The 122,382-nt window shown below is 45.9% G+C and overlaps 1 protein-coding gene across 1 annotated transcript; it reads left to right on the top strand.

Moving 5' to 3' along the window:
• Positions 1-40,829: 40,829 nt before the first annotated feature.
• LOC309561638 (uncharacterized protein) lies at positions 40,830-103,786 on the top strand (the record flags this gene model as incomplete). Its single annotated transcript, XM_082265635.1, has 7 exons — positions 40,830-40,923; positions 50,391-50,426; positions 54,838-54,970; positions 75,281-75,323; positions 76,933-77,080; positions 103,013-103,308; positions 103,646-103,786. 7 exons carry the CDS (start codon positions 40,830-40,832, stop codon positions 103,784-103,786), a joined length of 891 nt encoding a protein of 296 aa, XP_082121761.1.
• Between the last annotated feature and the right edge of the window lie 18,596 nt (positions 103,787-122,382).

The following is a 122,382-nucleotide window of genomic DNA, read 5'->3' as shown; positions in this document are numbered from 1 at the left end:
CAGGAATTATACTCCATCACCCTGGTCTATGCTGCAACCACCCTGCACCTATGAACAATGTATTTAGGAAGTTAAAACAGGTGGTGAGGAGGTGATCCAATGTCTCCTCACAGCCTGTCAAATTCTCTTTGAAGAGCGACCTGAACGCAGGTCATACTTCAAAAAGTAAAGCCGGTGTAAACAAGCCCCTATGCAACGAGGGGGGCAGGGGGTTTATGCAATATGAATGGAGCCTAGACCCAGATCAAAGACATCATCCAGGTAGCTTGAATGGTCAGCAATGGAACCTCTATTTTTTATTGTAGCACACGATACACGCATCTGAACAATACACACACAATGCATTTGTGCCTTTGGTAAAGATCCAAAATGCTGCACTGCATTCAGAGACACAAAAATAAATTGAACATTTTAGGGTCCTTTCACATGGGCTTTCCTACCGGGAAACTCTGTTTTGCTCAGCGGGGATCGATCCGCCATTCCCTGCTGAGCAGGTTGATAACAGGTCCGTTTTTTTACTTTGCAGAGACGGACCTATCAGATCCTCATTCTCCTCTATGGGAGATCGGAAGAAAATGGACCACCTGTCCGTTTTCATCCGATCCGATCCTCCAGACGGATGGAAAATAGGGTTTCCATCCATCTGGATTTCACGGACAGGATCGGATCGGATAGCAGCCGGTGTCAGCGGACATGTCACCGCTGACATCCGCCGCTCCATAGAGGTGCATGGAGCGTCCGATCAGGTCCGACTGACAAAACTGACAGGCGAACCTGATCGGAAAGCCTGTGTGAAAGGGGCCTTATGGTGGAGCGCAGTAATTAAGCGTAGACTAGAGATGGGCTCCGGCGTGTTCGAGTTCTGATTGTGCCCGATCCTGCACTCCGCTAATCACAGGCACTGAGACATTTCTTGGTTCTCAGCTGCACAGATCAGGAGAAGTCTCAGTACCTGTGATTAGCGGAATGTAGTGTCGGCTTCCTGGCGGGATCGGGGGACATGGGAACTCGCCCGAGCCCATCTCTAGCGTATATACGTGTATATGCAAGTACATCTGCGTGTATACACATACATTGAAACACTGGCAGTTAGAAGAGGATGAAGAACTTTACAAGAGGCCGCTACAGAACATAACTCAGGATCTTTCTTCCGGCCTTTGCCAGCAAGTTCCTGCAAATAAACATTAGTAATTGATAATGTTCGTGTGCAGGAGCCAATCATACGCAGTGATAACCTGTACAGTTTGAGAAAAAAAATACAAAAAACACCTTTCTTTGCAACTTCCAGAAAAAAATACCAAAACTCAGGTTTTTAACAGCAACATCAGCAACTGGCAGCACTTTCTTCCAGAGCTCTCCCCCCTCCTTTCTGTGGGAGTGATTCTCTCTTTCCCAGTGGAGTGGAGGATGCTGGGAATTATTCTAGTCAAGTTAGTTTCGTTTCTCTGAGCTCACACTGACTTTACAGGAAAGGGGCACTGACCCCATCCTCTCACAGTGTCCCCACCCCTAGATGAACAGACCATGATTCATATCTTGCGTGCGGCAAGTTAATACTTGTAGTTTTCTCTGCACCAACAAATTGTACATATTAGATCAGTTCACATAAAATACATTAAAAAAAATCAAACATGGGTGGGCTGAGTTTGTTCAGTGTAATCTCAGCCGTATTTCCTGCATACAAGGCAGCACAGGTGCAGCATACAGCCTGTCACTGCCATGAAAATGTTCTATTTTCAGCAAAAGCTTGTATACTGTTCTCGTGTTTACAATAGCACCGCCGTATACTCATATACAGCAGCGTTCGGCCATTCTTTTTAAAGACTTAATAGGACAGCAGGCGGGAATCCTCACAAACAAGATAAAATTAACATAAATATAGCTAAAGTTGTTTTTTTTTTTTTTTTTTTAATTATACACAGACACTGGGTTGGATAAATAAGGCCGCGGCCATTTAGTATTGGTTTCAAATAAAATTTCACCAAATGTTTTATTACCACTTTAAGACAGGAAGGATTTGCCCCCTTAACCACTTTACCACCGGAGGATTTTGCTGTCTTACGTCCAGGCCACTTTTTGCAATTCGGCACTGTGCGACTTTAACTGACAATTGCGCGGTCATGCAACGCCGTACCCAAACGAAATTTACGTCCTTTTTTTTCCCACAAACAGAGCTTTCTTTTGGTGGTATTTGATCACCTGTGCGATTTTTACTTTTTGCGCTATAAACAAAAAAGAGTGTAAATTTTGAAAAAATAACAATATTTTTCACATTTTTTTATATGAAATTTCCCCCCAAAAAAATGTAAAAATCAAAATGTTTTATCATTTTTGGCCAATTTGTTTTCTGCTACATATTTTTGGTAAAAAAAAAACGCAATAAGCGTATTTTGATTAGTTTGCGCAAAAGTTATTGCATTTACTAAGGGAAAGATTTCTGTCATTTTTGGTGTTTTTTTTTAACGAGTAATGGCGGCGATCTGCGATTTTTTTGCGGGACTGCGACATTGCGGCGGACAGATCGGACCCTTGACTGACATTTTTGACACTTTTGGGGGTACCAGTGACATTACTACAGTAATCAGTGCTATACATATGCACTGTTACTCTAAAAATGACACTGGCAGGGAAGGGGTTAATTTTATTGGAGAGGGAGGGGTTAATGCATGCCTGGTGCTTACTGACATGTGTGGGAGGAGGTGACTGAGTGACACAGGGACAGATCGCAGGTTCAGCTAAGCAGAACCCTGCAATCTGACCCTGCCTGTCACTTAGGAGATCCGCCTGCTTTGTTTACACAAGCGGGCGGATCTCCACACTCGATTCCCCGACGATCGGGGAAGAGCGGCGGTGATCACCGCCGCTCCTCCCCTGGCCCGACTCCCGCTGTGACTGAAAACAGCGGGAGCGAGCCTCCGGCGGCGCGCGCAGGCCGCCCACAAGGGGAGGAGTCCACCGACGTAGGTCTACGTCGCTGGACGATAACGAGCCACATTGCTGCAGTAGTAGTAATGGTTTGCGAGCCTCCGGCGGCGCGCGCAGGCCGCCCACAAGGGGAGGAGTCCACCGACGTAGGTCTACGTCGCTGGACGATAACGAGCCACATTGCTGCAGTAGTAGTAATGTGAGCAGACGTCAAGTGTTTAAAGTGGAGTTCCAGCCTCAAAATTAAATTTTGCCATCTGCTTGCTCTAAGTAACCTGAAAAAGAAATGGATAATCACGATTTTTTTTTTTTTTGCTTTACTTACCTTGTTTTTGAAGAAAATATACTTACCTTCCTTCCACTTCCTCCCTCTACGCCGCAGCCCGCACCATCTCTTCCTGCTTGCATTGACTCCTGGGAGCTGAACGTCATCGCTCCCAGGAGTCAATGCGTCTGCACAGGCCCTGTTCGTCACTTTCGGTGCAGGCGCATCATTCCCTGCTAAACAGCTTCTGGGCATGCCCAGAAGCTGTGCAGGGATGACGTGCCTGTCCCGTAAGTGACCAGCAGGGCATTCTGGGACTCTGACGTCTCCGAAGAGGACACCGAAGAGGACGCTCCGGCTTCAGCTGCCCACACCTGAGATGGCAGCGCTAGACAAGACATTTTCAAGGTAAGTATTTCTTCTAAAAGGTAAGTGAACCCGGGACAGTTAAGAGGCTATCATTGCTGAAATGCACTGGCCCTGACTGTCCCGGGGGCATTTTTATTGAAGAAATTTTTTTGAGGCCGGAACTCCGCTTTAATGACCAGGCCCTATTTTGCGATTCGGCACTGCGTTATTTTAACGAACAATTGCGCGGTCGTGCGACACGTTACCCAAACAAAATTTACGTCCTTTTTTTCCCCACAAATGGAGCTTTCTTTTGGTGGTATTTGATCACCTCTGCGATTTTGATTTTTTGCACTTCAAACAAAAAAACGACAATTTTGGAAAAAAAACAATATTTTTCATATTATGCTGTACACAGTACACTATATGACATTCTCAAAAAAAAAAATTAAATTTTTTTAACATTTTAGGCCAATTTGTTTTCTGCTACATATTTTTGGTAAAAAAAAATCACAATAAGCGTATTTTGACTGGTTTGCGCAAAAGTTATCATGTCTACTAACTACGGGAAAGATTTAGGCCAGCGATACAATGAAGACATGCTGCATATTGTTGCAGCGTACAGGAAAAGATTGCATGTCACTGTAAGCATCATGCTGCTGTGCAGTGACAGGAATGAAGGGCCACTTTGTACATTTAAAATCAAATAAAGCTGACACAAAAAAAAAGGGATCTGTGTGATACACTGAAACGCACATCACACTGCCCCTACCACCAGGTGACTGCAGTCAGAACGGAGAGTTGCCCACATACCAAACTGCTGCAGTTTAGTGTGTAGGCAGTGTGAACACACCCTTAGGCTGGGTGTACACTTATGCGAATTGCGAAACCCCTCTTAGGGCTCTTTCACACGGGCGATCCGATCAGATCCGCCTGTCAGTATTTTAGGCGGATCTGATCGGATCCTCCATGCAGCTCTATGGGGCAGCGGGTGTCAGCGGAGACACTTCCGCTGACACCCGCTGCCATCCGCATCCGATCCTGTGCTTGAAATCTGGACGGATGGAAACCCTATTTTTCCATCCGTTCAGTAATCGGATCGGATCTGATGAGAGCGGACAAGCGGTCCGCTCTCATCCGATCCCCCATAGAGGGCAGCGGGGTCTCAGACACCTCCCTCTCCGCTCTGCAAGCGGAGACGGAGCTGTCATCCGCCCGGCTCAGCTGAGATCGCGGATCGATCCCCGCTGAGCAACACGGATCCGCCTACGGAGGCGGACCGTGTGAAAGAGCCCTTAAGCAACATCAATTCTACTTCAGGCATGACGGCCAGGACACCTGCACTTGTAGCAGAGAAAGAAAGCAACAGTAGCCTCACAAGCTCTGTAAGGGCCCATTAATGCCCTGTTTACATCTGAGCAATGCAGAATTGCATGATTCTGCCAGTGATTCTGGATCGCACCTTAATTGCAACACTCTAAAGATGCTAAGGGTGCCATTCATTCTTAATGGTACGCCGCACACGGTTAGCAGAGGCACGTTTTGCTGTGTATTTTGACTTGCTACAAACGTACCAAAATATGTACTGGAAAAAATGTTCAATGCTCCACGCCCAAAAAGGTGCTGTAACTTCTTTGGCACGTTTCAAGTGAAATGGCTGCCCTATGCTCAACACGCAGAAATGCGATAACATCACATTAAAAAACGCAAGCAGGAACACACGTTCCCACTTTGCAAAGTGTGATTTTATCTTGTCTATTCATTTTGTGTAGTAAGTAGAAGTAGTAATATATTCAGCTAAATAGGAAATAAATTGAAACTAAAACTTTTTTTTTTTTTAAGTTTTAGAGTGGAGAGGGATTAGAACACCTGTCGAGATTTTTTTGGCTGTCTGTGTCCCCATTAGGGAGCGTCACCCTCTCTATTTGTCCTTTTTACCATTATAATCGAAAGTAAAAGAAAATCTCAAATGTTGGATTGACATCAAAACGGTAGAGGGGAAATCTTCCAATGGGGACACTAGCTCAGGTGACCCTGGTGATAGCCCAGGATTTCCTCATTGTGGAGGGATTTTCTCTCACTTCCTGTTTTGGGTATGGGACAGAAGTGAAGGGAAATCAACGGGACACAGATAGCAAAAAAACTGACAGGGGTTAAAACCTTTCCTAACTCTAACCAAAATGATAACATTGAATGCATACAAGAAAGAATTAGTGCAATGAATTTAGAAAATAAGGGAAGTTTCCTGGGGCAAATATTTCTTCGAATAAATGCTTAAAACTTTATGCTAGCCATACACTAGTCGAAAAATCGTTCAAAAGCACTTTCAAAGAGAGCAAACGATAATGCCTTCTTGTAATGACCGAATTTCAAATGATAAATCATTCAATGGACATAGATAAATCAGTTTATCATTTGTTTTTGGCTTCTGGGTTACATATGTGCAGTACCAACAGTTCAATTTTTAACGGGCGAGAAACACATTAACCTTTTAATTTATCGTCTGTTCGCAAGAAGTTTTCCAAACTCTTCCTTCGATTTTTTGGCTCAAAAATGGCACAACCGATTTTTGATTTGTGCCCATTAACTGGACGAAACCGAATAAACTGTCCAAATTACAGATTTTAGAATGATTTTTCGTCTAGTATAAAGGCACCATAAGTCTATTTCAGAAACAAAAATACAAGGAGTTAAGGTTCTTTGGCAAAAAGACATGCAAGATCTCTTTTGCCAAAAGAACGTTCGCTTAATGTTCCTCACAATATTTATTATTCCATGCACGCTGCACAACACATGTGTATTGGCTGGCTAAGGCCCCTTTCAAACTGATGCGGTGCCGTTTGACCACACTGTGGGTGAAGCACAGTGTACCTGTGGGATTGGTGGGGTTTGTGCTTTTCCATAGGGTGAACATTTAGGACTCGTTTGCATCAGTTTGCTGTGATAATGCTTGTGTAAAGCCCCGTACACACACGTCGATAATTGTCCGTGAATTTTCGGCCAACGTTCGATCGGCCGATTTTCGGCTTGTTAGTATGATGCTTCCGACAACCGACTTCCGACTTTTCGGCCAAAAAAAATCTGGTGTGCAGGCTATAAAATTTTTGTTGGCCGTCACCACAACGGCCGATTTTCCCTCAATTAGTACAGATTTCGGCAGACAAAAATCTGATGAGCAAGACTGGGCATGCTCAGAGAAGAAAAAACACACGGAAAGTAAACCAGCACATGACATCACTTCTGAAGTAGATTTTTGTTGGCCGAGAAAATTTGTGTGCAGTCTAGGCACATTCCAACCAACAAAACACAACTCTGGACAAAAGACGGACGATCGGTCGGCCGATAATCGTTGCGTGTGTACGAGGCATTACAGGCGTGTTGATGCACCTCAGTGGCATTCATTCTGAATGGAACCCCAACGCACATTCCTCACGACCTGCATTGCAGAGCAGTGCAATATGTGTGTTTAATGCACTGCAGGGGGCTGTGCTGGTGTGAATGGGTCCTTCAGTTACATTTTTCGTGCCTTTTCATGGAGCACAGATGCATGTTTAACATGAGGTACCACTCTCCGCTATAGTAAGTGTCCCATGCAGGTAGTCAAACCAAAATGCAAGAAGCACCAAAATGCAGAGATAACCAACCTAAAAAAAAAAATCATGCATCTTTGATAGTTTCAAGCAAAACACACATCATCCATAGATAGATCTATAAATCTTCAGAGAGATTAATATCCTATCAGGGACCTGTGCTAATGTATGTAAAACTCACCACGTAAATAGCACATAGGTGTCAATGCATCTTTAGTAAACCAGCCCCCACAATGTAAGGCTACATTCACATGGCTGAATAGCAGCGGGCAGGGGCGGCCATTAGAAATCAGGATATTTTTGCTGGTGGTTGTAAATGCTGCCTGTGCACAGTGTTTGTGACCAGCAGAAAATGTCAGTGGCGGCTGTCATATTTTTACTCTGTACAAATCAATGGCCAGCTCAGCTGCTGTTCACCCATCTAAGCGCTTATGCCCCGTACACACGCGCAGATTATCTGCAGACTTTTGTCTGCAGACTTACCTTTTCTATGTAGTGCAAGGGCCTGCCGGATTGCATACAAATTGAAAGTGTTTAGGTTTGACCTCATATTATATGGTTTTGGTAAGTCTGCAGACAAAAGTCTGCAGATAATCTGCACGTGTGTATGGGGCATTACACACGAATAGAGCCTCCGACCAACCGTGGGTGCAGACAATGTGCGTCCAGCGTCCAAGAGTTTTTCCGTGGAGTTTTGGCTGCACACAAACTGGCCATAGCTAATCAGCCAGTTTCTATGGGGCCATTGAACAGAGTGTTGCTGAATCCAGAGGTATTGTTTAGCTGCCTCTGAACACAGCAAACTATCTGCAGATTTGCGCCCGTATGAATGTTGCCTAAGGGCTCTTTCACACAGTCCGCCTCCGTAGGCGGATCCGTGCTGCTCAGCAGGGATCAACCTGCGATCCCCGCTGAGCCGGCGAATGACAGCTCCGTCTCCGCTTGCAGTGCGGAGAGGGAGGTGTCACAGCCCCCGCTGCTCTCTATGGGGAATCGGATGAGTTTGGACCGCCTGTCCGCTCTCATCCGATCCCATCCGGTCCGGTCCCCAGGACGGATGGAAAATAGGGTTTCCATCCGTCCGGTTTTCACGGACATGTCACCGCTGACATCCGCTGCTCCATAGGGCTGAATGGGGCATCCGATCAGATCCGCCTAAAAAACTGACAGGCGGATCTGATCGGACCGCCCGTGTGAAAGAGCCCTAACTATTCACAAGGGAGAAAAAGGAATTGGGAACTGCAGGGTTAAATGGTTCAAGTTTTGCAGTGTCCTTTGATTGGACAGGGCTGGTTCTGGCCCAGGATGGGCTTCTTAGTGCAATTAGCTGCTCAAGGGTAAACCCCATGCAATATATAAGTCAATGCAGACAGACAGGCCTGTGAAAGGTTATTGTAAAGGAAATGGCTCTATTTAATATGATTGGTAAGCAATTGCCAAGAACTGTAAGTGGTTTTGCGCTATGCATGCAGCTGCAAGCTTTTGATTTATGTTGGGGTATAGGAAATTTTTATCTATGGTATGGCACATATCTGTGCACATACCCACTTTGATTTTTGTGACTGCTCTGCTTTAGCAGTATCTCACTGTGCTAGTCAAGTGTGGTAGTTTGACTTGCAGCTTTGTATGTTTGTAGGTTTAACTTCTGCTTTTGTATTTGTAATAGTTTGCTGAGTCCTAATGTCTAGTCCTTTATTCACATGGGTGCTTGGGCCTGTAGCCTGAGAATGGAGCTTTATATAGATAATTGAAAATGTACCCCTTGAAATGTTCCACACTTTGTCATGTTCCAACCAAAAATGGAAATATATTGTGATTTGACCAACACAAAGTGGCACATAAGTGTGGCGTGCATTTGAACTCAGCCCCCTTTACTCTCATACCCCCTAACTAAAATTTTAGTGGAACTAATTGCCTTCAGAAGTCCCCTAACTAGTAAATGGGAGTCCATCTGTATGGAATTTTTTTTTTTTTTTTTTTTTTTTTTTTTTTTTCCAATAAGTTTGAAGAGTAATGAGGTTAACAACATGTAATTATACTTTTCACATTGTATGGGAATTTTTATCTCAATGTAAGTACAGCTGTTCTGTGAAGCCCTCAGAGGTTTAAGAGAACTTTTGTGAACAAACTGCATCATGAAGGCCAATGAACACACCAGACAGGCCAGGGATAAAGTTGTGGAGAAACTTATGCTGAGTTAAGTTTAATTTAAAAAAAAAAAAAAAAAAAAAAAAAAAAAAAAAAAAAAAAATCCCAAGCTTTGAACCTCTCACGGAGGACTGTTTAATCCATCATTGGAAAATGGAACACGTATTGCACAACTGCAAACCTACCAAGACATGGCTGTTCACCTAAACTGACAGGCCGGGCAAGTAGCGCATTAATCAGAGAAGCAGCCAAGAGGCCCATGGAAACTCTGGAGGAGCTGTGAAGGTCAGTTGCTATGTGAGGTGGAAAACTAGCACTGCACATCACCCTGAAACCCCATCCCCACCTTGAAACATGATAGCAGCAGCATGTTGTGGAGATGCTTTTATGCAACAGGGAAGCTAGTCAGTTGATGGGAAGATGGATGGAGCCAAATACAGGGCAATCTTGAAAAGTGAGAGAACCTGTTTGTCTGCAAAAGACTTGAGACTGGGGCGGAGGTTCACCTGCCAGCAGGACATTGACCCTAAACATACAGCCAGCGCTACAATGGAATGGTTTAGCTCTAAGCATATTCATGTTAGATTGGCCCAGTCAGTCCAGACCTAAATCTAATTTGAGAATCTGTGGCAAGACTTGCATTAATGCTCAGATTCTCTCTACTCTGACAGAGCTTGAGCTATTTTAACCGGTTGCCGACCGCCGCACGACTATATACTGCGGCGGTCAGCCCCGGCCAGGCAGAGTGACGTATCGGTACGTCACTCGCCTGTCACTGACTTGCGAGCCTATCGCGGGCGGGCGCGCGCCCGCCGAGGCGCGCGCCCGCCGCGGCTCGTTCACAGGCAAGTCAGTGCGTGTGACCGGCGGACTCGATGTCCGCCGGCCACACTACGATCGCTCCTGTGAAGGGAGAAAGACAGAGCAGCTTGTGTAAACAAGCTGCCTGTCAGTTCTCCCTGTGTAAAAGTGAAGATCTGACCGTTCTACTATGTAGAACGGTTGATCTTTGCTTTTACACCAATAGCCATGTCCCTACACAGTAGAAAGCACGCCCCTAGGACACACTTAACCCCTCCCTGTCCAATAAAGTTAACCCCTTCCCTGCCAGTGTCATTTTTGCAGTAACAGTGCATATGTATAGCACTGATTACTGCAGTAATGTCACTGGTAACCCCAAAAGTGTCAAAAATGTCAGTCAAGGGTCCGATCTGTCCGCCGCAATGTCGCAGTACCGAAAAAAAAATCGCAGATCGCCGCCATTATGCGTTAAAAAAAAAAACACCAAAAATGACAAAAATCTTTCTCTTTGTTAGTAAACGCGATAACTTTTGCGCAAACCAATCAAAATACGCTTTTTGCGATTTTTTTTTTTTTTTTTTTTTTTTTTTTTTTTTTTTTTTTTTTTTTTTTTACCAAACATAGGTAGCATAAAACAAATTGGCCGAAAAATGTTAAAAAATTTTGATTTTTACTTTTTTTTTTGGGGAATTTCATATAAAAAAATGTGAAAAATATTGTTATTTTTGCAAAATTTACGCTTTTTTTTGTTTATAGCGCGTGATCAAAAAATCGCACAGGTGATCAAATACCACCAAAAGAAAGCTCTGTTTGTGGGAAAAAAAGGACGTCAAATTCGTTTAGGTACAGCGTCGCACGACCGCGCAATTGTCCGTTAAAGTCGCGCAGTAAAAAATCGCAAAAAAACCCCTGGTCCTTTAGCAGCCAAATCCTCCGGGGCTTAAGTGGTTAAAAAGAATGGTCAGAAATCTCACTAGCTGTGCCAATTTGGTAGAGATGTATCCAAAAAAGACTTGCAGCGAAAGGTGGTTCTATAAAGTATTGGGGGGGGGGGGGGGGGCTTAATACAAGTGTGTGTGTGTGTGTGTGTGTTGTTTTTTTTTTTTTTTTTTTTTTTTTTAAAACCATTTATAATTTTTTTTCCTTCCACTTCACAATTATGTGCTGCTTTTTGTGTTGGTTTATCACATAAAATCCCAATAAAATGCATATACGTTTCTGGTTGTAACATGACCATATGGAAAACGTTTAAGGGGTATGAATACTTTTTCAAGGCTGTGTGTGGGGTTAGAATGCATAATGCAGGGGTCCAGGGTGGGTTGTGCAACGTGTTCAAGCATAGGGAGTATGTAACATAGGGCTGTAGTGAGTGCTGGGTTTAGGAGTATGACAAAGAGTAGGGTCCAGCAGTACTTGATGCACAGAATACAGGCAACAAGTGTGTATTACACAATGCTGGGGTCAGGTGTTTAATGCAGGGGACAGGAGTGTGTAATGTATAGTGTAAGAGTCAGGCGAACAAAACAAAGACTGCAGGAGTCAGGTGTATAATGCAGTGTAGGGGTCAGGAAAGGTTATCCTCTCCCTCACTTTACCCTTTCAGCAAAAAATCCTAAGCACTAATTTGCACGCTCAAACCTGCTAGTAACCCCCCTCTCCTACAAATCTTCAGTCCCAGCACAACAAATCCCCCCCTCACAAACTTCCTTTACCAGCAAATGTTCACTTTACCTGAATCCCCCCTTCCCAGCACAGATCTTCATTCTTCCCCCATTCCCCCCCCCCAAGCACAACTCTTCATCCTGCCACAAATCCCCCGGTTCTAACATGAAGCCACCCTACTGCTCCATCGCAGCACAACCCCCCCCATTGTACAGTACTACGATGTGACCTGGTTGCTGTGTTTTTAAAGTAGAGCATGCACTATTGGTGCGGTCTGATGCAATTTCAGTTCATTCAAATGAATGGGCTTAAATCGCACTGCACCTGGATTGCATATGAATTACACAGGAACGCAGAAATGGGGCATTGTTGCATATGAGTACACAAATACAGAGTGTGCAGCGTTAAGGAGTGCGCTATGTAACAAGTGCAGGGTTGAAGGGAGTTGTGCTGGAGAGTGGTTGTGGAGGCAGGTAAGCTTTAAGGTTTGAGTTGGGGGGGGGGGGGGGGGGCTGCGGCTGCCGCCTGAGTATGGGGTAAATATTACGTTTAAGGTAGTTTGACTTTAGAACTCTAAGTAGCTGAAGCTGTTAAGGCCTTATTCACATGGGGCTGTGACACTGTTTGCGTTCTTGTGCTGCTTAACTTCATGGCTGTCAAATTAGGACAAGTAGCTGTGTCTATGCAGCCGTTGGGTTTCCTAAAGCCCCGTACACACGTACCGATTGTCGGCCGTAAATATTCGGCCGACGACCGATCGGCCGCTTGTAGGCTTGTTAGTATGATGCTGCCGACAGCGCATTTTCGGCCGAACAGAATCTGTCGTGCAGGCATTAAAATTTTTGTTGGCCAACACCAGAACGGCCGATTGTTCGCCAGTCAGTACAGATTTCGGCCGACAGACAGCAGATTAGCAAGACTGGGCATGCTCAGAAAAGACGAGGAAAGTTAACCATCCCATGACATCACTTCTGCAGTCGGCTGTTGTTGGCCGACAAAATTCGTGTGCAGTCTTTTGCAGTTTTCAAAAGACGGCCGACGATCAGTACGGGGCTATAGACTTAAATGGGTTGTCTACACACAGCAAGTAGTGGCTACAGCCCCTAAAACACATGGCTCATTCATGGAGTAAGAAACACGGCACCTGTGTGAAGGAGGCCATGTGATGTATGGACATGGTAAATATTTGTCAAATGTTTTTTATTTTATATTTGTGTAGTTGCATTTTTATTAGAGTTGGACCCCTTTCACACATACGGTCCTATCAGTTCAGTCACGTCAAAATTTATTTATTTTTTTCCCATCCACTACCAATGCAAAAACTGATGCAAACGGACCGTTTGTCAATTTTACATCTGTTCTTCGTCCGATCTGTTTTTTTTGACTGATCAAAAATAGGGCATTCATCCGTTCCAAAAAACGGACATTGACGGAAGCGGATGAAAACGGATGTTAATGGATAATCATCCGTTGTCTGTTTTTACATAGAGATGCATTAATGTCCATTTTTCATCCAACGGATGGATGCCAAACAGACCACATGTGTGAAAGGGGCCTCAGGATTTTCCATGACTGGCTTCCTGAGATTTTTTTTTTGCTACACTTGCACAAGTGTATTTATGGTTTGAATGTCAGCAGTAGGAATCTAATTCCCACTGCTGTGTAGCCCTTACATTTCAATAACAGGTTGTCAGTGGGCCCAGCTATTTGTGGCAGTTCAGTGTCAGTGATTACCTGTTTGGATTGCAGCTGGATGCACACACGGTGCGTGCAGCCATAATTCATGCAAGTAATCACTGGCTCGGAAAACGTCTAGAAATGGCTATGGCCACTGACGACCTGTTGGAACTGTAAGGGCTCTGCAGCCACAGCTAGGTGCTCACACATGTCAAAAAGAGCAGCGGTTATCAGTAGATTGCTGCTGCTGCTACTGGCATTCATACTGTTGCGAAACGCCTATGTGAATGTTGCCTGAGGGTAATGTTATCAATACGTTTCCTTCTGCATGAAGGTAAAAAAACCTGGTTCTCTCCCTCATTGGCTCACTGTTCTCAGAATAAAGGGGGTGGGGCTGAGCCACACTGTCTTATGGACACATGTAGCTGGCTCAGGAGTGAGCACGCACAAGTGCCCCATAGCAAGCTACACTTGGCAAGAGGGAGGGGCCCTGAGCACTGTCAAGGGACTTAAGAGGAGGATTGGGGCTGCTCTGTGCAACACCATTGCATGGTGCAGATGGGACGGGTCTGACTTTTTTTATCAATTTATTTTGTTTTAAAGTATTTTTAAACTTATTTAGCAGCTGATTTCTTAAATCAGTGTGCAGCTTCTTTATCTAATAATCCTTGTCTGTGTCCCTGCTAATCTAGTGCCATGATGCTACCCCAGATTTTCTGTCCCAGAGGGCTCCCTTTTAGCAAAGGTTCAGAATAAGCATGCAAAATACAAAGCTATAAGGAAGTTGTAATGTCTTTATTGTCTTTCTGGTACACCGCAGTCTGCAGTAGAGTTTATGCACCCTTATTCCTTGTTTGCAGTGGTGGCTGGTTCCTCTTTCCATTTCAACTTGGGATGTTCTTTCCCTCATGTCCTGCTTTGAAACATCCCAGGGAAGCATGGCCAGACTGGGAATAAAATTCAGCCCTGGAAATTTCATTACAGCCCAACAGCATAACTCCATGATTTTAATGTTCATAAAGGGGAAAACCATGCATTTTTAAAGCACATTTGAAGAGTGTATTATACACTGCTCAAAAAAATTAAAAGAACACTTTAAAAATGCCTCAGATCACAACGGGGGGAAAAAAATCTCATGCTGGATATCTATACTGATATGGACTGGGTAATGTGTTGGGAATGAGAGAATGCCACATGGTTTGATGGAAATGGAAAATATCAACCTACAGAGGGCTGAATTCCAAAATGTCCTAAAAAAATCAAATTGGAAAGAATGATGCAGAAGGCTAGTCAATTTTGCTGAAATTTCATTGCAGCAACTCAAAATGGTTTGTATGCCCCCCCCCCCCCCCCCCACATGCTTGTATGCATGCCTGACAACAGCTGGGAATACTCCTAATGAGATGACAGATGGTGTCCTGGGGTATTTCCTCCCAGATCTGGGCCAGGGCATCACTGAGGTCCAACCCGATAGACCAAAACATAATGTCCCAGAGGCGTTCTATTGGATTTAGGTCAGGTTAGTGCGGGTGCTATTCAATGGTAAAAATTCCGTAGTCTTTCAGGAGTTGGTAACACTCTCACCCTTTGAGGCCAGGCATGGTTGTGAACCAGACTGATGTAGCACAATTCCTAGCTGTTTTGCTGGATATGGGTCCCTTTGGGTTACCGCTAGCAAAAAAGCACATTTAAGCATGTTCTCAAAGTGTGAGCACTGAGACAATGAGCAGTCCAGTATCTTTGTGGGTTTTTTGTATTTATTTGGTCCCTTGGATGGGAGAAGGGCTGAGTGGGATACTCCTTGAACTAAACTTGGCACATTTGGCGGAGACACTTGAATATTGCTGTTTGACGCTGTATGCCTATCAACGCTGACTTGACGATGGTTAACGCTGGCCAGATACCTGTTGACGCTGAATTGACTTGAAACTGCTTTCTGACTAAAGGAGTCCTCTTCAAGCTCCCCTAAGCACTCCTGCTGAGGTAGCTACTTGAATGCACTGCTGAACACTTCAGGGCCCGCACTGGTGCCCCCTATCTCTAATCTTCAGGGCTTAGATACTGGCACCCCCTTTCTAAGCCACCACTACTGGCTAGCTGGCTCCTGGATCCCTTTGACCTTCTGGAGTGGTCCCCTCCCTCAGGCAGACCCCTAGGCATTTTCGAGTACTCGCAACACTGTTTTTCAAGGAAACTTTTGCCCAGCAGCTCCACTTGGTCCACAGCACTCTGGATCCTTCCTGTAGCCCAGCTCAGCCTCCGGTCCTCTAGGCTGACCGCCCAGGACACCCTCACTTGCTGGGAAAGGAGGAGAGGCAGCCATAAGCCTCCTCCTGGGACTCTGCTTCTTGCCAAAAACAACCTGTCACATGCTCCCCTCAGACTTGTATCTTTTCCCAGGGTGCATTGCGGCAACCTCCGCCCACTGAGACAGCTATGAGCCTGGGTGTACTATTGGCTAGGTTTCCTCCATTGTCCAATAAGAGCCCTCATTTGGATACAGTGGGGAGACTCCCCCAGACTCAACAAACCCCACCTAGAAGCACATGACAGCCTAACTGATCAGCCCCCCCCTGATAAGCAGACAGGGCATATATATGTGTACTTTTCCTAGCACCTACCTAGGAGGGTGCTATATGAAACCCAGTAGTACCCACTGCACCAGTGTAGGGTCTGACAATGGGTCTAAGGTTTGAGGCATTTTCTACAGGCCGTGAAGCCTTCCATACCTGAAGTTGAATGCATTGGGTTTTTGAAAGGTCAATAATTGCTTTTGACTACTTTATCTCTTACCGGGGGAGCTCTTTAGATACATTTAGGTTGGTCTGAAATAATTTTAGATAAAACACTATTTCAACACCTGCCAGTGTCTATTGTTAAAAAAAATTAAAAAAAAAAAAAAAACTTAAGAATGGCTGTATTGATATTCCCATCTGTTTTTTCCACCTTGTTTTTCATCAAGTCTTCACTTCCGAAACCTGACCTTAAATATTGCTGCCTCCTACAGATCCTTGAACATGTCCTTCTTTTTTTTTTTTTTATCTTTTCATAACCTCAAGTTTGTCTAAGTCATGCAGTACAAGATCCCTAAATAACTTCAAGGAATTCATTATTTTTACCTGGAGGATTGAATACTGATGCAATGGTTCTTCATCCCTACTAGTGATCCATCCCTACTAGTGATCCTTGGATCGGATAAAAATGATTGACATTCAAAGATCAAATGTACTTCTGAATACCCACGTAGGCCTTGAACTTTACATTTTTTGTCAGAGCAAATTTCAGCCCCTTATCGGTTTTGAAGGTAATAAAATATATTTTGGCCTAAATTCATGAAGAAAAATTTGCAAAATCCAGAAACTAAAACGTGTGTGTGGTCTTTGTTCTGCCCCTTGCAGATTTTTTTTTTTTTTTGTCATGACGGGGGCTTTTGGAGGGGACTGCAGGGTAGCCTTTTGACTATGGGCCCTGGCATTTGAGGGAGCTATGAGCGTTTAGGAAGATGTCCTATTACGTACAGTATATACAGCAAGATGACTTGTTACCACATTTTAACAGTCAAGGAAGCTGTCTCTGCCAATCTGAAACTCAGTGAGAAGATAGATGTGAAAAGGGAGCTGGTTAATGAGATATGTTGCTGACTTTGTGGGGTGGGCACTCCCTGACAAATCGGGGCTTGTCTAGGGTCTTAGGTGTACTGTTACTGTTTATAGCTTGCATTTAGAATAAAGCAATCAAGATGTTATCTGGTTTTTGTGTGCGATTAGATTGAGGTTACTTCCTGTTTGCACCTAAGCTAGTGTTGTCTTATTCGGTTCCTGGTTCGAGTGGAAGAAGCTGTATCTTGGCAGTCACCCAGGAGGGTTGACAAGCGGTCCGCCATTCTCCAATCCAGCACTCTGACACTTTGAAGAATAGCAAAGTGATGCATTCATAAAGGCCGTTTACTTTTTTTTTTTTTTTTTTCCTTCTCTAAAGATTGCAAGGGGTTACTTGAGCAATAAGTGAATGTGTTCTGCCTAGCCAACTTGTGCCAATGATCTTAACTATATTTTGTAGGGGACCCTTTTTTTCAAAATTCATATTTTGAATATGCTCCACAGCACACTGTAAATACAGTAATTGGCTGTTTCCGGTACCAGCGGAAGATGCAGCATTGTGTGGCAGGTAGTAAACCAAGTCCACATCAGGCAAGTGTGTTTTTAAAAAAAAAAAAAAAAAACCCAGTGGGTAAGCACACCCATCCGGAGCCACTTACAGTGACAACGGACTGAAGACTTGAAGATGCAAACAGTCTGCAACAAGGAGTGGAATGCAGCCATACCCAATGGGGAAGCTTCCTGAAGAGAGGTAGACTTAAGCCCCGTACACATGAGTCGAAATTCGGCCGGGAATTTTCGTCCAACGACTGATCTGCCGATTTTCGGCTTGTTGTATGATGCTTCTGACAACCGACTCCGACTTTTCGGCCGAAAAATTTCTGGTGTGCAGGCTATAAAATTTTTGTCCTCTGTCAAAACACGTCCGATTTTTGTGCAGTCAGTACAGATTTCGACAGGGAAAAATCTTATGAACAAGACTGGGCATGCTCAGAGCAGAAGGAACACAAAGAAAGCAAACCAACACATGACATCACTTCTGAAGTATTCTGTCGTGCGGGAAAATTCGTGTGCAATCTAGAGCACATTCCAACCAACTAAACACCACTCAGGACAAAAGATGGGACGACCGGTCGGCGGAAATTCGTTGCGCGTGTACTAGGCTTTAGTCCCTGCACTGTCCCTGACGGGTCCTGTCCACTTTTACTAGCCACTTGCATAAAGCGCACAAAACCCTGGAACTGTCTGTAATAGATTCTGCCAGACTCCAAAATGGCCAATGGAGTCACATGGGGCGCCAGTGTCCCAGACAGCAGGCTTCCTGTGGCTGCAGGAAGTTGTAGAGGAACCACACAGATGGGCACAATAAGATTAGTACACAAAAAAATTCATGTATGAAACATCAAAAGGAGTCCAAGATGTTAAAGGGGGGCCAGGGACAATATGAAGTCCATTCGCTTGGGCTAGCTCTAGTCAGGGCCGTCTTTAATAGTGATTGGGCCCTGGGCAAAAATATTCTTGGGTCCCCCCACCTCCGTTCTTGGGACATACATAAAAATAGCAGGTAGACTCACAATCAGTTTACTGCAGCAGATCATGCAGTGATTACAGTTGGTTGCCAGAGGTTACAGTCTATCCTTACTGCTCAGACTGGTTGCTAGAGGTTACAATACATAATTTCTGCTTGCCAATTGGTTGCTAAAGGTTACTGCACATTATTGCTGCTCACTGATTGGTTGCTAGATTACAGCAGATCACTACTGTCCACTGATTGATTGCTACAACTAATTGCACAATATGACCACTGACTGAGCAGTGGAGCAATCCCAAATAATTGCGCAAGTAAAGCAGCACATTAATACACCTACTACAGGAGAAGGTCAGAGATTGCAAACGTGTACTACAGGAGAGCCTCAGACTGCAGACATACTACAGAAGATGGTCAGAGACTGCAGACATACTACAGGAGACAGTCAGGGACTGCAGATATGGTACAAGCGACGGTCAGAGGCTGCGGACATGGTACAGGAGGGGGGTCAGAGGCTGCGGACATGGTACAGGAGGGGGGGTCAGAGGCTGCGGACATGGTACAGGAGGGGGGGTCAGAGGCTGTGGACATGGTACAGGAGGGGGGGTCAGAGGCTGCGGACATGGTACAGGAGGGGGGGTCAGAGGCTGCGGACATGGTACAGGAGGGGGGGTCAGAGGCTGCGGACATGGTACAGGAGGGGGGGGTCAGAGGCTGCGGACATGGTACAGGAGGGGGGTCAGAGGCTGCGGACATGGTACAGGAGGGGGGTCAGAGGCTGCGGACATGGTACAGGAGGGGGGTCAGAGGCTGCGGACATGGTACAGGAGGGGGGTCAGAGGCTGCGGACATGGTACAGGAGGGGGGTCAGAGGCTGCGGACATGGTACAGGAGGGGGGTCAGAGGCTGCGGACATGGTAGAGGAGATTGTCAGAGATTGCAGTCATGGTTGATTCAAGAGATGGTCAGGGACTGAGTTTACAGCTGAACCCGGTATAAAAGTGTAAAGTATTGCAGGGCTGCTCCACTCTATTTAAACCAGCTGTGCAGGATCAAGTCAGTAAAAGTGACAGAAGACAGCAGCACATCCAATTTCCAAAATAAAAATTGTCTTACAAACAGTTAACTGCTCAAGATTAGTGGAGTTCAGTAAACAGGTAATGGGTTTGTGAAGCTTCTAACCTGAACCAACAGTAAATGCTGCTAAAATAAAAACCCATGCAGCACACACAGCTCAAACTAGCTGAATGGAAGCTGAAATGGTTAACAGCCATGTGTTGCTGCAGTGTCTTCCTCTTATCAGTGTATCAGGCAATGTACAGCTCAGGGAGATAAAACCATAAGTGGTGAGTGGAGAGGAGGCTGATCGATAACCTGCACAATGCCTGAATACACAGATATCTGGAACACATTGCGGCCCCCCAGCATTCCATGAGACATTGCGGCCCCCCAGCATTCCATGTGACATTGCGGCCCCCCAGCATTCCATGTGACATTGCGGCCCCCCAGCATTCCATGTGACATTGCTCTAACTGTAGCCATACCTTCTTGTTCTTGCATCTATCTCCTTGGTGCTCCAAGTCAAATGTGGCGGGCTGGAGAGGGGCGGGGGAGGAGTGTGATACTGCCTGCTGACTGGCTGTGGATGGAAGGGAGGAGGAGCTCCACATCTAGCCCGCCCATCCCCGACATCAGAGCTCCGATCTGACAGCTCTGCTCTCACTCTCACGGACACTGTGCTGGACGCTGGTCACACTGAATGTAGAGCCAGACCTTCAGTACACTGCCCCTGAATCCGGGGATATGCAGGGAGGTTCTGAAGGAGCAGTGCCCTGTCACTTGTGCTTCTGTGCTACAAGTGACAGAAAATAGCGGTGATAGTGGACCTGCTTTGGGCCCCTCAATAAAGATTGGGCGCTGGGCAGTTGCTCCGGGCCCAATGGTAAAGACGGCCCTGGCTCTAGTAGTCAAGCAAACAGGAAAAGCGTCTCTAAGTGACTTTGAAAGGGCTTTCTGGTGAGGTCATGCCAGCGCTGCATTCCAGCCCTCTTTCTGGATGTATAGTGGACAATTCCTGGCCAGTGTCCTCATCACTCATAGCTGGAATACAAATCTCCAGGGGGGCCTTTTTCGCTCCCTAGAGATGAGCGGTTCAGTTATGGTTTACATCTATATAACCCTTCTGTTTTCCATTAAAATGTGAGTGGCCATTTTTGTAGGTAATACAATTTATTTTGACGCTGCTCCTGATATCCTATTGACGAACGTGTAGAGCTTCATTATGTCGCTTCTGGTCCGTGGAACGCACATGCGTTCTGGATACTGTTCCGATTACGGCTTTCAATTTTCTGCTTTGAGTATCTTGACTTTTTTAATAAAGCAATTGTAAAACTGATTTACACTGAGATTCTGTCATCTTTATCCACCTGGGGATCTCTAAACGAACTGGCACCCACAGTCTATTTGGCCCATGGTAATACTATTGGGCATATCTACATCAGCTATACCTTGACCAGAGATTGATGCTGGTTACCCCTGCAGGGGTTCCTCCTTTTGGTGAGTGTGGTCCTGGGAGACGGGAGAGCACAAATTCACTCAGTCACAATTCACTTTCAAGATTGCCTTGATTGCAATTTTTATTGACTTTTTTTTTTGTATTGTGGATTTGATTCAGCTTGTTCATTTTTATTGATTTTTTTTTTTTATTTTTTTTTATAAACTTACTTTTGCACGAGCACTTTGAAGATTTAATAGTAAATATTATAGTTCTGAATTTTGATATACCGTATTTTCCGGCGTATAAGAGGACCCCCCCCCCCATTACATGGATCTACAGGTAATACTTATACTTGGGTTACCTTGGAGATATTATACTCGGCGTATAAGACGACCTCCCATTTTTGGGGGATTTTTTTGAGGTTCAAAAGTAGTCTTATACGCCAGAAAATACAGTAATTGTTCACTCATTAGCTCATATCACTTGTCACTTTTTTGATGGATTTGAGCTATAGTATGTTATTCGATGAAAACTTGTCGCATGTTTTTTTGACATTTTAAGGCTATAGCATCTTATTTTTATTTTATTCTTTGAGTCACTAGTGATGTGTATATTTTTATAGATTTTTTTTTTTTTTTTTTTCGAACTGTCTACATCTTTCTCCCATCACGTAATATTATACCTTGCCCCAGTCCCACTAGGTGTACATCTTGCTTGCCCCGAGGTAGCGCCACCTACTTTCTGTTTCCTGAGATCTGTATAACCCTTTGGGGTTATATTTGAGGTAGGCTGCAGCCTGTGACATACCATAGCGCAGAATCATTTTTTATAAATAAATCATTTCATTTTGAGGTCTACGCTTAAAGGCACTCTTCCTAGAGGAAGCAAGTTCCTCACAATTTTATTTTTTTATCCCCCCCCCCCCCCCTCTGCATTAGTGCTTCAGTCAAGCATAACCGCAGTGGGGAGTTCAAACTGCAACTGCCTACACATCTGCCAAGATGTCCTTCCTGCAACTAATTCCAACAGTGATCAGTCTTGTGTGCTGCCTGGATGCTGCAGATTTTAGGCTCCATTCAGCATTTTTTAGCTTGGTGTGCATGGAAAAATGCTCTGTGTGGGGTGTTTTTTTTCCCTAGTGTGCATTGATCTTTAGCAGAGTAGTGCTGGACCTCACCCCCCCCCCTCCCCAAAAAAGGGGGCCAATGTTGAGGGGGGGTGTGGCTTAAATGATCAAAACTAGCCATCTTCAAAAAAAAATGCTGAAGTGTACAAAATCCTCCCACCTGACATGTTCCTGCGTATATACCAAACAAGTAATCTCGCCCTGCCCTACATTTCCTGTACCAAGAGAAGTATAGTTGTGGCACCGCATGTTAACCACTGGGTCTTTGAGCCCCAGATGTCTTGGTCTAAATAGAAAAGCTCAAAGTAAACACTTTATTTTCGAAAGATTTCGCCTTATCTGCTACATTGCATACATGTATGGAAAATTTTTTGAATTGGCATAACATGGCAGGGATAATGTCAGGTTGGTAATGACGCACTTTGGCATGTGACCTTTTGTGTGTTTCACAACTGAATTCAAACAAGTGGTGTATAAACAGTCTTTTTACTTTGATGGTGAGGGGACCCCCAGTCACTAGAAAAACAAGCAAGTTCGGGGGCGGGGGGGGGGGGGGGGGATTTTTAATCAAAAACCTGATTCTAAAAGTGAGAGAAATGGATAACGTAGTTTTTTTTTTTTCTTTTCCTGTTACGAATGACAAGGGAGTGGCTGACTTTATGCAGCTATGATCTTGTAAAGGCTGATGCTTTACATATTGACCAATTCATGCACATCCACGTTTTCAGAATGAGGCCTTTCTCCTCGCCACATTTCTGATGCATGGGTGATCACGGATGCAAAGAAGCTTTTTGAGTGTACAAAAGCATGACCACATATAGCTGTTCATAGTATGGCATACTGTATAGAGCACATGGATCCCCAGGCACCAGAAAATTGTTTTCCAATTTTTTTCGTATATGTACTTCTATCGAAATTCCATCCAGAAGTTGTGGAACTGAAGCCAAATCGGGAAAGGGCTAGCGCTCGCATGAGGTAGCAAAACCCTCTGAATCGTGACAGATTACAATTTACTAAATGGGCAATTGGTGCTTCTAAAGGAAGTTATCTTGGTTGTCATTACTCCTGTGCAGGCAAGCTGCGAGACTTTGTCCCTAGTCTGTCTCTTCCATTTGTATTTTTGTTCTGAGTCATGGAGGCCTAGCATAATGTGGGTGTTTCTACATGAAAATGCAGTTTGCCTAGAAACCTCCTTTACTCTTTGCTTAACTCCTAAGTGGACAGTTTTTAGTACCCTCTGTATCTGTAAGGATTATGAAGAAAATACCTTTTTCAAGGCTGACAACATTGTGTCCCCCCCCCCCCCCCCCCCGCTCTAGGTGGCCCATTCACACAGGTGGCCAGGGGCTAAATGCTGTCTCTGGATGCAGCAACACTGGGCTATAGTGCAGTCAAGGCACCCTCCAAAATTATGGGCAGTCTTGAGGCACCCCATCCTTAAATGTAAAAACTACTAATGGTGAGGGGCGTGGCCTGGCGCGGCATGTAAAAGAGGACGTGTGAGTGGAGCTCCGCCGGACCAATCTCCTATACCGCTGATCCTGCAGCCCCACGGGCACGATATTCCTCCCTTTACCTTCCGCACATCCACTACACTTACCACCTCATGTCCCCGCCGAAGAAAGGCTCCGAGGCCGCTGCAAAACTGGCTGAATTCCGGCGACAGGAGAAGGAGGCCTCAATCCAAGATGGCGCCGACTCTCCTCCGGAGGTGGGGGCGGTTGAGTGCCCTGCAACATCCAGGGTTTTGGAGGCGATTTCTACATGCCAGACCATGCTGACATCCAAAATCGAGGAGGTAAAGGTTGATATTTTTTTTAATGAGGCAGGATATGCAGAAGCTGAGGGACAGGGTTACTGAAACTGAACACAGGATCAGTGAGGTGGAAGACTCCCTCCCTCCCTTGCAAAACTCCTCAGACAGGCTGCAGCACCAAGTGAACCTTGTACTCCAAAAACAAAATGACATGGAAAATAGGCTGCGCCGCTGTGACCTGCGGTTTAGTGGCCTCCCAGAGGGTTCCGAAGGCACAGACCCTTCATCCTATTTGGAGCAATTACTTAGGCATATGGCAGAGAATCCTTTTTCACCCACTTTCGTGGTGGAACGTGCACACCGCCTTTCGGGGCGCCCCCCACCTCAGGTAGCACCCCCTCGCACCTTAATCGCAAAATTCCTGAACTATCGGGACAGATGCCATACTGCGCCTGGCCAGAGTTAAGGGGAACATCCCACTTGGAAATCACAAAGTGGCCATTTTCCCAGACTTCTCTGCGGAGGTCCAAGGCGTCGCAAGAACTTTCTGGAGGTCAAGCGCAGACTGCGCATCAAAAATATCAAGTACTCCATGTTGTACCCAGCCCTTCTCAGAGTGGAGGGAGATGACGAGCTCACTTTTTTGAGGATCCTGAATCTGCCATTACCTGGTTGGAACATTTGGAAGCCAGAGCTTGACCACCTCACCCTGACGCCTCCATGTGTTCCCCCCCCCCCCCCCCCCCCCTGATTGCCTGTGCCTTATCTGCTGCTAGAGTGGAGGGGTTCTGTAGATCCTTTGGAACTTGAGACACTGAAACTCTCCCTTTCCCCTCCCCCATGATGTGCATCTTGGGCCTACTTCATGTGTCATACTGGCGGAGCGTCCCGGCTCCATGGATGGAACTGCTCCTTTTTTTTTTTTTTTTTTTCCCCCTTCCTATGGCCTTCCATCTGCCCATAGGCTTTGCTCTCTAGCGATACACCTGTTTGTTTTCACCCTCCAACACCCGCTCTGGTGAGTGTTTGCGCCCTGTCCCCTTGTTGTCCTCTGCGACCCTCGGTTGATTAGAGCCCCCAGGACACCCTGCTCATCCTATCCGTGCTCTTTTATTTTCACTAGATGGACTGGGGGTCCTCATATTTCTGGTTGCATTTCCCTCCGGTCGCACGAGGGTCTGTTTTGGTTGGGGGAGCACGTTTGAGAACATGCCCGCACAAGTTGGGGTTGATGCAGGGTGGGGGGAATGGGATCTTAATGTTTACAAGATTTCTTTTGGTACAAACATTGCACTGTTTGTCTACTATGCACCTTTGAAACTGTTTGTTCCTATGCAACCATTTATTAATACCAACATATGGCTGTGTGACTACTGGTCTTACGATATTGGTGACTGAGATCCTGGGGGCCCTTGCTCCACGCCACTCAATACCCCTGCCATGGCCGCATTAAAACTGACGTGGAATGTCAGGGGTATGCCTGATAAGATAAAGCAGACGGCTGTCTTTAACATTTTACGCGGCATCAGGGCTGATATCCTAGTGCTGGTGGAGACGCACTTGGAGGGCCTTAAGCGGCCTTGTTGGTTGGCTGGGTACATAACTTGGCATACAGTTCCCACTCAAGGGGTGTTGCGCTCCTGGTGGCCAAATCGGTACATTTTCAGCTCCTGGGATCTCAAGTCGACCCAATGGGTAGATATGTTTTTCTTAAAACGTCAGTCTATGGGGAATTACTGTTGATGGCTTTCTATGTGCCCCCCCCCCTATTCTAGTACGCTCATATTGGAGGGCCTGGCGTTTGACACAATACCCGGGGGCCCCGGTGATCTGGTTAGACTTTAACAGTGTACTGGACTAGCCTTGACAGGTCCTGTAGTGCCTCTCCGGCACCACCGAGGTCGTCACCCACCAGGTTCTCCCGTTTGTTGGAGAGCTTTGCTCTGGCTGACTCCTGGCGTAGTAAATACCCCACTCGGCGTGCTTACTCCTGCTTCTCGGCTGCACACCACTCTATGTCCCGTATAGACATGATACTGTTGACCTGGCCCTACTGGACTTCAATCTGTATTATATAGCGGCGCAGTTGTCTGTTATTCCATGTGGATAAGACTGATGGGGAGCGTTTTCTGATTTTGCTGTGTCCTGGGTGGGCTCAACCTCTTGGGGATCCCTTACTCGTCATCCTTGGGGGTGTCAGAGGCTCGGAGGAGCCCCTGTGCCCTAGATCCATCTTGCACCATTATAGCCGAATCTGGGAGGTGGTGGTGGACAAGCTCCAGTGCCCCCCGTTTCACACCCTCACACCCCTGTGGCGCAATGGTGCCTTACGGGAGTTTCTCTCCATCCCCGACCCTTCCGTGTGGTGCGGGAGAGGTATTTTTCTCCTTAGCCATATCTCCACGACTGCTGGCCTGAAACCCTTCGAGACCCTGAGGGAACAGTTTCCCTCCCTGGCCCCATGCACTACAGATATTTGCAGCTGTCCCACACCTATAGATCTCAATTCCCTGATGGACCACCAGGACTGGAGCCGATTACTACCCTCGAGATTGTTAAATGTACAGAACCCAGCCACCTCATTTTCATATTCTACTCCGAGCACCACACACCCTCTTCCACCACTATGGCGTATGTGCTCAAGACTTGCTGGGAGCGGAGTGTGGGGGCTATGGAGGATGAGGAGTGGCAGGATGCCCTGGAGACAAGTCGTCGCGTGTCGCCGAAGCTGTCGGACCGCTTGACCCAGACTTTTTATACTCCACCAGGCCTATCTCACCCCCTTTAGACTGACTAAATATAACCCAGACCTGGTCCCCTCTTGCCCTATGTGCGAAGACCCTGAAGCCTCCTTTTTCATCTACTATGGAGCTGTCCCCAACTGCAAGCTTTCTGGCGCCAGATGTCACTTTCCTCCATGACAAAATGGGATCTCCTCTACAGCTCTCCCTTAAGGCATGCCTCCTGGGGGTCTACCCGGATGCAGAGATGCCAAAGTCCACTATAATAATCCTTCAGGAAACCTTGTTGCACGTAAACTGATGGCCAGACAGTGGATGAGGACCACTCCCCCCTACTTTTGGGCTCTGGATTAAAAAAAATAAACAGTATCCTCCCTTTTCCTAAAATTCTCTACACACACGGGATGCCCTCAAAAGTTTAACAAGATCTGGGATAGATGGGTGCAATGTCCGGATACGGGCCAGTAACATTGTATATTACCGCCCCTTGATGGTCATGTCCACTATTGTTCATATAACCGAATGTATGTTGCTCAGCTATTTTCCTGCCTTATGTGCTTGTATGGTTTTATACGTTCTCTTGGTTACTTTTTGTACTTTTGCAAAATATGAACAAGGCAAAACAATTTCAGTGTTTGGGTTTTTTTTTTTTTTTTTTTTTTTTTTTTTTTTTTTTTTTTGTATTGTACCCAACTTTCAATAAAACTCACTGTTTTGGAAAAAAAAAAACTAATGGTTTTACATAATGCAGCAACATCCACAAACGAGACCCAATGTTAGAGGTGCAAACTGGTACTGACTAGTATTCCAATACAGTAAAACCTTGGTTTGAGAGTAACTTGGTTTAAGAGCGCTTTGTAAGACAAGCAAAATTTTCAAATAAATTTTGACTTGGTTTACAAGCGATGTCTTGATATACAAGTAGCCTCAAGTCACAGCTGAGTATAAAAGAGAAGAGAGGTGCCTCTTAGTGTAGCAATATGGTTAAATTTAATGAAGGTTCAACATTTAGCAACTCGCATGGTTGATGATTGGAACAGGCACATCTAAGTATGCCGGCATCCAGGCTAAAGCTGTCCACATAGACCATCCTCCGCACCGCCATCTACGTCATCCCTTCCATGCTGCCCCTCGCTTTCAGATCGCTTTACTCCAGGGTGGTCTTCCCGGTCAGGATTACAGACTGGCAGCCGGCGGTGCAGAGGATGGTCTATGTGGACAGCTTTACCCCGGATGCCTGCATACTTAGATGTGCCTGTTTTATTCATCAACCATGTGAGTTGCTAAATGTTGTACCTTAATTAAATGTAACCATATTGCTACACTTAGAGGCACCTCTCTTCTCTTTGATACTCTGGAGCTCCTGCTGGATTTTGCTTCTAATCCCCTTGTGGAAGCGGCTATTTGTGGATGGACATTTTATGGTTATATAACCTATCGCAATGCTATAATCTTTTTATATGGACTATAAACTGAAGGATTTATGAATAAATGGTTGTGGAACGAATCATCTGAGTTTCCATTATTTCTTATGGGGAAATTCGCTTTGATATAAGAGTGCTTTGGATTACAAGCATGTTTCCAGAACGAATTATGCTCGCAATCCAAGGTTTTACTGTATTTCTATTCAGTTTTTCTCCATCACTCAGCTAATTTGACACCAAAGATGATTAGAGGGGCAAGGGAGGGTCAAACAAGGATGCTACCCAGGCGACTGACCCCCCCCCCCCCCCCATATCAACTGATGTCATTGGTTTCTAGGTCGGCAGGTAGTGCTGCACAATGAGAGCCTGTGGCCTTGTGTAAGAAAAGGCAGGCTTCATCCACCTGCCTTTGTATACAATTTCTAGGCTTTTTGCCAAGGCACTCCTGAAGAGACCTCAAGGCACCCTGGTTGAAAGGCTGCTATAGCCACATACAAGCTGCAGCCAGTTTATGTGCATCCTGAGCTCCACAGAAATGCAAAATCTAGGCACGCTGGCTGCATTCAGTGTCAGTTTCTATTAGCGTGTAACCTTTCAGAATGGTTACATGCGAGCAGCATTGGCACTAGCCATCGACTTGTACGGAGTACAAATCGAATAGCTGCAGCTGTTAATGTGTTTGGGCAGCATTTACAACTAACAAAAATCAGGATTTGGCGCTCACCAGCCTCTGGCTGCTGCTATACAGCTATTGAATTTTAGCTTATTCCCTTAGCGGAATAGAACGCAAATATGCAGCCTCTGCTTGAAGGGGTTGTACCTGGGGAGATGCCTGGAGCTAGGCATCACCCCGGTACCGTTGGAGTAGACGGTCAGCTTTCTTTTCGCTCGGCTGTCACAAGGTGCACAAGTGGACGCCCTTCCACAGCTCGCCTGGGTCTCCCATCCTACCAGAAGACCTGAGCAACCAGCAGGCACATAGACAACTGGCCAAAGACGGAACCGCTCTGATCGATGTAAAAACCCGAAAGCCATGTCTTGACATCACGTCCGGATACTGGAGTCTTAAAGGCTCCAGATTCATGGGAAAAAAAAAAAAAAAAAATATATATATATATATATATATATATATATATATATATATATATATATATATATATATATATATATATATATATATATATATATATATATATATATATATATATATAATTTACAGTAGCCAAACTTGACGTTTTTTTAGGTGCAAAGGGTAGATCTGGGGCCATCGGGAACACCTGTTATTGCCTATTACTGTCACCAGGGACATTTACATTCTTTTTTTTGCACCCTGTCCCTGCTTGCAGATGTTAAAGCGGAGTTCCGGGCACAAAATCGATTTTTTTTTTTTTTTTTTTGTGCCCGTCTGCTTCTACACCTTCACCTGAAAAGGAATTGGATAGTTAGGTTTTTTTTTTTTTTTTTATTTACTCACCTTGTAATTGAAGATCGCAGATACTCGCCTAATCTTCACTTCCTCCCTCTGTGCCGCGGCTCCGTCGTCACTTCCGGGCTTGCACTGATTCCTGGGAGCTGAACGTCATCGCTCCCAGGAATCAATGTGACGGCACCGGCCCCGCTCGTCACTTCCGGGCGACGCCGCATTCCCCTGCTAAACAGCTTCTGGGCATGCCCAGAAGCTGTGGAGGAATGCAGCGTCGCACCGGAAGTGACGAGAGGGGCCGGTGCAGGCGCATTCTGGGAGAAGACCGCGCCGGCTTCAGCTGCCCACAAGAGAGATGGAAACGCTGTGGAAGAAATTTTGTAAGTGAGTATTTCTTCTAAAAGGTAAGTGCGAACCGGGACAGATCAGAGGCTAGCCATTGTGGAATGTACTAGCCCTGACTGTCCCGGGGGTATGTTTGTTGAAAAATGATTTCTGTGCCCGGAACTCCGCTTTAACGCATATGGTGTTCAAACCGCAAACATGAGGTATTGCTGCGATTGTTTGAGCAATATTTTAGCACAAGACCTCCCCTATAACTGTAAACGGGTAACCGTTAATCTCCCTAGGAAACGCTTTAAAACATTTTTAAGTAACCTTTGCTGCCATTCCACAAGTGTGCGCAGTTTTAAGGCATAACATGTTGAGTATCTATTCAGTATAACATCTTTCACGTTAACCTTCTTTTTATACAAAAAAAAAACTTTTTTTTTTAAATGGAAGGGTTTTTCTTCTCGAATTGCATTTGAAAGACCGCTGTGCAAATACTGTGACATAACAGTAACGTTGGAGGTTTCTTTTTACAAGGCAAACCTCCCTTTCCACACTAATATGGACTGACATTCCAGCTTTATGTATGTATGTTTTTTTTTTTTCTTTACCTTCTCTTCCTCATTCAGCCAGTGCTGACAGAGGAGCAAACAAAAATGTTCTCAGACACCCAATGCCCTCATCAATGGTTGTTAAAATGCCAGCAGCAAGCTCAAGGTTGTAATGCTGCACAATTGAAGCTTGTGGCTTTTTGCAACAAAGGCCGGATTGATCCTCTTGCCAGCTTTTGACCATTTTGGGCAATTTTTAGACCTTTTGCAAAGGCACCCCCTGAAGAACCCAGAAGAATTGCTGGTAGAACTAGTGTCCCATAAGATTACTGTTCTGGTGAAAACCCAAAACTGAGGTCTTTATTTTTCACGCCAGGATGACAGTAAAGAGGGTGACTCTCCCAAACGGGTATAGCAGGGGTGCTATAGCCACATACATTGGGTCAGCAACGGGGCAATTGCTCACATTCCCCAGCATTTGACAAGCTATATAAAATTCGGCCACTTCTAAATTATTTTTCGGAAATATTCCCTCAAATATTTACCCCAGACCAACATGTATGTGTGGATGAGTCCCTGGTTAAATTTACCGGCAGGCTGGGCATCAAACAATTTATTCTCACCAAACGGGCCCGCTATGGGGTGAAGGTGTATAAATTATGTGACCGAGCCACAGGGTACACATATGCCTTCAGGGTGTACGAAGGGAAGGACACCCAGCTGCATCCCCCTGAATGTCCGGACTACTTGGGATCAAGCGGAAAAGTTGTTTGGGACCTCATTTACCCTCCCCTAGAAAAAGGCTACCACCTTTACATAACTTCTACACCAGTTTGCCCCTGTTCCGAAACCTTCACAGAAAGAAGACTCCTGCATGTGGCACGGTCCGAAAAAAACGGAAAGGCTTTCCTCAAAAGCTCGTTAACACCAAGCTGAGAAGAGGAGACGGCGAGTCTGAGAAATGAGGAAGTTCTGGCTGTGAAGTGGAGGGACAGAAGAGACGTGAACATGCTGTCTTCAATCCACAATAACTACGTGGAAGTCCGAAGAAGGAATGGCCCAATCCGAAAGCCAACGTGTGTACATGAGTACAACTTGTTCATGGGGGGAGTGGATTTCAACGACCAAATGATGGAACCCTATCTACCCACAAGACGTACATATCATTGGTACAAAAAAGTAGCAATTTATCTTTTTCATTTGGCCACATACAATTCGTACATATTATACCGCAAGTTCACCGAAAGCCCCCAACCCTTCCTTTATTACCTGGAGGAAATCTTCACTGCCCTTATATTTCCAAACGGCCCACCAGAAAACATTCGATCTGACGTAATCAGTAGACTTTCTGAACGCCATTTTCCCAGTAAAATCCCTCCCACACAAACAGACAAACGGCAGAAAAAATGTAGGGTGTGTACCAAGGCAGGAATTGGAAAAGACACCCGTTATTATTGTCCCCAGTGTCCTTCCCAACCAGGCCTCTGTGTAGAAGACTGTTTCCGCCGTTACCATACTTGTCAAAATTATTAGTCCAGTATGGTAAACGTAGTCCTCCACCTTCACCCCTTATGCCACTGTATGCTCCTGAAATGACCCTGGCCTGTTATTCAACGACGCCTTTGCCTGCTGATTTTGTACATATGTCTGCCTGCTCCGGAACTGACCCTGGCCTGTTTTTTTGACCATGCTTCTGCCTGCTGATTCTGTTCATACCTCTGCCTGATCTGGAACTGACCCTGGACTTTTTGACAACGATTTTTGCCTGCCTCTTGAAGTAGTGGGATTCATACCACAGGGGTCTCGCATATGTGAGGGGACCAGAATTGTTTTTTCTGGATGAAGAAAAAACAATTTTTTTCTTCTTCTCAGATTAGGGTCTGGATCCCTGAGGCTTCAAAGCGATTTGGGTGGGAGAAGCCTCTACCCTTGTCCCCATTCTATCCCGACAGAGGCCCTACTTCTGCCTGCAGGACTTACTACCATCATGCCTCTGCCTGCCGCATGCACTGACACTGGACTGGTATCCTTGCCTGGAGAATTGCATGCACTGTTGCTGACCAAGTCCCTGCCTGGACTCAACTCCTGTGGACAACTGCGCTTCTAGAACTACAGGTAAGCTTTTGTTTACCCTTTGCTCAGCAGAATGTATTTTGGGGTGTAATTCATGGTATGTGCATGCTATGTGTCCCTAGAACACCTGATGGTGTTCTTTGCATGTTGGGCCTCTGTATGTGACCTGACTGCGTAAAAGTCTCACACATGTGGTATCGCCATACTCCGGTGGAGTAGCAGAATGTATTTTGGGGTGTCATTTTTGCTATGTACATGCTATGTGTTGGAAATATCTTATAAATGGACAACTTTGTGTAAAAAAAAAAAATGCGTTCATTTTTTTTTCCACATGTTCAAAAGACTCATTATGCCTCATAGATTATACGTTGGGGTGTTTGCTTTCCAAAATGGGGTCATTTAGTGGGCGTTTCATTGTCCTGGTGCTCCAGGGCCTTCAAAAGTGTAATAGGTGGTCAACAAGTAAGATGTGTAGTTTATGCTCCTAGAATGCCTGATGGTGCTCCTTGCATGTTGGGCCTCTCTATATGAGTAGACTGTAAAAAAAAGTCTCACACGTGGTATCGCCATACTCAAGAGGAGTAGCAGAATGTGTTTTGGGGTGTAGTTGTAAGTATGCATATGCCATGTGAGAGAAATAACCTGTTGAATATGACAATTTTGTAAAAAAAAAAAAAAAAAAAAATAATAATTTTGCAAAGAATTGTGGAAAAAAAGTGTGAAAAAATGACAACTTCAAAAAACTCACCATGCCTCTTATTAAATACCTTGGATTGTTTACTCCAAAAAGGGGTCATTTGGGGGTCATTTGTACTTTCCTGTCTTGTTAGGGTCTCAAGAAATGAGATGTCAGTACATTAGGTGTGATCAATTTTCAATGATTAGCATAATAGCTTGTAGACTCTCTAACTTTCACGCAGACCAAATAATATGCACTTATTTGGGTTATTTTTACCAAAGATATGTAGAAGTATAAATTTTGGCCAAAATTTTACGAAGAAAAATTACTAATTTGCAAAATTTTATAACGGAAACTAAAAAAAAAAAAAACGTTTTTTTTAATTTGCGGTCTTTTTTCATTTATAGCGCACAAAATAAAAAGCCCAGCGGTGAATAAATACCATCAAAAAGCTCTATTTCTATGAAAAAAAGGATGAAAAATTTATATGGGTTCAGTGTTGCATGACCGTGCAATTGTCATTCAAAGTGAGAGCACTGAAAGCTAAAAATTTGTCTGGATGGGAAGGGGGTTTAAGTGCACAGTAGGCAAGTGGTTAAATCTCAGGAGTCTTTAGGGAGGGTTTTTTTTTCAGCTAAGCACTCTCTCGTGCCTTGAGAAAGTATTCATACTCGGCAAAAGTGAATATATCCTCCAAAAGGGGTGTATATCCCTCGCGCCTATGGATGTCCTAGTATGGAGGGGGTTACTATAATAAATAAATATATAAATACTCGTGGGGGAGGGGGAGTGGTGATAGCAGCTGCTATAGGATAAAAGGTAGAGTAAAATCCCAAAATATTTGGGACTTGATATAGCTCTTGCTAATACTAACCAGAAATGAACAATTGCTTTTCAGTATTCTAGGTTGGAAGTGGTAGGCAAATAAAATAAAGTACTCAGTGATAATTGAGCATGTGCGTAATAAAGAGATAAATGTGGATAAATAAATATCACAATATATAAATATCGCAATAAAATCATAAGTGCCAAAATTATATAGTCCAAATATAAAGTTCATAAGTGACTTCAGTGAATATGCAGGTACTTGAGTGCCAATAGGGAAAGTGCAGGTGCTTTGTGCTGGGCCTTATGGTATGCCTTATGGCCACCTAGGCCGGGGAGGTAACTGCTGGGCTTTGTAGTCCCATGCGATCCGGAATCCCTCTCCTGGATGGTCTGGATCCCTAGGGTCTGATCAGGGGAAAGAATAAAAAAGCTCCAGATGGTGCAGTACCGTTAATGTTTAATAATAAAAGTATTGCGAAGTTCACAGTACATAAAAACATGAAAAATAGGGGGGTACGTCAACCAAAATGGTGCCTGCGAGTCGAGAGCGGTAACTACCGGCTTGCATTCCACCCAGGCTCCCGTGACGTGCAGCATGCGTTCCACCTTTTACGTGTGTTTCGTCAGTGCGTATGACATCTTCAGACGACATCTTCAGCCATAAGGCTCATTGGGTCGTAATACTGTACAGTATCTAACTCACCACTACCTCTGGTGAGTGTATACCTCCCCCCCCCCCCCCCCCCATAATTCCACACGCTTGACACCACAATTACCAACATTTGGATTATTGGAGGACCCAGTACAAAGCACCCGCACTTTCCCTATTGGCGCTCAAGTTGTACCTGCATATTCACTGAAGTCACTTATGAACTTTATTTGGACTATATAATTTTGGCACTTATATGATTTTATTGCAATATTTATATATTGTGATATTTTATTTATCTCTTTATTACGCACATGCTCAATTATCCCTGAGTACTTTATTTTATTTGCCTACCACTACCACTTTACACGATTCCCTGTAGTCCCAGGGTCTCCAGTGTCTCCTCTGGCCCTCAGGACGACCCCCTGCGACCGCATGGCACCTCTATAGAGGCAGCTGCCCCCTCCCTCCGGGACTCCGCTCTCCAGCCAAAGACCCCCCAGCACATGTGTTCCTGGCTTTTATACAGTATGCCAGAATGCACCAAGGCGACCTGCCCTCTGACAATTATTGGGACAATTATTAGGACAATCAAAAGCCTATGCACCCATTCGTCAGGTTTTCTCCCACTGTCCCAACAGGTTGGATCAGCATGAAACACTCTTAGACTGAATTAATCACATACTGAGCACAAAGAGCAGCCCTCACTAACCGATCCTGCTCCCTGGTAGGCAGAGAGCAATACAGATTACCTGCAGCTCCTCAGAGCTCAAAACTATACTCTCTCTAGCACCTACCTAGGAGGGTGCTACATAATTGTGAAGTGGAAGGAAAAATTATTAACTTTTCAGATATTTGTAAAAGTGTGGTGTATTTGTATTTAGCCCCCAAGTCAATACTTTGTAGAACCACCTTTCGCTGTAATTACAGTTGCAAATCTTTGTGTCTCTACCAGCTTTGCACATCTAGAGTGAAAATGTTGCTCATTGTTTGCAAAATGGATCAAGCTCTGTCAGGTTGGATGGAGAGCATCTGTAAACAGCCGTTTTCAAGTCTTGCCACAGATTCTCGCTTTGGCTTTAGGTCTGGACTTTGACTGGGCCATTTAACACATGAATGTGCTTTGATCTAAGCCATTATATTGTAGCTCTGGCTATAGGTTTAGGGTTATTGTCCTGCTGGAAGTAGAACCTCAGCCCCAGTCAAGTCTTTTGCAAAGTCAAACAGGTTTTCTTCTAAGATTGCTTTGTATTTAGTTCCATCCATCTTCCTGTCAACTGTGACAAGCTTCCCTTTCCCTGCTGAAGAAAAGCATGTCCACAACATGCTGCTGTCACCCCAATGTTTCACAGTGGGGATGGTGTGTTCAGGGTTGTTTTCGTTTTTCCACCACACTGTTCTTTTGCTTTTAGGCCAAAATTCAATTTTAGTCTCCTTTGATCAGAGAACCTTCCACATGTTGGCTGTGTATGTGTATTTTTCTTTTGTGGTGCTCAGATGCAGTGTAGGTCCACTTTAACAGGAGGTGTGGACAGAACATTGCAATATGTAGGGGTTTGTTATCTTCATGTCTCCACTATAAACATCTAGAAGGTTACCACTTTCCCCTGAAGAAATTTGGAATTGACCCATCTTAAAACTGTGTGGGGGGGGGGGGGGAGACTCAGTGTAGGGTAACTAAATTGGGAATCCGTGGAGTGCAACAAAAAAGGGCTAACTGATGGCAAAAGCATTTAGGCCTGATCTTTGCTGATGGGTATCCTATTAAGTGGTGTGGTAAGACCCACCCCCCAAATTCATCGTTTAAAAATCTTCACCTAATTTTATGAAATCGGGCTTGATTTAAGCTTGATTGTGATCACGCAAGCTGGAAAACCTTTGTGCATTGTGTTGCCTATCGGTGACAGAGCGGTGTGTTTTTTTAAAAGCAGTGACTAGGGGTTCAAAATAACCATAGGTTGCACTTAAGACCCTTATAACCACTTTATGGCAACTTTTCTAAAGGACAAACTTTTCTAATGCCAATCTCAGTATCTGGTTCTATCTCAGGCATGCAATAAACGTATTTATTTTTATTTTTCACAAACAATCACCCAAGCGCTTATGCATCCGTACACACGTTCGGATAATCGGACGACTTATCGTTCGCATTTTGTCTAACATCCCATTCAACAATGCGTACAAACCGTGTTTTTTTTTTTTTTTTTTTTTTGCAGACTCCTAGTGTACTGATGAAACGATTGTCGTTCGCGAGGCTGTCGTATGACATCCTGTTTGTCCCTTCGGTTTTTTCGATGGATGAACTGTCGTGATCGGCTGTCGAAAGCGGTGTACCAACGATCAGACTATCGTGCGATCAGGTCGAAAGCAAGTTTTGTCGTGCGATTATCGGAACGTGTGTACAGGGCATTACTCTGATGGGAATAGTAGGCGTGCTGCTCTCCTCAGGTGGGGAACTCCAAACAGAAGTGCATATGAAAGAGAAAAGGAGGCGTGAACACCTAGTGCATTACCCTACAAGGGAGTTCTGAGGAAGGGAGTGTCTTCACTTCCACATGTGGTGGACTCATGAAGCGTAAAAAAAAACACATTGAATGTCTTGAGTGTTTTTGGCATTTTGATAAAGTTTTAAAGGTGTCCAGTGGTAATGCACTAGGAGTTTGCCTCCTTCTCTTTCATATGCAATAAACAGCTTACAGGCAGATTTCGCCAACTATGTTAAACTTTCCAAACTGTTAATGGCCTCAAATGTAGCAATCTCTGAGCTCAAAAGCGCCAGGCTCCTTCTCCAACCCCATCTTCTCTACTTGAGTTATAAGTGAACATACCTGCTCTTGAAGCGGTAGCGCCGGAAGAGCTTAAGAGGACCTGGGTCAGTGATGAACCCCCCCCGGGTACTGGATGTTCCGTGAGAATTACCTACCCCGTGAGAATTACCTACCCCTCGTCACTTCCGGCCAGAAAGAGCTGAGCAGCGCAGCACTGCGCATGCTCAGAGCCCCGGATACGTGATGGAAGAACAGAGGAGCTTACTAGTGCGCATGCGCACTAGTATGAAACGATCACGGTGTACCGTGAGAAAAACCTACCGACGCGCCGCTTACATAAAACAGCTGTGCGGCAATACGAATCATCTCCGCTCCTGTCCCGGTCACTTCCCTGCTCTCGGCAAGTAAATATAAAAGCGGCTTTCGGCTCCGTGATTTATGTTTTCATACAGCCGCTGCCGCTTTTATATTTACTATCCGAGATCAGGGAAGTGACCGGGACAGGAGCGGAGATGATTCGTATTGCAGCCCAGCTGTTTTAATGTAACCGCCGCATTGCATACAGTGCCGAGCACCGGAAGTGACGAGGGGTAGGTAATTCTCACGGGTAGGTAATTCTCACGGAACACTGGATACCCTGACTTCATGCAAAATGCTTGTTCTGCTGTGTGCAAAAGACTTGGCATAGTCAGCTTGCTTTTCCTAAATCTTGTCATGCCCCTTTTGCGTACTAAAAGACCTACTAAATCTAAAGATGTTCCTCATTCATTAACTTATTGTTGCATATTATGACGGTACTCTTAGTTAAAAAAAAAAAAAGTAGACTGGGGAGCAGACCCTACTGTCTTAGCATAAAACTTACTCTGCAAAATCCTTAAATGAAGGATCTATATAGGCAGACTGAAATACTGACTCTTAAAAGCTTTGTTCTTGCAGGCCCAGTTCTGCAACTAACTGGACTAAAGAAAAGAACAGTCAAAAAAATCATGTATTCTGTATAAATTTCTGGTAATACTTAAACTTTCTTCTGCTCTACTTTTCTGTAATGCCCTAGAACAAGCTATGATGCAAATTTCCAGAATGACTAATTTCTGTCCATATGCACAGAATCCTATGGCTAAAAGCCTGGATATCTGAAGCTGCCTGTAAAGGCACCTCTCCCACAATGAATGGCTCCAAAAGCACCCCATCTTTGTCTCGGGCTTTATTTTTAAAAACAAAACTCAGCCCTTAGCCAAGTCTCCAGTCAGATTTGTGGACTACTCTTAATCTCGTGTCCTCCAGAGGGACTGGAAGAAGTACTCCTGTGGACAAGTAGAAAAGATTCTATTCAAACCTGTTGATATTACCAAAACTCAATGGGGTGTTTATCCTGTTCTGGGGCTTAAATCCCTAAAGTACCTGCATGTGCCAAAGTTTTTGCATAGAATCAGTAAGGCTACTAATTGCCTCTCTGAGGGTAAAATCTTAAGTCCATAGACATTCAAGATGCCTACCTGCACACTCCCATTTACTCACCTTGGTACTTTCTGCAGTTAGAGTAGGAGACAGGTGTGTGGGTGCTTTTAACTAGATTGGTGTGCCTTTCTCCCCCCCCCCCCCCCCCCCAACCAGACAAACTATAACATTTTTCAATTTGTCTTGCTGCTGTTCGGCCTGTCCATGGCCCCTAAGTATTCTTACACCTCCAATTCATCCTATTATGAACACAGGGCATTCAGGTCGTAGGGATTATTTCTTACCTTCTAAAGGCTTTGTCCCCATCAGATTTATCTGTGAAAATCCAAACTATTCAGATGCTGAGGCATTTCGCTGGGAGATCCACCTTAGTCAGTCTGCACTCCAGTCTTCTCTAGGATGAGGCATAAGTATTAGAACCCCCCCCAAGCAAGGGGGTTTTCCTTTAGCAAACACAGCTTGCCTCTCTAAGATCCCATGCTTGGACCTTTTTTAAGATCAGACATTCCATCAGAAATTTTTCCTTGTGGGTGCTGGGCCTAATGGTAGCCTCATTCCATGCTGTTCTCTTGTGTGGGGTTTTTTTTTTTTTTGGTTTTTTTTTTTTTTTTTTTTATGTATTTTATTTATTTTTTGTTCATTCCAGTCAAGGCTTCTTCTGCACAACATTCTGTTGGCCTAGTACAAACACAACCTCTCAATTTTCCTATGCTTCTCACTAGTCAGCGAAGAAAAGCTTTAACTTTGGGTTTCCAACATAACCCTTAAAATGGAAGTTTCTTCCGTGATAATGGATGCCAGCCTCACATGCTTGGGAGGCATATTCATGGTACAGGGAACCTGGTCCCAAAGAAACTCTCATAAACATCCTGGACCTCCAGAGGGTGTGAACTATACCATGAGTTGAGCACTTCTGAAGGAAGAGTCTGGGTTTCTGCCCAGAGGAGAATTACATAGTTAGGTTGAAACGACACAAGACCATCTGACTTGACCAATTAAAAAAAAAAAATAAAAATAAAAAAAAAAGATATGAAAACCCAACCATACAATGCTATACCCGCAGTTGATCGAGAGGAAGGTGAAAACTCCAGCAAAGCAAGATCACATTTGCTACAGCAGGGGGAAAATTCCTTCCTGATACCCCGAGAGGCAATCTGATATTCCTTTGGATCAACTTTACCTATAAATATTAGCACCCACGGGGGGGCGTGGCCGGGTTGTGAGACTGAGTGGACGTGTGGCGCCGGAGCTCCGATCCTGAACTCATCCTTCTGTCTCTTTGAGCTACCTTAATATCCTCGGCACCCCATTTCACCACCCTGGGTCCCCCCAAGAAATCGAGCGGCACGCAGCGGGCACCTCCGCTATTGCCTGGGCGGCTCCGATCCTCGGCTGCGCCGGCTTCTTCTCCCTGTCCCCCGGGACGTCCAGCGGCCATCTTGGAAACGAGGCCCTCTCTCTCCAGCATGTCGGCCAGCACCCAGACAGAAGCAGGCCCCAGCCGGCAGCAGGATCCCTCTCCATCGGACATCCTGGAAGCGATAAAGGCATGCAAAGATACCCTAACGGTCAAAATTGATTACTTGGCCACGGACATTAACCTCATCAGACATGATCTAGACAAATTCCGCTCGCGGGTTTCTGAGGCGGAGGATCGCATCTCCCGCTTGGAGGACAACACCAGGGAGGACTCCAGGGACCTACACGCTCTACAGATGCAGATCAAGGCTCTCCAAGACAGGGCGATTGACACCGAAAACCGCCTGAGACGGAACAACATCCGCATCTTGGGGCGAAGCCTTTTTGCCGCAGCTGCTGGATCTCCCCGCAATGCCGCCAACCTCTGTGGTGGAGAGGGTCCCCCCAATTCCCGGAGCACCACCCAGGCCCTTTTTGCTGCGCCTTCTCAACTACCGTGACCGGGATCGTCTCCTGGCTGCGGCCCGTGCCAAGAAGGAACTCCGCTATGAGGATGCCCGCATTATGCTGTTCCCAGATTATTCTCCTGAGGTGCAACAGAAACGCAGACAGTTCACTGACATCCGCAAGCGTCTCCGAGATCTGGGCATCAAGTACAGTCTCCTCTACCCCAGCAGACTCCGGGTGATCGACGGGGACCGCACCAGATTTTTTGATACTCCTGACCTGGCGGCCTCCTGGCTGGACGTTCGCTGATGCGGATTCCCCCTGTAACCGGGCTGTGCAAGTATGCCTTCTTTACTGTTGCGCCCCCCCCCCTCCCCCCTTCCTTTTTTTACTTTTATGACTCTGGCTGCCCTCTCTTGACATCGTTCCCTGCCATTTTTTTTTCCTTTTTTTTTTTTTTTTTTTTTTTTTTTTTTCTCCTGGACCCCCCCTTCCCCCTATGTGCCTTATGTACTGCCGCTACTCATCTCTGACTGTTCATAGTAACTCACTGTCTTGGAGCTGGACCGATTGCTGGGATGCGCACTGTTACATAGGATCCCCTGTTTTTTTTTTTTTGGACTCTTCATCTGTGCTGCCCTCCCCTGCTCTCGCCTGGGTGCCTTGCCCTCCAGGCTGGGTGCCCTCCCCTTTGGTGGAGCGGGAGTACCCCCCCCCCTACTGCTACGGTCTATGTTCCGGGCCTAACAGCGGTTGTGGACTCTGTTTTGCTTTTTGGGTAAAAGCTGTCCCTAGCTTCCCCGGGAGGACTTGTTTGGTCCGCCCTGTTTTTTGGGGGAATGCTGGGGCTTAGCAGGATAGGCACTGAGTGCCTGGGTACTTTTGTTCTGTTTAACTGTATTAATGTGCTCATTGTTTTATGGTTGTGTTTACGGTGCTTGGGTTCGCCTGGTCTTGCTGCTCCCCAGATGCTGATGATGGTTCCCACGGGGTCCCCTCCCATCTTTTACCAATACCATTGTTATGACCTCACGTGATCTGCAGACCTTCTCCGTCATTTCCTGGAATGTTCGGGGCCTCAATTCAAAATTTAAGCGGGCTCTTATGTTTCAGTATTTGAATTCACACAAACCGTCGATAGTAGTATTACAAGAAACGCATCTGGTGGGCAGCAAACTGTTGTCCCTCAAACCGTGGGTGCACAAGTCATTCCATGCTTCCTACTCCAGCTACGCTAGGGGGGTCTCTGTCCTGATCCGCAAGTCCCTTCACTGTGAGGTGGAGGCGGTCCACACCGACCCTATGGGCCGATATGTCGTGCTTGTTCTCACTCTGTGGCAGTGTAGATATGTGATCGTGGGCCTATACGTACCCTCGCCCTTTAAATCTGATGTGCTTTATTCCATATTGGACCGGGTCTCCCCGTACTGTCCTGCCAAGATGCTTTGGATGGGGGATTTCAACGCCATTCTCTCCCCGACCCTGGACAGGCCTTCCACTCCTAAATCCTTTTCGGAGGATCTTTTACACTGGTCAGAGGCCGCAGGGTTGACGGAGACAACTCAACACCAAGTTCACTATATGGACCCCTTATGTATTTATACATGTTGATCATATGCCCCCTTAATCTTAGAGAATATTCAGTTCCTTTTAATCTTTTCTCATAGCTGAGCTCCTCCATGCCTCTTATAAGTTTGGTTGCCCTTCTCTGCACTTTCTCCAGTTCCCCACTATCCTTTAACTGGTGCCCATAACTGAACTGCATATTCCAGATGAGGTCTTGCTAATTTGTACAGGGGCAAAATGATCTCTCCCTCTGGAGTCCATGCCTCTGTTAATACAAGAAAGGACTTTGCTTGCTTTGGAAACTGCAGCTTGGAAATGCATGCTATTAAGCTTATGATCTAAAAAAAACAGATCTTTCTCAGCTATGGATTCCCCCAGTTCTAATCCGCCTAGTATGATGCATGCATATTCTTAGCCCCCAAGTGCATGACTTTACATTTATCAACATTACACCTCATTTGTCACATAGCCAATGCCCAATGTAACAGTGCAATGAGGTCAGTTTATAAGTTGGACACATCCTGTAAATAAGTTATTCCACTGCAAAGCTTGGTGTCGTCTGCAAAGACTGAAATGGTACTTTAATCCCAGACCCTATATAATTTATAAAGATATTAAAAAATAAGGGTCCCAACACTGAACCTTGGGGATACACCACTGATAACCTTAGCCCATTCAGAGTAAGAATCCTAAACCACGGGGGCGTGTCCAAGATGTCGACTGAAGCGGACGCTTAGTGAAGGAGCTCCGGTGATCAGCCTGCTTTTATCCTGCTTACCTGCTGCTTAACCTGAGGGACCTGTAGTTCTCCCTGCATTGCTATGACCAGGGGTCGACTGTCCTTAGAGCCCCATACATCTGCCTCGGATCCCGCTGCTCCTGCTGGTGCGAAGGCCGGGCCTCGTGCTTCCTCCAACATGGCCACCCAGACAGAGGATGAAGCTTCGGGAGCAGAATAACTTCTTGGCCATCTCCACTTGTCAGGCCACCTTGAAGTCTAAAATGGATTCCGTGCGAGGCTGATGGACGTGGCGCACAGGATGAGTGACACGGGAGGATACCCTGAGAGATCATGCGCCCTCCCTGCATACTCTTCGTGTCAAGGTGAAGGCTCTGGAGTATCGGGCGGAGGATTCGGAGAACCGCAACCGCCGAAACAATCTACGGATCTTGGCCTCCTGGACCTAATCCTGCTGAACCCTAACCCTGCTGATTTTATGGAGCGCCTCTTCCTTACCTTGCTCCCACAGGCCGGCCTTCTCCCCATTCTTTGCGGTGGAATGGGCCCACCGTATGCCTGCTCGCCGGGGGCCTTCTGGAGCCCCGCGCCACGCACTTTCATCCTCAATGTGTAGAACTTTCGTGACCGGGACCTGGTGCTGTGGGAGAGTAGGAAGCTGGTTGCCCTAAGGTACAAGGGGGCTAAGCTGATGATATTCCCGGACTTCTCTGTGGAGACCCAGAAGCTGTGCAAGTCGTTTAACCATTTCAAGCTATCTCTGCGCCAAAAAGGCCTGAAGTACAGCATGTTGTTCCCAGCCAGGCTCCAGGTGCAGGATGGCGAATCTCTGTTTCTTTAATTCCCCCTGAGGAGGCCTCGACCTGGCTGGTGTCCTTGCCCCGTCGCTAATTCCTGCCATCTTCTGCAACTTCCAGTTGGCTGCCTTGTTGTGCTCCGGTGTTCGTGGCAGTAGGATGTCCCTGATTCCTATCTGCCACACCTGTGACCTACACTTAACTCTCTCTCCGGTGGATTGTTTTCTATGTCTGGGACCCTCTTCTTTGATATCTGGAACTTCGCCTGGGATTGTCGAGACTGTGCCCTCTTGGGAACTCTGAATCTTCCCCCTTCTGTTTTTGGTACCTGGGTGGTCCTCCAGGTTTGCTTTTTTCCCTTGACCTCTACTGGGAGTCGGTTACCTATGCACGGGCAGTGCCATCGGTGCTCCTGGTGTGCTTGACTGTTCTCCCAGGCACCTTCTTGGTATAGTGTCCCCCTTTTGACTGTAGTCGTTTGGTTTGGGGTCTCGGGCTCACCCGTGTTTTTGGGGGGAGGGGTGTTTTGGGGAAGCTTCTGTTCAGGGTTTTATTTATTTTTTGCCACCAAAGTGTCTATTTCCACGTGCACTTTATTGCAACGGGTATTGTCCTGCTATTTTCTGAACTGTATGTGTGGGGTCGGGTTATTTTCCTTTTCTGTGGGCTGGGCCTGCTCTGGGAGGTAGCTAGGGAGCAGGGAACTCCTGCTTCTTTTTTTTTTTTTTTTTTTTTTTTTTTTTTTTTCCCCCCTGCAATATGGCCCCCCAGAGATTGGTTACGTGGAATGTGCGGGGGGCCTGAACTCTTTAAGCGCCCCTTGGTGTTTTTCCTTCTTGCAGAAGCACCACCCGCACATCCTGCATTCTCCAGGAAACCCATCTCTCACGGGCACCAGGGTGTTGGCCTTGAAGAGGTCATGGGTGTTGGCCTACTATCACTCCACCTTTTCCCGTGGGGTCAGTGTTCTTGTACAGCGGTCCCTCTCATTTGTACTGCTGGATCTCCATCTGGACCCTGATGGGCAATGTTATGCATGCTTTGTGTGATCATCTGGAAGTGGTGATTGCTGGTTTGTGCCTCCGCCTCCTGACCTGAGCCTCCTGCGTAAAATCCAGGGCCTGGTGGCTCGCTATCCTACTCCTAATCTGTTTTTTGCTGGGGATTTTATTATGCTGCCCAATCCCTCTTTAGATAAGTTTCGCCCTGACCCGGCGACTGACTCCGGTTTGGCCCGCTGGGCGGAAGCGTTTGGTCTGCAGGATGTTTGGGGGGGGGGGGGCTTGGCGTTACTGTGTTTTAAGAAATATTACTGGGCAGTGGTTCTGGTTAGTTAGATGGTGGTTTGCCCAGCCCTGGTCCAACCAAGCGGTCACCCTAGAGGTGGCTATTCTGGGCTCATATGCGGCCCTGTTGAACTTGGTCTATAGGGGACCTAGAGCTGAGGTCCAGGCAATGCCGTCTATGTGTACAGTGGTGAGGGTGTGGGCGCAAATGCTTGTGGCTACGGGGGAGGTGGGTAATGTTTCACCCCATACTCTATGGGGGAACCCGAAATTGTCTTGCCTTAGGTCTATCCCAGATCCTAGTGTTTGGGCTAGACACAGGGTGACTAGTTACAGCACCTAATGCCGGCAGGCTTTTTGCTACCCTTTCCCGAGCTGCGGGAGAAATTCCAGCTTCCGTCTTGGATGTTATTTAGGTACTTACAGCTGTGGCATGCAGTGCAGGCGCAGTTTGCGACTGCAGTAGTAGCCCTTTCAAGGTTCAGTTCTGCCCAGTGTTGCAATTTGCTCCTCCAGATCTCTAATGTGCGCTTCCAGAAGGACAACCAGCTCACATCTGTCGCAGTGGTATCCATCCTGGAGCGGTTGCTCCATTATTGTATACATGCTACCACACATTTTCCCGGCTACAACAATACCACTAATGGAAAAGTTGATGTTACCTAGGGGTTAGACTCCTGTTATAATCTCCTGTTTTTAATCTCTGGTCAAACCATGCAGAGACATTCCTAGCAGTGTAGGGAGGACGATGTTCCTGTGTGAGGTAGGGAGAGCTGTCTTTACATCCGATACCAGTCACAGTATTCATCGGTCAGTTTCTGCAACATTCTAAAATATTCATAGAACTGTAGGAATCGAGATCACTGCAGATATAAGCCACAGTAACCTTTGCTCAGTTGTGAATCTTTCTATAGGGATCACAGATCATCCATCTATAGGATTATAGATTACATCAGATATGTGAGAATATTAATAATCGGTCACTTGCGTACATCTAAAACCACCACAGCTCATCTATAGGGCTATCAATTACATCATATCAGGTCATTGAGTATCTATTGGTCAGTTGCGTATACCCTATATTGATCTGTATCAACATCATGTCCGAAAGGCCGACACTCACAGGCCACGAAAAGTGGGCAAGCAGCCTCTCTGTCGATTGTGAAAAGTGGTGGTCACAGTCAACATAGTGCATCCTCTGCAGGCGGGGCACGCCGTCCTTTATTTCCGGTGCTGTTCATCCACAAGATGTGGAAGAGTAGGTGGAGTGGATCAATAAGCCATCCTCATCCTCCTCTTCCTCAGACACCCACGCTCCCGGTAGTTTGCCTTCCACTGCAGCTGCCAAAGCGGCCCGTTCCACAGGCTCCTTCTCCACAGCTACTCCTTCAGTTGCCCCACCATCGAAGGAGTCACCTGAACTATTTCTCATAGTCGGTGACATGCTCCTGGAGGATGCGCAGCAATTTGAAAGCTGTGATGTTTCCCAGGTTGATGAAGGGAAGAACATGAGCCTAGAGAGAGGGGGTGATGACAGACAAGAGACCAGCAGTCATGTTGCCACAGCTGAAGCATATTGCCAAGTTCGCTCCAGTGACGAGGAGGGAGGGGATGATGTCACTGACTGTACTTGGGTGCCTGACAGGATAGAGGAGGGGGAGGATGAGGACTCGCAACTGCAACGAGGCAGGATGTGCTCCATGGGCCGCCATAGCAGTAGGCCCATTGCGTCACAGCACAGAGCTCCACAGGTGCAGGGTGCTGCAAAATCCCAGTGGACTACAAAGTGCATTGGTGTGGGCTTTTTTCAGCACCTGTGCAGTAGACCGCAGCGTTGCTGTTTGCAGCATCTGTCTAAAGCGGATCAAGCGCGGCCAGAACACCAGCCGCTTGGGCACCACATGCTTGACAAGGCATAGGACTACCTGCCATGCAGTCTGTTGGCAACAGCACCTCAAAGGCACCAGCTCAAAACAAGCATACATCACCTTGCTCCTCATCTGTGATCTCTAACCCTACTATACCTCATGCCTTCTCAAATGCATGCATCATCCTGTCAACATTTGAGGCCACTCGGCTGGTGAGCTGGGACGATGCATGCATCAGTGACACTATCCCGCTAGTCTACCTGTTGGAGCACACGCTGCGTGGAATCATGGACAGGGCACTTAAAGCAGAACAGCGGCAGGACTTCCTTTCCCCATATGGCCCCCTTTTATGCAGATATCATTCCTGCAGGGCCACCAAACACAGGAGGATGAGGATTTTGGCAGCATGGATGTAGAGGAAGAGGATGGCATACAGCAGTCTACAAGGGATGGTTTTGATTCCCCAGAAACCAGGAGTTCTACATGGTTTGGGAGAGGTTGATCCTGCTGACAATGTCATCCTAAGTGACCCAGAGGACTCAGAAGCTCATGCCTCCTCCAACTTCCGTTGCAGAATCGGGGAGCCCATGCAAAGCCTGCGAAAGGACCCGAGCATTCATGCTATCAAGGAGAGGGATAATTACTGCTTGGCAACCCTTCCTGATCCACATTACAAGGGTAAAGTTGCAGAGCTCATCCTGCCTTCGCAGAGAGAAAGATGAAACCTCTTGAGGAGGCCTTGAAAAAAAAAAATTGTGTACCGCCTTTCCAGACACTGGGAGGTCAACATTCTCCGAGTGTGTCTGAGGCATCGTTCAGCCAAAGGAGGAGCGGTGGAGAAGGCGGCCAGCTGACCGATGCCTTAACAGTTATTTTTTCCTCAGCAGCACCCAGGGCTGTTGGGTTTAAGCATGAATTCTTACCAGCAGGTCCCGTTCCTGCACCCAGCAAGAGTAACTGTGAGGGGTTGGTGTTCAGGCACCAGCAACGCCAAAGGCCCAATTTTTGGCACCTGTTTGACAAGTACATAATGTGACGGTGGCGTACATAATGTGACGGTGGCGGGTATCAGACCGCTGGCCTTCTCATCCAACTCGTGACCAAAGACCAAGCAATCTCACACCCTGCCGTCACTTGCGTAACAATGCCACTCTCAGCTGCACCCGGCACACAGATTGTCCAGCTTGCGGGACCACAATCTAAATGCCAGCAGACTGAGCGATTTGTCACTGGGCTAATTAAAAATTAACCCTTTCTCTGCCACCACCTCTACAGTATGAGCCCAGAGGACGCTCGTAATTTTAGAAATACGAATTATGACTTTTTAGAATAACCATCTATAACACACTGTCACCTCAGACAGGAATGTTCAGATTTATCCTAAACAGTAGCGCTCTTTCAGGAGGCAGGTTCTTTGGGTCAGTTTGCGTTTAAGAGCTTAGAGACAAAATTAACACTTTTCAAAATAAGAATAGGAATTGGAACAATGTGGGGCATAAGTCGGGACTTTTCAGGTACCGTCTAGGACCAATAGTGGTAATATAGTACTAATGCAATGATTTGTACTAAACATTTAATGTACAAAATTATCAAGAAAAGAAATGCAAAAGGACAAGGGAACAATTGATGTATACAAAAAATGGAAATGAAACCATCAAATAAGAACATAATCCTCATTAAAAATGGAACCACCGGAAAGTACCGCTGGGCCAGATTGATCCGGTGATCAATCAGGTATTTCCTTAGGTGTACCACAACCCACTACCCTACATGTTTCGCGGTACAAACTGCTTCTTCAGGGGTACAAATAGATGTTCAAGAGGATAACTGCAGAATAATTGAAACAGAAATTAGTTGCAAGACAAATTTACTCCAAATACTACATAACCTGTGGAAGAGGGATAAATACATCCCACTATGCGTATACATTTTAAACGGAATTTAATAGTCCTACATGTAAATCACGGTATATCATATAGAGGAGCAAGGAAAAAACATGGGATATCCCACCTTGGCGGCTGCTGGTCTGTGGACAGGAGAAAGGAACACGCTAGGGACAAACCCAAGTCCCCCAGGTGGACATGGACAGCCTGAAATGACCCAGAGACCTAGGTAATATATGGATAACAATCACAAAATGAATATGATAGATTAATGGACATATTGGGCCCATATTGACCATAAATAGGGGGACAAAGCTCCATAACCTTATTCAAACCTTAAACTGTAATTCCAATATATTATGTATGTTGTAAAGAAAAATCATTATCCTAAAAAGGCTTACCAGTATCACCGCCTTAAAAAACATGAAGGTCAGATGGTGGGATGGATGGATAAAGGATCGCTGATGTAAATCCAAGATATTTGGTAACAGGTTGAAGATCCCAAGGAACTAAACGGTTCCTATATATGTGCAAGGAAAAAGGAATGTCACTAGGAGATTCCCATGTGTAGTAAATAAAAAGATGTATGCTATATCACATGCAAGAAGAAACAATTATAAAAGTCCAATATATGCAGGTAGAGTACAGACAGGACCCCTGGAGAGCAACAGTCAGTGCTTCCCGGTCTACTTCACTTTTCTCTTTTGCCTTATGTTCCCCTGTTTGCTATACATAGTAGACCAGGAAGCACTGGCTGTTGCTCTCCGATGGTCCTGTCTGTACTCCATCTACCTGCATATATTGGACTTTTATAATTGTTTGTTCTTGCATGTGAGATAGCATACATCTTTTTATTTACTACACATGGGAATCTCCTAGTGACATTCCTTTTTTCTTGCACATATATAGGAACCGTTTAGTTCCTTGGGATCTTCAACCGGTTACCAAATTATCTTGGATTTACATCAGCGATCCTTTATCCATCCATCCCACCATCTGACCTTCATGTTTTTAAGGCGGTGATACTGGTAGGCCTTTTTATGATCTTTTTCTTTCCAACATACAGAATATATTGAAATTACAGTTTAATGTTTGAATAAGGTTATGGGATTCTCTGAGGAGCTTTGTCTCCCTATTTATGGTCAATATGGGCCTAATCTATCATATTCATTTTTTGATTGTTATCCATATATCACCTAGGTCTCTGACCTGCCTTGGGTCATTTCAGGCTGTCCATGTCCGCCTGGGGGACTTGGTTTGTCCCTAGCGTGTTCCTTTCTCCTGTCCACAGACCAGCAGCCGCCAAGGTGGGATATCCATGTTTTTTCCTGGCTCCTCTGTCTATATGATATACGGTGATTTATGTATGGCTATTAACATTCGGTTTAAAATTTATACGCATAGTGGGATATATTTTGGGGTAAATATTTATCCCTCTCCCACATGCGTAGTATAGTTCAATACACTGTCAAACACATGTTATGTAGTATTTGGAGTAAATTTGTCTTGTAACTAATTTATGTTTCAATTATTCTGCAGTTATCCGCTTGAAAATCTATTTGTTCCGTGAAATATGTAGGTACACCTAAGGAAATACCTGATTGGTACTGGATCAATCTGGCCCAGCGGTACTTCCCGGTGGTTCCATTTTTATTATATGAGGATTATGTTCTTATTTGATGGGTTTCATTTCCATTGTTTGATTTTTTTTTTTTTTTTTTTTTTTTTTTTTGTATAAATCAATTGTTCCCTTGTCCTTTTTTATTTTTGTACATTAAATGTTTTTAATACAAAACATGGCATTAGTACTAGATTACCACTATTGGTCCTAGACGGTACCTGAAAAGTCCCGACTTGTACCCACATTGTTCCAATTCCTATTCTGACTATAATTGGGATGTGGTATCTTCAACTTGTTTTCTCTAATGAGGTGTGTGTGTGTGTGTGTGTGTATGTATGTGTGTGTGTATGTATGTGTATATATAAAATTTCAAAATAAGGTTTAATTATAAGAAAGGTTAAGATTGGTGCAAATATATTTACAGAAAAATGGGTTACAAAGAAGTACACAATTTAGCAATATCCAAGAATGGATAAGAATTAGAAATGAAATGCTTGCATTCAAAAAGTCCTTGTATTATCAGAGTTCCAGAAGCTGAACATGTGTGATCGCGGTCTCCAATGGATAGATGTTCCTTTCCTTGATGCATGAGACTGAGAGCTCCATCAGCTCCTGTCTTTTTCTCTGACCCACAGGGGGTGTCACCAGACGTACTTGACCAATAGACACTGGGGCCATAAACTGCTAAGACACCTCCCGCTTAGACAGATTATTAACAGAACTCGTATCTCAAAATATTGAATCTACTATTCAGACACTAAACACGGGTTACCTCGGAATAACCTCCGACCTGTAAGGCATGTGATCGCTAGCTTGTCTCCCCCTAGCAACAAAGGTGATAATGTTTGATCTTACTTCGATCGGTATTTTATGTGGCATTCAAATATATACTTTCTAGAGACATATCTTGCTTGTGTATAAAGTTTGTGGGTAACTGTCCCAGATAACAGAGCTCTTGACTGCTTTGTTATGACGATTAGCCATATGGCTTTGCTCAGATTACAACTTAGCTCTGAGCAGGAAGACATAGTGGCTAGGGGGTCGGTCTTCTGCTTAGATAAGAGTTGTTTGAAGCCATGCATACTAATGTTCAGTGACCCAGGGGGTAATTAACACTGCCAAAAGGAGCTGGGATGAGGGGCGGGTAAAGGAATGACCTGAACTGTCAGCTGAGCTCTGAAACACAAAATGGTTGCTTGCGACAGCTTTAACGAAATGGCTGCCTGACAAATTGGGGTCCCAACGCACGATACCATTACACATATGATTTCATATTTTTTAGCAGCAGGGCCTGTTCTGCACCCTGCAAGAGTAACTGCGAGGAGTTACGGTGCTCAGGCACCATCAACAACCAAGCCCAATTTTTCTGCACCCGTATGACAAGTGCATGTGATTTGAAATTTGTATGTATATTACATTTTGCTTTAGAAATGTCAATATAGCTGCAGCTATATTTGAAGTTTGGCCTCAGCAGAGTCCTTGATAATGGTGCCACATTCCTAAATATGATAAAGAAAAATTCCCCTGGTGGTAGGACTTTAAAGGCACTTGTATTGATCACAAAAAAAAAATGTAATGTGATTTATTCAAAAAAATCATGACCATTATTAAAGAACATTAAAATAATGCAAACGTATTCCAGAAAAAACAAAAAATGCAATAAATGGTCAAGTTGATGGCACAATGTATACCCAATTAATTTCAAAGCCAATAAGCTTCTTCAGGGGTGACAGGTGATTCGCACTGTTTGCGGATTTTAAAAACAAGCTAGCAAAGATTGTCTGCCCGGTGGATCATCATAGTTCAATATTGGTGAACAATGTCACAACAGCACCTTTCCCACAAGTGGGGTGAACGTGCTCCAAGGTATGGACCCTATGTATAACTGAAGTCCAAAAGGTAAGGAGCCCTGAGATGTTACAAGAGATTTGTCAACCAAGACCCACAGCAGACAGCATGCAGCTTGTTTTTAAAATCTGCAAACTGTACGGATTATTTTTTGTGATCAATACAAGTGCCTTTAAAGTCCCAAAACCAGGGGAATTTTTTTTCTCTCTAGTATAGCTGCAGCAGACTACATACATCATAGAGATGCACTACTTGACAAGCTTATTGAGGGGACCCCCCCCCCCCCCGGCAAGATTTGAAGGAATTTTTTTTTTTTCATTTTTATAGTTTCACTTTAAGCCTTGTTAAAATCAGTAAATCAGTGCTCCTTTAAAAACTTTTTTTTTTTTTTTTGCTACATGTTCCCCAGGTCAGGACCCAGACCCCCATACACTTTTTTTTTTTGAGGCAGTAACTTGCATTTAAGCCTTCAAAATGAGGCCGTTTGATTTTCGAGGCTTGAGTCCCATAGACTTCAATGGGGTTCGTTTGTTCGAACAAACTTTTCCTCTGTTCGCGGTGTTCTGGTGCCAACCAAACCGGGGGGTGTTCGGCTCATCACTAGTTACCAGTCGGTCTCCCTAATCGCCACCACATGAGTTATGATACTGTATTGCACTGGTGACAGTATGTAAGCAAATTGTGATATTTTTCCAAAAATTACAGCTTCAAAAAAATTGCCTTGTCTTTTTACAAAATAACTTTTCATTAAAAAAAAAGAGAAACTGTTTTCTAAAATGTTGGGGTGGGGGTTTTTCTGCTTTAACAAAAAAAAGGTGGTGGTTGAATGCCACCAAAAAAGCTGTAGTTGTGTGAACAAAATAACTTTTTTTTTTTTTTTTTTTTTTTGGTTGGGGTACAGTGCTTAAAGCTGAAAATTGGCCTAAGCAGTAAGGGGGGGGGGGGGGGGGTTGTAAAAGTGCCCAATATTGAAGAGGTTAGGTACTATTAGAAGGATTGTGGCCTTTAACCATCTTATTCCAGAGGTGTCTGGCCGCAAGGTTGTGTCTGGGTTTTTTTGTTTTTTTTTAATTGCAAATGGGTTCTCCTTGATGAGATCACACTACAGCACCCTGTGCTTCCTAGGGATCAGCTTGGTTCTCTGCCCTGTAGAAACCACGCTTTAGGAGAGGTCATCCAAGGAATATTCCCTAGTGGGTTCAAAGTGGCTGTCTTGGTGGCTATCAAAGCATGTCAATGTTTCTAAGTTGACTACTAACCATGCAGCCTTTCCCTATTATTGACAAGTATAAAGTGGTCTTTCATCAAAGATCTTCTTTCTACCTGTAGCTCCCTCCTAGGCAGGTGCTAGAGAGTGAGTAAAGTTTTTGGCTCTGTCTGCCTATCAGAGGAACAGCAGGTGAATTCAATGTTGCACTCTGCTTAACAGAGCAGGATCTGTGAGTTGGGTCTGATCAATGTGCTCAGTGTGATTCATGTGGTCTGGGGGGGGGGGGGGGGGAGAGAGAAAGTGTCCCCATTGGTCCAACGGGGAGGCATATTGGACAGTGGAGGAAACCTGACAATGGGCACACAGGCTTTGCTACAGCCCCAGTGATTGGTACAGACTGCTGTCTCGGTGCATTGTGGAGTGTGGTATAAAAGCCAGGAGCACATGTGCTCGGGGTCTTTGGCTGGTGAGCAGAGTCCGGAAGGAGGGTGGGGGCTGCTGCCTCTTCTGCTGTGGTTGGTGTACGGTCACAGGCAGTTGGCCTGGTAAACCAGAAGTGAGGAGCTGAACCCAGGTCCAGAAGAGCTGACTAGGAGGAGTTGACACTGGAGAACCTGACAAGCGGTATTGTAAGTACAGGGGATCGTGTCTAAGGGCCTGACCAGGAAGGGGGCTACTCTGGAGTAGAGTAATCAGAGGACAGGTGTCAGCTGGTGGCTATGAGTTACTAGGCGAGTACCCTGAAGAGTTTTTAAAGAACTTTACCTCAGTGTCATCTAGTGGCAGGATGAAGCTGTTGCCTTGCCGCATTATCAGACAGATTTCCTCAGCAATGGAAACAGTTCGAGTTTTGGAGTATCCCACTCATCTCTTCTCCCATCCCCATATAAAATAAAAAACTTACCACAACAACCCCTAGATTGTTCATTGACTGAGCCGGAAAGTAAAGTGTTAAGTTCTGCATGCAGTTGCTATTTGTAACCCAGAAGGACCCGAAAAGGTGAACAATCCAGCAGTGCTACATACCTAAAATGGTCGGTCTTCCAACTTGAGTACATGGCTACCCCCCCCCCCCCCCCCACCCCATTCTGGTCCTTCTCTAATGCAATCTATACACTGTATATACCACATGGTGTGTTTTATTTTTATCGTTAGGAAAAACTGAGGTCGTTGTACCAACAAAGCAATTTCCCTGCTGAGCTCATTTGCATTGTCATTAACCATGAATAACACCTCCAGGATTGTAAGCATTTTTGTGTGTAATTCTTTTCTGAAGAAACTTTTTTTTTTTTTTCCCCTATCCAAAGGTTCCATGTTCCAGCCATCAGAGACCAGACCCAATTATGCACCAGTTCAATATTCTTCAAAGGAAAACTCTTCGGGTAGAGCTCATAAAGGCAAACTGTGTAAATCTGACATTGGCACACCTAACAACTTCAAGTGAGTATTTCCTAAGGATGTCTTGTCTAATTTTATGCACTTAGGGCTTGTGTGTTTTTTTTTTTTTTTTTTTTTTTTGTGGCCATTGCAGGGTAGTTTATGCCACAGCATGGGTACGTATATGTAGACATAGTTGCTCGCTAGTATAAACTGTGTAGTATAGTATATTTGCAGTGCTAGACTGTACTCATTTTGTGTACTGCTAAATCCTGTTGCTTCCATTAAAGTCTCTTGCATATGTCTGTTTGTCATGAGTCGATTTGTTTCTAAAGACCAATTGGCACAGTGTTCTATTACACACAGTGGAAGGGACATTACCAATTGCCTACTGAGTACTTTCACCCCTTCCTGCCTAGGCCAGTTCTGAGCTTTCAGCACTGTCACACTTTGACAATTGCGCAGTCATGCAATGCTGTACCCAAATTAAGTGTGTGTGTGTGTGTGTGTGTGTGTGTGTGTGTAATTTTTTTGTGTTTTTGTTGCCTCACAACCTGGAATTTACGTGGATTGTTTGAGGATTTGCATCATTTAATTCACAGAACATGCCCACAACTTTTGAAGGGTTAAACAACAAATAGGACAAAAAGTCAATGTGCATAACTATTTACCCCCCCCCCCCTAAAGTCAATACTTTGTAGAGCCACCTTTTGCAGCAATCGCAGCTCCAAGTCGCTTTGGATAAGTCTCTGAGCTTGCCACACCTTACCACTGGGATTTTTGCCCATTCCTCCTTGCAAAACTGCTCATGCTCCTCGTTGGATGGTTTGCGCTTGTAAACAGCAAATCTTTGTCTGACATCAGATTTTCTATTGGATTGAGGGCTGGGCCTTGGACTAGGCCATTTCAACACCTTTTCCCCTTAAACCACTCAAGTGTTGCTTTAGCAGTGTGTTTGGGGTCATTGCCCTGCTGGAAGGTGAACCTCTATCCTAGCCTCAAATCACGCACAGAGTGGTATAGGTTTTGCTCAAGAATAGCCCTGTATTTAGCACCATCCATCTTTCCCTCAACTCTGACCAGTTCTGGCTGCGGATGGTGTTCTTTGGGTGATATGTTGGGTTTGCGCCCGACATAGCATTTTCTTTGGCCGAAAAAGTTCAATTTTAGTCATCGTATCAGAGCACCTTCCTCCATACGTTTTGGGAGTCTCCCACATTCCTTTTTGCAAACTCAAAACGTGCCATTTTTTTATTTATTTTTTTGCTGAAGTAATGGCTTTCTTCTGGCCACTCTGCCATAAAGCCCAAGTCTATGAAGCTTGTCGTCCTATGTACAGATACTCCAGTCTCTGCTGTGGAACTCTGCAGCTCCTCCAGTGTTACCTTGGGGCTCTGTGCTGCCTCTGATGCCTTCCTTGCCCGTTCTGTGAGTTTTGGTGGGCAGTCGTCTCTTGGCAGGTTTGCTGTCGTGCCATGTTCGCTCCATTTGGTTATGACCAATTTGATGGTGCTTCTGGGGATCATCAAAGATTTTGTATGTGTATGTTTCTAGGCCTTGAGCCTAATGTGGGTCTGCCATTGTTACCAGAGACACTTCCAACATATTTAAGTTGTGAACCCAAGTGTGAGAACTTGAGAATGACCATTCCCGGCATCTTGGTTTTGTTTATTTTAATTTGTGGATGGGAGAAGGGAATGAGTGGGATACTCCTCTGGCTCAACTAGGTTCAGCTGGGACACTGTACAGAAAAATGCCTGTCGGCGCTGTCTTGACGCCAGCTGGATGCTGGCCAACGCTTCCTGGCGCTTGAAGATGCTGTTCTGCTGAACTGTGCTAGAACTTCGACTTTAACACACTGGCTAACTCATATCAAGGACTGTAGGACATTTGACTCCTGATACTGTTTAGCTCAAGTCTGATGAACTGTTCCTCCAGCCCTTCACTGACTGAGGTAGCTCCTTGTAACTGCTTGTGCTGCTGCAACTCTCAAGTCTGTACACTTCACTCTTCATGGCCCAACTGTTCGCGCCCTCTTTACACTGTGGGGTCCTCTGACTAGGCATCCCCTTGGACCGTCACCGGAGTGGTCCCCTCACAGCTAAGCAGACCCCCAGGGGCAATTCACAGTACTCACGACCTTGGAAGGCTTTCCTGGAACTGAACCCCTCTTTCTCTGCTGGTCCTCAGCATGCTGGATCCCTTCTGTAACTCAGCTCGGCTCTCAGGCCAGCTGCCCGAGACGCCCGATTCTTCTGACAGGAGGAGAGACAGCCGTACTCTCCCTCCTGGGACTCCTGCCAAAGATGCTGCATCATGCGTTCCCTCAAACATATACCCACTCCCAGAATCCTCTGCGGCAGAATCTGCCTTCTGGGGTAGCTACAGGCCTGAATGTGTCTGATTGGGTTTCCTCCACTGTCCAATGAGAATCCTCTCATGGAGCCAGTGGGGACTCTCCTCTCAGCAGACACACTTGGGAGACATGACAGCCTAGCTGAAAATCATGGCCCTGCTGTTAGGCAGCCTAGACCCACTATACTTTTTACCTAGCACCTACCTTGTAGGGTGTTGCATCTATCCTTTTTTTTTTTTTTTTTTTTTTTTTCTTATTACCAAACCCTGACTTTTACTTCAACCTTGTCCCTTACTTGTTTGGAGAGTTCCTTGGTCTTCATGGCAGTTTAGTGGTCTCTTGCTTAGGTGTTGCATCCTCTGGGGCCTTTCAAAAAAGGTGTGTCTATGTAATGACAGATCATGTAACACTTAAATTGCACACAGGTGGACATTTCACTAATTACGTGACTTCTGAAGGTAATTGGTTGCGCCAGAGCTTTTTATGGGCTTCATAACAAAGGGGGTGAATACATACGCACATGCCAATTTTCTGGTTTCTAGTTCTAAAAAATTTTGTGTATATATTTTTCTCCTTTCACTTCACCAACTTGGACTATTCAGTTCTGATCCATCACCTAAAATTCAGATTAACAAAACATTGAACTTGGCTATAATGTAACAAAATGGGTAAAGGGGGTAAATACGTTTGCAAGGCACTGTATATGTGTGTGATTATTTTTTTATTTTTTTTTCCCTTTACACAAATAGCTTTTGGTGGTATTTCATCACCGATTTTTTTTTTTTTTTTTTTTTTTTTTTTTTTCTCCTTCACTGATGTGCACTGATAGGCTGCAACGCTGGGGCTTTACTGTAATTAGGACACTGATGACCAGTGTCCTGATTACCTGTCCTGGTCACCCCTTCGAGGATGGGCTCCCCTCGCCACACACTCTTGACAGTGAGACGAGGAGCGCCTGTGATTGGACACAGCTTATCGCATGGGTAAAGAGCCGCATCATTGGCTCTTTACCAAGCTTGGGGACACGCTGTGTCCTAGGAAGACGGCACGGCATGATCACTGCGCACCCATTCTGGGTCGCCATTATATGATGTCCCAGAATGAGAGCCGCACCACTCCGCCGTCATTTGACGGTGGAGGTGCGGCAAGTGATAAATACCAGAAGTGCATTATGTGCAGAGTTCAGAGGTGTGTTGCATACAGGGTGCAAAGTTCAGCTTGCTATCACAGCTAAAATGCTATTAGACACTAGCTCAAACACTCAAAATGGGACTTCTGGAAGGAATTGTTCAAGCATATGAAGTGGCTGCAAAAAAGGTTGAGGGATCAGTAACAGCCAACTTTTGAAATGGCAGTAAAAAGGTTGCAGAGGATTAGCCACTGTCATGAAGTCTCTTTAAAAATGGGAAAACTCAAGTTCCAGTGTATGATCCGTAGTGTTCGATATATAAGATCTGGGGAAGATCCACAGAGAATAGCTAACAACTGTCCAAGGCGCTGTGGCCCTTCTTTCACAGGTGCTTACCTCTGCATCCCCCATCTCCCTTTTACCCCTCTTCAGCTCTGACCTTTGCATTAAAACCCTCTTCCACTGTTCCATCTTCTCACCCTCATTAACAGAGATGTATAGTAACTAAGTAGAACTACTTCACTACTGTACTTAAGTACCGAAAGGCGGTATCTGTACTTTCCTAGAGTAGAATTTTTTTCTCCTACTTCCACTTTTAATTCACTACATTTTTTCAATGATTTCAATACTTAAATGTTTTTTTTTTTTTTTTGGGCTGCATAGTTACTAGTTACAATTATAAAAATTACCACTGCCAGAACAGTAGATGGCAGGTTTCATGAAGCTCAAAACGTGTTATCAGCGCATATGAAAATAGATGTTGCTGCATTTGAAATAATAAACAATATTATGTTCAAACTTTTGACTTCTTTCTTTAATAACTACATAACATAGTACTTGTACTTTCAGTACTTGAGTAGCTATTTTTTTTTTTTTTCAAAACTACTGGTACTTTTACTTTCAGTACTTGAGTAGCAAATTTTTTAAAAAAAACTACTTGCAATACTCAAGTACAAAAAATGTTGAATACTTTAGTACCTCTACTCAAGTCACTTTTTGATCGAGCACTTGTACTTTTACTCAAGTATGGGTTTCGAGTACTTTATACAACTCTGCGCATTAAAAGCTCTACCATATTCCAAATCTTGTGTTGCTGCATTAAGCTGAAGAACCCTAGTACCTCCTTGCACACTGTAGGTGGCTCTGCCTCATCACTGGCAGGAAGATCATCCCCTGAGGGTGTTGGGATCTGCAATGCACCCCCAGGCACCTGATATCTCCCTTGTCCCCATCCTGCACTCAGTAGGAACCTCTCAGGTGATTAAATCTGTGGGAGCCGTTGGGAGACAAGCTGTTGTAAGCATAGAAGCCTGGACTTCTGTGCTTGCAAGTAATAGCGGTGTACAGGGCCTGAGCCAGAGGTGGTGGAACTGAATTTCACCAAGTTCCAGCTGAAAAAAGTCTAACATAGTAAATATGATGGATTTAGAGGAATAACACTTGAAAAATGGTAAGATAGCCTATGTGGAAGAAGGAAAAGAACCAAAACTCAGTTTCATGAATTCGCTTTTCTACCACCAAATAAAAAAAAATCTAGCAAACTGCATAATGCATACATGCACTAAGCTAATCCAAATAGCTGCTCTTCACTTCAGTTCTACTTTATGACAACTAAGTTAGAGGGAACGCTTATATAAATGTGCCTAAAGCAGTCACAGTAGTGCTCATGTTTTCTTCAGACTCTGCTGTGTGTCTGCAGTGTAAGATCTAAAGCACTGCTGCCTATGCCTGCTAGTCTTAGATCTGGAATGAAATCTGATCTCAATACTGTGCTGCTGTTTGTTTTTTCCTGTTGGAGGTTCTATCCTAAACAAAGCCCTGCCGCCACACAGTGAAGAAAGCATGGCAAGTCAAGACACACATGCATATGCATTATTTATTACCTTGCATTAGCATGGAAGAACCACTTCCATTTCCAAGGTTGGGTTGGAAACCCAAAATTTAGGATTTATTTGCAAAGAACTGCAAACAAATTGTATGTCCCATTAAAATGGTATGAAGGATCGAGTTGCTAAAGGCTCAGCTGACCTGGATCATAATTTATGAAGACAGTAGCCATGCTTCAAGACAAAATGCAGCTCTTTGAGAAAACATGGGACCCCTGGGTGAGGTACCTCGCTGGGCCTCCCTGATCAGAGGGGGAGACTCCACTTAACGGGACCACATAGTTTGCTTATAATTCTACCCCCGGGCTCTTGGATCTAGACACTGACACTATCCACCTTCTTTCCTGCTATCCTTACTTCCTTATCAGCTTTCTATTTCTTCATCTCCTATTTTAAATATTCTATAAATGACATGGACGTTCATGGACGTGGCTATTGCCTATACCTGGCATACAGGTGGCACCCCTGCTGGACTGCAGGTGGTGGACCCCTTCAAGGTTAGTTTTGGTCTTATGAGCTGGGGGTCGGGCAGCTGTTTCTCTCCCCCCCCCCCCCCCCCCCCTCGGGGCGCCGGAGGGGGAGTGGCAGGGTCTTGCCGGCCAGCGCAGATTCAGTTGGCATGGAGTGGTACCTTTTTTCTGATGGTTATGCCGCTGTTTTATTAACCTGAACACCATGTCAAATGTTCTGAAAATGGCTTATGTTCCACAGTCAGGGCCTATTGGTACCTTTTTTGACTTCTTTGCTAATAAAAAAAAAAAAAATATTGAAATCTAATGGTATGAAGACTGGCCTCTGAGCTGCTGGTAAGTGTGCACACATGGCATGAACAAGATGAAACCACATGCATGTTGGGGATGGGATCTCACTGGTGGAACATGCTAAATTCAGTACTCTAGGCACAATTCCCCCCCCCCCCCCCCCAATGATTAAAGAGTTGCAGTGTAAAGGGGAGGACACTTTTTTTTTTTTTTTTTTTTTTGTACGGTTTGCCAACGTGATGGTGTTAAAAGCATACCTGGCATTTTTCTGCATTCCTCGCATACTGAAGGAACGGCATGCTGCTCAGCAGCTTGGTGGGCTGTGAGGCCTGTAAAGGATGCATGCATGTGGAGTAAGCGGGCATGCACATGGCACAGGAATGTTGTTTTAACATGTTCCTTGCATTTGAGGCGGCTGGAAGGGACACCGGTATTTGCTGGCACTGGTAACTGGGGTAGGTGTTAACTGAGCTGTGATAGCTGCTGAGTGCTGGATCCTAGCTTTTAAGAGAGAAAATACACAGGGGTTTTTACCTCCAATGTTTTCCAGAAAACTGGGGAGGGAGGAAGCACAGCAGGAAGGGGTGCAAGTGCGCCGCCACCAGAATTGGGGGATCCTAGTCATGCTTCCACTGCAACTTCCCCTGAAAGACCACAGGCGACTAGCTCACCATTGCACTTGTCAGGCATTGTAGCTACTTCTAGTGCCTTTGCCTACATCACAAAGGACGACTTTGCTTTAGCTGGCCTAGAGGGTAAAATAGCTGCTATGGTTGCCTCCATGTCACAAGGAGGAAAAAAGTGGGATAGATCTCTTCTGAGCCTCCTGGAACAGGAATGGGCAGAGAATGTGGAAGAGGTAGCTTTGAATGACCTGGGGGGAAGGTCAAGCTGAGGATTCCACCTAGGTTGGTTTGTAAACTTGGTCGGCCTTCTGGCCAGTTCAGAGCCCAGAGTATTTGGGTCTGACTGGCTACAGTTCAGGCAAAGATGATTTTTTTTTTTTTTCTGCCAAGGTTGTTGGCATGGGGGATCTTGTCCAGCTCGTGGGGGGGGGGGGGGGAGGTAACCCTCTATATGCCTTTTGCATGAGGGTGCTGGGCAAGAGTGTCCTCATTTGAGGCAGTTCCCTTAGGCACAGTTCCATTCCAGGCCAATATTCTGTCTGCTTGGAACATGATCAAAGCTTTGGATTGATTCTTCAGATTTTTGTCCCCCAAGGATGTGACAATCTCGGTAACCTTGGCTAGGAAGGTATCAATTGGTGGCCTTTCTTGTAGAGAACCTTCTTTGATTCTACTACACCTGGACAGTGATGCTGTGAAAACCTCCCCTTCCCAAGGTGATTCCCAGCTTTCATTTACAAGATGTCAGGCTACCTTCCCCAAATCCTCATTCTGCAGTGAAGCTGTTGCATGCTCTTGATGTAGTACAGTCAGTCTATTTGAAAATGCCAGCTTGTATTTGGAAGACCAATTCTTTCTTTGTGCTGCCGCAGGGACCCAGGAAGGGGCAGGTAGCATAAATATTATTTCCTAGTAGTCCGCCAGATCATTGTTTAAGCGTAGTGTTTAGAAGGCCCCACCCGGCCTTTCGGGTAAAGGCATACTCGACCAGGAGGGTAAGTGCCTCATTGTCAGTGCGTCTTAAGTGTCTATGGTTGAGATTTGCAAGACAGCTACTTGGTGGGTGTTCAAGCTCGCGATGCGGCTGGGTTTAGTCGCAGCATGCTGCAATCGACTGTATAGATCCTTTAGTCTGACAGTCTTCGTGATCATGGTCTCACTTCCCTCTAGGGCAGTGATGGCGAACCTTGGCACCCCAGATGTTTTGGAACTACATTTCCCATGATGCTCAGCTACACTGCAGAGTGCATGAGCATCATGGGAAATGTAGTTGCAAAACATCTGGGGTGCCAAGGTTCGCCATCACTGCTCTAGGGCTTAACTCTTAGTCAGAGGCGGCTCTAGACTTTGTGAGGCCTAAGGCAAAACTTGGACATGAGGCCCCACTCACGCCCATAATGGGAAAAAGAATTCAAGCGATAAAAATTAACTGCATAAATTGCATATATTAAGAGCCTTAACCTTTGTACTATGAATTCACAGTTTCTAGAATTTTCTCTAACCAATTCTTCTTTAATCAAAGATCATTAAACATCGGGTATGTGTGTGTATGTATGTATGTATGTATGTATGTATGTATGTATGTATGTATGTATGTATGTATGTATGTATGTATGTATGTATGTATGTATGTATGTATGTATGTATGTATGTATGTATGTATGTATGTATGTATGTATGTATGTATGTATGTATGTATGTATGTATGTATGTATGTATGTATGTATGTATGTATGTATGTATGTATGTATGTATGTATGTATGTATGTATGTATGTATGTATGTATGTATGTATGTATGTATGTATGTATGTATGTATGTATGTATGTATGTATGTATGTATATATATATATATGTCTGCTCTTACATCACAGTCCCCAGCATTTCCCTATAGGTTATGATTCCCTGAGTCCCTCCTTACATCAGGGTTCAGTGTCCCCCCTTACATAAGAGTTCTTCTTTAAATCAGATTCCCCCCAGCATCTCCTCCTTACATCAGAGTCCACAGAATTCCTGTTTACATTAGAGTCCCCCTTTTAAATCAAATTTCACAGAGCCCATTTTACATCAGAGTCTCCAGAGTTTCCCCCTTACACTGTAAGAGGGAACTCTGAAGACTCTGATGTAGGAGGAGTTCTGGGAACCCTGATTTAGGGGGAATGCTGGAGACTCTGATGTAAGGAGAGTTCTGGGAACCCTGATTTGAGGGGGAAAGCTGGGGACTCTGGTGTAAAAGGGAACTCTGTGGTCACCAAAGCTCCCCCTTGCATCAGAGTTTCCAGAGACCCCCTTACACTTCCCTTCGTCAGTCCGCCACAGTCTAGGCACGACAAGTCCCCACAGAGGGCACTGTAAATTCCAGTATAGTGCACTTCCATTCCTCCCTGAGGAATGGAAGCCTGCTCTGCTTGGACTTGTACTGCTTTCTGTAGGGGACTGAGGAACTACTGCCTGCTATGCTAAGACTTGTAGTGCCCTCTGTGGGGACTAAGGCATGGCAGCCTGCTATTCTGGAACTTGTAGTGCACTCTGTGAGGGACTGAGGATTCCTCAATCCTCCACATTCTAGGGCACTATAAGTCCCAGCATAGTGGGCTGTCATTCCTCAGTCCCTCACAGCTGGGGGGAAAAACAACAGTTAAATATCTAAAGGACAACTCCAACCAAAACTGCCAATAATGTACAGAGTCCATATGCTATATAATGTCACAGCCCCGCTACCCCTCACCTTCCACCTCAGGTGCTGTCATTGTGTAGGGCAAAGGGCTCCAGCTCCACCATGTTTGGCTTTGTTGTCAGATATGCAGGACTGGCTCAGCTCCACTCTTTTCCCTGGCAACTGATTCTGGCGTCATGGGGGCCTCTCCTCCTCCCCCAGCCACCCAGGGGCCCTCTCCTTCTCCCCCAGCCACCCAGGGGCCCTCTCCTTCTCCCCCAGCCACCCAGGGGCCCCTCTCCTTTTCCTCCAGCTACCCAGGGGCCCCTCTCCTTCTCCTCCAGCCACTCAGGGGCCCTCTCCTTCTCCTCCAGCCACCCAGGGGCCCTCTCTTTCAGCCACCCAGGGTCCCTCTCCTTCTCCTTCTCCAGCCACCCAGGGTCCCTCTCCTTCTCCAGCCACCCAGGGTCCCTCTCCTTCTCTTCCTCCAGCTACCCAGGGTCCCTTTCCTTCTCCTCCAGCCACCCAGGGTCCCTTTCCTTCTCCTCCAGCCACCCAGGGTCCCTTTCCTTCTCCTCCAGCCACCCAGGGTCCCTTTCCTTCTCCTCCAGCCACCCAGGGGCCCTTTCCTTCTCCAGCCACCCAGGGGCCCTTTCCTTCTCCAGCCACCCAGGGGCCCTTTCCTTCTCCAGCCACCCAGGGGCCCTTTCCTTCTCCAGCCACCCAGGGGCCCTTTCCTTCTCCAGCCACCCAGGGGCCCTTTCCTTCTCCAGCCACCCATGGGTCCTTCTCCCCCAGCCACCCATGGGTCCTTCTCCCCCAGCCACCCATGGGTCCTTCTCCCCCAGCCACCCATGGGTCCTTCTCCCCCAGCCACCCATGGGTCCTTCTCCCCAAGCCACCCAGGGGCCCTCTCCCTCTCCCCAGCCACCCAGGGGCCCTCTCCCTCTCCCCAGCCACCCAGGGGCCCTCTCCCCCAGCCACCCAGGGGCTCTCTCCTTCTCCAGCCACCCTGGGGCCCTTTCCTTCTCCTCCAGCCACCCAGGGGCCCTCTCCTTCTCTCACAGCCACCCAGGGGCCCTCTCCTTCTCACAGCCACCCAGGGGCCCTTTCCCTCTCCCCCAGCCACCCAGGGGCCATCTCCTTTCCCCCCAGCCACCCAGGGGCCATCTCCTTTCCCCCCAGCCACCCAGGGGCCATCTTCTTCTCCCCCAGCCACCCAGGGCCCCTCTCCTCCTCCCTCAGCCACCCAGGGCGCCTCTCCTCCTCCCTCAGCCACCCAGGGCGCCTCTCCTCCTCCCTCAGCCACCCAGGGGACCTCTCCTTCTCCCTCAGCCACCAAGGGGCCCTCTCCTTCTCCTTCAGCCACCCAGGGGCTACTCACCCGCTTTGCGTAATAGACACCACAAATCTATTACCAGCCTGCAGAGTGACAAGTCGGGGCCTGGTTACCTGCATGTTCCTGGGCCAGGGCAGAGCTCTCCTCCCAGAGCAACAACCGATGATGGCAGAGTGAGCTGACCAGGCAGTCACTTCCTACTGATGCTGGTACACGCCCACCGATTCCTCCACATCTTGGGATTACATAATCAGAGGTCCAATCCCCAGGCAGAGAAGGCAGGGTAAGTGTCAGCGGACAACAGACACCTGGCAGCCACAGTGAAGGGACTGCAGCACACTGCTGCAACTTTTATATCGGAGGATTTAAAACCATCTTTTACTTGGGAGATTTCCCTGACTGCGCCCTGCTAAATGTTGTCGCTCCGCCACTGGCCGCGAGGCCCCTGTAGGTGTGAGGCCTTAGGCGACCGCCTTATTTGCCTAATTAGAGAGCCGCCTATGCTCTTAGTACATCCCAGATGGTAATTATGGCTGCTCTGTGTCCCATGATGTATGATCCAGAAAGGGTTTTTTGTTTTCCTACATCCTACCTGCAAAATCCATTTCTTGGAGTACATCATGGGACACCGACCCCCCCCCCCCCCCCACCCCCTCTTTTCTGAGATTTTTCTGAAATCTTCATTGCTTGCTACAAAGCTGTTACTTTTTTGTATGGGAGGGGTTATATAGAGGGAGACTTGTCTTTTTGATTTGCCAGTATCCATTCACCTATAGGTGGCATATTACACAGATGGTAACTTTTTATTATGGCTGCTTTATGTCCCGTGAAGTACTTCAAGAGATGGATTTTACAGGTGAGATTTAGCAAAAAAACCTTTCCTGCTGTCCATCCTGCACCAATTCACCATTGAGTGACATCACCATTATCCCTGGGACCCTGTGCTGCTTCTAGGCCAGTAACCTGGTGAAGATAGGGGAAGTAAGGTGCCACTGACAGCCGGAAAGCTGGAGAGATTCTTCAGGCAAAAAAGTGCCGTCGACCTCGCTCCCTTGGTAGCTGCAACCACTTTACTTAAACACGCAGGATGATTTGGCTCACTCCTCTCCTGGCCTGCCTGATCTGTCCTAAAGTGCTCAATGACACGCTGATCCTGCTATACAACCCTCTGAATCAGTTGAGCCAGACCCCCCTTCTGCTGAGCCTACTCTGACTCCAATAATGTCGGCCATCCAAAACTGCAAAGCCACTTTGACTACTCAAATAGAGACCATTCACATAGACTATTGAAGCAGCATGTACAGAACTTGTGGGATTGCACTGGGGCCACGGAGGAACTCATTAGCATCGTAGAAGACTCTGGCTCTTCTGGCTACCACTATGCGTGAAGCATCCAGTGAACTTGTGGCTCTGAGCCAAGGTGGATGACCTTGAAAATAGGGTCCGCTGCAATAAATTGGGGTTTGTGGGATTTCCTGAAAAGTCGGAGGGGGCCTATCGAGAACAATTTCTACTCGCCTGGCTGAGAGAGATTCTAGGGCGTGATGCAACCCCTTTTTTAATGGTCAAATCCATATCTTTCCAGGCTTTTCAGCTGAGGTTCAACGCCAGCGTGCTTCCTTTTTTTAATATGGTTAAAAAGCCAGACTGAGAGAAGCAGCTGTCCAATACTCCATGCTATATCCAGCAAAATTTAGTCCTCTCCTCAGGCAAGTCCCATTTCTTCACCCCAACAATTGAAGCCGCCTGGATAGATTAGACCTTTAGCCGTACGTAGCATTCCAGCAGAGACCTTTAGCCGTAAGTGGCATTCCCGCAGACGCTGAAAGAAGACCACGGTTTTACCTTGCTGCAATCCATTTTTGTTTCTGATGTCTTCACTGGCACTAACTCCTCTTATGGAAGCAGTTTTAAAGAACCTTGCATGTTCTGCAGTGAACAGATGGGATAAGAGGAATGATACCCTATCCTGTTGGGTCATTTTTTTAATTTTTTTATTTTTTTTGTCCTCTCCTTACCCTGACATCACTCGCATTGGTTATGGTACCTGCAGACATGCATGGAGACAGCTGTTTCCCTTGCTGTTGGTTCATTTATGGTTCGCTATACCATCATTCTACAACATTTTACAATTTTTTTTTTTTTTTTTTTTGAGGATCGCTCTGGATGTTCCACTTTCTGCCCTCACAACTGCTATCCACTATTTGATGCTTGCATCAGGGGTTTTGTGAGTTTTGTAATTCGGGACATAGGCTCTCTATGATTGGGATGGAAGAGCAAGATGGGTTGGGTTATTGTTGGGTTGTTTTTTTTTTTTTTCTATGCCTCCCTCATACCTCTTGCCTACCTGGCTATGGTGGAACCTATCGATGGAAACTGTTGGGTGTATTGCATTGAATCCTACAAATGCTGATGACTCTTTGCTGTAATGGCTGGTAATCTTAAACTTCTCTCGTGGAATGTATGGGGTTTGAACTCTCCATGGAAATGGTCCCTAGTCTTCCTCATAAAATACAAATTGCCTGTAATGGGTCTACAGGAAACCCATTTGGTACCCCCTAAAATTCTTGCACTCAAAAAGGCTTGGATTGCATGATCCTTCCATGCCTTCTATTCCAGAGGAGTCCAGACGTTTTATCGTCCTATCTAGACAGATTGGACGATCCATCTTATATCTAGTCAATGCTCCTTGCAGAATCCCCAAATCCCTCTTCAAACAAATTGATTCCCTATGTTCAGTTTTCCTTTGGAATCGTCATGCCCCCAAAATAACCTTAGAAATTGTAAAATTACCATCTAATATGGCTGGGCTAGCCTTTCCATATTTTTACTTGTATTAGCCTCTCAACTGGCAGGAGTGCATGATTGGCTGCACCCCTCCCCACATAAGCTGCTATAGTCTCCTCCCTGGAAACCTTACATCAGAATCAGTCTGTTATAGGATATTAACTATCCAGGAAAGGCAATGATACACACTACACCATCCATATTCATCACCATAGTATCCTGCTTTAAGGATCCCTGGAACCCCTCCCCTAACAGTCCACTTTGGTATAATCCTATGCTAAATCGACTCCTCATGATCCTTAATCCACATTGATTTTCTAGAGGTGTTCAATGTCTGTCCCCTGTATATTGAACATGGCTTTGAAACCTTTACCCAACTGGGAGAGGATTTTGCTCTTCCTCCCTCTTCCCTGTTTATCTTCAACTTCAGCATGCCCTACGGGCACAGTTTGGCTCACTCCTATTTACAAATGGCCCCATTGGAAACATTGCTTGGTCTCTGTGTACTACATCACCCTAATGGCTGATTCTAACCCTAAATTTGCAGCTGCACAAACCCGCTGGTCCATACTCCTATATAAAACTTTCTGATGAGGATTGGGTTGAAGTCAGATACTTGTATAATACTGTCATAGCATTGAGAAAATTATACAAATTAAAATATTTCATCAGTCACCTCACCCCTTCCCGAATGCACAGGATGAGATTACATGAAACCCCTGAATGTTTTAGCCTGTGGGAATGAAGCCAATTTCATGCACTGCTTTTGGTCTTGCCCAGTTTCCCCATTTTGGTCAGAGGTTGGCTCAGTCTTATCCACTGTTTTGGGTGTCCCTAACATCTTACACCCTAAACGGTTTACTGGGTATTTTTGGAGAACTGTCCCTGCACGTATTCAAAGATTACACATTATACTTTTACGCCAAAAAGACTTGAGTTGGAAGGGGTATTCCTGCTTCTCTATAGACACTTGGCTCCAGTTGATCAATAATACTTTTACCTCTGAATATGCTCACTTGAACTCCCAACAACAACCCCACCTTTTTGATAAATTGGAACAGATGGGTGTCCAGCCCTCTTAATTTAGTGTCCTCGTGCCCAGGTGACTAGCCTATACTGCAGACATTTTCTCTTGCATGTGTATATGTGAATTAATGCCGTTGCCGCTCATATTCTGACGGGATTATTTGGCATAATTGTATGTTTTTACAGTATGTTCACTACTCGTGTAATGTGGAAGGCACAGCCTGGTTGCAACCAAATATTTGCATGTTTTTTTTACAAAACCCTTTTTAATATCTTTAAAAAAATGCAATTTTCTCCTTTCATCCTTTCAGGACGGCCTACATATGAGAGATTGTGGCTCCGCCTCACAGGAAACACAACTAATTTGCAGCTGTTAAAAGGGTCCCACCCAACTTTGAGCTTCAGTTCAGTTGTGTTTCCAACCTCACATCGGAACGTTTGTTTTTTTTTTACTGACCTGAAGGCAAAGGACTGTCTGAGAGGTACCCCTGGAAGGCAGCTTCGGTCAGCCTAATGGCAGGTTTCTCCCTAGCTGCATCCTGGAAACAGGAGCTTTCAGGTCGCCAACATGCCAGGTAGTGCGGTTTACCTTACAGTGAAGGTCCCTCTATACCTGAAGTCCTGTTGTCTCTGCAGGAAGTCTCCTCCATTAGCTCCGTTGGGTGGTAAGGATTTTGAATTTCCCGCCAGTGAGCGCGCCTCAAGCCTCGCTATGGAGACCGGAAGTTCCGACGGAAAAGGCGGAGCGGGTGATACCCGGAAGAGGCACAGCGTGGAGGAGACGCCGGGTCCATGTGAGCTCAGCGCAAGTGGCATGGCTGATTCTCCGGCTACAAGAGGGCTGAAATTGCCCCAAAAAGACACGGATGTCTGCACTCCCTACAGAGGAAAAAGCGGCAGCGCAGGTGGCGACAGGAACGGGTAAGTGACTACACCGGTGGCGGGCCGACTGCTGTCTATTGCAAAGACAGGCATGCCTTGCAATTTTCCTGACCTAATGTTAGCCGCAGTGGTAGTCAAGAGATGCTATTGTGTCACATTGTCTCTTTTTCTTGTCTTCTTGTGTTTTACACAGGTCTGCCACCGGCACAGGAAGCCCCTGCCAGACCCCCTTCCACAGTCAGCACTAGCATGTCTAGAAAATGTGGGAACTGTGGGGTCAGATTGTCTGTCTTACTTAAAGCCCTTATGCCATACTTGTATTAAGTTAGCAGGGCAGGAAGCATCAATCCTAATGAAAGATTTTCTTAAATCCATGCAAGAGGAAATGTTAGCTACTATTCAGTCATTCAGGACTACAGCAGCTATCCCTCAAACCCCAGCAGAGGAAGTATCCAAGGATAGCTTATCCTCCCAGGACAGTGGGTGGTCAAAAGGACCCTCATCTCTCTGGTCAGTCTCAAACCATTCCCTCAACACAAGTTAGGGAACAGGAGGATCCAGGGGAAGGCACTAGTTACATGGGAGGTCGGATAAGGACTCCGAAAGTAACAGTGAGGAGGAAAAAAGTTTTAAAAGTAACAATCTTTTTTTTCGCTGGAATATATGGAGGGTCTCCTTAAAGTGGTACATGACACTGAAGGAATCCCTACCCCAGTAAAAGAGTCTTCCAGTAAAGACAAAGTGTACAAAGGCTTGGAAAGAGCCCAGTACAGAACCATTCCCATTCACCAGTCATTAAAAGACATAATACACCAAGAATGGAAATGCCCTACACATGCCTTATCCAGGCCAAATAGCTGGAAAAGAAGGTATCCCTTTGAGCCACAGGAATTGGAGGTTTTTTACAAAAAATCCAAAACTGGACGCTCCTCTGGCACAGCTATCAAAAGGAACAGATTTATCCTTTGAAAATGCCGGTCATATTACAGATCCTATGGATCGCAGGATTGAATCCTTGTTAAAAAAGGCTTGGGATTCTAACGCCTACAATTTAACTACAGCCTTAGCTGATACCTGTATGGCCAGGAATGCAGACTTTTGGCTCAAGGAACTGTCAAAACTATGGCGGGATCACAAGACCTGATAGATTCCCTAGCTATGATTGGAAAAGCAGTATCCTACTTAGCAGACTTGGCTGTGGAGTCAATAGTAGCATCTGCAAAAACAGCAGCATTAGTAAATTCTGCTAGAAGGGCGCTTTGGGTCAAAGCATGGGAAGGTGATATAGCCTCCAAAGTAAGACTCTGCGCATTACCCTTTGAAGGTTCATTACTGTTCGGTTCAGGACTGGATGATACCTTGTCCAGATCTGCAGAGAAGGGGAAGAAATTTCCCAGTAAAAAGGACCAAACAGGAAGATATTCCTTTCGGAACTTCCAGGACAAAAACCAAAGAAGGCCTTTCAAGGGACAGGCCAGAAAAAGGTGGTCCTGAAAAGGGAAAACAAGGAACCAACTTATTGTTCCTTAAACCTGGACCTAAGTCCAAAGAAACCAACTGACGCCAGCTTCAGGGTAGGGGGCAGACTGACCCATTTTTTTTCTCCCAATGGGAAAACATCTCTGCCAGCCCCTACATTCTCCAGATAATTCGGGAAGGGTACCGACTGGAGTTTGCCTCACAGCCGGTGCCAGATATAACCGTGACCTATCCCTCAAAAATAGAACAAAAGAGGAAGGCACTGTTGGACGGTATTCAGGAACTAGCGGAGCAGAGGGTGATTTCACCTGTACCAAAGGGTCAGGCATTCCAAGGCTTTTACTCCCACATATTTGTGGTGCCAAAGCCCTCAGGAAAATTCCGACTAGTCATAAACCTCAAGAAACTAAACAAATTTCTGATATACAAGAAGTTCTCCATGGAGAACATTTATGCGGTCAGAAAAAATCTGTACCAGAATGTCTTTATGACAACATTGCATTTAAGAGATGCTTACCTACATGTTCCAATTTATCCGGAACATCAAGCATTTCTCAGATTTGCCATTGTGACGGAAGAAGGCACTGCACATTGGCAGTTCAGAGCTCTTCCTTTTGGCTTGGCAACAAGTCCAAGGATCTTTACAAAAATCTTGGCCGAGGTAGTAGGCCATCTTCACCTACAAGGCCTAAGTTTGATCCCGTATCTGGACGATATGTTGATCTTTGCAAGATCAGAAGAACAGGCTATGGCAGACACCCAAAAGGTAATGTCAGTTCTTCAAGCAGTAGGATGGCTATTAAATTTGGAGAAATCCTCAATACAGCCAGCACAGGTCCAAGTGTATCTAGGATACAAAATGGATACCAGACTCAAAACTTTTCCTCCCAAGGGAAAAGGTGGAAAAAGTGGTCTCAGCGGTAAGAGGCATCTGTTCTCATCCTTGGTGTTCCAGGAGACAGATCATGCAAGTCCTAGGGCAAATAACGGCGTGTATTCCAGCTGTAGAGTGGGCCCAACTACATTCAAGAGACCACCAATTTTTTCACCTGGCCTCTTGGAACAGGAGACAGGACTCCATAGACGAAAAAATTACATTGTCCCCACAAGTAATTTTTTAACTGAATGGTGGGCAGTCTCCCAAAACCTAGAGAAGGGGCGACTGTGGGGTCAAGAGCTGCCCGTAAAGATTACCACGGACAAAAGTTCCGAGGGGTGGGGAGCTCGCCTAAAAGAAGCCCGGACCCAGAGTACCTGGGATTCGAAGCGGAGTCAAGCCTCCTCCAATTACAGGGCACTGAAGGCTGTGGAAAAGGCCTTAAAAGCCTTCGAGAAGGACATTCTAGGGAAAGAAGTCCAGGTCCATTCAGACAATGCTACAGCAGTAGCTTACCTGAATCATCAAGGGAGGACCAGATCAAACGCTCTGCTAAAATTGGCTCAGGAGACATTGAGCTGGGCAGAAAAGAGAGTAATTTCCCTTTCAGCCATGTACATAAAAGGGAAGGACAACTGGGAAGCGGACTTCCTCAGTCGTCATCACATCAAACAGGCAGAATGGGAACTGAACCCTATAATTTTTCAACGCCTAGTCCAAACATTTGGTCAGCCAGAAGTGGACATGTTTGCCACTCGGCAGAACCGAAAAGTAGAACAGTTCTTTTCTCTGACAAAAAAGAGGGGTATGCTGGGCTTGGATGCTCTAGCACAACCTTGGCCCTTCAGGCTAGCCTATGCCTTTCCCCCACAGAATCTAATTGTGAGAGTTCTGCAGAAACTCAGTGGATGGCCGCAACTACGCCTCATCCTAGTCACACCTGTGTGGCCAAAGAGAACGTGGTTTGCAACCCTGGTATCCCTATCAGTGACAGCATCATGGAAACTGCCAGAAGTTCCAGACCTGTTACTACAAGGACCTCTGATTCACCCCAGATCGCAGTTTTTTCAGTTAACAGCCTGGGTAGTGAACGCCAAATATTAAAAGAAAAAGGATGCTCAGACAGTCATTGAGACCCTCCTTTCAAGTAGAAAGCCAGTAACTAGGAAAATTTTTTCCAAAATCTGGAAAACATTCTGTACTTGGCAGAGACAGAAGGATTCCTCTGCCTCAATCCCAAGGATCCTGGATTTTTTACAGGATGGGGTAGATAAGGGGGTGGCAGTGAACACCCTTAAAGTACAGGTAGCAGCACTTTCTGTTTTTTTAGACAAAAGTCTGGCCAAAGAACCTTTTAATTAAGAGGTTTCTGTTAGCCCGGAGCAGAGTATCTCCAATTAACAGAACTAATGTTCCAGTTTGGAACCTAACGCTAGTACTAGAGACATTATCTAGTGAAGCATTTGAACCTTTAAACAAAATTAGTTTAAACATTTTGTCAATCAAGTTAACTTTTCTGTTGGCAATCACCAGAGCCAGGAGAGTGGGAGATTTACAAAGCTTATCCATAAAGGAACCTTTTATGCGAATTCTCCAAGACAGGGTGATTCTTAAACCAGACCCACTGTACCTACCCAAGGTAGTGTTGTCTTTTCATAGGAATCAAGAGATGGTTCTCCCATCTTTCTGTGAAAAACCTAAATGTGCAAAACAAAAATCCCTTTGCCTGGATGTAAGAAGGTGTCTTCTAGCATATTTAGAAAGAACCAAGGGCTTTAGAAGATCTAGCCACCTATTGGTTCTACATTCTGGACCAAGGAGGGGATTACAAGCATCAAAACCCTCAATCTCTAGGTGGATTAAACAAGCCATTTAGTATGTCATATAAGGTGTCGGGTACCCCCACACCAACAAATCTAAAGGCACATTCCACAAGGGGCATGGCTACTTCCTGGACCGAAAAAGCCGGAGCATCCTGGGAGCAGATCCGCCATGCAGCCACCTGGTCCAGCCAAGATACCTTCCTAAAGCACTATGGTGTGGAAGTACTGTCGCAACAAGACCTTGCCTTTGGCAGAAAGGTCTTACAGGCAGTGGTCCCGCCCTAAGGTAGGCCAGTATGGATTCCTTTATTATCCTCTCATATGTAGGCCATCCTGGAAGGATGAAAGGAGAAAACTTACCGTTAGTGTACTGGTAACGGCCTTTCTCTTAATCCTTCCAGGACGGACGGCCTACTTCCCGCCCAAGATGGTGGTGAGTTAAAAAATGTGTATATATATGTATATATGTGTAGCTGTATGTTATTGAATAACTGTATCCCTTGAAAGTTCGGTTGGAAAGGTACTTTTCTATTACTGAAGCTCAAGGATGGGTGGGACCCTTAACAGCTGCAAATTAGTTGTTTCCTGTGAGGCGGAGCCACAATCTCTCATATGTAGGCCGTCCTGGAAGGATTAAGAGAATGGCCATTACCAGTACACTAACGGTAAGTTTTCACTGTAATGCTGTAGATGAGAAGGGTTTTGCTGCAAGTGCTTTTTACTAAAAATGTCTTCTTCATTTGCAGGCATATTACTCATGTTGGCTTTAGCTCCATGTCCGGTCTAGATGTAAGTTGTCATCTTTCATTAGAAACTATGAAGCCTGTAGCAATTATTGTTTTGGCTCTAAATCTTGAAATCTGAAACTCTAAGCAAACCTTTTAACCACTTCCTGCACCTTGTCATTGCCTTCCTCCCTCTTTCACTGAATTTTTTTTAAACTGTTTTTGTTTTGCTCCTAGTCTTTCTCATGGCTTGGCTAGGTGAGAGAAATGTACAGTCGGCCATATGCTGCAGGTTTTTCCCTTTTTTATAGCACAGACTGCCCACCACAAGCCCCAGTCCAAGCACCAATAACGGTCTAAAGTTCCTCAAGCAAAAAAAATCCATAAAGGGCATCCCCTAAACTACTTGCACAAAGAGGACACTGCTGTCTAGGCTCCCATTCCAGGATTCTTCTGAAGACTGGGGAATGACCAATAATCTGAGACCCAATGAGAACAGTTTCAGGCCAAGCTCTCTGACACATATATTCTCCCAGGGATCACAATTTAGGGGCAACCATCACAGGGCCGTGTACAGACTACCTGACAGCCCCCCCCCCCCCAAGAAAATATTAAAGCTATTCGCTCAAAATACAATAAAATGGCAGACACAAATGCAACATAACTCAATTCCTGCTAAATAAGACAAGTGAGTGAATAAACAGATCCCCAACTTGGGAGCGGAGTTAACATTAGAGCCAGTGCTGGGAGGGGGATTAGTGAGGAAAGATTGTCCTTAGCAGATAAAAGGCAGTAGGGAGGGGGGAAGAAGAGACCAGCTTTCAGCTGCCTAAAGGTCCGTACACACTTGACGGAAATCTGACGTAATATCCTTCCGGGTCGTCAGCCACTTCAGATCATGCGCGGTCTTTTCATATCCGATTTTTCACGGACATACTGCATACACCTTAAACGAGAATTGGTCGTCTGGGGATGGACGATAAAAATTTTGGTGTTTGTCCCTCCGTTTTTTTTTTTTTTCTTTGAAAATGTCGGCATCGGCTGCTGAAAGTTGTGTACACAGACGAAAATCGTACGATTTTACCTCGGACGGGAATTTTCGGCAGATTTTCTACTAGTGTACCCCACTTAAGGAAGAGTTCTGCAATTGTCATCCATCCCTAATTCCCCAGTCCCCTCCAGCTTCCTCTAGACACAGTCCACAGGCTACTTCAGCTGGGCGGCAGCAGTCCCGTCTAAAAGCTTGGAAGCCTCCTAGGGAGATGACAATCTCTCCAGGTGCTTCAGGCTATTTATCACCTCCACTGCTACCTTCCGCACACTGCTCTCCAGGGATTGGCCAGGCCATGATAAATATTCAGATTAGTCATTTGAATCTCCCTCCCTATGTTCTGAAAGCTTCTTCCAGAGGCAGAGGGAAGCAATTAAGCTCTCAGCCTATGAATCCTTGAGCAGATCAGAAACCCCAAACAGACCAGTACAAATAAATGCTCCCATTTATCAATCTATTTACTGCTTTTTATGTGAAAGTTCCTTACTGATCCTCTACCAACAAGACTACTAGAAGAAAGCTTTAAGATGGCAATACCTCAGCAGTAATTATTTAATTCTGCAGTTCATTGTGCATCAAATGTATTTTCTTTGTCCTCAATTTATTTAATCGTTTTGTGCAGCTGGACTCTGATGTAGACATGAAGGCACTGATCAGCCTGGCCGGTGTCCAGGAGGAGCATGTGGACAAGGAGAGTTCTCGTACAATCTTCAATATATTGAAAAGGGAAGGAACCATGGAGAATGTCCAAAAAATGCCAGGAAGGATGAGTATGTTTATCGACATTTAACACTGTCCTGTTAACCCATGCACATGGAGGGGTAGAAAAAAATATCTGCAGCTCATGATATCAAGGGGGTTGTCTGAATTGGCATCTGCTAGCTCTATAAAACAAAAGCGAATCTATGGCCAGCTTAAACATGTTGCCTTTAACCGTGTATGCACAATTCAAGCTTGGATGTTGGCCCAAGGGATTGTGTGTAAGCTGTTGCTGGCCCTGAGCGGTACTCCTAGCCCGTGGGAGGTTGTCCTGCTTTGGGCCAGGGCTCTGGTGCTGGAAGGCTCCTGCCAAAAATGCAAGGCAGGAAGCTTTCCTGGAGGCATGGGTGCAAAGAGGACCGAGTGAGTAGAACACTGGTGGGAACTAACAAAGAGGGGAGACTGCCACGTGTAGTCAGTCTCCTTTTGAAGACCGAAGTGGGTTTAAGTCTTCTACATTTCCCTAAAGAGATCTCCAGAGCCTCACCTGGGAGGGCTGGTGAATAGTCAGTCAGGTGTAGAGGCAGCCAGGAGGGCTGGGGAGAGGCAATGGCAGCCAGATGGGCTGGCATTGCCTGTGGTGGTGCTGGGATCAGCAGCCCCAGCAGAATCGGAAGGAAAAGGTATATGCAGTTTTACTCTATATACTGTGTGCGGTTTTTAAAGGTCTGTGAGATCCTGCCTGTAATGGGCCACTTCTGAACTGACTAGGGGTCTGTCATGTTTCCTCAAGAGTGAACCGGCAGAAGCTGTGTAAAGTAAAGCAAGTGTGTGCAGGGGGAAGAAATTGCACATAGGACGTTTGTCCCTGAATTTCCTGTACAGTCAAGTAGGCATCCCACAACCCCTCTATCTCCATCCAAGTTGTTAACACCCCCCCCCCCCCCCAAAAAAAAAAAAAAAGAAAACGCCAAAACAAAGCTATAGACTGTTCTGACTCTGCTTACATGAGCAGATTTGTTGTGCCTGGCTGTGCAGGAGGTCCCTGTTCATCTGCCTCGCCTGTGAGAGGACTCTTGTCTCCCACTCCTGTCAGTCAGTGAGCCCATGAGAATAGGGGGCAGGGCGTGTCTGGACACAGCAGAGGCCCGGCTTGGGTGCCCCATAGCAGGTTGCTTGCTGTGAGGGCAGGAGGGAGGGGCTAGAAGTGTTGGTGAGGAACCTGAGAAGAGGTGGATCTAGGCTTCTTTTTACAAAACTACTGTACAGAGCAGGCAAGCGTAACAGGTTTGTTATTTTTAAACAAAGACTTAAGATCACGTTAAGTATTCAGGCCCTTTGCTCAGTACTTTTTTGAAACCACACCTTGGCAGCAATTCCAGCCTTTATTCTTTTTGGGTATAATGCGAGAAGCTTTGCACACCTTGATTAGGGGATTTTCTGCCTTCTTGCAAATCCTCTCAAGTCAGGTTGGATAGTAATCGAACATATTTGGAGTAACCTGAAAATGGCTGTCTGATAGTCAGGGATCTAGCTGGGATACTCTAGGACATTCAGAGTTGTCCCTATGCCACTACTGTTGCCTGTGCTTAAGGTTATGTTGGAAGGTGACCCTTTGGCCCAGCCTACATATCTGAGCATTGTGGAACAGGTTTTCATTGAGGATATCGCTGTACTTTGCTCCATTTAAGCTTTCCCTCGACGCCGACCAGTCTCCCAGTCACTGCTGCTGAAAAACACCCCCACAGCATGATGCTACTAGCATGCTTCAGTATTTGGATGGTATTTCAGTGCCTGGTTCCTCCAGACAAAACCTTTTTAGAAATGAGACCAAACCGTTCAGTCTTGATCTCTTCAGACCAGAGACTCTTGTTCCTCAGTTTTGAGTCCATTAGGTTCTTTTTTGCTAACTCCAGTGGACCTTCATGTGTTTTTGCACAGTCTAGCTACTCTGCCATAAAGCCCAGATCGGTGGAAGCTGCAGTGATTGTCTTTTTGAAACTTTGTCACCTCTCCACACAGGATTTCTGGAGCTCCCTCCATGACTGAGCTATTGGGAGAGGAGAGAAGGCCCTAAAAGTTTGGCAGGGCGACCAGCTCTTGAGTCTTGGTTGTGTCAAACCTTTCATTTGAGAATTATGGAGGCCCCTGTGCTCTTGGGAACTGCATGGGTTTACTGCTTCAACAAAAGGATACCTTACAACTAGGGCAAACAGCTTCTGTCCTGAGTAGGTGTATGTGTGTGTTGGCAGAAATACAGGAATGTGGGAGGGTCATGTGGGTTTTGAAGTTGGCCTTTAAACTGTAGTTGCTGTGCAGAACCCTTGACTATATGTGAACAAGTCATGAATGCAGTTTACTTGTATGGTACCCTCTAGGGTGTGCTACTGGTACTACTAGAGTAGGTAAAATTTAATATTCTGGCCAGGAATAACTAAATTGGGTCAGGGTTTTTAGAGGCCAGATTCATATTGGCATCTCTGGTGCCTCCCCCTAGTGTTTGGAAGGTTAAAGGACCTTCTAGCACTAGAAGTTTGGGGCTAGGAGGGGCTGACATGAATATTTGGGACCCCAGTCAATCCCCCCCCCCCAGCCAATCCCCACAAGTAGGCTGGGGACTACCTTACAAATGGACATGGGCAATGCCAGCAGGGAAGTCGGGTGGAAGATGGAGATACAGTGTGCATGTATGTTTAATTTTTACCATCCTCCGATCTGTGTCTTGCCATTATCTGGTCTCTGAGCTCTGCAGACAGTTCCTCTGACCTCATGGCTTTTGCACTGTTACAGTATACATTGTCAGCTATGAGGCCTTTTTATAGGGAGGTTTGTGCCTTTTTCCAAATGTTCAATTTAATTTACCACAGGTAAATTCCAGTAAAGGTGTAGAAATCTCTTGGCACAGATCAAGAGAAATTGGAGGCACCGAAGCTAAATTTTGAAGTATTGCCAAGTGAATACTTTGGCCATGTGAATGTATGGAAAAAAACACATTCTAAAATTCTCAAATTGTGTCTAAAATCTTATACAGACCCTAGGTGACGCAAAACACCTGAAAATACATCAAGTTGGCAAGTTACAACAATGCACGTAATTTAAGATAAATGTGTAGAAAGGCCTTCAATCAGTTCCAATGACGGGCCATCATTTTATAGGTGAATAAGGTTAAGTTGTCTTCAAAAAGCACTATTGTAACCTCCACTGTGTGCGCGTGTGAGGCTCATGCACCAGAATTAATTGCCTCCCAATTGGGTTATCTGTACTTTACTGCAAACAATCAGGTAAAATTTTATTCTTTTACCTCTAATGATAAACCATATGAAATCTCGGATTAGATCAAGTGTACATGTGGCTTACTTTATGTAGGGTGCACAAAAAACCTGTAAAGTGTGGCGGAACATATTCAAAATATGAATGGTTTGTCAGTTATTATTGCACATTATGGTTTGTCAGTTATTGCACATTAGAGAGGTCCTGGGTAAGCACCCTTCTGGTCTACATTTTTTGGGGGTAAATAGACTGCTTCACTCATGGAGAGGTTCCAATATAGTAAGGGACCTTTCCAGGAGGAAAGAAAATGGTTTTACACTTCAAAATCCCTGAAACTGGGAGTTTTGAATGCTGAAATAGCCCTCATTTTTTATTGGTGACCTTTAGATTCCTTCAGTAGGGAGGGCTCTAGGCTTATTTATTTCAGGTTCTTATATAGCGCTATCAATTTACGCAGTGCTTAACAGACTTGTATAAAGTACTCGAAATTTCTACTTGAGTAAAAGTACAAGTGCTCGATCAAAAAATTACTTGAGTAGAAGTGGAAGTGCTCGCAGAAAAAGTTACTTAAGTAGAAGTACTAAAGTATTCAACATTTTTTTTACTTAAGTATTGCAAGTAGTTTTTTCAAAAAATTTGCTACTTAAGTACTAAAAGTAAAAAGTACCAGTAGTTTTGAAAAAAAAATTCTACTCAAGTACTGAAAGTAGAAGTACAAGTACTGTGTTATGTAGTTATTAAAGAAATAAGTCAAAAGTTTGAACATCATATTGTTTTTATTATTTCAAATGATTTATTCAAATGATTAACCTGTGTTTGTTAGTAGTTTCTTGATGCACTTTAAGCGCTGTAGCACCATTTATTTGTTTGTTTCATATTTTCTTTTTATTGGAAAGATTTGGTATAGCAGCTTTTATTATACACAGCCTTTATTTTCGTATGCGCTGATTTATAAATGACATTATACACATTTTTTTGAGCTTTATGCAACCTGCCATCTACTGTTCTGGCAGTGGTAATTTTTTTAAAAGTAACTAGTAACTATGCAGCACAAAAAAAAAATACTTGAGTAGAAGTATCGAAATCATCGAAAAAATGTAGTGAAGTAGAAGTAGGAGAAAAAAATTCTACTCTAGGAAAGTACAGATACCGCATTTCGGTACTTAAGTACAGTACTTAAGTAGTTCTACTTCGTTACTATACATCTCTGGTGCTTAATGTATCTTATTATTGGAAATTGGTAGTTTTTGAAATAAAAGGATAGGAAGTTTTTTATTATATAAAGTTAGTTTTGATCCAGGCCCTCCATTACTATGCAAAAGTTTGGATTCGGGATAAGTTTCAATAAATACTATAGCTGAGTCAATAGGGAGTGGCACACGTTTATAATTTGTGTATAGGTACTTATACGCTGCTATGTACAACAGAGAAAGTGGTGAGAAACCACTGTTGCTGAGAAATGTCAGAAAAAGTTCTTTAGTTGTCACTGACCCCGCCACCTTCAGGTGAAATGGTTCTTCATAAATAAAATATTTGAAAAAAAATGCAAGGACAGATGGGTAGGCGTAGACTTACACATCAAACCACAAAACCGCATAGGCAAAAGAATTACCGTGATATAAAGAGAAGTGGATAAAGTGTGAAATGCGTTGTCAAAGCAAAGCCCTAACACGCTGTTACATCGCCATGTCATCCTGCTTTGTCCAGCTTCAGCCAGTGTGACTTCACTACATTGCATGGAAGGAGATTTTTATTGCATGCTCCCCTTGAGCCTCAGGAGCCTGCATTCACATGCCCCCTGGGATGGGGGGGTTAAGCCTGACGTATCTGTTACAAATGGCAGTTTGTATATGATACCAAGTGTTGGCACCATGGCATTACATTAAGGCGCTTGCTTTAACTGCCTACATTATGAATATTGTCTGGTTATTTCTTATTTTCAGAAGACCTTGCATATGTTAAACTTTTTTTTTTTTTTTTTTTTTTTTTTTTTTTTAACCTGCTCACATCCGCGCTACAGCCTATATACGGCTGCAGCGCGGACTTGAATTTTCGGGAGGCCATTTTTAAACGGCCTCCCATAAACACGCCCGCCGCGCGCTCCTGCGAGCGCGCATCGGGCAGAAGCTGTGTTGGCCGTGTCCCTTGGACACAGCCAATCACAGATCGAGACGAATGGCCAATCACAGCGGCCATTCGTCACGATCGAGGCATCCAATGAGAGATGATCTCATATGTAAACATATGAGATCATCTGTCATTGCCTCGGTAGTAACAGACTCCCCGCGCGCTCCCGCGAGCGCGCACCGGGGATAATCTGTGTTGGCCGTGTCCCTTGGACACAGCCAATCACAGATCGTGACGAATGGCCAATCACAGCGGCCATTCGTCACGATCGAGGCATCCAATGAGAGATGATCTCAAATGTAAACATTTGAGATCATCACTCATTGCCAGCTCTCCCTCCTCACACACAGACTGCAGTGTGAGGAGAGGAGAGATCGTAAGTGTAAAAAAAGTGCCCACCAGTGTTCCCACCAGTGTGCCCACCTGTGCCCATCAGTGCCTGCCCAGTGCTCATCAGTGCCGCCCAGTGCTCATCAGTGCCGCCCAGTGCTCATCAGTGCCGCCCAGTGCTCATCAGTGTGCTCATCAGTGCCCGCCCAGTGCTCATCAGTGCCCGCCCAGTGCTCATCAGTGCCCGCCCAGTGCTCATCAGTGCCGCCCAGTGCTCATCAGTGCCGCCCAGTGCTCATAAGTGTGCCCACCAGCGTGCCCATCAGTGCCGCCCAGTGCTCATCAGTGTCACCGTGCCCATCAGTGTCACCAACGATGGCAAAAAAAATTTTCTCAGCCGAGGAGGCCTTCAATATAATCAGTGAGGACATGGACAGGGAGCTTTCTGCTTCGGAATCTTCGGAGTCAGAGTCTGACTCCGAAGTAAATTACGAGCCGGTCATTAGCAGCGGGACGCAGACCGACTCCGACGAGGAGGAATACTGCCCGCCTGCCAAACGAAGGCGTTCTGGTGAGGAGGAGGCAGTGCCATCCACCAGCTCCGCAGTGCCATCCACCAGCACCACAGTGCCTCGGCAAGAAAGGCCAAGCTCAAGTGGGGTGTCACCTCGCCCCCAAAGGGTTAGGACCAACGCCAGCCTTCCCTATGCCCTTCTGAACCCCCTGTGGCTTCCTCCCAACTCAGGAGAAGCCATCATCCCCCCTTTCACTGCCCAGCCAGGAGTCCAGGTCAACACTGAGAACTTTGCCCCAATTGACTACTTCCGTTTAATTTTTACGGAGGACCTGCTGACGTCCATTGTGGCCCAGTGCAACCTGTATGCACATCAATTTATCCAGAGTAACCCCACATCTTTTTATTCCCGTCCCTTTTGAGTGGAGAGACCTAACGGTGGAGGAGTTCAAGATATTTTTAGGCCTCACCCTCAACATGGGACTCAATAAAAAAAACGAACTGCAAGCATATTGGTCAACCAAACCAATCTACCATATGCCCATCTACTCTGCAGTAATGCCCAGGGCCAGGTATCTGATGATCATGAGGTTCCTACATTTCAACGACAATACCCAGTGCCCTCCCCGAAATTCCCCAGCATTTGACAAGCTGTTCAAAATTCGGCCACTTCTAAATTATTTTTCAGAAATATTCCCTCAATTATTTACCCCAGACCAAAATATATGTGTGGATGAGTCCCTTGTGAAATTTACTGGCAGGCTGGGCATCAAACAATTCATTCCCAGCAAACGGGCCCGCTATGGGGTGAAGCTTTACAAACTATGTGACCGAGCCACAGGGTACACCTATGCCTTCAGGGTGTACGAAGGGAAGGACACCCAGCTGCATCCCCCTGAATGTCCGGACTACATGGGATCAAGCGGGAAAGTCGTTTGGGACCTCATTTACCCCCTCCTTGAAAAAGGCTACCACCTGTACGTAGACAATTTCTACACCAGTTTGCCCCTGTTCCGAAACCTTCACAGAAAGAAGACTCCTGCATGTGGCACGGTCCGAAAAAACCGGAAAGGCTTTCCTCAAAGGCTAGTAAACACCAAGCTGAGAAGAGGGGAGACGGCGAGTCTGAGAAATGAGGAAGTTCTGGCTGTGAAGTGGAGGGACAGAAGAGACGTGTACATGTTGTCTTCGATCCACAATGACAACTATGTGGAATCCCGACGAAGGAATGGCCCAGTCCGAAAGCCAACATGTGTACATGAGTACAACTTATTCATGGGGGGAGTGGATTTCAACGACCAAATGATGGAACCCTATCTACCCACAAGACGTACCTATCATTGGTACAAAAAAGTAGCAATTTATATTTTTCATTTGGCCATATACAATTCCTACATTTTATACCGCAAATCCACCGAAAGCCCCCAACCCTTCCTTTATTACCTGGAGGAAATCTTCACAACCCTCATATTTCCAAACGGCCCACCAGAAAACATTAGATCTGACGTAATAAGCAGACTGTCTGAACGCCATTTTCCAAGTAAAATCCCTCCCACACAAAGAGACCAAAAACGGCAGAAAAAATGTAGGGTGTGTACCAACGCAGGAATTCGAAAAGACACCCGCTATTACTGTCCCCAGTGTCCTTCCCAACCAGGCCTCTGTGTAGATGACTGTTTCCGCCGTTACCATACTTGTCTAAATTATTAGTATGGTAAACGTAGTCCTCCGCTTTCACCCCTTATGCCACTGTATACTCCTGAAATGACCCTGGACTGTTATACAACGACGCCTTTGCCTGCTGATTTTGTACCTATGTCTGCCTGCTCCGGAACTGACCCTGGCCTGTTTTTTGACCATGCTTCTGCCTGCTGATTCTGTTCATACCTCTGCCTGATCTGGAACTGACCCTGGACTGTTATTTGACCACGCCTTTGCCTGCCGATTTTGTACCTACCTCTGCCTGCTCTGGAACTGACCCTGGACTGTTTGACCACGATTTTTGCCTGCCTCTGGAAGTAGTGGGATTCATACCACAGGGGTCTCGCATATGTGAGGGGACCAGAAATGTTTTTCTGGATGAAGAAAACAATTTTTTTTTGTTTTTCTTCTTCTCAGATTAGGGTCTGGATCCCGGAGGCTTCAAAGCGATTTGGGTGGGAGAAGCCTCTACCCCTGTCCCCATTCTATCCCGACAGAGGCCCTACTTCTGCCTGCAGGACTTACTGCCATCATGCCTCTGCCTGCCGCATGCACTGACACTGGACTGGTATCCTTGCCTGGAGAATTGCATGCACTGTTGCTGATCAAGTCCCTGCCTGCTGCCTGGACTCAACTCCTGTGGACAACTGCGCTTCTAAAACTACAGGTAAGCTTTTGTTTACCCTTTGCTCAGCAGAATGTATTGTGGGGTGTAATTCATGGTAATTCATGGTATGTGCATGCTATGTGTCTTTGCATGTTGGGCCTCTGTATGTGACCTGACTGCGTAAAAGTCTCACACATGTGGTATCGCCATACTCAGGAGGAGTAGCAGAATGTATTTTGGGGGGTCATTTTTGCTATGTACATGCTATGTGTTGGAAATATCTTATAAATGGACAACTTTGTGTAAAAAAAAAAATGAGTTTTCATTTTTTTTTCCACATTTTCCGAAAGATTCTGGAAAAAAATGACATGTTCAAAAGACTCATTATGCCTCATAGATTATACGTTGGGGTGTTTGCTTTCCAAAATGGGGTCATTTAGTGGGCTTTTTCATTGTGCTGGTGCTCCAGGGCCTTCAAAAGTGTAATAGGTGGTTGAGAAATGAAAAGTGTATTTTATGCTCCGAGAACGCCTGGAGGTGCTACTTCAATGTTGGACCTCTGTATGTGGCCAGACTGTAAAAAAGTCTCACACATGTGGTATCGCCATACTCAGGAGGAGTAGCAGAATGTGTTTTGGGGTGTAGTTGTAAGTATTCATATGCCATGTGAGAGAAATAACCTGTTGAATATGACAATTTTGTAAAAAAAAAAAAAAAAAAAATTTATTTTGCAAAGAATTTTGGGAAAAAATGACAACTTCAAAAAACTCACCATGCCTCTTATTTAAATACCTTGGAATGTCTACTTTCCAAAAAGGGGTCATTTGGGGGTCATTTGTACTTTCCTGGCTTGTTAGGGTCTCAAGAAGTGAGATAGGCTGTCAGTACATTAGGTGTGATCAATTTTCAATGATTAGCACCATAACTTGTAGACTCTCTAACTTTCACGCAGACCAAATAATGTACACTTATTTGGGTTATTTTTACCAAAGATATGTAGAAGTATACATTTTGGCCAAAATTTATGAAGAAAAATTACTAATTTGCAAAATTTTATAACCGAAACTAAAAAAAAAAACGTTTTTTTTTTTTAAATTTGCGGTCTTTTTTCATTTATAGCGCACAAAATAAAAAGCCCAGCGGTGAATACCATCAAAAGAAAGCTCTATTTCTATGAAAAAAAGGACGAAAAATTTATATGGGTTGAGTGTTGCATGACCGCGCAATTGTCATTCAAAGTGTGAGAGCACTGAAAGCTAAAAATTGGTCTGGATGGGAAGGGGGTTTAAGTGCAAAGTAGGCAAGTGGTTAAGCTGCTCAAAGTTTACTGTGGTTAATAACCTACATCATTTTCCACCGGGATTATGTCAGTCAAGGGCGGAGCTTTTTTTCCTTATTTTTCTCACATCGCCTTTCAGGACAGCACCTAGAGAGGCTCCACCCGAACTTCCCAGGAAACACTGCAGTCTTTAAATCCCTCTTCCACTATGCCTTTAGTTATTGTGTTTATCCTCTGGCATGGCTGAAGCACTGCAGGAACCAGTTGGGGGGCTGCGCTCACTCCAGGTGGAGAAAAGGTAGGCTTTTATTTTTTTCCTAGGATATGACCATCCCAGCTACCCCGGCCCTTCCAGCACAGGGGAGTAGTGCCTCGTTGGGGGTCCTGCCTGTGTGCCCAGGTTCTGCGGGTTTGGGCTGGTTAGGCAGTCCAGGTGGGGACCCATTTTTCCAGCAGTCCCTATGTCGGTTCTGGCTCCTGGCCGGCGAGTGCGTTCCAGTAGGGGGGGGACTTCCGGCGGGGTGTGACAGCTGTGGTTCAGGCCACTGGAACGCAGGGGCCAGGTGGAGTGGTCGTTGCTTCCAGTCTCGTAGTGAGTGGATTCTGGAAGCGGGGATTTTGAACAGATTCTGTTCCTTTCTGCTGAACACTGATGACATGGAGAGGACTGCAGAACTGGCCAGGCCCAGGTAAGTGGGTCACAGTGGTGCCTCTATCTACTATTGGCCTTTATTTTTTGTGTATTGTGTTCCTCCTGTGGGAGTCCTGCACTGTAAGTGATATGATTACGGTTCTCATCCTTACAGCTTAGGCTGGGAATTTGTCGTTTAGTGTTTGCTGGCACAGGTGGTCCTCTTAGGTGGAGGTCTGTTCACTGATTTTTTTTTTTTTTTTTTTTTTTTTTTTTTCCTCGCAGCTGTTGGACGTTTTTTGTTCTGATTATAGGTCAAGTCCACAGTTAAAACTAAGCTGTTAAAACTAAGCTGTTAAACTAAAATAAACCCCCAGAGATTCTTGGCCAAAGCCACCGTGTAAAGCTTGCATAGTAGACCTCTTTAAAGAGGAATCTTTAGAACAATGTAAGGATTTGTCCTTTTCTGTGAAAGAGTTAACGGATACATTAGATTCAGTTCGTTCCTTGTAAGTGCCAGCAACGCAGCCAGACTCCAGCAAAGTTACTTTATCCAGCTCCTTGACATCCACCTCAGTTGGCAGGGACCAGTGACTCAGAGGGAGCAAGTACGCTTCTTTCCCTCAAGGATTCGGATGAGGAGGAAGAATAGTTCCAGAGTTTCTAGATTATATCTTTAAAAGAAGTAGATGATTTGCCTAAGGCCCTGTTGAACTTTTTACAAGCTGAAAAACGCTTATCTCTAAAGTCTAAAAACGCCCACCATCAAAATCCTTCATTTTAATGGTCCCTGTTCACATGAGCGTTTTGTCGCCAGAAGCTCAAAAGTACATGTGCTTCTCTTTTGGCAGATTACAAGCGTTTTTGTTTGATGTCAATGCCTGCCTGGAAAGCCCAAAAAACACCTGAGGGAGAGAAAAAAAAACGAACTGAGAAGCAGTGGCGGCTGGTGCTCCATGGCCCAGGGGGGGGCGGCAGACGGGGACCGGACCACACCAGCCCGCGCACACTAGCATTGCCACCTGCAAGAGACCATACACAGATACCTTCGTAAGATCAGAGTCGTGCAGTGGCGGCTTCTCAATCCTCAGTCCCCCGCATCTCCTCTAGTCCTCCCTCCTCCACCATGACCAATGGAATGGGTTTGCCTTTCGAATCGGACCCGCTTCCTGATTGGCCAGGAGGAGAATCGGTGTGACAATAGTGAATATTCGCAATTGTCACACAAATGGGTGGGCTCGGGGCACAGTGCTTTTTTTCTGAAGCCTATTGGAGCCTCTAGCTCTAATCACAGGTTTCAGAAAAAAAAAACCCTATTGAACTCCATGCTTCCGCCTCCGTGCATGTAGATTAGGGGGCTGGACGAATAGATGGGGGTGGGGGGGAGGCGCCCCTGCACCCTCAATGCACCAGCCGCCACTACTTGGATGGTAAGGCCTAGAGTAGACTCAACCATTTCTCAAGATACTGGAAAAGGGTGGCGCTCACTGGTGTCTATGTAAAGCTTCGCTCTATGGATATTAGACTGGAGTGTCTCTTGGATAATGATGATGATATTGAGGAAAATAAAGATAAGCATAAAATGTAAAAATGTGCCAAACCAATCCTGAAGCTCCCAGACCTCAAAGTGCTGTGGGATTCCCTGATGTGACCGGGGGGAATGCTTAATACAGCAGATGGTACCTGGTGGAGGATGAAGATCCCCAAGCGTCACTGTAGTGAACTCCTGGAGCGGGCACTGAGCGCGGCCGTCACACAGACCCAAAGCCGGGTGGAACTTCCCTACACCGGGTCGCCGGATCTTCCGCGGTGATGCAAGGATCGCGTCACCGGAAGTGACAATCGGCTGATGGGAAGCCGGGCTGGTTAAAGGCATCAACACGCACGCTTTCTGGTTGCCGCAACTACATGTTTCGCACGCATGCGCTTTGTCAAGTTGCGGCAACTGGCAACCAGAAAGTCTATAAGGCCGGACTGGTGGGTGGGCTTACAGTAGCTGACCAATTATAAACTAAGAAAAAAATCAGGAAGAAAAAGGATAAACAGGAAATGGTGCGGGAATCACAAAGCAACCTTGAGGATTAATATACACTGCTAACAATTACAAAACATTAATTAAAAAATACCATAAATATTAATTTTTTTTTTTTAAAAAGCCATAAATGCAGAATAATAAAAATGCTAAATAGTTAATAAAAAACCTTTTTGTCAAAATCTTATATTAAAATCATCCATAAAATACCCTCGTCATAGTGGACCCATATAAATACATACGTTTTGTATAACCATAAATATAAATACAGGATTAAGAACAGATAAAAGGATAAAAGCAAGGGAAGTATGTTATGTCACCACTCTCCTATGGGGCCAAAAGTGACAAATATCAGACAACGCTATTCATTTCTAACTCCTCGTTCAAACCATTGGGAGCCAAGGAGTTAAATTTATAAATCCAAAAAACCTCCCTTTTACACAAAAGGGAGTAACGCTCATTTTCTGTTAATGTGCTCTTTGAGATGGTTTCAATGGCCATGACCTCAAGATATTTAAAATTCTTATGCATTTTTAAAAAATGTCGGACACTGTTTATCGCATCCTTTTTGGATGAATCTGCGATGTTTGCCTATGCGTTTGCGTAGGGTACGCATAGTCCGCCCTACATATAACCCACAGGGACACCTTAACACGTAAATCACATATTCTGTAGAGCACGTGATAAAGTGTTTGATGGAATAAGTGTCACCTTTTGTTGTCAATGGAGGCGCACGCGTGAACTACAGACTGACACGTTAAACACCCTCTTTTCTTACATTGAAATATTCCTATTCTGTTATCAAAGTAAGACCTAATGTCATGGAGGACCCGTGATTGTGTTTTCAGCTTACTGAGGGCCAAAATATTTTTGGTGGTTCGTGCCCGCTTAAAGGTGACCTGTGGGGTGGGGGGTAGAATGGGAGCTAATCTGTTGTCGAGTCGAAGAATACTGAAATGTTTTTTAATAATGTTGGAAACGGCCCTTTACTGATCATTAAAGCCAGTAATAAACCTCAGTATTCATATTGTCATTCTTGGTACGTTTTCGGAACTGTGCGGGTTCCAGGTGTGCCTGAGTCACTTTTAACTAATGATGGAGGATAACCTTTTATCTGAAAAGCACTTGATCATCTTGGCTCCTTGATTGCAGTAGCCAATTGGGTCAGAGCAATTTCTCCGGAGCCTATGAAATTGGCCCCTGGGGATATTGCGCTTCCACGCTGGGTGATGACAGCTTGTGTAGTGAAGATAAGAATTACCACCAGTAGATTTGATATGATTACTACTAGTGATAAGAGGGCCATCATGGGAGAGAACTAGGTCCAAGAATACCAACTCCTTGGGGTCGATCAGACGTGAACGAAAGGCCCAAGGAGTTGGCATTACAATGGGCCACGAAGGAGTTGAACGTCTCAACACCCCCGTTCCAGATGAGAACAATATCGACAATACATCGTCCATAATAGACGATATGACAAATAGGGATTGTGGTTCCAAATGGAAAATTCCTCCCATAGGCCCATAGTAAGATTGGCGTAAACTGGGGCAAAATTAGCACCCATGGCTGTGCCCTTGATTTGTAAGTAGAACTGTTCGAGATAAGAAAAATAATTATGCCGTAAACAAAAATCAGTACAGTCAACAAGAAAAATGGATTGTGCAGAATTAAAGGAGTCTGATTGAACCAAGAAATGCTGTATGGCTCGGAGTCCTATATCATGTGGTATAGAGGTGTACAAGGATGTTACGTCAAGGGAGGCCCACATGTAGTCATCCTCCCATGTGTAGGATCCCAGGGCGTCAAGAACTTGAGACGAGTCTCTGATGTATGATGGTAATTGACAAACTAGCGGTTGAAGAAAGGAGTAAATATATTTTGACACTCCACTAGTAAAACTATTAGTACTAGCCACAATTGGCCTCCCTGGTGGTTGTTGAAGTGACTTATGTACTTTGGGTAAGTGATGGAAGTAAGGGGTACTGCATTCCCCCGGGAGCAAAAATCTCCTTTCTTTGTCATTAACAATCCCTTGGCGCCATGCTTTTTCTACCAATAGTTTTAGTTCTTGTTGAAAGCCAGGAAGTGGATCGCCCGTTGATCCAGTTTGATATAAGTATCTGTATCAGCCAACAGGCGACTAGCTTCCTGAAGGTAGTCTGTTTTATTCTGAATCACCAAACTACCCCCTTTATCTGCCTGCTTGACAATAATCTGTTTATTGTCTAAGGTTTTTTAGGGTTTGTTTTTTTATCTTACTCAAGTTTCCTTTGAAAGGTGTCCCTAGGTGATTTGCAAAGTCTACTTGGAGACAACCGTTTCTCAAGTCTCTCGTCACTCAGATTTGCCATTAAAACATGCAATGGACAGCTGATTCTCTCCTTTAAAAAGGCATGGGATTCCACCTCAGCCAGCTATGGCATCCGCTGTGGTTGCAAGGCAATTGGAGTGCTGGTTGGAACAGCTTAAAGGGCATGTGGAAGCGGGGACATCGATTTACTCAAATCCTTCCCATTACTGTTGAAAGCAGTCAAGTATATGGATGATGCCTCTGCAGAATCAATTATGTCTGCAAGGTCATCAGCATTGGTCAACTTGGCCAGACGCGCTATTTGGCTCAAGACTTGGTCAGGGGACTTGGCTGGCTCAAGACCAAATTGTGCAGAATTCCTTTTCTTAGGGGATTTCCTGTTCAGGCCAGATCTGGAATCAGTCCTGGATAGAACAGTGGATGGAAAGAAAGCCTTCCCTTCTAAGAAGAAAAACGCTTCTCAAAAAAAAAAAAATTGTCCTTTTTTCCTCTATCCCACAGAGGGAGAGCAGGATCAGAACACTAGGCGTTGGTCCTCTCACAGGGGTAAAGGAAAGACTGCGTGTTCTTTAGGCCCCTGAATCAAGCCGCCAACAGTATATAATCTTCCTCCCACCGGGAGGAGGCTGTCGTCAAATAACCTTGTCCATTCGTCAGGAACATCTTCACCCAAGGCTACAACCTGGAGTTCTCGCAAACTCCTCCAAGCAGTGTTTTTTTTTTTTTTTTTGTCACTCCTCTCCCAAGAGATGAAGAGAGCTTCTGCAATGATGTCCCTTTTTACAGGAGCTGGTGCAGCAGGAAGTTGTATCCCTAGTCCCCAGGGAGCATGAAGGCCGGGGCTTTTGTTCTTGTATCTTTTTGGTAAAGAAAACCTCTGGCAAATTATAAACCTAAAGATTTTAAAAAAATCGATTACAGTACAAACCTTTTTGGATGGACACAATCTACTTCTGTCCCAAGGGTGTTTCATGACGTCATTAGATCTGAGGGATGCTTATTTGTACACCTTAATTGCTCAGACGTATCCAGTTTCTCAATCTCGCTGTCAACTTGGGGGACTCTGTTTGACATCTGCAGTTCAGGGCTCTTCCCTTCGGTCTGTCTTCACCCAGAATGTTCACAAAAGTAATGGCAGAAGCGCTGGAACCACTGAAACCTGCAGGAGACCAGTCCCACCTCAAGAACTTGGGATGGCTCCTAAATTTGGAAAAAGCCAAATTTGATTCCAGCGCAGGAGATTTTTTTTTGGGGGGTACACAAACCCAATACTTTTAGGGTTTTTCTCCCCAAAGAAGAGGTCCTCCAGTGGGTCAGATTAAGACCAACCGGGGGCGTGTCCAAGATGGCCACCGGGATGGACGCACTGTAGTGAAGCTCCAGGCCTGCCGCCCATTTTTCCCTCTGTCTCTGCAGCCTGTTGCCCTACTTGCTCCTGAAGAGTCCCTGTGGGGTGGTGTCCAGTGGTGGAGGGGCCCGGTGTCTTCCTCTGGTGATCCGGGAGTGGATTGGGCTTGCCTGCAGCCCGCGGCCTACCTACCACGCCGCCGCCTGTGAGCCCACCGGGGCCTAGTGGCGCCTGTCATCCGGTGCGGACCGCACCCCGCTGCTGGCTCTGAGGTGCTCCAGCTGTCGGCCCACTGCCGCAGATGTCTGGATCCGGCCTCCCCGGGGCCCCACGGATCAGGTACCGGTGCCTTCTTCCTATCATCCGGCCGCCATCTTGCACTAGGCCCGGCGCCGGCCTGCGGCCTGTACTCCCTGCCGGCCGCCTCGGCGTGGACCCCGCCGGGCCTGCTGTGCCCCCCCCCCTTGGATGAGGAGCCATCACACAGACTGCCGGAGGAGCCGTGGGCGGACCTGTCCCTTCCCTCCCGTGATCGCTGCTCGCTGGCGGCGGGCCCTGCGTCAGCTCTTAGTGGGGACATCACCTACACCAACTCCATCCAATGCCGCAGTGACCGTCCTGACCTCCCTCTGAGAACTGCCTGTCCCTCTGTCACTTGCATGGTGTTGCCTGCAGACTGTTGCTCCCGCTTTGCCATGCTGCCTGCAGATTGTTGCTACTGAGTCTTGCTCCCTCTGTGCTGCCTGCAGACCGTTGCTCCTACTGTTCTGTGCTGCCTGTGGACTGTGCCCTCACTGTATTGTGCTGCCTGCAGTTCATTGCCCCTGCCGGAGCCTGCAGACTGTTGCTCCTACTTCATTGTGTTGCCTGCAGATTGTTGCTACAGATCATTGCTCCCTGTGTACTGTGCTGCCTGCTGGTCATTGCTCCCACTGCTCTGTGCTACCTGTGGACTGTGCTCTCATTGTACTGTGCTGCTTGAAGACTGTTGCCCCTATCGTTCTGTGGTGCCTGCAGCTTGCGGTCTTCTTCCCCACTCCTGGTTCCGGATTACACAGGACCGCAGTCTTCCTGGAGTGTCCTTTATCCTTCTATGTCGACTCGGGCAAAGACTAAAGACTCGTCAGCCCCACGGAATTCAGCAAAGGCGGGTCCCGCACGTGGAGTGGCGGGCGGCGCGGGGTATCACCCGGCTCCCCATCTCAACATGGCGACTCAGACCGAGAAGGAGCCGGCTCTGGTGGAGCAGGATAATTTTGCTGCACTGATGCAGGCCATCTCTACCTGCCAGTCTACTCACTGGCAAAATAGACTCTGTACAAATGGACATAGGCCTCATCCGCAAAGATATGGACAAGTTCCGTGGCCGGCTGTCGGAGGCCGAGCGGCGGGTGGGGGAGGTGGAAGATGTGCTCCATTCGCATGAGGCCTCCATCCGCGCGATCTCCGCTAGAGTTAAGTCTCTGGAGGCCAGAGCTGAGGACGCAGAAAACGGGAACCGGCGGAATAACTTGCGGATTGTCGGACTCGCGGAGGGGTCGGAGGGAGCTTATACGGTGTCCTTTGCTGAGCGCCTCCTGCGTGCCTTGTTATCTCAGGCCCAGTTCTCTCCCTTTTTGTACTTGAGAGGGCGCACCGCATGCCGGCGGCTCGGGGTCCCCGCCGCGTACCTTCATTCTTCGCCTCCAATTTTAGGGACCGTGACTTGTTGCTTCGGGAGGCACGGAAGCTGGATGTCCTGAGACATGAGGCCGCGAATATCATGATCTTTCCAGACTACTCCATAGACACACAGCGTCTCCGGCAGTCTTTTGACCATGTCAAGCTGCAACTTCGCAACCGCAATATCAAGTACAGTATGCTGTTTCCTGCCCGACTGCGAGTTCAGGATGGCGAATCGGTGAGATTCTTCACTCCCCCGGAAGACACCATGCACTGGCTGGAGACGCTTCCCCGGGCATGGTCTCCACGGCCGTGAGTCCCCCTGTGCGCCCTCTGCACTCTGGATGACACGTTGTTCACTGGGGGGGTGTCCTCTTCCCATAGGCTTGGAGACTCTTCTACGGATTACTTCCCTGTGCCTGGCTGGATTCTGCTGGTCTTGTCTTGTGGCCTTACTCCAATGACTACATGGGGACCCCCTTCCTTCCGTTCTACTGTTTGCAACCTGTTTAAGCTCTGTGCCCCCCTTGAACTTTAGGGGTGAAGTTGATGCCTTGATTACCTGTTCTGCAGAGACCATCTATCCTTCAGCTGATGGCGGCTCCTGCGGCCGACTGACTATGCAGTGGTGATACCTGTTGGTACCCCTGGTGCCCGCTGGATTGCGACACCCATTGGCGGTTGCCTGTTTGGTTTATTGGGAATGCGCGCACACCCAGGTTTGGGGGGGGGGGGGATTTTGTGCTGTTACGATGCCTTTTGTAATTTGCATTTGGGGTGTTTTTGTTTTCTGTTTTTCCTGTTTGCTTTCAGCTGTGTTCTTGGGGGTTTTTGATACGGTGTATGCCAGTGGTGTCTATACTTTTTTTCAAAGAGGGCCAGATTTGATGAAGTGAACATGCGTGAGGGCCGACCATTTTGCCTGACATTTGAACCATTAAAATATATAAATATATATATATATATATATATATATATATATATATATATATATATATATATATATATTATATATATATATATATACGCACGCACACACATCCATCCATGCGCACACACACATATACCATCCATACACACACATAGATAGATATAGGAAATAATAAGCATCAGTACTTTATGAATAAAATCACACTTAGGCTCCATGTACACGGGAGGCTCCATGTACACGGGACGTTGTTAAAGTCCCTTGAATGCTGGAATTTTTTTTTTCAGGGCGTTTGAAACATCCGTTGTGTCGTGTTTGCACCCGCGTTTAGCGGGCGTTTGCATTTAAAACCATTCCTAGAGGTCAAAAAAATCTTTCCCCTTTAAAATGGAAAAACGCGAGCGCCAAACGCGGGTCATCGCATTTGGCCACGTTTGGTCGCGTTCGGCTACGTTTTTGCGTTTGAAACGCCGGGAAACACACGTTCGAACGCAAAAAATTGGGTTCCAAAAAACGTCCCTGAACTCAACTGCCTGCAAATGACTGTAAACGACCCTGTGTACATGGACAGATAACATGTAGGTGGGTTCAGGGGCTTCTGAAAAAAAACGCCCAACTGCTCCTAAACGTCCATTCACAACGTCCCGTGTACATGGAGCCTTACAGAAACAGGCAGTAGGATTGTAGAAGTGACGCCTCCTCGGTCAGCTCCATACATACATACATACACATACACACACTTACAGAAACAGGCAGTAGGATTGTAGAAGTGACATCTCCTCGGTCAGCTCCACAAGATCCTTGGTCGGCTACTACAGGTGGCTGTGTGCAGTGAAGGAGAGAAGGCGAGCTATTTTCAAATTCTTTCTGCACTCCCACGCAGTCGTGGGCAGATGGAGCTGAGCGGAGTGGGACTCGGGAGCTGCCGAGAAAGGCCACAGGCCCCGTCCCCGAGCCATCGCATCGGGGCAGGGATGTGAGGAGTCTCCGAGAGAGGCATTTTAAAGTCAGCAGTGTCTAAAGGACTGGCCGCAACTGGCCCGCGGGCCGGACTTTGGACATGACTGGTGTATGCTCTCTGCCAAGGGGGGTTCGGTGTTCTATTTACTATTCTATGTCGGTTGGTCTGATCAGCTCCTGGGCTTGCTGGGGGGTGGGGGGTTGCCCCCTCCTGGGGTCTGTGGTGGGGATCTGGAGGCTTTTATTTTTTCCAAATTGCTACTATGGGTCCCGTTTAATGTAATTTCCTGGAATGTCCGGGGCTTGAACTCCAAGTTCAAGCGGTCACTTGTTTTTTCCTTTTTGCAGCGACACTGCCCTCATATTTGCATTTTGCAGGAGACCCAACTGGTGGGCAGTAGGGTGCTGGCGCTCAAAAGGGCCTGGGTAGGGTCTTGCTACCATGCCACCTGCTCCTCCTATTCCAGGGGGGTGAGCATCCTGATCCACAAATCAGTCAGTTTTTTAGCCTCCTAGATCTTCACCTGGACCCTGAGGGGCGGTATGTTTTGCTCCACGCACTCTGTGAGGGGTTGGAAATGTGTATTGCTGGAATATATGTGCCTCCGCCGGGCCAGCTTACCCTCCTGCAGCGGCTGACTCCGCTCTTGGCTCTGTACCCGGAGGCCTGTCTGTTGGTGGCGGGAGACTTTAATATGCCCCCCAACCCATCGCTGGACAGGTTTGCTGGGGGGGGGGGGGCCCTGTGGATTCTCCCCCTTTTCTCGGTGGGCGGACGCCCTGGGATTGGTGGAGGTGGAAGAACCCCGGGCTGAGACAATATACCTGCCACTTTTGCCACCTACTCGAGAATTGACCGTGTTTACCTCTCGGGCTCCCTGCTTGCAGGTACCCGGGAGGTATCTATTTTACCTCGGGGGATCTCGGACCATGCCCCTATCTTTGCCCCTTTGGGGATAGGGGTGGCCCCGGGGGAGGGCGTTTGGCGGTTATCTAGGTTTTGGGTTGATGATGAAAGGGTTGCCCCGGTTGTGTCTTCCGAACTGCTGGAGTATTGGATACACAATGCTGACACCGCCTCTCCTTCGCTGGTTTGGGACGCTTTCAAGGCTTGTACCAGCGGGCGATAGGACGGGCTAGGAAAGAATCTGTTTTAGCATTTGTCGAGCCACGGCCCTGGAGCTGCGGTATGGGGCGGACGGAGACTCGAGCATGTATGCGCTGCTGCAAGCGGTACATCGCGAACTAGCGTTGTTGCGGGCTACGGCATGTCGGAAGCGCCTGTTGTCACAATCGCAACGCGTCTTTGAACAGGGGGAGCGGGCAGGTCGTATGTTGGCATGGTTGTCTCGGGAACGTTCCCCCCGCGAAGCTGATTGCCAACATCAGGGATGACGCGGGGTGCTGTCACTCGGACCCCTCTGCCATTAATGCCCAATTTGCCAGTTACTATGAGGAACTTTATCGCTCTTGGGTGACTTATCCCCCCAGAACACCTCACGGCTTATCTCGATGATGTGGAATTTCCGCAACTGTCAGGGGAGGGTAGGAATAAGTTGGATAGCCCGATTTTTTTTTTTTTTTTTTTTTTTTTTCCCTTAAGGAACTGTCCACGGCTATTGCGGCTCTACAACCTGGTAAGTCCCTGGGCCCGGATGGGCTACCGGTGGAATTTTACAAATCCAACTTCGATTTAGTGGCCCCGCGCCTTCATTCCCTGCTGCAGGGTGCCCTGGATACGCATTGCTTACCCAGTTCTATGGCGGAGGCAGTCATTGTCGTCATACCTAAACCTGGGAAGGATCCGGAACGCTGCTCGTCATATAGACCAATTTCCCTCCTTAATGTGGACGCCAAGATTCTGGCGAAGGTCCTGGCGCACCGTTTGAACTCGGTTATCTTATCACTGATCAATGGGGACCAAACGGGATTTATGCCGGGCAAGGGGGCGGACATCAACATACGTTGCCTTTATACCCACGTTTCTCATGCAGCGTTGTCAGGCTCGGCTGGGGTGGTGGCCTCTCTGGACGCGGAGAAGGTCTTCGACTCGGTCGAGTGGGGATATCTTTGGGAAGTCCTGCGTCGCTTTGGCATCGGCCCGAAATTCATCTCCTGGTTGAGACTGCTCTATGCTGCCCCGCGTGCTAGGGTCCGTACCAATAGTTCCCTCACCCCCCCCCCCCCGTTTTCACTGCATAGGGGGACTAGGCAGGGCTGTCCACTATCCCGGGTCTCTTTGCCCTGGCGGTGGAACCCCTGGCTATTCTCTTGGCGGTCGACTCCCGAGTTGGGGGGGTTGCAGGTGGGCCCATTGTCTGAACGGCTCTCGCTGTACGCTGACTATGCCCTTTATCTCCCGGATGCAGCGGGATCCCTGGACTTGGCGTTGCAGATTTTTGAGCTGTTTGGCTCATTCTCGGGGATTCGCATCAATTGTGATAAATCCCTACTGTTTTCTCTATCGGCGGCTCCGCCCACCTCCTCCCCCGCTTTGCCCTTATGGTGGGTCACGAAATTTCGTTACTTGGGCATTGAAATACAGCGGGACGTGGCTAAATACCTGGATGACAATGTCGCTCCTATTTTGCAGGAATTACAGCTACGCTGCCAGACTTGGCGATCGTTGCCTTTGACACCGGTGGGAAGGATTAATTTACTCAAAATTATTTTTCTCCCTAAATTTCTTTATGCCTTCCGTAATACCCCAGTCCCTATACCGTGCGCCTTTTTCCGGCAGTTGGACAAAGTGGTGATAGACTGTTTGGGCGGGGGCCGTCCCCAGGGTTGCGAAGGCTGCCCTGCAGCTCCCGTTGTCCTCGGGTGGGCTGGCAATACCCAACTTTCGCTATTATCGGCGGCGGTACTGGTCACGGTAAGATGGTGGTTCGCACAGCCCCGGGACAATCCGGCGGTGAGTCTGGAGGCAGTGATTATGGGCTCTTACACTGCTCTTGGTCACTTGGTATACCGTGGCCCTGGGGTACATCAACAGCTGACTGTCCCTATGAGGACAACAGTCAGGGTGTGGGGACAGATGTCGGCTGTGGTCAGTGACCCAGACACGGTCTCCACGCATACTCCGATTTGGGGTAACCCCAGGCTGCGGCACCTCCAGTCCATTCCGGACCCAGGTCTGTGGCACCGGTTCGGGATTACAAGATTGCAACAGGTGATGCCGGCGGGTGTGCTTCTCCCGTTCCCGACTCTTCGCTCTTCCTATGATCTTCCCTCCTCTATGCTGTTTCGCTACTTACAGCTGAAGCATGCCTTGCAGAGCCAGTATCCGCGGGCTGTCACGCTGGCCCCCAACACTGTGGAACGGTTCCTGTCAACTCGGGGGGGCTGACCGCATTCTCTCTTCGGTGTACCTTAGGATCACCTGTAAGGTGGATGGGGCTAGCCCCCGCCTTTACCCCCTTTTGGAGGGAAGACATCCCGTCCCTCGATGAGGAGGCCTGGGAGGAGGGGCTGGGTGGTTATATTTCTGGGATGATTTCGGCCAGGGATCGTTTCATTCAACTTAAGTTTCTCCATAGGGCCTACTATACCCCTCAGCGAGTGGCCAAGAAATACCCCGGTAGTTCGGATGTATGCCCCCGGGGCTGTGGGCAAACTGGTACCTTCTTCCACATGGTATGGTCCTGCCCTACTACTAAGGGGTTTTGGTGGGCGGTGGTTGGTGAACTTGAGGGTCTGGGGGTTCATGGCATGGTCCTTGATCCCAGAGTCTCATTGCTGGGTTTTTGTGATTGGTCTCTCACAGGAGGCATATGCAACTTTTTATATTTTATCTTCTGTTCTATGCCCGGAAAGCGATATTGCTACTCTGGAAATCGGCTGATCCTCCGTTGCTGTCTAGGTGGCGGACCCTGGTTGACTGTCTTACTGCTCTATAAACTCACCTACATGAGCAGGTGTTGCCCTCAGAAATTCGATAAGGTGTGGGGGTTGTGGGTGAACAGTCTAGGGCTGGGATAGACCCATCCCCTCCGCTTTTTTTCTGTCTGCTCTCTTGACCTCCTTTCTTTTGCCTTGCTACATTTGGCCCCCCCTCGGGACCCTCTTCTCTCCCCCCCCCCTCCTCTCCTCTCCTCTCCTCTGTCTCTTCCCCCCTTCCTCCATCCTCCCCCCCCCCCTTTTTATTTTTCCTTTTGGTAGACCCTTGTCTGGGTGGTGCCCTCCTTCACTTGGTGTCCCTCTAACTGGGGTTGTTAACAGCTGTTGGCTTTTATGGGGTGGATGGCCCTGGCTGGGAAGGTGTGGCTGCTTGGGTGGGAGGGAGTTGGTCCTCTGAGCTGTATTGTGCCTCTGTTGCCTGTCCGGGAGATCTTTTGTTACTGTCTACATATGTTTTGCCTTACTTTTTCTGCCTGCCTATGATATTGTCCAATGTGAACACAGCACTGTATCCTTGTTTGTGACTTGTTTTGGAAATTAATAAAAAAGTTTCTGTGAAAAAAAAAAAAGATTAAGACCAACCAACCTCAGGGTATTGGTCCGGGTAGCAATGGCAGCTTTGGGTTTGCTTACCACATCCATTCCGGCCATCCAGTGGGCCAGGCTACACTCCCTCTCCAGAGGGATATTTTTCAGAAACGGTCACATCTACAGCCCCTAGAGAAGCCGATCAGTATTGCTACAAGGTTGAAAAGGGCTCTGGTGGTGGCGAAACCTGGTCAATCTGACAAAGGGCCTGACGTGATCTTTTCCCGTAAACAAACGGCTGATCACAGATGCAAGTGCGTGGGGCTGGGGGCCCATCTAGACGACTGCCTTGGACCACAACTCTTTGTGCAGTACAGAGACCAGGAATTTGTCCAACTGGCGGCAGTTGGCCATTTTTCTGGGTCTCCTATCATTTCAACAAGCTGTCAGGGATCAACATGTTCAGGTTCTGTCGGACAACATGACAGTTGTAGCCTATGTACCAAAATGGGGGAACAAGGAGCAGGAGCCTCTTGGCTCTGGCCATGCGGCTTCTTGCATGGATCTAGCCATGCAGCTTCTTGAATGGGCAGAACAAAATGTGGCTTCTCTAACAGTAATTCAAAAAAAAAAAGTTCCCAAAATCTCCTGGTAGTTCTCCTAAGCAGGAAAAAGATAGTAGAAGCAGAATTGAGCCTAAATCAGGAATTCTTCCTGATGGTTGCAGAAGTATGGGTCAGCCTCGGGTCAATTTATTTGTGAGCCAGCAAAACTCAAAAGCGCCAATATTTTCTGGGTTTCTGAAGACTTCTTAAGGGCCTGGGGTCTGTCAGAGAAACGTATTTCCACCCTTTGTAGTAGGAAAAAGGTGACCAGAGCTATCTACATGAAGGTGTGGAAGAAACCAAATTCCTGGTGTTCTTTTAAGAGACTTCAGGTTAAAAATTTTAGTTTTGGAATTCCTCCATGAAGAATGGAGAAGGAAGGAGCTGGCGGCTTTTTCAGGGTGTGTTTGTGGGGTGTTTTTTTTTTTTTTTTTCAGGGCATTGGCACGAAATAGGCCAGTGACCTTGTTGGGTTTTTCCTTAGTTTTTTAGTGAACCCCTGTAACACGAGACAAATCCCATCTCGGTTTGATCCCTTAGAGGAGGCTTCTCTGAAGAGTTTAGTTCTTAAAACAATTTTTCTGGTAGCAGTTGTCGCCCCCCCCCCCCCCCCCCCACCGGGGTAAGTTACTCGGCTATACTCTCCGGTAAGTCTAAGCCTTTCAGGACAGCAGCCTACTACCCTCCTAGGTTTTTTTTTTTAATTTTTTTTAAGATGTGACTTAATAGCCTGCTATGGTTGATTGTTTTATGTGCTCGATTTCCCAGCATGTCAGAGGCTACTCTAGAACTGAAGGCATGGTGGTTTAGACTGCAGTGGTTCCTGGAAAATTCAGGTGGAGCTACGCTCTTTCCAGGTGCGGTCCTGAAAGGCTTAGAAATAGTCGCTGGTAAGCTTTTTTTTTTTTTTTTTTTTTTCTCCTCTGGTCCGACAGGTGTCATGATTGATGATGGCTCTACATCGGGGGGGGGGGGGGGGCAGGGGGGTGTGCACATGTTTTGAAAAATCCCTTTTTTTTTTTTTTTTTTCCCCTGTTCTTTGTTTTTTGTTTTTTTTCTCCTCTGTTTGGGAGTTCTTGTGTGAACCAAACCGGGGAGGGGGGGGGGCTTTGGGGGTGGTGTTCAGCCCATCACTAGTGTTGAGCGCTTGAACTGGGATATTTTTGTGGTTTGTGTCTGAATACTTTATGCATGTATTGTATAATTATGTGCGTGAAGCAGATTTAGTCATTGATCAAATTGACTCCTAAATGTGTGTCTTGTTTTCCAGCATCTGTGGAAAAGCCCAATACACGCACCAGACTCCGTTCTTTGTCTTCTTCTAGCATTACACCAGCCAAAAAGAGGAAGAGCCCTAATAAACGGTTTCCACATGCAGCCAAACATGCACTACCGGACCACACTTTCAACTACATTCCATCACGAAGCAAGGTCCCTCCATCCTCTTCTACTCCATCTTCCAGCCACTTCTCATCCATGAAACTCCCTCCTTCTACGCCTCCTTATCTAAAAGAGTTGTCTCAGACTATTTCCTGTATCCCTTCTGTTCATCCTCCATCTAAGGATGTACCCATGCTACCACCTCATCCCCAATATCTTTATGGAATAAATTCCAAAAACCTTGCGCTCCATCCTACCTCAAGTAATAAAAAAACTACTGCAATGGCTAGTTATTCCTTGCCGCCTCCTAATCCAAATAACACTGCAACTGAAGTTGAGTCTTTGCTACGGTCCCCACATTCTTTCCCACATTTTGAGAGAGATTTTACTGGCTCCCTTTCTCCTATACTCAGTAATGAGTCTTCTGTTCTAAAATATAAAGATGTACCACCTTTTCCCGATCCTCCTGCGTTTTCTAAAGGTGTAATTTCAGAAACTGTTATCACTCCTCCCTTGTCTTCAGAATCTCTACTGCACACAGAGATCTCCCATGGAACTATACCACCTGCTCCTTCTATTCCATTTAAGTTACAATTTGGCAATAACCAAACTCTACAGTCCCCTAAAGAACAATTATTGTATAAGGGCTTCGACCTACAACTGAATCCTCATGCTGACAATCTTGATGACTCTGCTGCAGAAGAACTGGTGTTTGCTCGTAAATATCTTGGTCAACAAAATGAACAAACATTGTACTTGGACCAAATCAGGCAAGGCGTGCAGTTGAGATCGGTAAGCTTTAATCTCCAGTCCCCTATATGTGTATAAAATGGATGTATATCAAAAAAGTGTGTTTTTTTTTTTTTTTTTTTTTTGTTTTTTTTTACACCAGCCTAAAAATGTTTGCATTTTGTAAATCGTTTCAAACAGGTAAAAAATTAAAGTGAGAAAACTGAAGAAACCTTTAATCAAATCAGTATTTGGTAACTGCCCTTTTTTGCTTCAAACAAACAGCAATTCTTCTAGGCACACTTGCGCAAATTTTTGAAGGAACTCCACAAGAAGGTTGTTCAAACATCTTGGGCAAATCAACCACTATCTCCTGTGGATGTAGGCTGACTCAAATCTTATCTCTTTACATAATCCCAGACAGACTTTGTTGAGATCATGGCTCTGTGGGGGTCAAACCATCACTTCAGGACTCCATCTTTACATATTTCTTAATAATCTTGGCTGTATGTTTTGGGTCATTACCCTGCTGCAGAATACATCTGGGTCCCATTACACGCCTCCCTGATGGAATAGCTTGATGGATAAGTATCTGTATTTCTCTGCTTTGAGGACCGTAGACGCTATGATTTGCCAAGGAAACTTAATACAGTAGATAAAATCCTTCATGCTTGCTTCCCTTTTGACATCAGAACCCTGAGCTCAACATAATCTGTCTGGGATTTCATGAAGAGACAAAAGAATTTGAGACAGCCTACATCCACAGAAGATCTGTGGTTAGTTCACCAAGATGTTTGGAACAACCTACCTGCAAAGTTCCAAACCAGCATCAATTCTAGGTACACTTGCAAAGGGTAGTCACACCAAATATTGATTTTTGTTTTTTGTTTTTGTTTTGTGTGTTTTTTTTTTTCTTCTTGAATGTTCTAATGGTATAGAATTACCATAATTTCTCACTGGGGGTCCATCTGGGCTTGCCATAACTTGATACAAGTTCTAACTCAAATGTTCAACATCCGAAATGAAGACTGGTGTAACATTGACCAGTGTAGTTGGGTTTAGGTTCACCTATCTGAGCCTATGACTGCTTCTATTAAACCTTGTATAGCCCCCTCCTAGGTAGGTGCTAGTGAGTATAATGTTGAGCTCTGCCTGCTTACCAGAGGGACTGAAGATAAGTCTATATTCTTTGCCTACCAGAGAGCAGGATCTATCAGTAAGGTCTGCTCAGTATGCAATTCATTCAGTTTGGAGAGTTTCACGCTGGTCCAATAGGGAGGCATGTTGGACAGTGGGAGGAAACCTGACGAATGGGTGCATAGGCTTTGAATACAGTCCTAATGATTGGCAGAGGGCAGGTCACCTTGGTGCATTCTGGGATACTGTATAAATGCCAGGAGCACATGTGCGACGGTCTTTGGCTGGAGGGAGGGGGGTGGGTCCCTCCTCCTCCTCCTCCTCCTCCTCCTCCTCCTCCTCCTCCTCCTCCTCCTCCTCCTCCTCCTCCTCCTTAGAGGTGCCATATGGTTGCAGGAAGTTGTCCTGAGAAGCTGTGGAGAGGAGCTGAACCCAGAGGTCCAGGAGAGCTGACTGAGGGGAGACACTGGAGACCCTGGGACTACAGTATCGTTAGTACAGGGACTCGTGTCAAGGGGCCTACCCTGAAGGGGAGGGGGGCCACCCCTGTTAGGACAGTCAGTGGATGGGTGGCAGCCGAAGAGGGGATGGGCTACCTGGGAGAGTGTACTAAAGATAACCATTTGTTCACCAAATCAGCTTAAGGATAAGAGGCCTAATCTACATTCATCCAAAGTGGCAGGATGAATCAACAGCCTGGCTGTTCCAAATCCATAGTAAAGCAGAGAGGATAGGAGTCCTCAATCACACTGAATAGTTAAAGTTGGGGTATCCCACTAGTTCCTTCTCCTATCCCCATTTTACAATAAACTACAAATCCAACCAAATACCCCTGGATTGATTATTGAAGTGTGAGCCAAGGAAAATCAAGGACTGGTCTTTATTTATTGTGGGGTGCTGGTAGCCAGGGGGAACCTACGGTACTAAATATTCAGCAGTTCCTATGGGGGCAGTGCTACACCTTGTGTGTGTTTTTTCTCTAAACTCCCAATTCCTCTAAGTCGTTTCTGCAAATTCTGCTTCCCCCAAGAAACCTTTCATTACCCCCCCCCACACGCGTGCGCGCTTCGCTTAAATTGGTACTTTTGGCTATTCCCAATTGTCAACATCTAATATGATTTTGTTCTAGGTCAACCAGAATCTAAAAGCTGAGTCGGAGTGCTCCAGCATTGTTGGTGCTTTAAGGGAGGTCATTCAGAGAAGGCACAGAGCTATACATTCCTCAGGTATGGCTTTTACAACATTTTATTGAAGTTTGAAAGAAGACCTTGGCTATACAATGCGGTAAAGAATATAAAAACAAAGGTGGTATAAAAAGGAGAGCATCATACCTTACGTAACTTAACCTAAACATTGGAAAACTTCCAACAAAGGCAATACATTGAGTGATCTATAGCACCATACACAAGTATCCTAAACGTGTATTGCATGAAATTTGGGGGCAATTAACAGGAGGCGAGAGGGAAGGGGGTAGGGGGAGCCGATGCAATGGCGAGAAGGCAGAAGTAACAAACCAGCTGGGTGATGGGTTGAGACCTGGTCCAATATGGGTAATGGGTTGAGACCTGGTCCAATATGGGTAAAGGTGAGCAGGAGGACATTGCATCACATCAGTTAGCGAAAAGGAACAAAACCAGAGTAGCACGTACTGTTGGTGAGGCATCCGCCTAAACAGCATAGAGCAGTCGGTGGCAAGGCAGTAAAGTTAAAGGATAGGAGGGGAGGTAGCGACAGTTAAGTAGGTATGCCATTTTCTGAGGAACACATGTTGGCGGGGTTGAGGACTGTAATGCAGATCCATTTGGTCCCTCCGAAATAAGCTGTTGAGTTAGTTGTGTACCTCCTTTTATTGGAGAAGAGGAAGCAGTTCATTGTTTCAGAATAGCCCTCCTCGCTATCATAAGGCAGTTCAAGAGCCAGGGTTTGTGGTAAAGCAGAGATTTCCTGTCAGACTTTGACAGTTGTATATAGATTGACTCCAGATGGCCAAACAGCAGGGCGTAAACATCCTTGGGTAATGATAGGCCCCAAGTAAGCAGTATGAGGTGGAGAATCTTGTCCCAAAAGAGGGAGATATGTGGGCAAGACCATAGCTTGTGGATTAGTGTAGGTAGGTGGTTCCCACAATGGGAGCATACATAGTTACATAGTAGTTTAGGTTGAATAAAGACAATAGTCCATCCAGTTCAACCTGTGTAGGTGTGTGGCCATAATCATCTCTCATACCCCTGAAGGTTCTGATCATTGAGATGTACGTCCAAGAGTCTTTTTTGAAAGCAACCATACTTCCCGCAGAAACCTCCTCTTGTGGTAGAGAATTCCACAATCCTGTAGCCCTAACAGTAAAGAACCCCCTGCATTGCCTGAGGTTAAAACACTTCTCTAATCGCATTGTATGCCCTCGAGTCCTCATGCAATCCTTTTGACTGAATAGAATTTTTTTTTCCTATGCTTAGATCACCATTGAGGTATTTATAAATTGCTATCATGTCCCCTCTCAGGCGTCTCTTCTCCAGAGAGAATAAATCAAGCGATTTGCAGATGCTCCTCATAATTAAGGTCCTCCAATCCCCAATTAGTTTAGTTGCCCTTCTCTGGACTCTCTCTCCAGCTCCAACACATCCCTCCTGAGGACTGGCAATCAGAACTGGACAGAATATTTCAGATGCGGTTGGACCAGAGTTTTATAAAGTGGTAGAATTATATTTATATCTCTGGAATACATCCCTTTCTTCATGCATGCTAATATTATGCCGGCTTTGGCAGCTGCTGCTTGACATTGCATGCTATTGTTTAGTCTATCCTCTACCAACACTCCCAGATCTTTCTCCATTTTTGATTCCCCCAAAGTTTCCCGCCCTAAAGTGTATTGTGGTTTTATGTTTTTTTTTTTTTAGTCCCCAAGTGCAAAACCTTACACTTCTCCACGTTAAACCTCATTTGCCATGTCGTTGCCCACTCTTATTTTGTCCAGGTTATTTTGTCCAGGTCATTCTGTAGGATATCTGCTTCATGCCGTGCAGTTATTGCCCTGCCCAATTTTGTGTCCTCTGCAAAAACTGATGTAGAACTACTGATTCCGTCCTCAATGCTGTTTATGAATAAATTGAACAGGGTTGGTCTCAGGACTGAGCCTTGGGGGACCCCACTTACCACCTCAGACCAGTCTTGAGTATGCACTATTTATTACCACCCTTTGGACACGCCCTTTTAGCCAGTTCCGTATCCAAGAGCAAACCTTAAGGTCGATGCCTGCAGACCTTTTTATAAATTAAGCGCTTGTGGGGAACTGTATCAAACGCCTTAGCGAAATCCAGGTACACCACATCGACTTGTCTCCCCCTTATCTAGCTCACAGCTCACCTCCTCGTAGAATAAGAGATTGGTTTGAAAAGAATGCCCATTTCTAAACCCATGCTTATTACTGCTGATGTTGTTGTCTTTAGCAAACTCTACGATATAGTCCCTTTATCCCCTCCAGAAGTTTACATACCATCAATGTCAGACTGACAGGCCTATAATTTCCTGGGACATGCCTCTGCCCTTTTTTTGAATATCGGTATTGCGTTAGCTTTCCTCCAATCCCCTGGTACATTTCCTGTCATAATACTGTCAGTAAAGATCAGGGACAGTGGTCTAGATATAGTCTTACTAAGTATTTGAGTACTCTCGGATGTATGCCATCCGGGCCTGGTGATTTATTTGTTAATTTTATCCAGCCTTTCCCTGTTTTCACCCTCTGTTAGCCATAGCGGCAAGTCCTGTGTATTACTACTAACCATACAGTCATGGTCAGTGTACCCCTCCTTTTTCCTGTGTAAAGACTGACGAGAAAAAAACGTTCAGCACGGTTGCTTTTTCAGTGTCCTCTGTAACCATCCTCCCATCATCGTTAATTATGTGTGCAATATGCTCTCCCCTAGTTTTTTTGCTGTTGATATATTTAAAGAATTTCTTTGGGTTCTTTTTACTATCTTCAGCTATTTGTCTCAATTTGCTTTTAGCCATTTTAATTTCGTATTTCCTTTTCTTATTTGCCTCCTTGTATTGTTCGAAAGCAGATACTGTTTACTCTGATTTATATTTCTTGAAGGCCATTTTTTTTCCCCCTAATACGTTTTTTAACATTACGGTTTAGCTAGCAAGGTTTGGCTTTGTCTCTTCTAAATTTATTTCCCATAGGAATGCACTGCGAGATGCATTTGTTTAATATGTTCCTAAAGCATTCCCATTTTTCATTGGTCAGTGCTCCTAGGGTTTGGTCCCAGTTTACCCTTTCCATCATTGAGCACAATTTGGGAAAGTTTGCCCTTCTGAAGTTTAGGGTTCTTGTGTTCCCCACTTGCCTTGTTATATTGTTTACACTAAATGTGATCATCCTGTGGTCGCTAGAGCACAGGTTGTCCTGGACTCCTACCTCCGAGATTAGGTCTGGGTCATTAGTGATCAATTGATCCAGCACTGCATTTTCTCTAGTATCTAGTAGGAGAATCCACCAACTGAGACATGTAGTTGTCCTGTAAGGTTTCCATGAATAGACGGGCCTGCCCTCTTCCCAGTCAATGACCTCTTCCCAGTCAATGTCAGGATAATTGAAGTCCCCCAATATGATGACTGATCCCAGTTTTGCCACTTTACCCAACAGTGATATATATTCCAGCCCTTTTTGGTTGGGTGGCCTATAGCAAACCCCCACAATTACTTTTCCCTTTACATTTTCCCTATGGAGTTCTACATGATGAGCTTGATTGGACAACCATTTTAGACCTGAAAGATTGGCTCTGTGAATAATTTTAAATTGTTGCTCCCTCCAAAACTCATTGTGTACAAAAAGACAAGTGGTGTTTATAGTCCTTGAGGATATAGTGTTGAGGCACAGTTTTGTTCCACTTGCTCGCTATCTGAAAGATGACAGGGGCATGCCATTCTTGGCGAAGAGGTGTATAAATATGGGAGATCTTGTGCCTGCCCTGTCACCCACGACTCCAGCATAGTATACATAAAACGTTTAGATTTATCCCGACATAAAGATTGAACAAAGCATACACCTTGCTGCAGATAGAGATGGCGTGTCACAGGGAGACCATGTTGAGCGGACGAAACAGGGATAGTTTTAGGTTGACCTGTGGTGGTATCAAACAATTGGGAGAACCTGGTCAGACCCAATGAGGCCCAGTGAGAGAAAGCGTGTTGCTGCTGTGCCTGGGGGAACAGAGGGTTGTTACAGATAGGCAGATAAGGAGAGAGAGCCTCTGAGGGGCCCCTAGTTTCTTGCGCATTTCCCTCCACGCCAGGACTGTATCTCTAATCAGGACGTTGTGCCTCAAAGAGGGTGGTAAATCTCTGTGCCTGCAGTGCAGCAAGGCCACCAGTTCATGGGGTCTGACCATTTGGGATTCAAGGACTAGGTTGATATATCTGGACTCCCGGGTTATCCAATCTAGACCACAAATTAAACGACAGATTGTATAGGCAGATATCGGGGAGATGACCCCACCCCCCCCCCCATCTCGTTTGGATAAATAAAGTTTGGATAAGGCTATACGTGGTGGTCGACCAAATGAATTTGGCAACAGCTTTATTAAGTCTACAGACATCCTTGTGCTTCAGGAGGAGGGGTATAGTCTGGAGGGGGTAAAAAAGTTCAGAGAAACTCATCTTAAGGTGGCAGCGACTCAAAAATAATACAGGGAGCTTCTGCCAGGTTTGAAGTTCGGCAATGATTTTGTTAATAGTGGGAAAAAAGGTTCAAATGGTATAGACTAAGGATATTTTCCAATTTTGATCCCCAGGTAAGTGATGGATGCGTGGACCACTTTAAGTGGAGAGCTGGAAGCCCAGGGAGGGGGGTTGGCGAGAGGAGTGGAGGGGAAGCGCCTCGCTTTTAGAGAAACTTATACGAAGCCCTGAACATAGGCGGTAGAGTGCAAACAGGTCCTGACTGGGAGATCATGTTGGGGGTCAGCAGTAAATACGAGGACATCGTCTGCGAATGGTGCCGTGCGAAGTTCCTGGTTGCCAGGTATGGCTTTTGATCTGGATGACCTCACATTAGTTTGGCTAAATGCTGTAGGCTTATTACAGTTTGCAATACAATTTTTACCTTGGTGAAGAAGCCATACAGAATGACAAGCAACCTTTTGTGCAAGTATCTAAATTCACTTGGTATGAACATCTTGCACTTCCCTATGCAGCAGCACTCTTTAGATGGAAGGTCCCTGGCAATCAGATGTGCTGCATTGCATGCAGGTATGCTAATAAGTGTACTGGGACAGACCGGTAGACAAGGAAAGGGATTGTTATCGAGTTTTTGATGTTTCCTGATAACTCAGTAGTCTTTTCACCTCTTTTTCATACATCTTTTCATCCAAGACCACGACGTTGCCACCTTTATCACTGCGTTTGATCACAATTTGTTTGGCTTCTTTTAATGCCTTCGTTCTTCTTTCGTCAAATTATCAATGTCATGTGTTTGACCAGTCCAGATGTCCTAGGTCCGATTTTTTTTTTTTTTTTTTTTTTTTTTTTTTTTTTTTTTTTTCCACCATGTTGAGGAATAGGCTTAGCCATTTATTCTATCCAAGAGACTGCATTTTTGTAGATCGAATGGTAATCTCGACTTTTCTAGTTTGGGGAAGAATATCCTCGTCCCATGCTTCATTCTCATCTAGGAGAGACTCCAGAATTGGTGATGGACGAACATCGGCCGGGGCGGTTTGCGAACGCCAGCCGCAAATTTTCTCAAAAGTCTGCGAACCACGAGTTTGCGGCGGGCCCCATTGACTTTTTAATGGGAGGCGAACTTTAAAAACCTTTTAGGTCATATTTGCAACCACAAAAGATGTACCAGCACATGGACAATGTCATAACAGAAGTATTGCAATTGAAAAAGTTGCCCTAAATGTGTGGTGGTTTTTTTTTTTTTTTTACAGCAAAAAATTGTTTTTTTTTTTTTTTTTTTTTTGTCAGCCAGAACTGACAGCAGCCGGTAAATACATTGTCTAATACATATTGGGTCCATACACACATCTGTAAAATGGGTCTGCATCCATTCCACAATTTGGCGGAACTTTTACAGACCCATTGTTTTTAATTTCCAGTCTGAAAAATTGGGCTTTCGCAGGATAAAGAAGTGTCGGCCATTCCAGGCCCCAAAAATTAGCCCACATGGGTTTACCCGACAGCTAAGAATGTAGTATTCTGTGGCTGAAGGTGCATTGAGCATTCACACAGTATACAGAAGTGTCGGCCTGTATAGGCTGCAAAAATTAGCTCACATGGTTTGAACTGACAGCAAAAAACTTTTTTGATGGCTAGAGGTACAGTAGGCGTTCACAGTATACAAAAGTTGCGGTTTAGGCCGCAAACATGAGCTCACATGGGTAAAACTGACAGTAATGAACGTAGTGTATGATGGCTAGAGGTACAGTAGGCTTTAAAAGTATACACAAGTTGGTGGCGGTCTGTTTAGGCCAGTTCACATGGGTTGAACTGACACCTTTTGACATTTGAGCCACAGAAGCCTGCCTTTTTCCAGAAAAACGTGACGACGGCATCATGGAAGGTGGTGTGTTGGACAACTGTGAGGAGACAGTAGAAGGGGGAGGAGAAGAGGCTGGATGGTGAGAGCATGGAGTGTGGCTTTGTGGGTTCTGACAGTTTTGCTGACACTGGGCCTGGTGATGGGATTTCAGGTGCCTTCTTAATCTTAAGGCGGTTGTCCCTAGGTGAGTGTTGGGCTTACCGCGACTTATGCATTGACTGCAAAGGCTGCAGATGGCAACACTGGTGTCGGCAATGGACATATTAATAAAAGCCCACACTGTGGAGCCAGGTGTCGGCGTCCTGGGAGCGCCAGATGTGACTGTACATGGTTGATGGCTCGCTACTGATACATTTGCAGTCTGTGTTCTACCTCTTCTGCAATGCAAGTTCTGCCTGCCTCTCCTCCCTATCTGCCGGTCCGCCAGTTCTTCAAATAATTGGCCAGTAACTGTTATCACTGTGTGTAGATGAGTTAACACAGCAAAAGAGGCCAAATGTTTGCAGGAATAAAATACTCTTAGAAATGTATACTGTTAAAGAACACCCCACTTCAATATGTGGCATTGGTGTAGCACACCAGTTCAAAAAATTGGCCAGTGAGTTTGGCGCAGTGTGTACCAGACTTCGCTCAGCAAACTAGGCAATATTGTTGCATGACACAAATACACTTGAAAAAGTTTACTCAGATAACACCCCACTTCAATATGTGGCATGGGGGGGGGGGGGGGGGGCGGGCAATTGGTCTATCACACCAGTTATAATGCATTATAAGTGCTCTTGTCACGGTGTAGTGTTGCTGCAGAAACGCTCAATCTCACCACCACACCTGTCACAATGCTGCACAGTGCACAATAGTACTAATCCACTATAATATGCTTTTCTACAAAGTAGATTATACTGTGGATTAACCCCCCCCCCCCCCTTTTGAGTGCACTGCACAGCAATACCAAAAAATTTGTAGCCCTTTACATGACTTTTGTGGACATTGACAAAGCGATTTCTGTGCGACTACAGCTGATATCGAACTGTCCCTAAAGCAACCACAGGATACCTGGCCCTCATGTTAAGAGACTGTAATAGACCCTAAAACTACATTGGAGCATCTTAAATGACTTTTGTGGACATTGACAAAGCAATTTCTGTGTGACTGCAGCCGATATCTAACTGCCCTTAAAGCAATCACAGGATACCTCTCCCTAAGCTCTAAAAATACTAGACCTATACCAAAATACCAGCCCGAAGGAGGACTTTTGTGGACATTGACAGAGCAATTTGTGACTGCAGCCAATCTCTTAACTGCCCCTAAAGAAACCACAGGATACCTGTCCCTAACCTGAAAAGACTGTAGAAGGCCTATACCGAAATACCAGCCCTGGAAAGGGCTTTTGTGGATCTTCACAGCTCTATGTCTAGCAAACTCTCCCTAATGAGCACAGCAGACCTCTGGCAGAAAACTGAATGTGAAATGGCCGCCAGGTCATGTCTATAGGGTAGGGGGACTGCCCATGTGCTGGAATGTTTCAATTGGCTGTCCCGTTCACCTGACGGCTGTGTCATGGGTCAAAGTTCTCCCCAATGTAAACAAATATGGCCGCTGCAAATGACACCATGTGTCCGAAAATTTGGCGGGTAGCAAACAAGCAAAGTTCGCCGCGAACCGCAAGGCAATCTCTATCCAGGATGTCCAGCATGTTTTTGTCATTTTCATCGGATAGGTTGTCTTCTGGTGTGGTTACACGTGTGTGTAAAAAAACTTAGATACACTTTACACAGGAAGAGAACCATGTCCTTGTATACTGAACTCGCACATGTTGTCTACAGGTGAAAAAGACATACCTTTCTGGAGTAGGCGCGGGGCAAGGGGGAAGTTGGACAAGTTGATTGTTGTTCTCTCTTGGTCCTAATTTCCTAGTTTTTTTCCTGCCTCTCTGGCTCCTTGTCAGTGCCATCCCCCATTGGACGTTCGTATTTTTTATTGCATTTATGTCCACCATTGCATTATATTGTTTGCCACACCTACTGGGTTACTTTAACCATTATCATTTTTATTGTGTTCATCACATGGGTTACTGTATTACTCATTGTAAGCACCACATACCTCTTCACTTCCCTGTCTGAACCACAACTGTAACCTATATTGATCAATCTTCAATCAGAATAAAATACACTTTATTTTGTTCATCGCCCTGTGTTTTCATTCTGTCCATCCCTCAAAGGCTCTTTTTCTTGTCTACTGGTCTGTCCCAGTACACTTTGTATGCATATGGTTTCAGAGCCAATGGAAGGACCGCCGCCATATTTATGGTGATCCCAGAGGCACTATGCAAAATTCTTAAGTTAGACCAGCTCCTCTTCTTCTTTTTTTTTTTTTTACTTTTCTTTAGGTATGCTAACAAGCCTGACTGGAGGAGAAGGCAAATATGTAAAGTTAGCAGTTTGCTGCTGCTTCCCTGTCCAGTCAGCAGTCTGGGAGTATGATGCCACTGCATTTTCTTAGAGGTTGTTGCTGTACCTCTCATCCATTCCCTCTGTATAGCAGTCAGCAACACGGTGCCACCTACAGAGGGGAGGGTACGCTACACCTGCCTACATGCTGCCTCCATAAATACCCTAGAACAGGGGTAGGCTACCTTAGTTGCCGAGATCCACCTGAACATCATGGGAGAAATCAAAGATCACCTTGCACAGCACCTTACTCTTATGCAAGTGCATGAAAAAGCGTGCTTGCGGTGCCATTATTTCTTAATGGCACCACAACACAGGTAGCAGCTGTGCAGTTTCCATGCAAGAAAATGCACAACATTTGGTACAGTAACTTTTAGTGTGGTGTTGTAGTGGAAGGAGGCCCATTCAAATGGATCTGCTTCAAAATATGCAAAAAAAACAGTACAGGATCACTTGCTAAAGTGTGAATGGAACCTTGAAGTGAAAGTAAACCCTCCTATCGTTTTTAGCCAAGAAAGCCATCTTGGTCTCTGTTTAAACTTCAACTGCTATGGTGATGCGCATGTGATCAGTTATGACCCCAGCTGTTGGATGGTTGGACAGTTTTGGTTGAAAGCACACCCAATGTGACAGTTAATTCCAATTAATTGCAAGTGCTGTAAATTTTTTATTTTTTTTTTCGAATTACTAAAGGGACTATTTCCTTGCAAAGTGAACACTGTTTGCCCTTTATTAAACCTGGTATTTTCACAGAACTGTAATTCAGAAGGTTGGTTACGTCTAAGTATGTATTTAATGCAATTTTTTTCCCCCCTTCTAGATGATGAAGATGATGTGGAGGAAGAATGGGAGGACTAGGCATTCACGAACACTGTGAAATGCATGTGGCTGAGGTGTCTGTTTGCTTTGTATGCTATTTTATATGGATTTTTATATGCTATTTATGTGGATTTTTAATGTGCTAAAAAAAAGGTTTATAATAAAGATGAATAATTTACACTTTACAAATATTTGGGTCTGTTTGCTTGCCACTGACACTTTGCAGTAAATTGTGTTCATTGCAATTTTTGAATTGATCCAACAGACCTGTTTGAGCTTTAAAGCACCAGAGTTCCCAGTATAAACCCCCCCCCCCCTATTTGGCTCTTGCCCTAGATGCTAATTAAAGTGGGGAAAGCCCCCCCCATTTCTTTCCTTCATTGACGGACACCGCTCCAGATCTTCTTGACCCTTGGGTTTATGCTGCCCCCCTACAAGAGTAGGACACTATGCTGCCCCCTCTACAAGAGTAGGACACTAGACGGCAAAAAGTTTGACTATGCCTATAGGGCAGTCCCAGGGAGTATACTCCCACTTCTTGCTATAGGTCTTCATTTTTTTTTTTTTTTTTTTTTTTTTTTTTTTATCCTTTCTAGTCAGGAGTAGGGACCTAGTTCCTTGCTGGGATCTCTAGTCCTGGCATTTTAAACTGAATTTTTTTTTCTTATTTTCTGGTTCTGTGTGAACTACAATCAATTGCCGGACTGGGCGACGGACTGGATATCCTAGATCCTTACGAGTCTGGCCAGCGAGCGCCTGACCTTGACTCCACGCTAGGTTGGCCACAACAGCCCCACTGAACATGGGAAGGCCAGCGAGTTAAACGCCCCGCAAGGTCACATAGCCCTGATCTTGACCTGAGTCCCCAGCGTGCCTCTGGAATGCAGCACCACCCTTCCAAGATGGCGCATTGGTCAGCCTGGTGCGGTGCCCGCCCGGTCCAAAGGTGTGGTGAGTAGTGTCGTTTCCCCCCCCCCCCTCCATTCTGGTGGGGTTTTTTTTCAGGGTGGATGTGGGCCTATCCCTGGGTTAGTCTGACCCAGAGTACCCTTCTTCCCTCATGTCATTCCACCTCACTATCTGGGGCTCTCTGTGGACCACCCCTCCATTCATCCACGCCTAGCTCCCCCCCCCCCATCTCAGCGCAGCCATGCCGTTTCTGTTTGGGGATGTCGAGCGAGTGCTGGGGGCTGTGCAAAATGAAGTTTTGAGGGGGGGTGGGGGGTGTGCTCCTTGTGGGAGGCCCCAGTCCAAGTGTACCTGGTGTCCCAGGAGCCGTGTTTAGCCGGCATTTTGCTGTGGATATGAGTGCTGTATAAACGGCAGCCATGTTTGTGTAGTCTGGCAGCCATTTTCTTAGTTTCCCATTGCGATCACGTGACGGCCATGTTTTTGAAGCTTATGGAGCGGTGAACCGGTGATGGGCATCTAGTGGCAGGTCCTGTACTTCCTTTCTCTTTGATTGTGGCACGGTGTGCAGCCTGGCTCTCTGGCTCTGCATCCGAGGGGGGTAGAGAGTCTCTGTGGGTGCTAAATGGCTCCCTCATTCTGCTATAGTGGTAATTGGTGTACTGGGACTTGTGGTGAAGCAGTGGGGGGGAACTTTAACAGCAATTTTTTTTACTTTTTTTATTTTTTTATTTCTTTTCTATTTTTCCCATCAATAAACAAAAATACATCACAGATTAATACATCACATACAAAAATATCAATGAGTCGTCCCTTTTTATCCCCCTCCCAACCAACCATGCTGGTTTTGATTTTATCTATTTCTGTTATAGCTTTCCTAGCCTGATGGAAACATCTTAAAACTGCTATTCGCTTTGCCCCATACCCCGCTCTGCTCCATGTACCCCAAAATGCACAGTACCGGATCTAGTTGAAAATTTATTTCAAATACTACATTTTATTTTATCCATCACCTCACCCAGTATCTGTGCAGCTTGGGGCATCTCCATAACATGTGGATCAAATCTCCAACTGCCGTTCTACATCTAGGGCAAAAAGCATCCAATCTTCCTCTAAGCAAGAATAATTTTTTAGGCGTATAAAATGCTCTATGGAGTATATAAAATTGTGAGTTTCTGGGTTGCTAAGAGATATTGTCTGTCTGAAGCCACTGTACCATCCCAATGTACATCTGTTAACTGCGCCACATCCTCTTACCATTTTATTCTGCTAGGTAACTGAAACTTCTTATCAATTACCCTTACCTGTAACTTCCTGTATAGTTCTGAAATCAACCCCTTTAAAAATGTAGCCTGTATAAAATTTTTCAACAGAAATTTTACTCCTGTAGCACCCTACAGGTAGGTGCTAGGTAAATGTATAGTGGGCCATGTCTGCCTAACAGCATGGCCGTGATTTCTTTTGGTTAGGGTGTCATGGTTTCCAGGTGTGTCTGCTGAAGAGGAAGTTTCCCCACTGGCTCCTGTGAGAGGCTTCTCGTAGGGTAGTGGAGGAAGCCCAATCAGGGGACACATTCAAGCTTGTAACTACCCCAGAAGGCATATGCTGCAAAGGATTCTGGGAGTGGGTAGAAGTTTGGGGGAAGCACGTGACCCGGCGTCTTTGGCGGGGGAGTCCCAGGAGGGAGAGAACGGCTGTCTGTCCTATCTGAGGAAGAGGATGTCTCTGGGTGTCGCTCGAGAATCCAGAGTGCTTGCCGAGGGGATCTGGTATGTCGTGAACCAGCGGAGAGCGAGAGGGGTTCAGTCCCAGGAAAGCCTACACAGGTCGTGAGTACTGAGGATTGCCTCTGGGTGTCTGCCTGGAGAGTTGGAGGAGACCACTCCGGAGGAGGTTCTGGGATCCAGTGTCAGCTAGCTGTAAAGGGGGTACCTTGTTTGAGGACCGTGAAGTGGCAAAGGGGGTACATAGTCAGTGGACCGAAGAGCTAAAAGTGTAAAGGGGGCGCCTGCGGTTTGGGCCCTGAATTGTGCAGTGTGCCAGTTGAGAGTTGCAGTAATTCACAGTAAGCAACCTCAAGCCAGTGCCAGGCTGGAGAGGGTGGTCGGTGACTTTGAAGCATAGAACTACTGACACTGCTGCACTGCACAGTCCTGAGTCTTCTGGACCTAGAGTCAAGGATTCAGCACTTCAATCAAGATACAGTGTGTTCTAAGCATCAGTAAGCGTTGGCTGGCATCAAGGCAGCGTTAACAGACATTTTCTGGATAAAGTCCCAAATTGTATTTAGTTAAGCCTAAAGGAGTATCCCACTCATTCCCTTCTCCCATCCCCTTTATCTACAATAAAACCACAAAAACCAAGATGCCAAAGTTGCCAATGTCTCAGTTCTCACACCCAGGGCCACAGCTCACATGGGCTGGAGAGGTAACCGGTAACAATGGCAGACCCACATCAGGCCCAATGCCTGGAAAACCTGCTACACTCCATTCTAAATTGTTGCCAGTGCATGTCGTAGTTGCAGATGCATGTAAAATAATCTCCATTCAGAGACTCCAAATTCCTCATTTAATTCCTGACATGTCTTCAGTACCCCTATTTTATACATTTGCGATAATCTTATCACTCCCTTCTGTTTCCATCTACTAATATTCTCCAGTTCCCCAAGTTCCTTGTAAATTTTCATTATCCCATATAGGTGGATACCTCTGTAAGACCAGAGTACCCAAATTTTATATTTTTCCATATCTCCCCCAGTAGTTTCACTGTTAAGCATTCTCCCACAACTCCCCAAGAGTTTGCTTCCAACGCCTCTATGAGCGATGTATGTGGGGTATAGGCCAATAATGTTCGAGAGCTATAAGCAGGTGGTAGCATTACCCACTTCCCAACCCCCCATCTGTTGCAACTGTGCTGCCAGGAAATGGCTCCAAGGATGGAACGGCCAAGACCCCCCCCCCCCCCATCTCTCGGCAGCTGTAAAGTTCGCACAATTTCTACTTCTTCCTGGCGGTCCCTAGGTTAACCCATGGAGTCCCTGGAGCACATGTCACCACCTGACCCCCCCCCCCCTCTCAGGCTGCGGGGGTCCGAGTCCGCTTTGTCTGCTAAGACGGCGGTCCTGCAGTCACTGGTTTCCAAAGTAGATATGGCCCTCCAAAATAGAACGAGCATAAAGCGTGCTCTGCCTTCACCTGCATCCTCTGTCTCCTCAGATTCTGAGGTTGATTTGGCTGCCGAGGATGCAAATCGCCCTACTGTGTCTGTGTCCACGCACCCTGAGTGCTCTGATGGCGAGGATGATTGATTCCTCTTCCACTACAGCCACGCATTAAAAAGCACTAGTGGATGTGCTGATTGGAACGGTGCCGGAAACTTTGAAAATGGAGGATGCAGCTACTGCTGTGTTGTCTGCACAGGTGCAATTTTGTACCCGCAGAGCCTCCAAAGCAGCAAAGGGGTTTCCCTTTCCCGCCTATTTCGACAACATTGTCACGAGTCAGTGGGGTTCCTCCAAATGCACTGTAGGGGTCCCGAAGCGCTTCGCTAGAAGGTATTCTGTTAAAATCCCTGTTTAAAAAAAATAAATAAAATAAAAACTTGAAAGTACCACCTGTGGTGGACTCTCAGGTTTCCAGGTTTAATAAAGCCACACTTCTCCCAGTGGAGGACTCTCCGTCCTTTTGACAAGAGCTCAATCTCTGGTCTGATACATTTTTTTTTTTTTTTTTTTTTCCCATGGCCAGTTTTGCCATAATCTTGGCTTCCCAGACCTTAACGGAATTGGTTAAGCTCCTGCGCCAGGATTTTAAAGGGGGGACAGTTCCCTCCTGACCTAGTGGTGCTGGCAGACCAGTTCGTCCAGGGGTTGCAGTATATATGTGATGCCTCCCTGGTTGCAGCCCCCTTAGCCTGCAGGGTGACCATGACAGCGGTGACTCTTCGCTGCATGATATGATTGAAACACTGGTCTGTGGACCAGGCTTCCAAGAAAGTATTTACTGATTTCCCTTTTGAAGGAAACTGCTTGTTTGGAGCTTCCTTGAAAGAGATCATTCATGGTCTTGCTGAAGGTAAGGGTACTCTTCTTTTTTTTTTTTTTTTTTTTTTTTTTTGCAGACTACCAGAAGTAAAGTCTCGTTGCAAACATGGCCCTTTCTTTTTTTCCCAAGAGGCCCTGGCCTGTTAAGTTGAGAGTGGGTTCCTCCCAGGTCTGCAGACAAGCTCACTTCTGCCTGAAGGGGTGCCCTTACCCGTATCTGGGGTGGGGGAGGTTTTCACTACTTTCCGGGTCCGTTGACCACCTTGATTTAAGACAAATGGATCCACAAGTTGATTCGGTCTGGTCCTTGCCTCCGGGAAGGTTCTTCACTTCCAACCTGTGTTTAGCCCCAGATCGCCTACGAGGTCTTGGGGCGGTACAGGATCTGCTTTCACAGGGGGTCATTGTACCAGTTCCAAAATCGGAACGCATTTTCAGGGGTTTTATTCAAACTGATTTACTGTTCCCAGGAAGGAAGGCAAGGTCTGTCAATTCTGGACCTCAAGGCCTTGAACCGCTTTGTACGAGTTTAGAAATTTTGAATGACATCCCTTCATCAAGGGGATTTCCTGGCCTCTATCAACATCAAGGATGCTTACCTTTCATATCCCAATATATGTTGTGCATCAGCATTTCCTTTGCTGTGGGGGAGGAGCACTATCAATTCGGGGCATTACCTTTTTGGTCTTGCCTCAGCTCCTTGAGTGTTCACAAGTTTTGGCCCCAGTGTTAGCTGCTTCTGCTAAGGCAGAAGGGGATTGCTGGATATTTCGGTGCAAACTCTGCAAGAGTTTGGCTGGAAACTGAATTTACTAAATCAAAGGATGCGATACAGCTCCTGTTCAGCTGGCAGTCATCTCTCAGGACTTGTATGCAAGTGCTGGGCTTGATGGTCTCCACCTCTTTTGAGGTCTTTCCATTTGCTCAATTCCATAGCAGATCTCTGCAAAAGGAGATTCTTGCCAAATGAAACGAGAACCCAGTTTCTAGACAATCTAATCCTGTTGAGCTGGTGTACGAGGGGATCCCTGATCTGGTAGCTCTGGTGCTTTGACCAGGGAAATCCTTTCTCCCCCCCCCCTGTACTGGACGGTGGTCCCAATGGATGCCAGCCTGTCCAGGTTGCGAGGTCTGGGGCGTGGATTGTGCTCAGGGGGTTTGGACTCTACAGGATATTGATCAGCAGGCTGGACTCTTTCAGTTTCAGGCGATCAGGCTTTGCCTGAGCCAATGGATGGTTCCTCTGCAGGGGCTCCCGGAAAGGATTCATTTGGACCATACCAAGGCGGGGGGGCATCTAAAGTGTCCTAGCGGCCGGGAAGTAGCCGGCATTCTAAGGTGAGCAGAACGGTTCATTTCAGCCATCTGCTCTGCATATTCCAGGGGCAGAAAATTGGCAGGCAGATTACCTCAGTCAGCAGACATTGGATTGGGGAGAATGGTTTCAACTGCTCTGGTGGGGGACTCCCGATGTGGACCTGTTGGCCTCTCGTCTCAACAGGAAGGTGCAGAGGTTTGTAGCAAGGTCTCAGGATCAAACCGAAAAGTTTATCAAAGTGAATAAAATTATCCAAGTGATATACATCAATAAATCAAAGTGAATATAAAAACAAGGTGATTCACCCAATTTAAAA

This window comes from Pelophylax lessonae (genome assembly GCF_965119305.1).
Source record: "Pelophylax lessonae genome assembly, chromosome: 8".
NCBI classification, from domain to species: Eukaryota; Metazoa; Chordata; class Amphibia; order Anura; family Ranidae; genus Pelophylax; species Pelophylax lessonae.
The sequence above is the reverse complement of the archived record's forward strand: the minus strand, read 5'-3'. Positions and strand labels throughout refer to the sequence as shown.